This window comes from Acanthochromis polyacanthus, chromosome 3 (assembly GCF_021347895.1).
Source record: "Acanthochromis polyacanthus isolate Apoly-LR-REF ecotype Palm Island chromosome 3, KAUST_Apoly_ChrSc, whole genome shotgun sequence".
Lineage (NCBI taxonomy): Eukaryota > Metazoa > Chordata > Actinopteri > Pomacentridae > Acanthochromis > Acanthochromis polyacanthus.
The window spans coordinates 42,384,777-42,528,955 of record NC_067115.1 but is presented as its reverse complement, the minus strand read 5'-3'; the positions used below and the strand labels follow the sequence as shown (position 1 = coordinate 42,528,955).

Here is a 144,179-nt window from a genome sequence, read left to right as displayed (position 1 = left end):
GCCAAGCACGGAATTCGATTATTAAAATAATCGATAGCTGCAGCTCTACTTCACATTATCTCATCTGATCAGTGAAAAGCCCAGTCACTGGTTACTGGGCAGTCTACAATCTCCCATTGTGGACTAGATTTTCTGAAGCCTAAAAAGACACAGAAAAAGTATAGTTTCCATTTATTGATGATTATTGATTTTTTTGAGTCGAGTTCAATCGTTGGTGTGGAATTTTTGCCTAATGATGCCAGAAAAAAAACTGCCTATCTGCTTTAAAGTGGCAGCACAACAACCTGCTGAAGCACCTGAGTCTAAAGCAGCAGAATGGGAGAAAAGTCCATCTCCTACTGCCATTCCAAAACCACAACTAAAAATCAGTTATCTTTAACTGCTGTACTTTCCAGTATCATCCCAGAGAACAGGGTTGAGTGATTATACAGAAGTGTTTATGGAATCAAAAACAACTGCATTTGCTCAGATGTTGAAAGCAACTGAATCAAGAACCATCCAAACTCAAATACTTTACACAGGTAAAATTGTCATCTTTGCATGTTTCTACTTTTGTTCTTATTTACAATGCTTATAATACATATATTTAAAAAAAAAAAAGTATTTCATAGTTTGCTGGCCTTGCACATATAGGAATAGTTTTAAGTTTTAATACTAACTTTGAATCATGTTGAATTCTCAAATCATTCACAAGACTGAAAAATAAAAAGTTTAATCAAAGATTAGATTAGATTTGTTTTCACTACTCAATTTCAGAATTCCAGTTTCCAATCAGTCATGAACTGTGTGTGAACTCTTGATATTTTCATCTTAAAACAGCGCAGAGAACTTGTGAGGGCAGGTTTGCTGAGATGGTCGTTAAGGCTGAATTATAAGCGCACACAGAGGTGCAATAAACAATTCAGGGACTTGCGGGGCCGGAGAGGAAGGAACCAGAGTGTTAGGTCATCCTCTGTATGCTCATAGTGCCACAGAGAAACTTCCCCCTGCCTGCCAGCCAACAGCCCTAAGCTCACACCAGACAAACACACCTCCAGCAAACACAAACACACACTCTTACACGCACACATACACACAAAAAAAAGCAGTGTGGGAAATAAAACACACCAGCCAAGTGCAGCTCAGACTGGGCTGCAGCCCTGCAAAGCTTGCCTTCTCTGCTCGCCGTCTGGCAGGTAAACAACCATTGTTTGGAGGTGCTGTTCTTCAAACTGCCAGGGTGGCTGAGGCCATGTCCACGCTGAGCCGGATAAAAACACATCTTTGATGACTAAAGCTGGTGTTTTCAGTAAGCAAAAATGGTGTTTTTCCTGAGCACCCTTAGCAGTGAATTGATGTTAAAACTCTGATCCTGTGTTGTAGTGTGGATCGAGGAAACACAGCTTTCCCAAACTGATGAGAATACTTTTTGCCACCTCTAGCTCCTTCAACATAGTCATTCTCACAATATAACCCATGTTCTATTGTAAACCTGAATTCTCGCTTCACCGCACCTTATTTAAATAGTCTCTGTGTAGCTGAGCAGAAACAGCTGGTCAGTTTCTTTAAGTACAATTTCTTTGCCACAGTTGAACTGTTTTACACACTACTGTTCAGAAGTTTGAGATCACTTAGAAATGCTTTAATTTTTGAAAGAAAAGCCATCTTTTTTCATTGATGATAACATTAAATGATTGATAAATCTAGTCCAGACATTAATAATGTGGTAAATGACTATTCTAGCTGGAAATGGATGATTTTTAACAGAAAATCTCCATAGGGGTACAGAGGAACATTTCCAGCAACCATCACTCCTGTGTTCTAATGCTACATTGTGTTAGCTAATGGTGTTGAAAGGCTGATTGATTATTAGAAAACCCTTGTGCACTTTTATTTATGTTAGCACATAAATAAAAGTGAGAGTTTTTATGGAAAACATGAAATTGCCAGGGTGACCCTGAATTTTTGAGAGTATATGTGGTCAGTTTTTACAACATACAAGAGAAAATACTTCAGTGGAACAATTGAACTATGTATTGGCTACGGTATATTACTATACATCAGAAGTGATCACAGTAAGTTGGTAGTTCATACAAAGTAGGGCTATCGATAAGAATGTGTGCCACGACTTACTAAACAACAGTAAATTAACTGTTTACTTGTTCACTGACAAGAAGATGCTGAAGAAAGGACTTTCCTAGTTTGACTGAGTTTGCTTTCTAGAGAGAATTTTTCAAAAACAACTATTCCTCAATTTCACACTTCGTTTAAAGTAAGCAGCCTTTGCAATTGAAAAGCAGCAAATGGAAAATAACTCCACTTGATTTCTTATCATGGTGTTGATGGACACCCTTGTCCCCAAAGCAACACACAAAGAAATAATATTACAGACCAATCTGGTGAAAATAAAGTCTTACCTTGCGAAGATGTCTATAAGGTGCTTTTCATATGCTAGAAGATAAGCCATGACTGAAATATGCAGTCACCATGGCTAAGCATTTCCACCTTTAAAGTACACTACTCACAATAAGTTAGGGATATTGTTATTTACATGAGTGCTTTTCCTATTTGGTCTGAATTTTAATGAAATAAGTAATAGTTCCCTTTGATATTACTATTAATGAATGAGAAGAAGCACCATTTTCATTAGTGCATTATTTATTACCCCAACAACTTAGACAATAACAAAGAAGCCCCAAATAACCAAAATTGACAAAGTCAGTAGGGGGTGTTTCCTCCATTTGCCGCGAAGACAATTTGACAGCAACGTCTCATGCTCCTAACTAGCCTCATGATTGTTCTGAGGCAATGCGTTCCACTCCTCCACAAGTGCTACACGCAGTTCTGCCAGGTCACGTGAGGGTGGGGTACGAGCATCCAGTCGCTGCTTCAGGTGGTCCCAGACGTGCTCTATGGGGTTCAGGTCGGGGGACATTGCTGGCCATACCATATGAGGCACTCCGACTTCCTGAAGTCGAGCTGTGACAATTCTGGCACCAAGTGGTGGAGCATTACCATCCATGAACAGAAAGTTGGGGGTGTGCTGGCAGAATTGGGGGATGATGATGGGTTCTATGATGTCTCTGCAGTAGTGGTGCAACGGATCACTAAACTCATGGATCGGATCAGTACTCGGATAAAGAGACACGGATCGGTTCATTTTTCGGATCAGCATGTCTATGACTTATACACATATGTCTGTGTCAGGGGTCGGCAACCCGCGGCTCCGGAGCCGCATGCGGCTCTTTCAGCCCTCTGTTGTGGCTCCTTGTAACTTTGGAAAATAAATTGTTCTGCCTTTCAGGTGCGTTTCAATGCATTTTAATATAGAGAGTTTTATTGTGAAATTACCGCTCTTATTTTGACGTGTCACTCCACCGGATGTGCTGCTGGGGTTTTCCCCTGGCTGGGACATAAGAGCGCTAAGTTTATGCAGAGAAGACGGAGAAGCAACGAAGGTAGTTTCACATCATTTTGTACTCAAGAATGGCAAGCCTGTATATTAGAGCTCCACTCCAAGAAAGACACGTCTTGTCTTTGAGTCAAAAGTACTCATGATAGGGTACACGTTACTCGCAAGAACACCGCTCGATGTCCAGGCAGCAGGTCAGAGAGTCAGAGGAGTGTCGTCTTGGAAAATAGGGCAGAGACTTACCGGAGAAAAGTTATTAGCTTAAGATAAATAGATTTTACAAGTAAAATAGACATTTGCAAAATATTGATTTCCAGCTAACATTACGTAACATATGAGGTCCAGGAGCAAAAATGACATTAACCAAGTAAGATAAATATTAGTGGCAGGACACAATTTAAAAAATGAATCTAATTAGAGGCTTTGTAATTAATTAATCATGACTGATTAACAAAGGTATAGAGGTAAAAAAGCGATATATGCAGTGTTGTCTTCATTTTAAATGCCAAAATGATTTTGCGGCTCCCGGTGTTTTCTTTTCTGTGGGAAACTGGTCGAAATGGCTCTTTAAGTGTTAAAGGTTGCCGACCCCTGGTCTATGTGATCACCCCTTCCTCCCCCAGACGAAAATATTCAGAGCTGGTCTCTTCCCTTTGCCTTCGGCCCCCTTCGGCTCATCCCGTCGTGTTCGGCTCATCTCGGCTCCTCCGTACGTGTTTGTAAACACCACCCGAATGGCCAGGTTGCTGCCGACTCTGACGTCACGCTTCACTCCGTTGCATAAACACAAGACAAGATGCTGAAGACCTCTGCTGTTTGGGAATTCTTCAGTTTAACTGAAGACAAAACGAAGGCAAAATTTGGACCCGAGACAAGACGAATGGATCCGAATAATCGGGCCGTCTCCGCCACAAGCAGGAGCCCCCGCTGCCCCCTCAGGCCGTCTCCGACACAAGCTGTCTCCACCACAAGCCCCCCCACCCGGACGTTATGTGACGGAACGAATATTCGGATATTTGTCTTTAATAGGGCCCGAGTATTCGGAGGCCAGAAACCCACTATTCGGGCCAGCCCTACTCGCCATGTCTGCTCTCTTCCTTTCTCCACTTGCCACAAGCTGCGTGCGGACGGAGCACAACTTTTTTTTTTTTTCAGAAATCGATCCGTGGGTCGTGTGTGTGCCGAACCGATGACATCGATCCAAACGGATCAACGGATCAATGATGATCCGTTGAACCACTACTCTGCGGTAAGAACGTGCAGTGACTGAGCCATCTACAATCACCAAATCTGTTTTGCACTGACTTGTGATGCTGCCCAGACTGTTGCCAACCCTGGGGACCATGTTGACCTCGGCGTATTGCTCACCTTGCCCTCTCGAGCAACGCTGACGACCATCATTTCTGTGCAAAGTGACCTGACACTCATCAGTGAACAGGACAGTAGACCACTGCTCCAGGTCATATGGTCTTGTGCCCTCTGCAAACGGTCACGGCGGTGTCTTGGTGTCAGTGGAGTCACCTGAAATGGTCGTCTGGCATTCAAGCCAAAGCGGTGGAGTCGGTGGCGAATGGTTTGTCTGGAAACCCTAGTACCCCTCACTTCTCGTAAACAGGCCTGCAGCTCTGTGGCAGTTGCATTAACGGTGTCTGAGTGCATATGTCCTTAGGTACTGGTCATCACTGTGGTCCATCACTCGTGGGGCTCCATTCCTGGGTCTGTCACCAACACTGCCAGAAGTTCTGTGTCTTGCTGCAAGTCTGCTGATGACACTTTGAGACACACCAAGTTCACAAGCAACATCTGACTGCCTGCTACCAACTTGAAGGCATGCTATGGCCAGGTGGCGCTGTTCATCCATTAAGTGATGTCTTGTGTTCATGGCTGCTTGAGTGATGAACTGGGAATGACTTACGAACAATACCAGCTTTTCATACCCCCAGAATGTTGAAATTGATGCCACATTGAAAAGGGTTGTCTTTTTGTATGTTTTGGTATTTGCCCCAATATGTAAGGTGCACTGTACACAGTGAGACCATTACGTGGATACCATTACGATGAGGTGTGTCTAGCACCCTAATGCAATTGCCTCCCTATCCCCAAAATCACTGAAGTGAAATAAACATCTTATGTATGAAATCCACTGAGGACCACACAGTATCCCAACTTATTTTGAGTAGTGTACTATGTACCAATGACTGTCCCAAAAACATGCGTTCTGATTTCATTGTTACAACCCCAAAGAACCAATCCTGTCAGCTTGTAGGTGAGCTGGTATGCTCCAGCTGTGGCAGAGAGAGACGTGGGGACTTCATAGAGCTACAACTAAGTCTTTTAACAGCAGGATAGCATTATTTTCATGAGGTACAATCGTAATATTTAAATTTAATGAATAAGTGATAAGTTTTACGGGTTGAATCAGGAATGGGAGAGGGACTTCTATGTTGTGGACGATTGAGAATAGTCAAACATTTTGAGAAATAAAGTCAAGCCTGAAACATTTGGGAAAATACGTTTTTTTCTCCATCTACCATGATAAGCTGTTGGACAAAATTCCGTCCATTCAAATTTTTTATTCAATTACAAAAACATTGGGATAAAGGTTCACCTCTTGGGAAATTAGGCCATTATGGTAACAGATTTGATGCCAACAGCTACTGCATTAATCTGGATTCAGGTGTCCTTGACAAAGCATGTATCTCTACCCGAACACTAAATGAACAAGTCAGCTAAATGATTAAAAATAAAAATGGGAATGTAGAATAGCAGCCATCTGTGTCTAAAAACTGTTGTATTTTGTGTTCTGTGTAAAGAAAAACCTAAAGCCACGTCTGACACACATACCCACTGAGACAGACATGTACAAACATAGACAGCCACAAGAACCAGAACACATCAACCACGCTTCAATCCAACTGTCAGGTTAACAGTAAATCAGCTTACCCAGTGCAAGAAAACAAAAAGGAGAAGTGACCGTCAAGAACTGGTTGGCACTGTGGTTTCTCTTCTGTCAAACAGCATTTTCGGTACAAGTAACGAAAAGCACTTTGCCTGCTCAGCGGGATTAAACCTGTCAGTTCATTACCATGTTGGGATGCTAATGATCACTCTGCTGGACATATTAGCACAGTTGATAATCTTTATTATGTCAGTATAGTTTGTTTAAATGGAATAAAACACAGCGAGATGTACCTGGCACTCTTACTGGTGCAACAAGATTTGGTATATGTTTCTCAAATGTCTGGTTTTCCAATGCTTTAAACACTTTGTAAATTAAATATATTTGGGTTTTGATCACACCCCATTCACACTGGTTCCTACTAGGGGTATAACGGTCCACAAAATTCACCGTTCAGTATGAATATCAGTTTTGGAGTTAACAAAACAAGTAACATTTTTTTCCTCATTTATTTTGAAAAACTGAAAACATTCAAAGGTGCCCAGGGGCTCAAATGCTACACTCTGCTTTAAAGGTTAAATCTTCTAATATGCTACAGCTGATGACCAGCAACTGGTTGAACTGTAAACATTCCTAATGAAGCTCACATTTTGAATTTTTCCTTTGTTGGGAGGACAAATTTTATAGTTAACTGAGCATCCTGTGCTGCACAGCCCAGGATGAACACATGCACTAACACATGCCTAGTTCACACAGAAGACGCAAAGCTTTATAAAAAGGGACAACAATATCCTATTTAATTGTTTTAAAAAGCACTGCCATTTTTAGTCAAATAGTACCTAAGCAGGAAAAAATGGTGGATTTGTTAGGGAACTATTTTCAGCAGCGGATTAATCCACATTTGGTGCTCTAATGAGTATTTGGGGCAGCAGGATGGTGTATGTGGGACTGAGTCAAAATAATATACAGTGTGTGTGTCATCTTGTGCAACAGCGTGGCTCACTGAAGTGTTTTTAATAGTTTTTAGGAAACAATGGAGTGCTATGGAAGAGAGCAATAAGATATATCAGGCTTGGATACATTCATTGTTGGTATGGGTCTGCAACCAACTATCAACCATTGTGCCGGCTGTTTCCTTCGTTAATCCCTTGGGCTTCAAAACATTGGAAAATTGAAATATTCTCACTTAACTTCCATCAAGCATAAAGTGGCATCAAATGTCTTGTTTCTCTAACCAACAGTCAGCATTTGGTTTACTATAATGCATGACAGTGACAACAGTCATGTCAGCGCCATTTTGCAGTGTTATTATAATTTAGGCAATAATCATTTTGTTGCTGAAATGCAGACATTTGATATGCAACTTTAAAGTGAAAGGGTTAAATTATTCGACTCAATTGTTATCCTGCGAGGCTTCCGTAGGCTTGTAAATGCAGCCATGAAAAAGAATGTAGCCAGAAGTGTTGTGTTGTCTCATAATACATGAGTGGGTGGCGGAGCAATACAGCAGTTTTACCGTTATGATGACGTTCGTCAATAAACGCGTAAAACAATCTCCCGTCCCTCCTTAATGATATGGTTATGACAGTAACAAAGAATTAAGAGTCCAGACTACAGAACTCGAAAGACCAAATAAACGATAACCACTACAGGTCATGTTCTCACATATGAGAATGGTGACCCAATAAAAAAATTCTGAGATTTTTGCTTCAAAATAACTTAATCTAAATCCATCACCACAAAAACAGACAACTCATTTTCTTTCAGTCTGGTAATTGATGAATCATCTAACCAGCGCAGCTCTAGTCTACGTGTGGGTTACTGGAGAGGATCATCAGACATATTGCTTACGAACAATAATGCAACTTTAAATTTAAAAAAATCCAAACTCACCTCTTTTCTGGACCCAGCCTTCCTTGACGACGTTCTGGTCGCTCATGGTGGCTTCTCCTTGTCACCAGTTCTCCCAGTTCTCCCAGTGTGGTGACTGTGAAGGGACAGTTGTTGGAGGGGTAGCGGGACAGTGGATTTGTCTGCAGCTCAGTCAGCTGTTGGTCTGACTGCTCGACTTCCAACCTACCTGCACCCACCTGACCTCAGATCTGTCCGGCTGCACCCTATCTGTCTCTACCGTCTCTCTATCTTTCTCTCTCTCCTACTATCACTTTCTCTTTCCTCCTCTCACCTTGCCGACCCAACTTGACTTTCTCTTTGCTGTCGTCTGTCTCTCCCCCCTCCTAGTGTTCCTCACCTCCTTCACCTTTTTTGCTGCTCTCCCTCCCTCCTTCCTACTCGCTCTGTTTTACAATGTTCCTCGCACTCTTGTTCCCTCAAACTCCTTCTTCTTCTTCTTCTTCTGTGTTCAGGCGCTCCAGCAGTGAGTCAGCCTGGAAGGAAACAGTGGCAGAGAAAGAAGAGAGGCAAGAAAAAAAAAAAACACAGAGCAGGTCAGTGGATAGTTTCCTTCGTACAGCAGGCAACCATTCATTGTTCAGAGCCTTAGCACACTTCCTGCCTCTTCAGCTCCTTATATCCTTTACCTTTTCCTTGCTTCCTTTCCCCCCCTTCTCCACCGACTCCTTCTCTTCTTCACTTTTCCTACTTTTTCTGTCTTTCCCTTTGACCTCCTATTTTCAACAGTCCCCATCTTCCTTCCCTTGCCTTCATCTTTCACTCTTTTCTTGCTATGCTCACCTCCATCCTCTTTCTGCCTCTGCTATGCTAACTCTTTTACCTAAACTTTTTACCACTACTTCTGCTGTTTTCCTTCCTTCTTTTTCATCATCCCCCCCACATTCATCCCTCCATTTTTCTGTTCATCACTTCCTCCTCCTTCCTCACAGAAGTTTCTCCACTACTTCCCTCTCACATCTTTCCTTCCTTCCTTCCACTCCCTCATTTACCAACCTCTACTCTCACTTTCCTTCGTCATTCATCCCTTCCTTCTCTCCCTCCTTTGTTTCGTCTATTCTTCACTAACCTTTTTACACTCACGCTCCCTTCCTTCTCTCTATTAGTCTTTCACCAGCTCCACTTTTTACTTTTCTTTTCTTCGGACTTCCTTCATCCACATCAATCTACCATTCCACTCACATCCTTCTGTCTTTATCTTTTACTTTGCATTTAAAATTCCTGTGTCTCCCTCCTTCTCTCACCTCTTTCCATCCTTCTTTAGGCACTGCTCTCTTATTTCCCTGCTTCTTCCCTGTCCTTCTCCCTTTTCCCATTTTCCCTCCATCATACCCTCCTTGACTGTAGCTGGTTCTTCAGTTCAACCTATGCATAAACCAATCATTTCTTGGCCTCCACAGTGTGTTCATTTTGGTTGCATATGGGAATGAAATTTATAGTGTGACAAATAACTTGGATGCACCAACGTTTCTGAGTTCTAATTATCAAAGATCAGAATACAGAACATTCTGGTAACTGCGTTTTAGTTTTAGACAGAGCTGATTGTGATTAAAATGACCAACAGCGGGTCTTATCGACTGTCAACGTTAATTCCAGGGCTTAACTTGATGAAAGGTCAAACTGAAATGTTGCTGTTGTCGATGTGGAAATGAGCTGGAAGACAACACAGGTGACTGTACAAAGCCAAAGACGGTTAATGACGTAAAAGACGCATCACTCTTTGTAACCACTAAATAATCACAGCTAGCGGAGTATTTCTGTAGCTCCAACATGCCCAACAAGGTAAGAGTCTTTACCAGTAAAAGCATCACGTCATGTCAGTTTCAGGAATCAGAATAAACCCAGCTATACTTTTATTCAATTCAGATCAAGAAATGAAGTGAATCAGCTATTAGTTCTGAATCATGATCTCCAGCATTTGCAGCAGGGAGATGTTGGAAATTAAAATGTTACAGAGTCAGCAGGCAATCTTTATTTCAATATGTAAATATTGGTATCTTCTACTGCTGTGAATATTTATTTCTTTTTACTATGTATGCCGAGCATCTTCTTTGAGAATGAACAGAGCTCTGTCTGATCCCATCTGCAGGTTTATACTACAGGTTGTGAACATTCATTAGGCTACCACTCAAAATGATGTCATCTCCTCAACCAACAGATATTACCTGGATCTTTTAACAGGACGTTGTTGAGAATTTCTGTCACAAAAGTTGAACAGTAAAAAGAAAGAAGTTCACTAAGAAGTGTGATTACAGTAAACTCAATACTGGGCTCAGGTGGATGAAACGACTGCTTTCCCCTGTCTTATGCATACACTTCTATGTCTTAATATTTACAGTTTGAAAAGAAGATGTGTTCATGTTATTTCTTTTCTTCTTCAGGGATACCAGTGCTGCTACAGATGAATGTAAGCATAGAGCTCCACTGGCTCACTTCTCTTCCCTCATTACATCCGTCTTCCTCACAGAATTCAGGTACGGGTACCTTCCTCTCTTTCTTCTCATCAACAACACTCCTTCCTTACTTCCATCTCTCCTTGACTCCCATTCAATCAGGTTGAGCCAATATTTAAAGTTTTTTTTCTAAATCTATACTATACAGTCATGTAACTTCTTGTGCAAACAGTGATTTATATGCTATTGATGTCTTCCTGCTGCCAAACTCAGAGCTTAAGGATCACTCAACATCTCTATCGTAACAACCTCTCATACTGTTAAACTCACTATAGGATCTGAGGTGGTAAGGCATATATGTGACGCAGCAACGTACAGTGCTGCGCAATAGTCTGAGGTACTTTAGATGTTTAGATTCTTGTCCACCGTGCAATACCATCAGCGGGGTCTCTAATCGCTCCAAATCCATTCTGCAGCAGGATAACAAGCCCAAAAATCCAGCCAGAGTCATAAAAACTAACTTCAGCAACAAGAAGAACAAAGAGTCCTGCAGCAGATGGTCTGGATACCACAGAGCCCTGATCTTAACATCTTGGAGTTAGTCTAGGTTTAAACCAAGAGATGGGAGACACGTTTAAGATAGCTTAAACTCACAGAACCACCACTAATGCTTTTACATGGGACTGAATATCTAGTCAAGTTTCCTTTATTCATATAGCTCATTTAAAACAACACAACTTGAGCTGAAGTGTTTTCCAGCTGAGACGAGGGTATGTGCATGTTCTGTATTCTGTAGTCTTTAATGGCTCTTGTTTGCACTGACTCTTAAAGCAGTGCTTGAAATCACTGTGACATGCCCAAAAATACATTTTCAACAGTGATATTTAGCAAATGAATGGAAAATTTAAATAAGAAACAAACTGATGTTGAAAGCAATTAACTGTGTACGACTGTGATGTATTGGAAGGAACCAAACGTAACAATTACTATTGTCAGGGTTTATTTACAAGATACTTATTCATTTGGAAGGCCGTGTATAGCAACAAGTTCAGGTGATATCATTCTTACAAACAGGGATATCACCCTAATGACTACATATGGAATGATTACACTGTGTTTCTAAAGGTTTCTCTCTGATGAAAATCACCCTGAACTGCCTTTGTGTTTACCGTTGACGTAAATGTTTTCCTGGTCAATTTAACAAATACAGTGGTGATTTATAAAGGACTGCCATTGTAATCTATCACCCATAACAAAATTGCCCACATCATGTTCATGAGATCATCGTTAGATAAGACTTAGATGTTTCACCCCTGCTAGTATTTAAAAGTAACCTAATTTAACAACACAGCATGACTCCAACAGCATTTCCCCATTTTCCTGAGGCTGGTCTTTCTTGTACAATTTAATACATTAAGGGTAACAACTACATTCCCTATACTGACAGTAATCATTGACATATCAGCACTATGAGCAGTTAGGATGGAAGATGTCACAGACTGGCCATGTTCCCTCAACGCACAGCACACATATACACTGGAAAACAAATGTGAGCCCTCCAATGACAACAAAAACAATGGCTGACAGGAGCAGCCGCTGGATATTTCAGAAGCCGGCTCGCCGCTTCGGCCCTCGGTACGACAAACACCCCCCGTCTCTGATTTATTGTCCACGATTGGGTCCTGCACCGCACACAAACAAACAAATACTGAAACAACAGCTTTTGTTTCAAGGGCGTGTGGTGTCATTATCTGTTACATAACAACATCCGCTTGGCGTGCTCCATTATATCCCAACGGCTGAGACTCGAATAAATGTCTGACAGTGACTCTTGTGCCGATTACTAATTGTTAGCGGCTATGAAACAGCCGGTGTGAGCCGGTGCGGGCAGGGAGACGGTTGTGTAAGCCAGGCTGGCCTGTGATGGCTCGGCTGGAGGATGCGAGCTAGCCAGGGATGCTAGCTGAGGGGGGTGGCTGGGTGGTGGTGGGGATGCTAGCGCTAGGGTTAGCCGGCTAGCTAGCTGGATTCCTGGCTAGCATAGCACACTGGGTAACTGACAGTCACAGACGGCGGCAGAGCAGGATGTTGTTCTCCTGTGTGGGATCAAACAACTCGGCAGTTCATCGGTGGTTTTCTGTCTTCATCTCGGACAGAGACGAGACGCTGTTTTTGAAAGGATGGAGGAGAGGGGATGAGGGGAGAAACGGGGAGGTTGCGGTGGGGGGTGGGGTGGGGGGGTGTCGTTCATCACGGAGATGGGCCGAGGCCAGACGGACGGTACCGTTACCGTTACTAGCCCTCCCCTCCCTTCTGCAGCTGCAGCAGCAGCAGCAGCATCCCGGCGTCGCATCCCTCCCAGACTGGCGAATGACGAAGCAGCAGCAGTCCGCTAACGGCTGCTAGCTAGCACGCTAACCTCCGCTCCCACCCGCTCCGGGTTCGAGACAATCCCGTTGCCCGTGCCCCCAAAACGACGACCCCAACCGCCGCTGCTCTCTCCCTCCTCAACTCCCCTTTCCTACGAATAATTCCCACTTCCATCCCCGGTACGTTATTTCACATCATTACAATAATTTCACCTGGTAGTCGAAGAACGACAGGGATGCCCCCTCCTCCTCCTTCCCTCCTCTATGGGCACTGGAGCATCCAACGGTCCCTCAGTGGCGAAAACAGGAGGAGGACGGCGATGGATCCATAGCCGCTGATGCCGTGTCCGGACCGTGGAAGCCGAAAATGAGGGTTTTTGTGTGCCAGACACACAGACTGCGGCGACAGACAGACAGACCCGCTCGGCTCCTGCTCCCTCCGCAGCTCCGCCAGGAAACCTCGCTCGGCTCCGAGTCGGCACGTCACGTTCAGCCAGATCTGACTGGGAGGACTCCTGCTGCATTCAGCGGCTGTCGGACATTTGAGCCTTCACACAACCAGCTGACAAATGTGTCTCAATCCAAAAAATCTGGAGCACTTTGCCCTCGTCTTTTAATTTGGAGCTAAAAGTGTCGACATGTCCGGAGCAGTACCAGTGTGAAACCACTCCAGGACAGCCCGGCCACTCTTAAATACCTTTACCTAGAAAGCAACACGAAAAAAAGTTCCATAAACCAATTATTATTGATTTAGTCATTTGTTTGCTGCCTAACAATTCAAACTCTATAAATATGTAATTTACGACGGAAGAGCACATGTTATTATCTGACAAGCAAAATTAGTCTTTCCTGTCTCCACCAACAAATATTCATATTTGAGAGATCGCCTTTGGAGACTGTTTATTCCTCAAAATTATCTGAAGGGATTAGAAGCAGAGTTGTCTAGCCCACAAAAAATCCAAACTGAGTTTATATCATTTCTGTAATATTTAATGATTTAGATTTTAGTGGCAAAGTGGTGTAACCCACAACCCAGATACAGCGTTACGGTGGTGCTTCGAATGTTAGCCCATTCCTGAAAACACAAAACTTTGAACCCATTTTTCTCAAAAATTACAGAAAGTGGATTGGACCGCTTTGTTTCCAACCCCTTCACCTGGAAGATAAATAACTTATTCAGTACGTTGCATAAAATTTTAAAAAAGGGTTTGCATTTTGACCACACCACAGAAATGAGACTTTTCTTATTAAGGGTTTAAAATAATAAAAATAGTAACCCTTGGTATTATTAGATGTATCGACATCATCATTCTAGCGACATGTGGAAACCCATCAGACTCAATTAGGCCTTTTCAACTAAACATCTACACACTGCTGCCAGACCTCACCACAATTATCACAATCCTAAAGACGCCACAGTGATTTATAGAATAATATCTCCAGGTATAGTCCCATATAAACTCTGCAGTTGCACTGAACAATTCAGCGACTGGATGTGCCAAAACGTCCTCCATAAAACTGTTTTGGACCCAAAGAAGACGTTTAAAAGTCAGTCTTCATCTTCAGACACTAAAAAGACAATCACAAAATCTATCATTATCCTCTAGAACATAGTTTTACAAGTTCCATGAGTTACAAAGACGTAGAAAAAGCTGTCCATGTGCATCTCTGCAGCTCATTCAGAATCCTCACTACAGCCAGGAAGGTGGCACCAACCACTTCATTTCTCACATCTTTACATTGGCTTCACAACTGAAAAATGTTACTGTTATTTACAAAGCACGAAATGACCAAAATACATCTTACATACACTACCAGTCAAAAGTCTGGACACACCCTCTCATCCAATGCTTTTTATTTATTGATATTTTTTTCTACATTGCAGATTAATACTGAAGATGAACACTTTTTTGTCTACAACATAATTCCACATGTATTGTTTTATAGTTTGGATATATTCAGTATTAATCTACAATGTATAAAATAATTAAATAAAAACCCTTGAATGAGAACTTTGGACTGATAGTGTATCTAAACAAACTCCAAAACTCCAGTCTGCTGCAACTCCAAATGATTTACAATCCACGCTTAACCCTTGTCTGTATGCCACTGCATTATATTAAAGTGAATGTATTTATATATCTTTTGCTGCACTGTGGTGTAATTTTTATTCTGCAGTTTAATCAGTTTTATTACATTTGAGCATATTTATAAACTCATTGCATGTGTCTGTTTAAACTGCTTTTTGGTCCTTCTACATGTCTTCTTAGTTCCTTCTCTGTCTTCTGTTTGTGCTGCCATGTGGCTGAAGGGTGCTATGCAAATGAACTTGCCTCGTCCCTACGCCTGAATGTGGATGTTTCAGACTGATATTTAAGGTTTACGGAGAACACGTGAATGCAGCATCTGTCTCCTCATGGCATTCAGGGCTTTTGTTGGTCCCCGGCTTTTGTTGTCTCTCTCTCTCCCTCTCTCTCTCTAGATTTATGTGTCCACATTCAGTTATAATTCACTTCCCTCTGATCCACTTCAGATATTTGGATCTGCTTTAGTTATTTTCTGATGTTTTCAATAAACAAAGTCTGGATTCCGCACCACAGACAATATGTGTTCTCAGGCTCTATACTGTTATTAATGTATTTAGGTTTACCAAAATGTATAGCACCCACCCCCCTCCCTTCCTCCCCAGCCTTCCTGTGAATAGATGCTTTGTTTGAGGATCCTGGTCCCAGTCTGGCTGGGGACTGATGCTGCTGCTGCTTTGCATTAATCAATTACAGTCTGTGAAATAACAATTCAGCCCCATGCTCAGGTCTGTCAGGGTCAGCTATGAAATGAGACAGTTTGGGAATATTCTTCAGAGGTGTTTGCTTAACGGCAGACACACATACACATCAATGAGTACAATTCTTGTGCCATTGCAAAATTATTTAGATAATGTTCAATACATGTAATTTCTTTGTCACAGCGTGGTAAAGATTTACTAACTGTTGTACATCTTTAGATTTGGGGACATCTTTGTCAGCATGATGGCCATTTCAACTGGTCTTTGACATTTCACGATGTCCACATATCTCTACTGATGAGCAGAAAATTAGTATTTGCATTTTTAGTGTATTTTCATTTACATGAAATTAAAATAGACTAAGCCAAGAGGTCACAGTCAGCTCAGACTAAAGTTTTGCAACCCTAATATAATTCAAATTTTAGTATTTACAAAAACAAAACAACTGAACTTCTTTTGGTTTTAGGTTGTTTTATTTATTTTTTATTAAGTATGGTTGTGTTACATGGACTTTATGCTTGTTTCGGTGAAGAATAAGAGTAAGTGACCCAAAAAACTAATAGTCATTTGCTATGCAGATTTTTTCTTTTAAAAAAAGGAGTCCGTTTCTGCGTAATTCTGTACCAAATAATTACAATCAAACACAGGATAAAAGTACTAAATGTCAGTAAACTAAAAATTCTTGCACAGCCACATTTTTATCCATAGTGATGGTAAAAGTGAAATGTCTCCTGAGAGTGGTGCTAGAGGAAAATAAAATACTGTATTTCTACTCCAGTTTTGGCCATTGCTGCAGGTCTGGGATGGAAGCCTCCAAACATCAGACATACACTCCTGGTCGACATTATTGGCACCCCTGGAATTTTTTCAGAAAATACACCATTTCTCCCAGAAATTGTTGCAATTACAAGTGTTTTTGGTATACACGTGTTTATTTCCTTCATGTGCATTGGAAAAACACAAAGCAGAAGAAAAAAGCCAAAACTGACATAATTTTACAAAACTGGATTTTCAGTCAAAAAGTACAATTTTCCTGGCAGAACCTTTTTTGCAGGACCATTTCTCTATAGCCACTGTTTCTACGCAGATGCAGTTGAACAGCACAGCCACACACAGCCAAGCGCTTCTGATGAACAGGGAATGCTTCTACTGATTCTGTAGTAGTTCAAAGGTTTCATATTACTGACATTAAAAATTGTAGAGGTTGTAAAAGATGGATTTGTTTTTCTTGGTTAATGTATAAACAAAGTGTTTTAGTAATTGTTCCAGATTTTTGATCAAAACAAACAAACAAAAATATTACACTATAAATGAGTTCTTGTTAACCTGTCAGTCTCCCCTGCATGAGCAAACGGTAAAAGTGGTGACCAAAAATGTGACACTGTGTCACCCCAAACTGAATAATGATCACAGTCCAGACACCCCTGTAAGAAAAGTACAAGGCTATGCCGGTGCCTGAAGTTGGCCTTTCATAAATGATTGTTTTATTGTCAATACAAGATGAATAACCATGTACAGGACAGGACAGATCATCATTTTAAAATACAGAACAAAGAGTCCAGTGAGTCCTTCAGTAACCACAGTAGCTGTGCAGAGGGAGGTAGTCGTTACTAGTGTCAGTTTGCTCTGTTGTCAGAGTGTCCAGTGTTGTGTTTCACCGAAGAGAAGAGAAGAGAAGAGAAGAGAAGAGAAGAGAAGAGAAGAGAAGAGAAGAGAAGAGAAGAGAAGAGAAGAGAAGAGAAGAGAAGAGAAGAGAAGCAGCTCCACCTGAGTTGTTCAGTCTCTCAGGTTACCTTCTCTAAATAAGACTCCTCCTGGGTCAGCTGTTAGTGGGTGATGTGTCTTTAATCTGCAGGTAAGACTGCTGCTCTTCTGCTGCTTTCAGAATAAGAAAGGAACATATAGAAAACATTTTAGAGCAAAAATTACTTATTAATATTCATGTTGGTTTTGACTTTACATTCATCCTAAGTTGGTTTGGTTGGTTTGTGCTGGAGGTTTTGTGGGTGTGAGGCTGTTTGAATGGCTCACTAGAATCTGCTTGACTTGTTATCATATCATCAATGAGCCTTTCAGCACCATTAGCTAACACAATGTAGCATTAGAACACAGGAGTGATGGTTGCTGGAAATGTTCCTCTGTACCCCTATGGAGATATTCCATTAAAAATCAGATGTTTCCAGCTACAATAGTCATTTACCACATTAACTACACCCTCCAGAAAAACGCGATTATGTGATCGTATGAATTCCCGCATTAATCACCAAATTGCCACTCATTATGCGGGGGTCAATTATTTCCCAAAAGGCCGCATAATCCCCGCAAAACAGCGCATAATTCCTGCAAGAATCTCACATGTCCACGAAAAAATAGAGAAATATGCGGGTCCCGCTTGATTTCACAATTTCCGCATTAAATGAGAAAACTATAACCAATATGGCAGACGCCAGTGTTTACAAACAGTGACGTCACAAAGTCACGTGATTACCGCGCTGGTTGGCAAGAGGAACCAGAGGAACAATGGCTGATGATAACGATGCGAACTATCCTTCCGTGAAATTGTCCGATTATGCTCAATCCTTATCACCTGAGGCCCGACAAATATACGTGAGTAAGCTGAGATATCAGGGAAACAGTAAAACCTTGCCAGATCCCTACAATTTGAAGACTGAGTGGGTTGACGATCCTTCATTGTGACCGGACATTTCCTTCACCGACATTTATTTTTAATTGATTGACACCGCTGGGCAGTTCACCCACCCAAAAATATATAATTATGAATTAAAAATAATATATCTTCTGTTAATCTTCAACAAGATGTCAAAGAAACGTCAAGAAGTTGCTGTATTTTTTGTCTGCAGTATGGCTTCTATGTAACAGTAACAGACCCACAGCATTGGTGATCGAAAATAGGACAATTCTAAATAACGATCGCTAGACGCATACAGAAACAAACGTGGTTACAAATATGAGGCTGCTGGCTTAAGGAGATGTTATTGAATATGCTTCATTCGACTTTAGTATACTTTCATAGCCTAAAAACCGATCGGTAACACATGACAACACTGAACCAAACCGAAAGTGTAGAGATCGCTTCACGCGAAGGATGCGACACTAAATCAATATCTTTTGGTAAATAAGCTCAAAGTTGGACATACTAAACATGCTAAACTGTTGAATAGTTTACCTGAAGAAAAGTGGGAGCCACAAACATGATCTCTGCTGCTTACTGGGGTACAATTTTTCCTGTTGATGGCTGAAGCCACCGCCATCTTCTCTCTCCTGAAATCGGTATTCGGTGAAATTTCAAGCCCGATCCCTTCTCAGAACGCTTTGTACAACCAACAACTACACACGCTATTACCATTGTGGTAAATACATGTGCAATTTCATTCATGAAAAGCGATAACTTTACGTATTTGTTTCAAACCCGATACCGTTCTCGTAGCAAGCCGTTATGTTACTGCCGGTTCTTGCCAACCAGTAGCAGTCTTGTACCACGTGACCATAGCAAATGACGACACGCTGGCGTCTCCCATAAATGGACTTGTGAGTGAGTTTTTATGTGACGCCTGGCCTGACGTCATCAGTTCGCGCATTCACACTCGAAGCACGAGCTGATGTGGAGCGCAGTGTTGCCAACTTAGCGACTTTCTCGCTAAATCTAGCGACTTTCCAAAGCGTCCGAGCGACTTTTTTGTCAAAAGCGACTAGCCACAAATCTAGCGACTTTTTCTACCATTTTGGAGACTCTGACAGGAAAACTCGGATCATTCTGCAGTTACTGTTTTAGACGAGCAGCAGGTGCTGCAGTGAGCTTCTCCCCCTCCCAAAGCACAGGCTGTCAGTCCAGTAACCCCCCAGTGTCTGATTAGAGGACGCATCACTCCACGGCCAGACGGCAGGTGAATCGCACATGCGCAAAGTCACTACAGATCCCATCCAGACTTATGGAGCGGGATATAAATGAAAATGTTTCTTCCCTGTCATGCTAAAATAAACCACAGCACTTATCCTCTAGTACTCTATCTTCCACAACGTTATTCCTCTCTCCTACAACGTTGATTACAATTACATGCAAACTGGGAAATATGCAAATTAGGCAATTACATCATTTAGCGACTTCTAGGACAGCCAACAGCGACTTTCCTTACTGAGGAGTTGGCAATACTGCGCGGCACTCAGAGACGAATAACAAGAATGGCGAATGCTCAAACATCACATTTACCTACGAATATTTCAGCCAGAAACCGGGCAAAACAGTACCCAGATTTACCGCACGAAAGTGGGGGGAAACTTTTTGCACCCCGTGCAACATCATTCTGGAGCACTGAAGAAAATCAATCATGTTGCAGCACTTCTCCACGACAAAGCACAGCAAAAGGTTTGCTGAACACAAAGGAATCAAACAACAACTTAGTGGTAGCCTAGTAACAGGATGTAGTAGAAGAATCACCTTTTTTTCCCCAGTTCTTACAACTATTCGCATACTTTGCAACTTTCCGCAATTTCCCCGCATAAAATGGCCTAAAAACCCCGCATATTTATTCACATAATCAAGGATTTTAACTTACGGAATCAAGGATTTTTGCCCGCGTTTTTCTGGAGGGTCTAATTAACTGTCTAGACTGGATTTATCATTCATTTAATGTTACCTTCATTGAAATAAAACAGCTTTTTTTTTTTCAAAAATAAGGACAATTCTAAGTGAGTCCAAACTTTTGAACGGTAGTGTATATACATTGGGTATACAGCGCCCTCCATAATTATTCGCATCCCTGGTTAAGATGTGTTCTTTAGCTTCTAATAAATTCATTTTTTTCTAAATAATATAGGACCACAATGAAAAGAAGAGGAAAATCCAGCCTTTAATTCAAGTGCTTTTATTCAGTGGGGAAAAAAATCACAGATTAAGAAATTATTCTTTTACATCAAATCAGTTGTGCCACGATTATTAGCACTCCTGATGTTAACACTTTGTACAACCCCCTTTTGCCAACAAAACATCAACTAATCTTCTTGTATAATAAATTTTTCTACAATTTTCAGTGTAACAGTACGCTTGAATATATATATATATATATATATATATATGTATATATGTGTGTGTGTGTGTGTGTGTGTGTGTGTGTGTGTGTGTGTGTGTGTGTGTGTGTTTGTATGTATGTAAAACACAAGATGATTAAACATGTAACCTCTCACTAGCAGCCTCTAAAGCCCACAACACTCCTTACAAGCCAAAATATAAGAGTCAGACATCACAATACAAACTGACACAAACCTAATGTTTAATGTGTGTCCTCATGTGGGCACCAGGAAAGGTCACAAGTTCACAGGGTTGACTGATGATGGAGTTTTGAAAACAATTACCTCACCTAGAAAAACCTGCTCATGTGATCACACCCCTCAGATACATCTTCATCGGTGCTCTTCCTCAGGGCACTGTCAGACTGCTGGCGTCTCTGTCAGGACTCACTGCTAACCCTCTCTGGTCCAGGTCTTGGCTGTTGAATGGACTTGGCTGGTCGGTGATGGCAGGATCAGGTGTCGCTTTGAGGCTGCATGAGTGCAGAGAGACTCAGGCCTCTAAAGAGCTCGACAGACCAAATGAATTAACCCTAAAGTGAGTGAACAGCATCAAACTAAAGCTAGAGGCAGAGGTAGAAGAGCTACTCTGACCTTTAAATGCAGTAACAACACAACAAAGACATACTCTGACACAAGCTGAAGCCCTCCTTTATACTTAGGTAGAAATATTAAGTCAGAAACCCCAAATATACTAAAATAGTACCAAAAGTAAAAAGAATTCAGAATAATATACATTAATGCTACAGCTAGTACACACTGGTCTGCTAGCTTTTGAATTTCCCTCCTCATTTTTAAGGGGGAGGTGCTGTTTTTTGATTTATAAAGGATTTTATCTGTGTAGCACTTTTCATACAAACAGAGTGGAACACAGAGTCTGATAGATTACTCATCAAAGTCACATCTTACGTACCTTTAGCTATTATAATGTTTATTAATTGTATTTTGTTGTATGAATCTGAATCTGCAAAATAACAAAAAGAATCAAATACATGAAGGGGAGTGCAGTAGAATACAATGCTACCTGTGAATTGTTGTGCAGTAAAGTATAAAATAAACTAGAAGTATAGAATTGGTGCACTATCTGTTAGCTCACAGGCTAAAAAATAATAAATCTCGTCATCTGGCCTACTGATTAGTTTTCAAATGTCACATTTGTTCTGCTCTAAATTCCACATTTGGTCAAATATAAATTTAATCTAGAATCAAAATAGAAAACAAAATAAACTACTTTGAAGAATTAAAAACCGACACTGGTGCTCCATTGTCTTAGTAACTAAGTTTGTTGTACTACACACATAAGACAAAAGTCAAATTACATCAAACTGAATGTATATAATTTCTCATTAATTTGTTGATCCACTTCTTTGTTGATTCTCTGTAAGGTCTTTAACAGTTATTTGCAATCAGCAAAGGCACCAAACAGCAGCTTGACAGAGCTCACCAGCATTGAATTTTAAACAAAGATCTAATGTATATTCAGAATAATGTGGACTTTTTACACTCAACCATTTCACCTTTTCCACTACAGAGCTTCACGTCTGGGGAAGGATGTACAGGGATTATATCCAGGACAGCTGGCCAGAGTCCATGCCGTCCACTCAAAGCACTGTAGGTAAGAAAATGGTATGAATCTGATATTTAGATTTTGTATGAGAAACATGACCAGGCTGCAACATTTGATGCATTGTTTCAGATTTATCTACCCTCAAAATATAATTAGTATCTTTACCTTCAGTGACTCCAGCATGAAAATTCTACGTAAACATTCATACATCTGTTACATACATCCAACAATATAAGACACAGTACTGTGATAACTCTCATTCTGTATAAGGAAAACCTTTGCTTTGGAAATTAAAAGTTCATTTTGCTGACAATAGTAATGAGAGGGCTTCCACCACTCCACTGTAAAGCCGTTTGTGTCATATATGATACATGAGATTCTGAGACCTCTATCTCATCAACATGATAAGTAATTTCCTAAAAAACCTTTTGTATGTAACCTGATACGTTTTCTGCCTTCTTGTGGATTATCATTCCACTACTGGCAGCTGAAGTCATATTTCGCCCTTTTTCAAAATGGCTGCTTTTATGAAATCGTCCATTTACGTTTTTTAGGAAAATCCTTTCTAATTTTCAAGAAGTAAAGGAAAAAACAACATTTAAATTGCTACTCATTTTTTAAAATAAGTATTTTCTGGATTGAATGAATGCTTTTTTACGAAGTAATTCATTGTTTATATTTCAATTAACTTGTGTTAAAATGTCTGTATCATATATGATACAACAGTATTATAACATACTTTTTTCCTGTATTGTCATGTACCATTCATGTAATGTAATCTATATTATACCTATGAAAACACAAACACATACTATATTAATTACTTAATTAACTTAATTAATAAATGAAATGCCATCTTCAAATGCATTTTGAGTATTTTTACAATAACAGTTCCTCTGAAATCATAATCGCTATACTATATTGACCAATTTTTAGATGTCAGAACGACTACAGGAAGAAAAGAGAAATATAAATACAATGACAAAAACATCAAGGAGATACTGGATGGAAACACAAGTGACATGGAGCAGTTAGTAGAAAATGAGGATGAGGAGGAGACAGAGCAGGTTCCAGACATTTAAATACATAGGGGATTAGTACATATGTTCAGTGTGAGAATCTACTGGGAGATGGAGACAAAGCTTCCTGAAGTTTGTTGTTCTCTTCTTTCTTTTAATTTTTATCTATTATTACATTATTTTTTTGCTATGAAGTGTTTCAGCTCACTCAATGCCCGTAGTAGACTGGAGCAAATGGAGTTTCACTGTAGAATGTTGCGAGCAAAAAGTTGCCAAAAATGCCTAATGTATCATATGTGATACAAAATACATATCATAAACAAACTGGCATGGCAAAAAAACAAAAAAAGGATTTTGTTAAAAGGAGTGATAAATATGTCAATTCCAAAAAACATAGACTTTTCTGGCTATTTTTTGATGGGTCAGGTTTTACAGGGAGTGAAAACTTCCTCTGTCTGAATAGGATGGCTGAATTAGGCCTGATGGAGGTGCTAGAGCAAAAGCCATCAAGTCTTCAAAATCACTGAGATTCATCCTTTAACCTGAAACAGCCACAATACATGCCGTGCTCCTGTGTCCAATAGTTATTTAAAAGTATGACAGAAAGAGCTATAGAGAACAAATGTAATCCTTCATGATATCTTTCTCATAAATTGTCTTGGGTCAGTATATAATTGTGTGACTTTTTGTATCATAGTTTACATTTTTGCTGTTTTCAGGCCTAAAATCAACATGGCCGCCTATAACCAACACCACATGGCATTTTCAGAGAAAGATTGTTTAAAATATTATATATACAATGAGTCAAATTGAAAGTTATTTATAAAGATATACTAGTAAATCTGTTGACATGCTATAACTCCACACTTGATTCACACAGTACTTTATTTTAAATAATTCAGAAGCCTTGGAGTCTGGCCAGTCTTTTCTTCAGGAGGAAATGACATCATGTGGAGCAGGTCATGTGGTCTGGAATTAACACACCTCCTTAAGAGGTGTTTTTGTAATGGGTAACTTAGTTGAAAGTGATTTCTTGGATACAGATACAATTTGTTGTTTTCCATATTAAATTTAATTTATTGGCAAAAAATCTGTCAGGATTATCTCAACTTAATAAAAAGAACACAATCAAAACTATTTTAGAATCAGCTCATATTATTAATGTTTAGTTAATTAGAAGGTGGTTGTTATTAAATTTGCATGGTTATTTAGTGATATCCAGTCATTTTGTATTAATAAGTGATTGTTTCCACAATAAATAATTATAGAATTTGTAAAGACATGATCATAATGAACATAAAAAACTTTTTTTTTTCTTTTGAGAAACATGTATGTAAGATATATCCCGTGGACTTCAAAACTCAAAACCCATCTGCTCACCCTGTCCTTCAACATGTTGCAGCTATAATCACCACAGTAACAAGTCCCTTCAGTCTCCAATCCATCAACTGGAAAACCACCAGGCGAGCTTTGACATCTGCACTCTGAGAGCTCTGAGTCTCCTCCGACACAGTGCTAAAGTCTGGGAACAGCGCCCCCCTCAGACGGCTTACCAGGAGCACTTTGGGTTGCAGTCTCCTCTCCTTCCTCAGTGACACATTATGTTTATTCTGTCAGAGAACATTAACCGATGTCACCTGATTGAAACCAGTTCTCTCCCAATTTGATTTGCTTATTTTGATTCTACAGACAAATCCAAACTGAAGAACATTATTTTTATATTTGAAGAGTTCAGTTGCAAAAACAAATGAAAACTATTTCTAAAACTAGGAAAGCATTCAGAGAGCGCAGTACTCTGCAAGACTGTTCATTCACTCATATGGCATTGTCAGAAATGCAGTGTTTTTTAAAGGAAATGCAGCATTCGTTTATTAGTTATTGATGATCAGAAATCATGGCAACATAGAATGTGGCCATTTATTCCAGATGTACACATGAGCACAGGTGTGTGCTATACTTGTGTATGTGATGTACGGATACTGAATCACGTGACCTAAATATGTAGCAGGTGGCGGGAATTGGCGGGACTCAGAAACATCCCCACAATTTAATCAATTGTTCCTCCTTGTGAAACTTCTGACGGATAATTCCCAAAAAGTAACACTTGATTTGTCGTAGGATAACAATCATGTGATCATCAGCATGCAGTTGACGTAGCGTTCGCTTGTCATACTTACAGTGACGCCGTGCTGCTATCTGGCAATGATACAGAAATATTTGACAAATCCGTGGATCCAGACTATAAGCTGCATCACTGCCAAAATCTAATCACTTGGTCTTTGTGTCATTTCTGACCTTCCCTGAAAATTTAATCTAAATCTGTTTGTCCATTTTTGAGTAATGTTGCTAACAGACAGACAAATGTACTGTATGCTGATCATCACATAACTCTGCCATGTTCCTTGGCAGAGTAATTAAACCAACAGTTTGGTTGAGGCTTTGACTGTGTATAAAGGCAGACAAACCACAGTACTAAATACATAAGGCTCATGGACAGGGCACATTTTGAAGCCTAGTGTCGTGGTTTCGTTCATCATCTTGGCAGTGCCTCTCTTTGTAACTTCTGGCTAATCAGAAAATGAAAACAGAGGAAGATTGTAAATGGCGCTGAGGTGGGCCAAGCACATGTCTCTGGACATGGACTGTTCTACGATGGCAACCACACATCACTCAAAGCAGCCACATTCTGAATCATGTAGAACTTTAATTTAAACAGATGAGTTCTAGAACGATTCACCCTCTTAACAAGTGTCGTTAATTTAGGAAATTAACTATAGAGACCAAAAACACTTTTAGCACCAGACTGTTTATTTCTACTGGAAAGTTGAACATTTTCACATCGAAGTCTGTGAGATTTGACTCACTTCTGGAACTAGCCTAAATGGACACAAACTGCAAACACTTCTGTGTTGGCTTCATTTTTCAGGAAAGTAAAACAGAATGGAGATAACTGCTTTTGCAAAGGACCCCTTCATTTACAATGGTTGTTTGCAGATTAAATTATTTGATGTTCAGGTTAGTCTGCAGTAGATTTGAGTGTGTAAACAGAAACAATAGTACCGGTAGTAGTGTCATTACCATAATGATTATGTTAGAAACTAGTGTGACTAAAGGAGAAACAGCTGATATAACTCATGCAGAAGGGCCCTATAATCAATTTTCTAAGCTTGACTGAAAATGTAAAATGCATACTACTGGACATATTTTAATCCTAGTATATGTTTTTGTTTTGTTGATTTTAGTTTATTTGCCACTTGTAATCATTTTACAAGAGAAATAATTTATTTTTTTGCATGTGTAAGTGCATGAGAACAGTAGTCTTATGTGTTAGATGTAGAGCGTGGAGGTAAACCTCCTATTCACTCAATATTACATGCATGAATTCATCTTCCATCTCACTATTTTGCGCTACCATTTTCAATATCCACTTTACCAAGTAACCAGTTTCTGAGCAGTATCTTCTGAGTGGACTTTCACAGGTTAGAAATGCATTGTAATAATGACTATGCGACTGTGGGTGTCCACAGCTGTCAGTTTGTCTACAAGGAAGTACAATTAAGGCTTTAGTAGGCAAGTCCTGCTAAGATGGTGACAGTGGGAAGAACTACACCAAGCTTCAGAAGCACTTTCAGGAAACCTATGGGTGACTCCACCCAGGATTCATTCATCTTCAGAAGCTGTCAGTGGTGCAATCAGGCCATTCTCCTCCGTCAACACAGTGAGGAGGAGAAAGGTCTGCCAATGAAAAACAAATATCTCATTCAACTACTTTATTTGCATGAAATGTATGTATTTATTGTTGTGGAAATTTGGACAAGTCATAATAAAGCAATCATTGGCAACAACATTTTTTTGAATTTTATTAAACTGTAATCAAGAATAATAGATGTGTCATTCTGTTTCAGTTCAACGAATGCCCAAGGCCTGATCATCTTCAGTATTTACTCTTTGTTTGTTTTTAAAGTGGTGAATATTGTCCACATTGTGTAAAACCTGTGGTCATAGGTAACATAAGTTTATGACTTAAAGATTGTCTACGAAGATGGGGTTGATTTTTGCTTCATTTTCTTCACACTAAGCTGTGAAGCAATGTTTGAAGTGCCCTAACTTGTGAAATAATGTAGCTAGAGTCCTGAAATTGTGGAGGTTCTTAGATATGCACATGTGGTCTTCAACAACCCTGCTTCAATTAACAGTTGAAGTGCCCTAACTTGTGAAAATGATGTTGCTCTTTGCGGGTCACTTTACGGGTCCTTTAAGAACCGTCATTGTGTGTTGGAAGCTCCAGCAACAACCTAAGCCTAGACTAAGGGTGCTTTCACACCTGTTAGTCCGTTAGAGTGGTTCGTTTGAACCCAAAAGTTGTTACAATGTTGCTAATTTCAACTTGTTCGGTTCGCATTCACACCAGTGTTTTCGCAGTGGAACCAACTACGATGAATGTTATATCTCCCCCTAGTCGTTTGGCGGTGCTGTTCAGAAAAATAAGGTGTTTTAGATGACGTAGGTGAACGCTGATTGGCGCAGCATGTGAAGAGGGAAAAATCCCGGAAGGTTTATTCGTAAACAATGAACTATGCTCTCCTGTTCGTTCTTGTTGCCATGTATTCGTATCATTGCTTTATGCAGCAAGCACAAATACTGCTGTTGTTCCAGCGTGAAGCTCGCATTCGGTACGAGAACATTACACAGTCGTTTTTGGCACGGAGAAGATGCATTGCAAGATGTTATCGTTATCCCAAAATTCCCTGTGCAGGTTGCTATGGAAGCTCCCATAGACCAAAAAGTCTGCTGCGCCATCAAGCCGGTCCGAATGGAGACAGGTTTGTGTTCTCACCAGGAGCGAACCGAACTGGAGTTCACATAGAAGCGGACCGAGACCACCTTCGAGAGGTGGTCTCGGTCCGGTTCTATAGTCCGCACCAAAAACATCTGGTCTGCTTTCACACCAGCCCAAACGAACTGTACTTGCTGGTGTTGCGGACTCCAGTCCGCTTTAAGCGGACCAAAAGGCGTATGTGTGAAAGCACCCTAACAGCATATTGCTTTTCATATTACTCCTAAAAATGTCAACATAATCATCTTTTTCATGATGACATAAGCCTGAGCAAGGCTCCCTGTGCCTGAGGCTGCAAAACAGTCCCACCACCATGTTAAACAGTGTTCTTAGGGTTGAAGGTCTCTCCCTTTCTTCACCAAACATAAGCAACATCCATGTGCCCAGACAGTTCCAGTTTAGTCTCATCACACCAAAGGACAGACTTCAAAACTGGTTTATACCTTTCAAATGTTCACAGACAAACCTCAATCTGACTCTGATGTGCCACTCTTTGAGTAAAGGGGCTCTTCTGGGACGATGACTATGAAGCCAACCACAATGAAGAACCTTCACAACTGTGTTCCTTGAATCATCAACTCCAGAAGAGGCCAGGTCAGCAACAATCATCTTAACAGACGTCCAGGGCTTCTTGCTGACAACTCTGACTATTTTTCTCTTCACAGTTCTTGAAATCTTGTGCTTTCGACCTCGTCTAGGTTTGTTTCTCACAGAGTTTGTATCCTTGTACTTAGCAATGATGCAACGTATAGCTGTTCTAGACACTGTAAAATGCTTGGAAATGGCAGTACAGTCCTACCCCTTATTATGAGCCTCCACTGTCTTCTTTAGGCCCACCACCTATAGGGCAGGAAGTCGGGGTCAGGTGCTATGTACACCGGGCAGTAGGCAGGAGCAGGCGCTAAGGCATGCCGCCCCCTGGTGGCGTAGACTAGCTCTGGGGATGTGGAACGTCACCTCACTGGCGGGAAAGGAACCTGAGCTGGTGCGGGAGGTGGCTAGATATAGTTGGGCTCACCTCCACGCACAGCAAGGGTTCTGGAACCAGAATCCTGGAGAGGGGTTGGACTTTCTCCTACTCCGGAGTTGCCCAAAGTGAGAGGCGCCGGGCGGGTGTGGGGATACTCACAAGCCCCCGGCTGAGCGCCGCTTTGATGGAGTTCTCCCCGGAGAATGAGAGGGTCGCCTCTCTGCGACTTCGTGTTGCAGAGGGGAAAACTCTGACTGTTGTCTGTGCTTATGCGCCGAACAGCAGTTCGGAGTACTCGGCCTTCTTGGAGTCTCTGGGTGGGGTCCTGGAAGGGCTACCGCCCGGGGATTCCATAGTTCTCCTGGGAGACTTCAACGCTCACGTGGGCAATGATGGAGAAACCTGGAGGGGGGTGATTGGGAGGAACGGCCTGCCCGATCTAAACCCGAGTGGTGTTTTGTTATTGGACTTCTGTGCTCGTCATGGATTGTCCATAACGAACACCATGTTTGAGCATAAGGTTGCTCATAAGTGTCCTTGGTACCAGAGCACCTTAGGCCAAAGGTCGATGATCGACTTTATAGTCGTATCGTCAGATCTGCGGCCGTATGTTTTGGACACTCAGGTGAAGAGAGGTGCAGAGCTGTCAACTGATCACCACCTGGTGGTGAGTTGGATCCGATGGCAGGGAAGACTGCTGGACAGACCTGGTAAACCCAAACGTGTAGTGCGGGTGAACTGGGAATGTCTGGCGGAGGACCCTGTCCGTAGGGTTTTCAACTCCCACCTCCGGAAGAGTTTCTCCTGCATCCCGGGGGAGGTTGGGGACATGGATTCCGAGTGGTCCATGTTCAAAGCCTCCATTGCAGAAGCAGCCGCTAGGAGCTGTGGTCTGAAGGTCACTGGTGCCTGTCGCGGCGGAAATCCAAGGACCCGCTGGTGGACACCAGCGGTGAGGGAGGCCGTCAGGCTGAAAAAGGAGACTTTTCGAGCCTGGTTGGCTCGGGGGTCTCCCGAAGCAGCTGACAGGTACCGGTTGGCCAAAAGGGCGGCAGCTGTGGCGGTTGTGGAAGATAAAACTCGGGTGTGGGAAGAGTTCGGGGAGGCCATGGAGAAGGACTTTCGGTCGGCCTAGGGGAAGTTCTGGCAAACCATTCGACGCCTCAGAAAGAGGAGGCAGGGCTTCACCCAGGCTGTGTACAGTCGGAGTGGAGAACTGTTGACTCGTACTGGGGATATCGTCGGACGGTGGAAAGAGCACTTCAAGGAACTCCTGAACCCAGTAAACACGTCCTCTATGGAGGAGGCAGAGCCTGAAGACTCAGGGGTATCTACGTCCATATCCGTGGCAGAGGTCGCCGAGGTAGTTAAGAAGCTCCTCGGTGGCAAGGCGCCAGGTGTGGACAAGATTCGCCCTGAGATGCTGAAGGCTCTGGACATTGTTGGACTGTCCTGGTTGACACGTCTATACAATGTCGCGTGGGCATCGGGTACAGTACCTGGGGAGTGGCAGACCAGGGTGGTGGTCCCTATTTTCAAAAAGGGGGACCGGAGAGTGTGTGCCAACTACTGCGGTATCACACTTCTCAGCCTCCCCGGGAAAGTTTACTCTCGGGTGCTGGAAGGGAGGATCCGACCGATAGTTGAACCTCGGATTCAGGAGGAGCAATGCGGATTCCGTCCCGGTCGTGGAACAGCGGACCAGCTCTTTACCCTTGCGGAGCTGCTGAGTGGGTCATGGGAGTATGACCTGCCAGTCTACATGTGTTTTGTGGATCTGGAGAAGGCCTATGACTGTGTCCCCCGAGGGACTTTGTGGGGTGCACTGCGGGAGTATGGGGTCGCGGGCTCGTTCCTACGAGCCGTTCGGTCCCTGTACAACCAAAGTGAGAGCTGTGTCCGCATACTCGGCACTAAGTCAGACACGTTTCCAGTGGGTGTTGGACTCCGCCAGGGCTGCCCCTTGTCGCCAATCCTGTTTGTGGTTTTCATGGACAGGATTTCAAGGCACAGTCGTGGTGGGGAGGGTTTTTGGTTTGGGGGCCTCGGGATCGCATCTCTGCTTTTTGCGGATGATGTGGTTTTGTTGGCGTCCTCAGACCGTGACCTTCAGCACACACTGGAGTGGTTTGCAGCCGAGTGTGAAGCGACAGGGATGCGGATCAGCACCTCCAAGTCCTCCAGGGAGACATCCTTTGGAGATTTTCCGAGCACGTCCATCTGAGAGGAGACCCCGGGGTAGACCCAGAATTCGCTGGAGGGATTACATATCTCGTCTGGCCTGGGAACACCTCGGGATCCCCCAGGAAGAGCTGGAAAGCGTTGCTGGGGGGAGGGACGTCTGGAACGACCTGCTTCGCCTGCTGCCTCCGTGACCCGGCCCCGGATAAGCGGAGGAAAATGGATGGATGGATGGGAATGTCTTCTTTCTGTGCTCAAGACTGATTTCCTTTGTCTTTGACATGGTAAGAGTAGTCCCACTCAACAATGTGTTCAAGTCCCCTTTTTGGAATTAAATTCAATGATGATTGAATGGTCAAGTGTTGACAGGGAGTCAACTGCCTGCTCAGGTGTGATTTGAAAGCTCATTGGTTGATTAGGTGTGATTTGAAAGCAAAAAATTTACATGGAAGCTAATATTTTGACCACTCTATTTTTCCATTATATTTGATATAAAGCAAGCCTAAAAATATTCATATTCCAAAATTTACCAAAACCTGCTAAATAGCATTGATGAAGACCACATCTTACATATTTAGTTTATTTGTTTAAGAGGAAGACCTTCTAAATGTTGGGCAACATACCGCCCTGAGCGATGGTCAATCCGTCCAGCAGCTCGTTGAGCTTCTTGTTGTTGCTTCTTTTAAATCACACCTGCAGGTGAAATCAGAAGTCAAACTGAGAGAGCTTCATCTAAAGTGAAAAATCTCTTTTTTAAAGTTTTTATGAAAGTCGCTCATGCTTTTATAACTTTTAGAGTTGAATATTTTTAATTTACTGTCAGTCGGAGCTTGCTACTAATATTCTGTTTGCATCAGGTTCAAAACACAGCACTTTGTTTCCTGACTCAAAAACTAAAGAGGATCAAATTTTTGCCATTCTGGCATCTTTACAGGGGCAACCTCTTCACAGCATTCAATATTGAATCAAAATGTGAGCCTGAAATTTGTCTGAAACAGTAAAACTACTCACCTGGTGGACAAATTGGTCAAAAGATATCCATCCATTAATCCTCTATTCTCTGGTTTATCCTCTGTAGCATCATGGAAGGTGGAGTCTATCCCAGCTGACTGAGGGTGAAGGCAGGATTCATCCTGGATGGTTTATCACAGGGCCACACAGAGACAAACAACCAAACACACTCACATTCACACCTCCGTATAATTCAGAATCACCAATTAAGCTCAGCATGTCTTTGGACTCTGGGATGAAGCCAGAGAACCTGAGGCTGTGGGGCAACAGTGCTGACTACTGCCCCACCGTGCAAACGATATGATAGAGTTTGTGTTCTGATGGAGGACACCTTCTTCACATATAGTCCCTGACAAAAGTCTTGTCGCATAAGGATATAGTAACCTTAAATGGCATATAACTTTATTTCTAATCAATCAGTTCTCACAAAAAATGGTTCATTTAAATGCTTTCACATTAATAACTGGGTGCAAACTGAGCCCGTCATAAAGTGTCCTGATGTTCACGTCTTGGTAAAGCCCATGACATCTGTTTTTGCAAGGACAAAAGTCTTGTCATGTCTTTAAATGATTCAGCCAATCACAGATTAGAAGTTCACTTGTGACAAATACTGTAACTGACACATTCCCAGGTGTGTATAAAAAGAAACCCAAGACACAAGACCTTCATATGAAGCCCAACCTGACCCCGACAGCATGCCAAAGATCCAACCACAGACCAAAGTGCTGATCATCAAGACCCTGAAGACCAAGTCTGCTGCTGAGGTGGCAGACAGCTTTAATGTATCCAAATGTCAAGTAGAGAGGATAAGAAAAAGATCTGAAGAAACTGTTGACGTTTATGACAAGCCCAGGTCAGGCAGACACCTGTTAGAGAAGAGCATTTGTTGCATCGACAGTCCAGGGCCAGCCCTTTTTCAACTGCAACAGAGTTACATGTGAACTGGTCACCAGAAATCCCTGTATCTACTGTACAAGAACAGTTTGTCAAATTCTCTCACGCGGTGTTCTCCATAGTCAAATTAGTGCGTAAAAACCAGCATTAAACAGAAGACAACAAAAAATCGTGTTGCATTTGTCAAGGTCCACAGCTTGCAGGAAGGATGGACAATGAAAAGTGGCAGAAGGTTGATTTTTCTGATGAATCATCCATTGAACTGCATCCCAATCAACGCAAATCCTGCAGAAGCCGCACTGACCCAAGATTCAGCAAGAAAACAGTCAAGTTTGGTGAAAGAAAAATCATGGTTTGGGGTTACATCCGGTATGGGGTGTACGAGAGCTCTGCAGAGTGGATGGAAACATGGAAACATCAACAGCCTGAAGTATCAAGAAATTCTTGCTGCCCATTACATCCCAAACTATAAGAGAGGGCAAATTCTGCAGCAGAATGGCGTTCCTTCTCATACGTCAGCCTCCACATCAAAGTTCCTGAAAGCAAAGTAGGTCCAGGAGCTCCAGGATTGGCCAGCTCAGTCAGCAGACATGAACATTATTGAGCATGTCTAGGGTAAAATGAAGGAGAAGGCTTGGAAGATGAAACCGAAGAGTCTTGATGCAGTCTAGGAGACCTGCAAGACTGTTTTCTTTGCCATTTAAGATGACTTTATCAATAAGTTATTTGAGTCATTGATGAGACGTATGGATGCAGTCCTCCAAGCTCTGGAAGTCATACACAATATTCTTTTTTGCAAGACACCATGTCTTAATGTTCTGATGTTTTTGTAGCACATTTGTGTATTCAGAATAAAGTATATGTATAATTTCAACATTATTTTTGTATGCGACAAGACTTTTGTCCAAGCAAAATCTGACCTTTCTGTCCTAATTAAATGATAAAACTCAATAAATAATACAAAACTTTATTTTGGCATAATAAATATAATCTAGAGGGCTTTGTGATTCATATGAGCCATTTCTGATTCCAATTGATCAACTACAAGTCCAGTTGTTATTTGTTGTTCCTACAACTTAAGAGAAGCGACAAGACTTTTGTCAGGGACTGTACTACAGGGACACAGCAACCAAACATTGATCCTTTAGCGTCCTCACAGTGTGAAGGCTGATCCATCCTGGTGTCATTGTAGGTTTGCATATCTGACCTTTCAGAAATGATTGACCAGGGCACAAAATATGACGAGTATGTAAAAGAACCTCCAATTTCATAGCTTCTAACAAATTTCTTGTGGCATTTTTAGATGATATGTCCAGGAGCTTTTTTTGTCTGTTTTTTTGTTTTGTTTTGTTTTAGGTTTCTCAGCATAAAAACTGGAAACACATGGAGTTGCTGGCATGGCTCCTTTAAAGTCAGTTATGTTCGTTCAGATGTTACAGCTTCAAAGTGTCCACCAGAGGGAGCTGTAGGGCTGCACACAGTCAGTATGTCCAAAACAGCAGTCAGTATAAAAATGAACAAATTATGAGAGAAATACGATATGTCACACATATTAACAACATGCTGTTTTACTTCATGACAGCCCTTTGCTGTTTATTCAGTAGCTTAAACTCGGAGATGTTATCATTAGTCTTTCTCCGTTAAAGGCAGGTGGACAACTCAGACTCATGGGGCACACAGGTGACACGTGAAGAAAGCGTGGGCAATTCGCAACTGCGAGATGCCTCTCATCGTTCACTTTAAAGAGCCGTTCAAACAGACGACTCATTTACGAACGTCACATCTCTAGTGTGCAGCGTGTGTATTGGATTTGTGCCATACAGGTGCCTGGCAGTGGCGGCTGGTGAAAAATATTCTAGGTGGGGCTGTGCCATATCAAGTCAGTTTCAGTAGCCATCCCGATACAACAGAAATGGCAGGATATCAGTGCTCTGTGAAATAATAATTATTTAATGCCAATATTAATAACTTGAGGCATTTTTGCACAAAACATGCACAACATATTGTGTAACCACAATTTTGGCAATAAATTATATATACAGCTGAGCACATGAAACAGTGCATTAGTGTTGAATTGAAGACTCAAGTATTATATTAAGTGTTAAGTATATTAAGAAATTAATACTAGAACAGAAAAATACTGTACAGTAATTTATGATAAAGCTAAATGTTACTAACTGATCAGAACTGCAACAATTAAGTGATTTTTCAATTAGCATACAAAGAAAAATACAATCTGCAACAATTTTGATGATTTCAACATTTCAGTGAACAAGCCAGAAAATGATGAGCAGATTACATAAGGAAACACATACTATTTAGACAAAATATCCCAAAATTACTAAGTGCAATACATTGCTGGATGATATGTTGTGCTAAATTCAACTTTATACAAAGAAAAATCTGGTCAAGGGAATAAATGTGTGTGTGTGTGTGTGTGTGTGTGTGTGTGTGTGTGTGTGTGTGTGTGTGTGTGTGTTCTTGTACTTGCTACATTGTGAGAACCATTTTCTGCATTTAACTATCAAAGTGAGGACATTTTTACAAAGTGAGGACATTTTGGCCGGTCCTCACTTTGAAACAGCCATGTTTGAGGGTGAAGACTTGTTTTTAGAGAACAGGTATGAATTGAGGTTTGGTTAGGGTTAGGGTAAGGATTAGGGTTAGGCAATCAGTTGTGATGGTTAAGGTTAGGGTAAGGCTCTAGGAAATGCATTACGCCTATGGATGTCCTCACTAAGATAGAAGTACAAACATGTGTGTGTGTGTGTGTGTGTGTGTGTGTGTGTGTGTGTGTGTGTGTGTGTGTGTATACAGACAAACAGTACTCTTTTGTTGAAGATTACTTTCTAAGAATATGAAACAGGCCTGGACAAAATTGATGGTACCCTTAACTTAATATTTTGTTGTACAACCTTTTAAACCAGTCACTGCAGTCAGGTGATTTCTGTAACTCTCAGTGAGACTTCTGCACGTGTGGACTCCTGGTGAGCAAACTGCTCCAGCTGTCTCAGGTGTGAAGGCTGTCCTTCTCCAGACTGCATGTTTCAGCGAGCCTAGCCGCGCTAGACCCATGTTCTGAATTCTGAAGGCACAAGGGTCTAGGGCCGCTCGACAGGGAGGGAGGCGGGCTAAAAGGTTGTCTTTCAAATCACTCTGCAGCAATTGGGTAGGTATACAACCAATCAGCGCAACGAATAGGCTGACGGAGTTCCTAGAGCGCCGACGGATTGTGGCTAAGTCCTATTAGCTTCCCAACCAGCGGAGCCAACTGGTATATTAAGGATTTGCCATATCCCGTCGGCATAAGTCCAAATACGTCTTTCTTCTCAATGAAACACTTCAGTGCCGTCCTTTGTTTATCTTTCAAGTTGAATTTTAGCTTCAAATCTTTAAGGGCTGTGGCCAAAGCCGAGTCGAAAGACACTGTTTATTGTGTGCCGGTTGTTTCTGTCAGAATCGTCGCACCTCTGTCGTCACTTAGTTACGCCCGCCTTCTGACTCTACACTTCATGGTGATTCGTCCGGCCAGTTTTAGGAGAATCCAGCCTCGAGCCTTATGGAGGGTAACTAGACCCACCCTGGCAGAGAGTTAAATTCGTTGCCGTGGGTTGTCTAGCGCGGCTAGGCTATGTTTCAGCTCCTTCCACAGATGTTCAGTAGAATTCAGATCAGGGATCATTGGACGCCACTTCAGAACAGTTCAGTGTGTAACTGTGTGTCACTCTTCATCTAGCTGCATCGCAATGTTAGCCTTGCCTAGCATCGTTAGCTTATCGGTGTTCTCCATATGTGCCCTCCTACTCTCGTGTTTCTTTATTTTCTCGGATAAATGTTTCATATCTCTTACTCCTGAAACAGTCCATGCCGTGTCTGTCCCAGTTGTTTTATAGAGCAAACACGAGAAGCAATAAAAAAGCATTTGCATGACTAGATCCAGCTAGCCAAGCCTTCCTCTTGTCACTGTGACTGACAGTGTCACAGTTACACACGTGGACAAAATTGTTGGTACCCCTCAGTTAAAGAAGGAAAAACCCACAATTCTCACTGAAATCACTTGAAACTCACAAAAGTAACAATACAAATTTATTGAAAATTAAATAATCAAAAACAGCCATTACTTTTGAATTGTTGATTAACATAATTATTTAAAAAAACAAACTAATGAAACAGGCCTGGACAAAAATGATGGTACCTCTATAAAAGATTGAAAACTATTTGACCAGAGTGACATGATTAACTCAGGTGTGTCATTTAATTGACATCACAGGTGTTTCCAAACTCATAATCAGTCAGTCTGCCTATTTAAAGGGAGACAAGTAGTCACCCTGCTGTTTGGTGAAAAGGTGTGTACCACACTGAACATGGACAACAGAAAGCGAAGGAGAGAATTGTCCCAGGACATCCGAAAAAAAATTATAGACAAGCATCTTAAAGGTAAAGGCTATAAGACCATCTCTAAACAGCTTGAAGTTCCTGTGACAACAGTGGCTCATATTATTCAGAAGTTCAAGACCCACGGGACAGTAGCCAACCTCCCTGGACGTGGCCGCAAGAGGAAAATTGATGACAAATTGAAGAGACGGATGGTTCGAATTGTATCCAAAGAGCCCAGAGCAACCTCCAAAGAAATTAAAGGTGAACTCCAAGGCCAAGGTACATCAGTGTCAGATCGCACCATTCGTCGTTGTTTGAGCCAAAGTGGACTTCATGGGAGATGACCAAGGAGGACACCACTGCTGAAAAAAACTCATAAAAAAGCCAGACTGGAATTTGCAAAAATGCATGTTGACAAGCCACAAAGCTTCTGGGAGAATGTCCTTTGGACAGATGAGACCAAACTGGAGCTTTTTGGTAAGGCACATCAACTCTATGTTCATAGACTCAAAAACCAAGCATACGAAGAAAAGAACACTGTCCCTACGGTGAAACATGGAGGAGGCTCAGTAATGTTTTGGGGCTGCTTTGCTGCATCTGGCACAGGGTGTCTTGAAAGTGTGCAAGGTACGATGAAATCTGAAGACTATCAAGGCATTCTGGAGAGAAATGTGCTGCCTAGTGTCAGAAAGCTTGGTCTCAGTCGCAGGTCATGGGTCTTCCAACAGGACAACGATCCAAAACACACAGCCAAAAGCACCCAAGAATGGCTGAGAGAAAAGCGTTGGACTATTCTAAAGTGGTCTTCTATGAGCCCAGATCTGAATCCCATTGAACATATGTGGAAGGAGCTGAAACATGCCATTTGGAGAAGACACCCATCAAACCTGAGACAACTGGAGCTGTTTGCTCATGAGGAGTGGGCCAAAATACCTGTTGACAGCTGCAGAACGCTCATTGACAAATACAGAAATCGTTTAATTGCAGTGATTGCCTCAAAAGGTTGTGCAACAAAATATTAAGTTATGGGTACCATCATTTTTGTCCAGCCCTATTTCATTAGTTTGTTTTTTTAAATAATTATGTTAATCAACAATTCAAAAGTGATGGCTGATTTTGATTATTTAATTTTCAATAAATTTTTATTTATTGTTACTTTTGTGAGTTTCAAGTGATTTCAGTGAGAATTGTGGGTTTTTCCTTCTTTAACTGAGGGGTACCAACAATTTTGTCCACGTGTGTATCCACCGCACTCACGCATGCTCACTTGGCTTGGGGCGAAATCGATTTTGCCCCACTGGGCATCAGATTCGACGACGCTGATTGGATAAATTTATGTTGCCATGTCGAATCTCTTGTTGGTAATTGGCTGCTCTGCCGCACTGGCTTGGGGCGAACGCCCCAGCAGCTCAGCAGAGATGAGCAGGAAACTATTTTCCCTGAAAATTCTATTTAATATTTTGTACATGACATGTAATTGCAAATTTAAACACACATGGTGCTAAAAATAACTGATTATTGTTTATTTAAAAAAAATATTTATTTTAAAAATGAAAAATCAAAAACACCAGGGGGGCAGCGCCCAAGCGCCCTCTATTGGCCAGCCGCCACTGGTGCCTGGCAATCCTCGGTGAAAAAAAAAAAAAATCATACCTCAGGCTTGAAATCAAATGGTTGAATAAAGTGAAGTGCAACATGAATAACTACATCTTTGATGGTTACTCTCAGAGTGACTAGTGGACAAACATCCTGCCAGAAACTCTCCAGAAGAGGACAGAAGCTCCACCTGCACTCACCTGGACAGCTGACACACAGCTGCAGTCAATCACAGAAAGTCTTCTCCTGCTGTTCACAGCAGCAGTCCGCTGACTCTGCCGTCAAATGCCACTTTAACACACAGAAACAAATCCAGAACAGAAACTAAAACATAGAGAGATGAGACGTTTCGTTTCCTCTTTGTCTGGCTTGTTTTTTTTGTCTTATTTTTGTCATTTTGTGTTTTGCTTTGTTCGTTGTTCTGTTTTTGTTTATGTCATTTTGTTTCACTTTCTGTCTTGTTGATCCATTTTTTTTGTTGCTTTGTAACTTTTTTAATCAAATTTTTTGTCTGGGTTTTCTTTAATTTGTGTCATTTGTCTCATTTTGTTTCTCACTTTCGTTGTTCAGTGTCTCATTTTTGTATTGTTTTTGTTCAGATTGAGCTGAATGTGGCCCCTGAACTAAAATGAGTTTGACACTCCTGATCTAAATCGTCCGATTTCAGCTCCTTTAATATGATTATTTTCTGATTTCATTCCTCCTCTGTGATAAATAGAACACATTTTGGCAAAATAAAACATTTAAACAAACTGTGATTCACAGTTTTAACTATTGTCTGACCAAACAGCCGAAAGATTCATGCAAGAAATATTAAAAATGATCCTGGTTAAATTATACAGAGGAGCATGCCTGTATTCATCAGACAACATAAAATTATTTTATATTACTAGATTTGAAAAAAGTAGTTATGTCAGCTTAATCCAGATTTAGTTCAGAGATTTGATTGAACCACATCAATCAGCTGATTGGCAGAAAATGAATAGGATCATTTAAAGATGTTAAATCTGATCAAGATGACCACAAACCGTCCAAAATTACTTAAAAGAGGGGAACAGTTTCTGATTCTTCTAGAAATGGTTGCAGTCTTTAGAGTCCTGCAGATTCCTTTTGCTGGCCAGATGGTTGCACTGATGCACCAAAGACAGTTTATTCCTCAGCAGCATGAAAATCCATTGGCTGTGCCTTCTATCACATCCTCAGACTGGACTTAAATTACCATGAATCCAACACAGAGACCATGAGTCATCACAGAGACCTACAACGGTGGCAAAGGAGGCAACATAAAGTCCTCCTGGATAACATCCAGGGAATCACCAAGCCCGCTATCTGCCGTCTGACTCCCCCCAGTGGAGTGAAGCGTACCTACGGTCTGATCTACGAGGAGACCTGTGGTGACCGCCATGGATGTGGTTTCAGGGCCACACTCTGTACGGCTTCAGCGAAAATCTTGCAGAACTAAGGTCCTTTTTGGGGCCACACATCCACAGAGAGGAAGAGCTCAGTCCCACTACACATCTGGGCTGAAAAACTAGTTCTTGAGAAATTTCTTCCATTGCTGAACATTAGTTTTAAGTATAATTGGTCTAATTTCAATAAGTTTCTGCTGAGTTAGACCCATAACCTTACACATCAGACTGTAGCTGACTGAAGTACACCGTATTAGTCAATTATTACAAATGTTGAATCAGAATCATTAATGTTGCCTTTCATTCAGTTAACAGGTTGTATTGACTGATTCACATCATTACTGTCACTCAGTAATGTTCACATTCTGTGTTCACAAAACCTCAAACAGGAAAACAGACAGACGGTCAGTGTTCAGTAAAAGCCTTCATAATCCCATTCCTGATGACAGTCCAGCCAGCTCTCAAACTTTACTTCTTCTCAACTTTCTTTGTCTTCAGACTTCAGCTTAAACAAAGGCATGTTTCCATGGAAACAGCATCCTTCATCCACTGAACAGCTCCTCCAATCACAGATCAGATTTTAGATTGGAGAGAATGGTGCTGAAGCACGTCAGAAGTACGTCAGAAGTGTCATCCTAGCCTCCTTCGACCACCATCAGTTTGCCTACAGGGAGAACAGGTCGACGGAAGATGCTATATCCACGGTGCTCCACACTGCACTGGAGCATCTGGAGCGACAAAACACATACGCATGGATGCTCTTCCTCGACTTTAGCTCCTCCTTTAACACCATCCTGCCAGGCAAACTCCTCACAAAACTGCAAAACTTAAATATCAGCCCCTCACTGTGCAACTGGGTTCTGGACTTCCTGACAAAGCACACACAGACCGTTGGGCTGGGGAAGCCCCCATCTTCTGCTGGAACCATCAGCACAGGTGCCCCACAAGGATGTGTGCTCAGTCCACTGCTCCACACACTCTGCACACATGACTGTTGTCCCTCCTTTCCATCCATTTATATTACCAAATTTCCAGATGAAACTACTGTGCTTGGACTTACGACCAACAACTGTCACGAGTAATGGTGGGAGAACCCAGGCGCAGAAACCAACAGATAGTCAGTGGGTGTTTGAGGCAAAATGGGCTTTTATTGAATCAAAATCAAAACAATTACAAACTAAGGACAGGACTGTGGGGGCAGCGCAAAAACCAAACTACACTATACGAAAAAACCAGAAACACAGAGCTAATGAATGGTACTCACTGAAAAAAACGAAAGCAACAATTGAGGGAGCAAACAGGCCAGGATAAATCCATAACAAAAAATCCACTGAGTCCAAGGTTTGAAAGTCCAAACAGGGGGGGAAGCAGAAAAGTCCAGAAACGGCTGTAATCCAGAGGGTAGTAGTTGAGGAAGGCATGTGGAGTGTCAAAAACTGTGATGCTCCCACAAACAGTGAGGGGAGCAGAGGGTTTTTTAAACAGAAGGGGAAGGCAGGTGAATGGCGTTGGCTGATTACCCCTCAGCTGAGTCTCATGCCGCAATTAGCTGTCCTGCAGCGGGCGATCAGCTGGGAGAGAGAGAGGGAGACAGGGACAAAAACCAGGCAGGAGCTGGAACAGCATCCTGACAGAGGCAGGAACAAAAACCAGCCAGGAGCCGGGACGGCTTCCTGACAACAACAAGTCTGCATACAGTTGGGAAGTGCAAAATCTAGTCTCATGGTGTGTAGAGCATCATCTCATCAAGAAGACCAAAGAGATTATTGTAGATTTCAGAAAGTCAGGACAGCACCATCCATTAAACATCAGTGGCGGGGAGGTGGAAAGAGTCACATGCTTCAAGTTCCTGGGTCTTACTATGACTGAGCAGTTGTCCTGAGACGTCGACACTGCCTGTCATTGGTGAGGCCCAGCAGCGCCTCTACTACCTGAGAAAGTTCTCAATTTAGTTACTTTACTATCATTTTTAATCAGAAATAATTAATTGTTTTTATCGTGAATTGATGCTGTGCCCTTGCTAAACTTGCTTAATAAAACGCTTTATTACATTTAAAGAGAAGCCTAATGAAATCATTATAAACCACTGAAAATCTGCATAGTGGTAAAAAGTTAAGTTGATTGTGTGCATTCAATCCAATGGTTCTTAAAGGTTACTTAGTCCAAAGTGAGAGTGTTTAAACATTACCCCTGAGGTTAGTTCTTTCCAAACCTCTAAAACGAACCCAGGAATAGCACCAAGTGCATGCAAGTCCTTAGAGAGAAGCTGACCGATAACGAATGTGAATGATAAATCAAAATCTACTACTTAGAAAGGCTGCTTGGTGGGATAGCATTTATCAGATAAGAGGGGTGAGACATTCGGATGCAAGGCAGTTAGAACCTGGGCGAGTGTCTCTCGATTCCAGCTTAATTTATTCTGCTGAAACCTGTTAGGTGAAATACTAATAGGCAGATAGAATCTAACCCTTTAAACGGAGAGCTGGACCAAATTTAACCTGAGGCAAGGGTTAAAAAAGGCTAGACTGGCGAACATTAGCCAGGGGAATAATATGTGACATGTAATGTGGCACTCGTTCAGTAAAGAAGCTGTTGAACTTTATCGCGAGTCTGTGCTTCTTTATAAAGGTTATGTTAAGGGAATAAACATTAAAAAAAAACTGGCGACGAGACTCAAGATGAACCCAACAGATGCACTGGGTGACTAAAGAGACTTTTGGGGACGTTTTTTTTTTCCGTCTGCTCACCCCGAAGTTTTTGCGGTGATCAAGCTAGCAGGAGGTGAGGACGTTTGTTTGCTAAGACCAAAGTCACAGTGAACGGACGCCAAGAAGCGGAAAATGTCTGGAATACTGGGACATATGGACAATTTTGATAGTTCGGTGGAGGACTGGACAACATACGTGGAGAGAGTTGAACAGTACTGCCTCGCAAATGAGATAGAGGATGAGAGAAAAGTAGCCGTTCTACTCAGTGTGATGGGGGCGAAAACCTACAACCTGGAGAGAAAGTTGCTCCAATGGGAAAACTCAAAGTGAAAGTGAAATACAAAAGCCAAACATGCAATCTTGAACTGTTTGTACTGAAAGATGGAGGTGTTCCACTGTTCGGTCGGAGATGGTTACAGCAGATCAGGCTCAACTGGCACGAAATAAAGACTATGCGCATTGCCTCCAAACAAACCACTGACAAGAAGTTATCAGAAATGCTCGACAAGCATGCAAAAGTTTTCAGTGAGGGCATAGGAACCATGAAGAACATTAAAGCACATCTCGACCTACAAGAAGATGCAAAGCCAAGGTTTCACAAGGCACGCCCTGTTCCTTATGTTCTACGCCCTAAAGTTGAAGCGGAGCTGCAAAACCTCATGGACCAAGGGATCCTGTTTAAAGCGGACTGGTCAGAATGGGAAACACCAATTGTACCTGTTGCTAAAAAGTCTTCAGACAAGGTGCGTATTTGTGGTGATTTTAAAGTAACTGTTAACCCTGTACTGCACACAGACCAGTACCCACTCCCACACATTGATGATATCTTTGCATCTCTCGCAAATGGTGAGCACTTCACAAAGATTGATCTTGCGCAGGCATATCTTCAAATGGAGATGGATGAAAGTGCACGCAAGTATCTCACCATAAACACTCACAAAGGACTCTACCAATACAACTGACTTGTGTTTGGCATTACAAGTGCCCCCGCAATCTGGCAACGCGCAATGGACCAAGTGCTACAAGGAATATCAGGTACTCAGTGTTACTTGGACGACATAATCGTTACAGGCTCAGACAAAAGCTCACACCTGGCAAACTTGGATGCAGTTCTGACAAAACTAGAGGAATATGGACTTAAGGCAAACAAGAAGAAATGCAAGTTTTTCAAGGAGTCCATCGAGTACTGTGGACACAAAATAGACAAACATGGCCTTCAAAAAACTCAAGACAAAATTGAGGCCATTGTGAAATCTCCACAGCCGGAAAATGTAACTCAGTTACACTCTTTCCTTGGTCTTGTGAACTATTACCACAAGTTTTTGCCAAACCTCTCAACTGTGCTGCACCCACTCAATGCATTCCTGCATCAAAGTTAGAATGGACTAAAGATTGTGTGCAGGCGTTTACAAAGGCAAAGGAACTCATCATATCAGACAAAGTACTGACGCACTTTGACCCAAAGTTGTCCCTGCGCCTCGCCTGTGACGCTTCGCCGTACGGTATTGGTGCCGTTTTGTCACACACAATGACTGATGGCTCTGAACGCCCCATAGCTTTTGCATCACGCTCTTTGTCACCGGCAGAATGTAATTATGCACAAATAGACAGAGAAGCTCTAAGCCTAGTGTGGGGTGTGAAAAAGTTTAACCAGTACCTGTATGTTAAACATTTTACTGTGATTACAGATCATCAACCTCTGGTTTCTATCTTCAATCCTCAGAAAGGTATTCCTGCAATGGCAGCTGCACGGTTACAGCGCTGGGCTCTCTTTCTCGGAGCTCACACCTACACCATCGAATACAAAGGGACAAAGCTACATGGAAATGCAGATGGACTGTCGCGCCTTCCCCAGCCAATGTCAGAGAAAACTACTGATCCTGCTTTACCCCTTCACCTGCTCCAGATGGAACCACTTCTTGTGACAAGTGCACGTATAAGCAGAGAAACAAGAAATGACCCACTGCTTTCACAGGTGTACGATCTAACTGTGAATGGCTGGCCAAAACATGTGGATTCTGAACTTTTGGACTATTCTACCAGAAAAGACCAACTTGCGGACTTCCGGTTATGGCGGCCACCTGAGGAGACGTGCTGCACACCGCTCATTCAAAACTGCTGAAATTACTACGGAAAATCTCCCAATTAATTGCAAAACATGTGCCTAGGAGACTGGTGTAATGCCAAGGGCCAAAGAAACGAGTAAAACATCCACTCAGCCGAAGTTAACGGACCTTAAAACAAGTGGATTATCGCCGAAAACTAAAGATAACGACGCAGCTAAAGCTAACGACGCAGCTAAAGCTAACGCGGACATGGCGAGCAGCGGAGATGGAGAAGGTGGAGGGGTTAAGGCGGATGCAATTCTGGCTGCTATAAACTCCATGAAAACAGAGTTTTCATCAAGATTCGATGGTGTTATGACGGCGATTGAAAGCATGAGGAACGGGCTGACTGAATGTGCAGAGCGCATTACGCAGGCTGAGAGGAGAATATCGGACTATGAGGACCAGACGGCTGGACTCCAAACGCAATTATGCACACTGGAGTCAAAGTGTAAAGAAATGGAGGACAAGCTGATGGACCTAGAGGACAGGTCTCGGCGGAACAATTTGAGGTTGGTGGGTCTTCCTGAGGGAGCAGAAGGACCCGACCCAATTGGTTTTCTGCAGAAGTGGATACCGGAGACGCTGGGTGAGGCGCTACAATCAGCCGTGGTTTTAGAGTGGGCGCACTGAGTCGGACCGAGGAGGGCCGCCGGAGCACCGCCAAGAGCTCTGATAATGAGGTCTCTCAATTACCAGAATAAACAGGCGGTAATGTATGTTTTGATGGAAACTGTACGGGCCAAAAAGGATATCAGCTTCAAGGACCACCGTGTTCGGTTCTACCCGGACCTGTCTGCGGGGCTACACTGACTAAGGAAGCAGTTCGACCCGGTGCGTCAGGACCTGCGCAACTTGGGAATACGGCACGGCGTGATCCATCCGGCCAAGCTGCTGGTCACACACGGAGAGTGCACCCGTATATTCAAAACTTTGGCCGAGGCACAAGAGTTTGTGAAGGAGATCCAGAAAGATGCTGCAGGGAACTAATGACGGACTGAAACGGTAGTGATTATTCTAAGAACCAGCCAATACATCCTAAGTATTGGCAAATCATACATAAATGGTTAAGTCACTTGTAGAATAAATTTGTTCTATAAAGTATGTTAAGGAGTAAACACTTAGTAGTTAATGTTGGAGACAAAATAATTATTCTCCAAGGGTCACAATACAGGATAATTATAATAAATGTCAAAGGAGAGATAATTGATCAGGCATGTGAGAGCGGTGGCAGGTGGGATAGTAAAGTGGAAAGAAGAGGGTGGACAGTTAGTTCCTCATTAGTTGTGGAACAGACGTTTGTGATAACGGAAGTCTTGAAGGGGTTAGGGGGATCCTGCATCAGCGGGGCAGGGTTATTTGCTGTTTGTATGTTTCTGTGTTGGATGAAAGTTCAGACATCCATGTTCGTTTTGCTTCTCTACAAACTATGTTCGGTGTTGCAAGAAAATCCGAGTTCACTGATGCTTAATGTCACAAGGAGTGAAGGTTAATTTAGTTTCATGGAACTGTAGAGGTCTTCAAAAACTTAAAAAAGTCAAGCAGGTTATGACTACAATAAAAGATCTCGACTCTAAAATTGTATTTTTACAAGAAACCCATCTGTTGACAGAAGATGAGGCCAAGGTCAGGAGGCGGTGGCAGGGGAGTGTGTTTACGGCTCCTTTTTCATCCCAAGCTAGAGGAGTCATGATTCTCATTCATAAATCCATCCCATTTCAAGTGAAAAATACAATAAAAGATAAAATGGGAAGATATTTGATCATTCAGGGATCCTTATTATCGGAGAATCTAAATTTGGTAAATATTTATGGTCCTAATGTGGATGCTCCTGGTTTTTACACAGATCTATTTTTAAATCTTTCAACATTAACTGGACAACACATAATAGCGGGTGATTTCAACTGTACATTAAACCCCAGTGTTGATAGATCCACAGGAGTGGATCAATCTCACAGTGGGTGTAGAACACAAATTGCCCGTTTTATTAAAGATTTAACACTTTTGGATATTTGGAGAGAACTAAACCCCCAAATTAAAACTTTTTCCTGCTATTCAAGCACACATCAAACATATTCCTGAATAGATTACTTTCTAATCTCCTCAGATTTACATTCAAAAATAGTCAGCTGTTTTTATGACAATATTGTGATCTCAGACCATGCTCCTTGCTGTTTAATATACCAAGATACAAAATTAACAAAAGACCCCCTTCGGTGGCATTTTCAGCATAAATGGTTACAAAATGAAGAATTTATAGAATATATGGGCATACAGATTGATGAATTCTTTGAATATAATACAACACAAACCTCAGCATGCATAAGGTGGGAAGCATTCAAAGCGTTCCTAAGAGGACATATTATCAGCTACACAGGCTCAAAATCAAAAAAGAAAAGAGAAGATAAATTAAAACTAGAACATAAAATAAAGACTCTTCAGGATAAGGTGTACAAAGAAAATAACCCACAACATAATAAAGAGTTACTTTTATATGATAAAATATCAGGCAAGGCAGCAGCTAGTCTCCTGAGACTCAAACAATCCTTTTACGAACATAGTGATAAAGCTGGAAAACTATTAGCTTGGCAAATAAAACGGTTAGAAACTAAAACATCGATCACAATGTAGCAAGACTGCAAAGGCCCTGGAATTCCTGAACTGATCAAAACTCAGATAAGCTGTCCCTCTCCAGCACTGACCAACACCCATCTCTATAGGAGGATTGAGACATTTGTATTTCTGTAGGTTTTCATTCACAGAAGGATGGAGCTCCTGTGAACATTTAAACCCCTGGAATAATTTCTTCTTTTTAAAAGACAATGACTTTCAATTATATGCTATGGATGTTTGTTTAATGAACTTTCATGCTAAAATCCCTTTTCAGCTTCAGGAGACCCTCAGCCGGAGACGTCTCTGCATTCCACAGATCAGATAACAAGTCGTAAAACTTTATGGCAGAAGGCTGGAACAGAGAGAGACACTCTCTTTAACTGAAGAAACTAATTACTTCAAAGTTCATATTTCTGAGATTTATTTTGTTCTTTCCTGATTACCAAAGTTATAGTGAGATTATGTTGTACATCATATCCGAATTTGACAGTTACATGTGTTATAGAAGCTGATTTATTAATTTGTGATGTTTAATCTGATTCCTTCTTTATTACTCCTATTTAGGTTGAATGATGACCATTGTATTTACCTGTTACCAAATCTCTGACTTGTTATATTTTCACTGTGATACATATTTTTAATGTCATAAACATAAACATATAGTTATGAATGAAATGATTCACATCATATGAACATATGTATTAATCTACACATTTCACTTTCACACAACTGAATATGGTGGGATAGACAGATCGTGTTTTGCGCGTTTAATATCATGTTTTAATCCATTCTGGACTCCTCTTTCTTCTCTACTCTGTGAGAACAAAGAGATTCCAAATTCCACCAGACTCGCACCTAAAAGTTCTCTCTCTCCGCCCAGGTCCTCCCCTTAGCTGGACCCACAGATAAAGTCAGCCGTAGCCCACATTTTACTCTCTTGCTATCTTAGCCTTCTTACCGCCTCTTACCTCTCTCTTGCCCGCTTCACTTCCCTTTCTTCACTACCTGAGGAATCCATAACAGAGATTCCCATTATTTTCTTACCTAAAGCGCGTTTTTCCTATCTTCGAAATTCCCTTACCATCTAAGTTTGTTAACTATTTGTCTCTTAATATTTTTGTAACTTAAGGAGACATTTTGCTCACGTTAAGCCGAATTTTATTCGTTTAATCTGAAGAACAGATTCAGAACCAGCATTTATTTTTCTTAATTTTGACCGTTTTTCATCAACACCCATTTTTCTTGGCTAAAGCCTGAGAACCATCATTTTTAAGCACTCAGCTGAGAACTCCGGAGACCTGCTGGATCAGGTCTTTGCATAGAACCGATCAACCCGCGGCAGGACATCTAGGCGCGGCCACAACGACGACGCACTGCTCCGAACCTGCAGGTCCAGACCGTGTGCATAATCTGAAGGCCACACAAGTCCCAGCCCCATGACGGTTCACTTCAACTCCAGCTGAGTTTGCTCTGATTCCATTCTATGGGTGATGTACTAACCGCTTGGTCATTTAATTCATTTAATCAATTTATTCTTTTACAAATCATTAGAATTCTTAATCCAAATTACCGGTTACCTCGTCAGGTTAGCTCTGGCTAATCCTCACCATATTTCCTTCTCTTTCGCACCTACTTCCACATCCCTCACACATGCACACACCACACACACACTCCCACATTCCACGCACACACGTAGTCCTGCACGCACACACACACACCATATCTACATTGTACATAGTTCACTTGTCGTTATTTTCATAGAATAGTTAATAAATACCTCATTTTAGATCAAACTACAGTCTTGTGTTTCTTTGTGTAGAATGTGGTCAATTTAAACGAGGATTCAAGACTTTTTGATATGAGATTGATCAAAATTTTTATGAATATTAATTTTTTATTAAAATTAATATTTTTCCCTAGAGATCTAGGGTGGTGCCCCAATTATTAATAACGAGAGCTATAGATCATAACGTAGTACCGCTACAACAAATATTATATCTGAAAATAATTCGATTACAGATCCGTTAGAAATTAACAACGCTTTTAGAAGGTATTTTGAAAACTTATACGGTTCAAAAAATGTAATCAGTTTACAAAATCTAAATAAATTCCTCGATGAAACATCTATACCAACCATCTCAAATGAATTCAAAGAAGAGTTAGACCTTGAATTTAACGAAGAAGAAATAGGACATGCCATTGATGCTATGAAATCAGGGAAAAGAGCAGGGCCAGACGGAATTCCAATTGATCTATATCAGAAATTCAAGGGAAAATTACGAACTCCACTTTTGGAAATGTTTTTGGAGGCTTTTCAGACTGGTAGCCTCCTACCAGAAATGAACAGGGCAACAATTATTTTGTTACCAAAACCAGGGAAACCAACAAATAAATGTGAAAACCTGAGACCCATAAGCCTACTAAACTCTGACCTTAAAATAATATGTAAAATTCTTGCAAGAAGACTGCAAAAAGTTCTGCCTTTGATTATCGACAGGGATCAAAATGGGTTTGTAATGGGAAGACAGGGCTTTCACAATGTAAGAAGGGTTCTAAATATTATCCATGCAAATAAAGGAAAACAAGATACGGCACTCCTTTCTGTAGATGCTGAAAAGACCTTTGATCGGGTCGAGTGGCCTTATCTATTTAATGTCCTAGAGAGATTTGGTCGCAGTCACAACTTTATAAAATGGGTACGGATATTGTATAAAAATCCTACAGCAGAAATTTTAACAAACAGGAACATTGCTAAACCGATCAAAATAAGCAAAGGCTGCAGACAGGGCTGTCCACTGTCGCCGCTGCTGTTTACATTAGCCATGGAGCCCTTTGCAGCAGCTGTACGCTCACACCAGCCGCTCATTGGGTTGCCTGTCGGATCAACAGAACATAGAATAAGTCTATTTGCGGATGATGTCATAATATTTATGTCAAGTTTAAAGAAATCAATCCCAGCTTTGTTGAAATTAATTAAAACATTCGGTGATGTCTCTGGGTATAAGGTAAATAACTCTAAATCTTCCATACTGCTTTTAAACTCAGATGAAAGAGCAAATCCAATCCTTGAAGTTGTCCATTTTAATGTAGTAGAGCAATTTAGATATTTGGGAATACAGATTTTACCAAAATTGAATCTGGTGGTCAATGCTAATTATGAACCCTTGATGACAGAAATCAGTGACTCGCTGGGAAGATGGATGACATTACCAACCTCTATGATTGGGAGAATAAACATTTTAAAAATGAATGTACTTCCGAAATTACTGTATTTATTTCAAAATATTCCTCTGCCGCCGCCTCAGGACCTATTTTCAAAAATGAAGAAATTATGTATTGGATTTATATGGAATAATAGAAGGGCAAGACTCCGACTGTCTTTACTGTACCTACCGTATGATCGCGGAGGCCTGAAATGTCCAAACATGATGTTATATTACTGGGCTGCTGAGGTCTATCATGTTTTATTTTTCCACTAACACTACTCCTCATTGGATAGAAATGGAAAATTATGGTCTGCAATTGCCTCTACCCTTATATATTCATTCAGATACAGCAAAAAGATTACGAAAACAAACCAAAAATCCCATTTTAAAACATATGATAAAGGTCTGGTATGATGTTAAAAAGTATTTAAAAGAAACACAAAGACTAACTCAGTTTAGTCCCATATGGGGGAATCAGCTCTTTCCTCCTGGAAGAGCCGACGCAGGATTCAAGCAGTGGAGCTGTAAGGGCATTAAAACAATTCAAAATCTTTACCCACCAGACTCAGATATTTTGATGACCTTTGAGCAGCTTACTGCCACTTATAACCTTAGCAAAAATCACTTTTTCAAATACCTCCAGATTAGAAACTTTATTAGAACTAGTCAGAATAATGAACATAGAAAACCCCAACAAACTTCATTAGAAAAAATTATACTAAAAAACTGTCAGAGAGAAGGTCTCATCTCGGAAATTTACAATTTGCTAACATCTTCATCATCTGAAAACTCACATTATAAGCGTAAGGCTTGGTCAGAAAACTTGCGACTGGAAATTTCTGAGGAGGACTGGAGTCAAGCTTGTGCTGAAGCACACACAGAAAAGACCAACTTACTGTGTGTCAAAGATGTCTTATGTGGGGGTCACGTGTTATTGTACCTCCCAAACTGCAACCCAAAGTTCTAAACTCTCTGCATGATGGACATATGGGTGTCGTGAAAATGAAATGTCTCGCTCGAAGTTATGTGTGGTGACCTGGCCTTGACAACCAAATTGAAACTCTGGTCAAAACATGCACAGGTTGCCACCAGACTCAGCGTCAACCTCAGATTGCCCCTGTCCACACTTGGGAATGGCCTATTGCTCCATGGCAACGCATTCACATCGACTATGCTGGACCTTTCCTGGATCACATGTTCCTTATTGTGGTCGGCGCACATTCAAAATGGCCTGAAGTTTTTACAGTAAAGAAGTCAACTACAGCTGTAACAGTAAACAAACTTCAGATGCTTTTTGCACGCATGGATATCCCCATCAACTTGTAAGTGACAATGGAACGCAGTTTACTAGTGAGGAGTTTCAAACTTTCCTAAAAAGCAATGGGATTAAGCACATCACATCTGCCCCTCATCATCCCACAACAAATGGTCTCGCTGAACGTTTTGTTCTGACCTTTAAACAGTCAATGAAAGCAAGTAGGAAGGAGGAAGTGCCGCTACAACAGAAAATTGCAAACTTTCCGCTGGCGTACAGAAACATCCCACATGCTACTACTGGACAATCACCTGCAATGTTGTCTAAGTCTAAGATCTCGCTTGGATCTACTCAAACCGGACATCAGAGAACATGTTTCAAACAAAAAATGTTCACCCACCCAACAAAGAAAACTGAGATTATTCAATGTTGGACAAAAAGTACTGGCTAGAGACTATCGCAACCAAGGCGACAAGTGGCAACAAGCCGAGATTTTGTCACAAACTGGACCTCTCTCATATACTGTGTGTGTGGAACCCAATGTTGTCTGGCGGAGACATGTTGATCAACTTTTGGACGCTTCACCTGAAAAGACTGCACCTCGATCTGTGAGAACTACTGTCCCACTAAACTCTAAGGACAGTTCCCCAACACCGGACGTGACTACTGTGGAAACCCTGTCTACATCAGAGACAGTGACCATAGCCAAACCAGTGACGGCCCTACTTGAGCCTCCAGGACGCAGATATCCTGAGAGGGCTCGCAAACCACCGGACAGACTTGATTTGTAAACATTGAGGCAAAAGTAAAAGAAAAGTGTTTGTACAAAAAAAAAAAGTTGTTAAATGAATGTTGTTATAAGAAAAACTTTATTGAATTTAAGTCACATCCACTGTTAATTTTCGCTTGATGATTTTAGAGTGCATCAAAGCTGGAAGGGAGGAATTGTTATCTATTGATATTAAGATAATAATTCACCTAAACAAATAATTAAAAAATATTTACAGTGTAATAGCACTATTTTATGTTACACCTAAAAACGGTATTACCTGTGCTTAGCCAGCGGAGTAATATGTGACATTGTAATGTGGCACTCGTTCAGTAAAGAAGCTGTTGAACTTTATCGCAAGTCTGTGCTTCTTTATAAAGGTTATGTTAAGGGAATAAACATAACAGGGGCAAAAAGAAGAGGAGGACCAGGAAGGTTAAGGCGTTTTTCCTTTGGGACCTGCTTGGCGTGGCACGGCTCACCACTATTGTACTGAACTCGGCCGCGCCGTGCCGTGCCGCGCTGAGTAGGTCCTAAAAGAAAAGCCCTATGTACAAGGTGCTGAAGCAGGTCCATCCCGACACCCTCATCTCCTCCATGGCCATGAGCATCTTAGGCTTAGAGGAGGCTGCCTGTCGGTGGTCTGGATCTCCCTGGAGGTGATGCTGGAGCACCTGTTGTAGTGAACCAGACAGGAGGACTCACCGGCGACGCATTCAAAGGTGTTGACAAACGAGTTCATGATGCTCATGGCCTTGGAGGAGATGCCAGTGTTGGGATGGACCTGCTTCAGCAGCTTGTAACCGGTGAGCTGGCCAAGCACGCCGTGTCCAACGGCACTGAGGCCTTCACCAAGTACACCAGCTCCAAGTAACCAGCAACACCACAGCCCTGGAGCCACACACTTCATCCTGAGAGCTCCTGGTCTTTGTCTGCCTTCACTAATATGTTCAGTGTGTGTGATGTTGCTGGAAGAACAAGTCATGTTAATTACTCAGTAATAAAACATAGAAAATGAATTCTTATCAGCACATTTCGTACGGTTTATTATCGTTGACAGTATTACTGCTGACAACATAGATGGTAGCTATAGAGATATGGACACAGTTGATATTTATTGGGATTTTTGTCTGCTAACTCTCAAAAGCCAAAGAACTAAAGCGAATAATGCAAAATGTGATTTGTTTTTTACTTTTGCACTGAAGCTGTGACTCTTGTAAATCTTCTCAACTCTAAAACTAAGCCCTTCTTTTCTTTTGTTAAGATTTATTCAGCAATTGTCTGGGAACATCAATGTGTACCTCAAGGTAAACTGAGGAAAAGATTGCGTATCAATGAAAGCAAAGTCTGATCATGTAGTAAATACATCCCAAAATCCATAGAATTCATACAGGTTTTTAAGAAAGATGTCGGGAAAAGACTGTAAAGTTGCTTTCAAACTTTTGGCCTGTAGTGTAGATGCATCCGGTTATCAATTTAGGGTCAAAGTTTCACCCTGAAAATAAATATCAGTCTTTGAACAAGTGTTTAATTGCTTGCAGTTGAAAAAGTTCACTTTTGATGTTGTATTTAATTGAGTCAAGCTGTAATAAAATAAAATTTGAATGTGAGAATTCATAATGCACCAAAAGTGAAAGTTTGTGTCAAGTCTGTGGAGGAGGAAGAAATACCTCAGATCTGTTGCTAATTCCTTATCAGGTTTAATCCATTTTTAAGTGCAGTTCTGTTCACTTTGGACTGTACTCATCCATATAAAACGTGCAAGAGGTTATCAAAATGTGTTTATTTCCTCCTTTGTACAACTTGAAGACGTCACGTCGAACCTTGCTAAAATAAATAAGAAGTCATATAAAACTGCCAGAGAGGTTTTCACACATCGCCACTTTCCAATCACAAAAACATGACAGAAATTATCAAACACATCCCACATTTAGAGGAAAGGGCAAGTGGATATACAGCAAAGATACTCACAAACAAATGTACGTTATCCAGCAGTATAATTTGCATATTGACACATTTACATAAACGTACAGAGAAAATTTCATTAATGTTTGGACAGAAATGGGGCTTGAAGGTTGGCACATATGCAGCGAGTTCTTAATTTCCCAAAGTACTCCTTTTATTTTTACAGTACAGAGATGGCAAAAGTGAGGTAAAATAAAACGTTTTATGTAAAGGAGTTTCACAAGCTGATGGTAATTGTTGAGAGTCCACCTTAACATCAGCCAAAAGTTAAAATGAACTTACCCAATCACAAAATAAAACATACAAACCAAGTGACAAAACCCAAATGGACAAATCTCCTAGAGTTCTGGTTTGTCCTCCAGTCTATCAGTTCTCCTCCAGTTTAGTTGTGGCCCCTCACATCTCATTGGGGCCCTTCATGCCGGAGTCCTTCGCTGAAATTGGTGACGCCACCATGGGCAGGATGCACTGTGAAGACTCACAATAACCATTCAGACCAGCGGGACCAGGAGGCCCGGGAACACCGGGAACACCGGGAACACCGCGAGGGCCCCTCTGTCCGTCACGGGCGTCTGTGCCGTAAGCTGGTCGACCAGGATCACCTGCAAGAAGAGGATCAGAGAAGAAGAAGCTAAACATCCTCAATTTTCTGCATTAGTTAATAATACTGTCTTGGTTCTTGTTGTGTACTTACAGGCAAACCCTTAATTTCACAAATAACTTAAAGGTTTGGAAGCACAGTGGTCTAACACACTGTAGTTTTTGAGACAAATGGGTTAAAAGTTTTGCGTTTTCAAAATGGTCTAACATTTGAAGCACTGCTGTAACATTATATTTGGGTTGTTGGTTAGACCACTATGTCACTAAAATCTAGACCATAAAATATTACAGAAATGATATAAAATTCAGGTCGGATTCTTTTGGGTTAGATCACTCTGCTTCTAAGCCCCGCAAATTATCTATAATATCTTTTATAAACTTTGGGCAATCTGAAAAATTGGGGAGTTACATGACAATTCATATTTATCAGTTACACTAACCCAATATAGTAAGTCTACAACACGGTTCATTATTGGTCCATAATTGTTTTGGTTAGCAGAGACTGTGGACACAGCAGCACAGAAACTAAGTACAAACCTAAAATACTGAAAAGTCTTCCAGTATGATCTTGTAGAGAATATCGGCTTTTGTAAACTGTATTAATAATTGAAGGCCTTAATGTGAAACTTAACATTTTCTTGGTGCTGAGTGAAATGTGTTCATTCAAAGCTGACCCTCGACGACTGTCCATCGTATGTATGGTCTTGTTCAATTCATTTAAATAAGATTTTTAGACAGCATTTAATTTTGACTTTCAATTAACCTTGACTAAATCTTTGACTAAATTCTTACTTAGTTGCTCAACATTTGGGAACTTTGACTTCACTTTGACTTCATGTTTGGGGGAGCTTATAGAATTTAGAGTTAATCTGGAATATAAGCAAACATCTGTAAATCAGAATACTCGTTGCGTTTCTCTGCTGGCCTCCTTTTGCCAGTTTTTGCTTGTCCTTATGTTGGTAATATCAATAGTTGTGCTTTAACACACTGACTGGATGGAGACACAGTGGTGTGGAAGCACTAGTCTGTGAATTCATTTGATTTATTTTGTATTCTGGAAATATGCAGTTTGTGTATAGTCATTATGTTTTCATTTTTGTGGGTTTAGGGTTCCTTTCTGTAGGAAATACAAAAAATAAATGACTAGGTAACTGGGCTGCACAGTGGATTGGTGGTTAGCACTGTCTCCTTGCAGCTAGAAAATCCTCGGTTTGCATCCTGGCCTTCCTAGGATCTTTCTGCATGGAGTTTGCATGCTCTTCCTGTGCGTGCTTGGGTTTTATCCGGGTTCTTTGGCTTCCTCCCACAGTCCAAAAACATGCTGAACTTAAATGATAATTTTAAATTGTCCGTAGGTGTGAATGTGAGTGTGATTGTTTGTTTCTATATGTAGCCCTGTGATAGACTGTTACCTGTCCAGGGTGTTTTCTGTCTGATGAGGATTAAGTGGTGTATAGATGATGGAATGATGGATGTGTTGTCATTTACCTGGTAGACCAGGGACACCTGGTGCTCCTTTGGGTCCCCTTGTTGTGGGTCCTTTGTCCCCTCTGTCACCCTGGTCACCTGCAGACAGGAAAAGTAATTATCACCAGGAGGAAACACATAGTCAGAATTACTATAATTCATATTAAGTTCAAAGTCAGACTTCACACCTCAGCTGCTCTCTCATTAACATTTAGATGATTGATCCCTGATGGGAGGTGGGTCACAGCAGTAACAAAAGATCATTTTGAAAATCAACAAATTCTAAGACTTACAGATGCTTGCAGCTTAAAGATGGACAGGTTTGCCATTTGTCTTATCAGATTTGAAATTCCTTGCATGTCCCAGAGCAGACATCTTGACTGTGTATCATGTAACCTATGTATAAAGTGCCAACAGCACTAATGTCTACCCTGAAAGATATTCTTAAAATAGTTTTTGACCTCCAGTAGAACTTTGAAGCTTTGGAGTTCTGTATTTGCTCGTAGTTCCATGTTTTGTTTGAGGTGGTACACACGCATTAGGAAGTGTCCTTAGGCCAGTGGTTTCATACTACTGCACTGATCTCCAGTGTACAGTATTTCGCTGCATAGTGGAGTTTTAAATCTAGTTCTGTGGCAACATTCCCACACTGGTTGCTGGACTGCTGGAGCTGAAGAAGGAAACAACTTTCACGATGCAGATCAGACTGCAGTCATTAGGACAGGTTGTGCAGCTTCTGGTGAAAAACTGGGACAGCGTAGTGAGGGTACGTCAGGAGCAGGTTTTAGTGGTGTTTGTGTGATTACTCTCACTGCCAGAGGGGTTAGACCAAAGTTCTGCACTGCAAGTTTGAAAAATGGCTTTGCAAATGTTTTATGAGGCAGGATACACATTCTGCAGGTTTGTTAGACCTCAAGCACACAGAGAACAGGTCTGTGGAGAAACAGAAACTTTGATTGTTCACAAAAAAAAAAACGCCACAGGACACCTTTAAATCAGAGCACAGAACAAGAGTGCACTTGAGCTGCATTTCTCCTTTGACCGCTGCATGCTGCATGTCAGAACGCTCCTCTAGAGGTGTAGATTTTCACAGCATGTTCAAAACTTAATTCTATGTGGCTTGGTAATAAATTTGGTCAGTTTAAACCTTCAAAATCCATATATGGCATCATTTTACCAAATGAGGGAAGCTGAAGTGTTTCACCTACTTTAGAAGTTCTGAAGATGCATGTGTGGCACAGGGTTACAGGGTGATTGACATGGGCTGTTCTGGCTGTATTGGTAACACCCCTGAGATAATAGAGGTATCCATACTGATCCTGTATTCTGATGTCCTGCTCTATGCCTGTCGCGTTGTCTGGTCCTGTTGTACAGGTTGTCCAGTGACAGTAGAAATGATACCCAGCTCTGTAATGTGCCTCCTTTTACTGTCTTAATGAAGCAATGAAGCAGTTTGGATGGTTGTCAGACACTTGCACTCTGATCTGTTGCCTAAAATTATATTTTCTGACTCTAAACAACTAACAAAGATGAGAGTCTGTCCTTTAAAATGGTTGTGGAAGATGGTCTTTCACCCACTTTGGTCCAGCATCACATGCAGGATGCTATGTTCTTGTTTTATTGTGTGCTTAGAGTCCCTAACATCACTGTCACAGTTATTGAGGGCACGCCTGTAGTCAACTGGCTGCTGAGAGTTATGTTTGATTATTCCTGCTCTTTTACCAGACAGTGTAAAGAAATTTTCTAATCACAAACTCACATGGTTGTAGAACTGCCTATCTGAAGCTCACCTTTAGGTCCTTTGCGGCCCATTACCCCAGGTGGACCCTTCAGACCAGGCAGACCTCGTGATCCTGTGTGGCCGGGGAAACCATTCTCTCCAGTGGGTCCTGGAGGTCCGGGCGGGCCTGGAGGACCAGGGAGCCCAGCAATGCCTGACTCAGGCCTGCTCAGGCTGGCTGCTAGCTGGGCCAGCTGCTCTGTGATGCAGGAGAACATGGTTTGTGTTATAGTCATTAGATGAACTATTAGCAGAATAAACATTAACAATCAAATCCCAAAAAAGCTAACTGTATCCAAACATTGACAGTTTTCTCTTGAGATTTATGTTTATGTCTCAAAGTCAGATTGTTGTTAAAGGTAATTCCATTCAAATGACAAAAAAGTGCTGCATTAAGTTTAACCAAGAAGGGAACAGCAGATTAGAAGTGACAGAATGAATATGACGAACACTTACCTTGCATTACTCTCATGCAGACTTGCTTGATGTGTGTATCTGTTGGGGATTTTCCCTGCACAAGTAAAGATTGTTGATAGTGATGGACATTTATTCTTTTTATAGGCAAAAATTACATGCAATGTGACTCTGTTGTCTCAGAAAACCAAATATATTTAGCTTCTTAAATCTCATGCTACCTTGAAAATCCTCCCTGACATTTTGAAATGTGTGTTAAGCTGTGGCAATTGTGTTTGCTCCTTCTTCTACCAGCAATTCATCTGAGAAAAATTAGATGATTGGATAAAACCCCTTATAACCAGAATTGCCTTCAGTTGGGGGAACAGACTACACAATAAACAGCCCTGAAGAGAGCCGTTCAGAGAAAGAACTTCTCACCGCTGGGCCCTGTGCTCCTGGCAGGCCTGGCACTCCCATGTCACCCTGCATGCCTCGTGGTCCTGGCTGGCCCGACTTGCCCTCTTTCCCTGGCTGCCCTCGGCTGCCCTCAGGCCCTTTATTTCCTGTCTCTCCTGGTGGGCCTGTCTGCAATCAACAGCAGCAAGCAGACCAGGAAATCTAAACATCTATTTTGATATTTTGTTGGCCTGTCATGTTCTGTGAGAGCAGAGTCAATATTTATTTGTGAGTAAATGCACTCAAACGGATGGGTAGAATTATAAACAAGAAGGAAAGGGGATTTTCAGCCCTTCCTTGTCTGAAATTTTGTTGCACTGCTTTTAGCCAAAGCTGGAATGAAATCCAGACCTCACTTGGCGCATTTAACTGCAAAACTTTGATCAAGCAGCTTTAGCCTTTGGTGGCAAATCATAATCTTCTGTGGCTTTTCAGTTAAAACTCACAAACAAACTGTAGCCAAGCAGCTGATTATGCTCACTAATGAGCTGAGGGACGTGAAAAACAAAGGTCCTGCTGTCAGAAAACATTTAGGCCTTTTTATTTGAATGCATGAAGTCAGGTTTAGGTGAACATACCGATCCTTTCTCTCCTGGTTCTCCTTGGTCACCCTGAAGAGGAAAAGATTTGTGAGTTTCTGTAGACAGCAGAATCTATAGTTATTTATACCAGATTTATACAGTTCAACAGGCCAAGTCTTCTTCTTACTACAGATTATTACATTTTGAGAGCTCATGTCACTTTCTGCAGCTGCATATCAGTCGTCCTGGTTGCTCACTAATGAGCTGCCAGGACGATCAGTGGTCAATCACTCACAAAGTCTCCTCTGTCTCCTGGTGTTCCTTCAGCTCCTGCAGGTCCCTAAAATGCAGAAGAGGGACAGATTTTGGCACTGAATTTGATCCAGCTCAACACTCTGATTCAGTGTTATATTAAAACTTATTTCAAATTACCTGCTCTCCCTTTGGACCATTAAGACCAACTGCACCCTGAGAAAAGAAATAACGGAATTATTACTTTTAGATTTTAGTAGAAAAACAAGAAATCAGCAGCAGCAGTGTCTGCAGGAATAATAAAACTTATTAAGGCATAATAAGGCATTTCATAGATTTGTGGTTGAGTTTAAGCAAATTGCTGACATATGATGGTTTTATAATTTTGGTTCAGATTTGATTCTGCCTTGTTCATATTGATTGAATTTAAACTTTAGAAATGAAAGTAGTTCATGTTCATTTCAGGCTCCTCCTGCTGAACTTTACTGCAGCTGCAACAATTAATCCATTTATTGATTAGCTGTCAATAATTAGATTAGTCACCAACTATTTTGGTAATTTATTAATAATTTGAGTTATTATTAAAGGAAAAAAAGGCTCTTCAATTCCACCTTTTTTGTTCTGATTATTTTCGTGTTTTCTCCACTGTGTTATCACAGTAAACCAAATTTCTTTGGGTTGTGGACTAAACAAGGCATTTTAGGACGTCTTCTTGGTCTTTGGGAAACACCGATTGTCTTTTTTCACTATTTTCTTCCATTTTATAGACCAAATAACTACTCAGTTAATCTTCTTCTTCTTCTTCTTCTTCTTTTCCTTTCGGCTTTTCCCTTCAGGGGTCGCCACGGCGAATCAATTGCCTCCATCTAACCCTGTCTGCTGCATCCTCTTCTCTCACACCAACTACCTTCATGTCCTCTTTAACCACATCCATAAACCTCCTCTTTGGTCTTCCTCTAGGCCTCCTGCCTGGCAGTGGGAAACTCAGCATCCTTCTACCAATATATTCACTCTCTCTCCTCTGGACATGTCCAAACCATCTCAGTCTGGCCTCTCTGACTTTATCTCCAAAGGCTCTAACATGTGCTGTCCCTCTGATGTACTCATTCCTGATCCTATCCATCCTGGTCACTCCCAAAGAGAACCTCAGCATCTTCAGTTCTGCTACCTCCAGCTCTGCCTCCTGTCTTTTCCTCAGGGACACTGTCTCCAGACCAAACAACATGGCTGGTCTCACCACAGTTCTGTAAACCTTTCCTTTCATTTTAGCTGAAAACTCTTCTATCACACCTGACACTTTTCTCCAGCCGTTCCAGCCTGCCTGTACACGCTTCTTCACCTCTTTTCCACACTCTCCATTGCTTTGTACTGTTGACCCGAAGTACTTAAAATCCTCCACCTTCTTGATCTCTTCTCCCTGTAACCTCACTCTTCCACTTGGGTCCCTCTCATTCACATACAGATACTCCGTCTTGCTGCGGCTAACCTTCATTCCTCTCCTTTCCAGGGCAAACCTCCATGCCTCTAGCTTCTCCTCCACCTGTTCCCTGCTCTCACTACAGATCACAATGTCATCTGCAAACATCATAGTCCATGGACAACCCAGTCTCACATCAAATTGTGACATAGTCACGTTGGTCCACAATGCAAAACGTTACAATCTCACAATTTTGGCCTGAAAATTGTGAGATGCTCACGTTTTTTCCCCCAATTCTTTTCTATTGGTCTGACGAAGGGTCACGTGACTGCTTGCTGGAGGCGTCTCAAAATGAAAACATGGCGGCTATTCCTTTTATTTTCTGTGGAAAATGCATTATTTTAAGATAGTTTGGACAGAAAAAAACATTTTGATGACATTTTTAGCGAGAAACGTATATAAAACGTTCACATTATCCATTCAGTTATTGGAAATGATCTGTGGTTTGGTTTGTTTTTACGCTGAATATCACGTCACAGCATTAAATTGTGACACTGTCACATTTTAATGCCATTATGCTGGTTGATTAGGACGCTGCCACAGACGAAACCAAGTAGTGTGTTTATTTTTGTATTGTTGCATTGTGTAATTTAAATTTAAAATTAATTAATTAATTAATTAAATTTAAAACCATCCAGTACCGTAATGAATATTGAATGAATATGGCATCTCGTTTACATCTCTTATTAATGAGCGAGAAATTTACTGACGTGGATTTATGATTCAAGACAAGCAGAGGACACACTGTGTGCCCCTTTAATCTCCAAAAGGCCAATTAAGGTCAAAATCTCACAGATTCTTTGACCAATTTGGAGCAACCTGTACATGCTTGATATTGTGTTCTTAAAAAAAACAAACTTTATTGCACTATGTCAGTGAAAAAAAACAAACAGTGAACACCGATGCACTGATGTGAAGTTCTTTATATGTGGGCAATGTGTCTTTATTATACTGACAGTCAATAGAAACTTTGAGGTAGAAATGTACGCAGAATTCTACTTGTAGGGGGGTTGTAATTATTCATTGTGGATTTACTGATGATCTAGTGCCCTGGTAGTTGAGATAATGATGAGTTGTCATTTTGTCATGATTCATTGCACATGGGTTGGTCACTTTGCAAAAGTGAACCAAATACACACCAAGCAGTACTCAGTGAGTATCTGCACAATTTGAGAATGGGTTTTGAAGGCCTATATAAAGGCCCAAAAAAGGCCACCATTGTTAGTCCAGTGAACAGCATCATGCCGCGTCTATCACATGAACAACGTCTCCGGGCACTGGGTATGGTGGAGGCCGGTTTGAGCTACAGTGATGTAGCCAGGCGTATGGGCTGTTCCCAACCCACAATCAGAAGCCTGGTCCAAAGCATGCGCCGACGGATTGCTGCCTGCATCGAAGCAAATGGAGGCCATACTCGGTATTGACTGTTGTGACTTTCTGTTTGGCAGGTGCCGTTTTCTTTTGTGAAATTCTTTATTTTGAAATCATTCTTGAAACTTTAGATTTTTGTTTCTGTATGCCAATATGCTAAACAAATGATTCATATGAAGAAAATCCAGTTTCCAGTTAAAGACCGCGCCAGAAGAAACTGTGATAAGTGGAATAATTTAATGCACTGTTCTTCATTAAATAAGAAAGACTGAACGACCGTCTCCGCACATTTTATTTCAATAGAAGCAGTTAAACGTATCAGTTCTCCCCTGTGTTTTCCCGACCACGGTCAGGAAGCGGAGAGCTTCCTAAGCGTACATAGCAACGACCACAGCAACGGTAGAAAACGTAACAATGTCACAATTCCATTCCGAGACGTGAAAGATTCATCGTCATAACAAACCAAAGATCATACACAAGAACTGAACGAATATTGTGAAATTAAAATGTATATATTTTTTTGGTGTCGCTGTAATGCCTGAGGCTCAGGTAGAAAGACAGGGATCTTGTTGTGCTGTTCCGAACCCGGAAGGGAATAAAGTTTTTAGATCGCTGTGCGCTGACTGGTGTATGGATGAGCTCAGCAAATGATTGCAGTAAAAGCACATTCATGGAAATAAATACGGTTGTTTGCATTGACAACGAGAGACTTGTGAATCATTGAAATGCAACTTGTTAACAAGGAAGCGAAGTGCGTCAACTAATGAACGGCCAGGGAAGACATCTCAGTAACTAGCAGTAATCATCAAGAGTTACATAAATGATTTAACAAGTCAAAAAATTACACAGTGCAACAATACAAAAATAAACACACCACTTGGTTTCGTCTGTGGCAGCGTCCTAATCAACCAGCATAACGGCATTAAAATGTGACAGTGTCACAATTTAATGCTGTGACGTGATATTCAGCGTAAAAACAAACCAAACCACAGATCATTTCCAATAACTGAATGGATAATGTGAACGTTTTATATACGTTTCTCGCTAAAAATGTCATCAAAATGTTTTTTTCTGTCCAAACTAACTTAAAATAATGCATTTTCCACAGAAAATAAAAGGAATAGCCGCCATGTTTTCATTTTGAGACGCCTCCAGCAAGCAGTCACGTGACCCTTCGTCAGACCAATAGAAAAGAATTGGGGGAAAAAACGTGAGCATCTCACAATTTTCAGGCCAAAATTGTGAGATTGTAACGTTTTGCATTGTGGACCAACGTGACTACAGTATGTCACAATTTGATGTGACACTGGGTTGTCCATGGAGACTCCTGTCTAACCTCGTCTGTCATCCTGTCCATCACCATAGCAAACAAGAAGGGGCTCAGAGCTGATCCCTGATGTAGTCCCACCTCCACCTTGAACTCCTCTGTTACTCCTACAGCACACCTCACCACTGTCTTACAGTCCTCATACATGTCCTGCACCACTCTAACATACTTCTCTGCCACTCCAGACGTCCTCATACAAAAGCACAGTTCCTCTCTGGGCACCCTGTCATAAGCTTTCTCTAGATCTACAAAGACACAATGCAGCTCCTTCTGACCTTCTCTGTACTTCTCTATCAACATCCTCAAAGCAAATATTGCATCTGTTGTACTCTTTCTTGGCATGAAACCATACTGCTGCTCACAGATGTTCACCTTTGCCCTTAGTCTAGCTTCAACTACTCTTTCCCATAGCTTCATCGTGTGGCTCATCGGATTTATTCCTCTGTAGTTGCCACAACTCTGCACATCTCCCTTGTTCTTAAAGATGGGCACCAGCACACATCTCCTCCATTCCTCAGCCATCTTCTCACTATCTAAGATCCTGTTGAACAACCCAGTCAGAAACTCTACTGCTACACACGTGGACAAAATTGTTGGTACCCCTCAGTTAAAGAAGGAAAAACCCACAATTCTCACTGAAATCACTTGAAACTCACAAAAGTAACAATAAATAAAAATTTATTGAAAATTAAATAATCAAAAACAGCCATCACTTTTGAATTGTTGATTAACATAATTATTTAAAAAAACAAACTAATGAAATAGGGCTGGACAAAAATGATGGTACCTCTATAAAAGATTGAAAACTATTTGACCAGAGTGACATGATTAACTCAGGTGTGTCATTTAATTGACATCACAGGTGTTTCCAAACTCATAATCAGTCAGTCTGCCTATTTAAAGGGAGACAAGTAGTCACCCTGCTGTTTGGTGAAAAGGTGTGTACCACACTGAACATGGACAACAGAAAGCGAAGGAGAGAATTGTCCCAGGACATCCGAAAAAAAATTATAGACAAACATCTTAAAGGTAAAGGCTATAAGACCATCTCTAAACAGCTTGAAGTTCCTGTGACAACAGTGGCTCATATTATTCAGAAGTTCAAGACCCACGGGACAGTAGCCAACCTCCCTGGACGTGGCCGCAAGAGGAAAATTGATGACAAATTGAAGAGACGGATCGTTGGAATTGTATCCAAAGAGCCCAGAGCAACCTCCAAAGAAATTAAAGGTGAACTCCAAGGCCAAGGTACATCAGTGTCAGATGGCACCATTCGTCGTTGTTTGAGCCAAAGTGGACTTCATGGGAGACGACCAAGGAGGACACCACTGCTGAAAAAAACTCATAAAAAAGCCAGACTAGAATTTGCAAAAATGCATGTTGACAAGCCACAAAGCTTCTGGGAGAATGTCCTTTGGACAGATGAGACCAAACTGGAGCTTTTTGGTAAGGCACATCAACTCTATGTTCATAGACTCAAAAACCAAGCATACGAAGAAAAGAACACTGTCCCTACGGTGAAACATGGAGGAGGCTCAGTAATGTTTTGGGGCTGCTTTGCTGCATCTGGCACAGGGTGTCTTGAAAGTGTGCAAGGTACGATGAAATCTGAAGACTATCAAGGCATTCTGGAGAGAAATGTGCTGCCTCGTGTCAGAAAGCTTGGTCTCAGTCGCAGGTCATGGGTCTTCCAACAGGACAACGATCCAAAACACACAGCCAAAAACACCCAAGAATGGCTGAGAGAAAAGCGTTGGACTATTCTAAAGTGGCCTTCTATGAGCCCAGATCTGAATCCCATTGAACATATGTGGAAGGAGCTGAAACATGCCATTTGGAGAAGACACCCATCAAACCTGAGACAACTGGAGCTGTTTGCTCATGAGGAGTGGGCCAAAATACCTGTTGACAGCTGCAGAACGCTCATTGACAAATACAGAAATCATTTAATTGCAGTGATTGCCTCAAAAGGTTGTGCAACAAAATATTAAGTTATGGGTACCATCATTTTTGTCCAGCCCTATTTCATTAGTTTGTTTTTTAAAATAATTATGTTAATCAACAATTCAAAAGTGATGGCTGATTTTGATTATTTAATTTTCAATAAATTTTTATTTATTGTTACTTTTGTGAGTTTCAAGTGATTTCAGTGAGAATTGTGGGTTTTTCCTTCTTTAACTGAGGGGTACCAACAATTTTGTCCACGTGTGTACCTCTCCGACACACCTCCATACCTCCACAGGTATATCATCAGGACCAAGTGCCTTTCCACTCTTCATCCTCTTCAATGCCCTCCTCACTTCATCCTTACTAATCTTTGCTACTTCCTGGTCCACAACAGTCACCTCTTCTACTCTTCGTTCTCTCTCATTTTCCTCATTCATCAGCTCTTCAAAGTACTCTTTCCATCTTCCCATCACACTATTGGCACCTGTCAACACACTTCCATCCTTATTCTTCATCACCCTAACCTGCTGCACGTCCTTCCCATCTCTGTCTCTCTGCCTTGCCAACCTGTACAGATCAGTCTCTCCCTCCTTACTGTCCAACCTAGAATACAAGTCATCGTAAGCCCCTTGTTTGGCCTTTGCCACCTCTACTTTCACCTTACGCTGCTCAGTTAATCAAGGTAGTAATTGATCTGTTAGTCAGGGATGAAAATAATCTTTGGTTGCAGTCTTAAACTTGATGAGGACTAATATTTAGAGTCTGTGCTGGATATCGCTGAGGCTAATACCATAAACCTGCAGCAGTTACTTGTTTTTTGGCCACTTGGAGGCAGCAGACAGCAGTTGTGAACACATAAAAACAATTTAAGCTTTTTATTTAATTTGACAAATTAATTTGAAGTCATGTTTGCATCACCTGATGAATGTAAGTCCAGTATTCACTCTCTTTGTTTTTGTTTGTTTACCCACTCCTGAGGCTGAAAATGACCCTGAACCAGAACAGAAAAGCTGTGGATCAGACAGCTAAGCAATGAGCTGAGATTCCATGAGGACAAATCAAGTCATAATAATGAAGCTTCTAGACCACCAGATACACCGTGGCATGTCTTACATTGTTATTACAGAATATTCATTATAATACATCAGGCTCTTGTATGTATACTACTTATTAAATACAATTAAATGCAGTTTTTCATGTTTTGAATTAAATTCTGTACTACTATGTTAGGTTACCCAAAACTGTACTTGTGTGTTTTTAGGTTCCACTAAACACATCAAACCAGACTTGAACCTCAAAAATCCTGCAGTTAGTTGAATTAAAGGATTTGCTTCTGCTGACCAATTAGCTTCGTACATCCATCCATCCATTCTCTATACATCGCTTTATCCTCACTAGGGTCGCAGGGGGTGCTGGAGTCTATCCCAGCTGACTCGGGTGAAGGCAGGGGACACCCAGGACAGGTCACCAGTCTGTCACAGGGCTACATATACAGACGAACAATCACACTCACATTCACACCTACGGGCAATTTAGAGTAATCAATTAACCTCAGCCTATTTTTGGACTGTGGGAGGAAGCTGGAGTTAGGTTCATACAGTGCATTGTAAATAATATTGTATTTTCGCTGAACGCCCATGCAAGAGTTTGGCTGGTTGGACTTTTCCTCTGTTGTGTGTGAGCTCCAGATCAGCCGTGATAACGTCTCCTGCTCGCTTAAAGTGGACACTTTATACCTGTATGACTTGTTCATCAGTTAATCTTTACCATAACTCCTCCCAAACCCAACCACAGTGAGAATATAGCATCAGTGTGTGTCTTTATGAGCAGACTGATCTGAGCCAGGGTACATGTGACTGCTCATGCTGGGGTCGTTGCGTTCACATGGCTTCTCTTTAAACTTAATCTGCTTCTTGTGCCATTTCGTGTCTCTTACCCTGTCTCCCTTCTGACCACGATAACCAAATGGTCCTGGCAGTCCTGGAAGTCCTGGATCCCCTTGGCTTCCCTATTAAAACACCCATACACAGACATAAACTGTTAAATCCACAGAATCCACGCGCACATGCACATGCAGAATCACAACACAGAACAGACTGTGTGCAGCTCAGAAACGTTTCCTCCCCCATAACCTGACCATATCTACAGAAAAAATAAAAAACATTTCCAGCTTCACATCATCTGAACGGTGAGGCCGGACCCTCCGCCACCAGCCACCCGACCATCCACCCTCCCTCAGATGTGTCAGGGTGTATGTGGACATGTGGGCATTCCTGGGGAACAGAGATTTCTTTCAGGGCTTCTCAGCTTCTTTTCCTGCCCTGAATCCCCCCTGAGCTGCAGAAAAAAAAAACCCTATAACAAGAGACCATTCATGCCAGCGGATTAGAGACTTAACTTCAGGGACAGGAGTTCATAAAGAGCTTCAACTACTTAATAAAACTCAGAACAGGACTCCATTTCCTGGTAGTGGATGTCTGAGCAAGATACTTGGTTTATCTCGAATTATTCTCATGTTGAATAATATGTTCAGGATAAGGTGATGGTATCGTTTTCTTACTGATCTCTCAGCACAGACCAGCCTGAGGATCAGCTGGCATGCTGCCTGAAAACCATCAAATCCAGTCTTTGAAAAGATTGCGTTTTTCAAAGGGGACAACATTTGTAATATTTTCTGCCTGGTTGGCTTTACTTCTATCACAATGTTTTCTTTACTGATTCTCAATCCTGCTCCTTTTCATCCATGACCTTTCCCACAACACTATTATTACAATCCTGTTGTTTTCCTCTCAGATTTAGTTAGTTTCACCATAAAGCACGGCTTTTAACCCTGTTAAGCCGGTTTGGTTGTCTGCCAGCACTTAATCTTAGATGCTGCACAACACACTGTACTTCTATGTTTGCACAAAGAGATTAATCAAAAAATTATTTCAAGTTATTCTGTTCTTTTGTTAACTTTATAAGACTGGAAGAAATGTAATCCCACACCTTGAGAGGATGGTTGTATTATTATATGTTACACTGACAGGATTCAGTCTTTACTACTAATAATCATTACTGTATTATTGTATTATGTCTGCTGATAACATAAAACACATTGCTGCAAAGGAATGCAAAGAAAGGACAAGCAATGATAGATAGATAGATAGATAGATAGATAGATAGATAGAGCACTACAGGGTTTTGTTCTCAGACCATACCACTAATGAGAAATTCTTGAGACCTTCCTCTCAACTGTGTTTAAGTCAGACCTATCTTTATTTATTTGTGAATTTGTTTGTCAATTTGGATTTACATTAGCTTCCACCACAGTGGTTGCTTGTCTTCTTGGGATCTGCAGTCACAAAATACACTGCAAAACCACATGTAAACCCATACATCATCCAAAGTGCCCTCAACATACACCACCGCTCAAACGTTTGGGGTCATCCAGGTAATTTGAGGTTTTCCATGAAAACTCCCACTTTTATCCATGTGCTAACATAACTGCACAAGAGTTTTCTAATCATCAATGAGCCTTTCAACACCATTAGCTAAAACTATTTAGCATTAGAACACAGGAGTGATGGTTGCTGGAAATGTTCCTCTGTACCCCTCTGGAGATATTCCATTAAAAATCAGCCGTTTACAGCTACAAAAGTCATTTACCACATTAACAATGTTTACACTGTATTTCTGATTAATTTAATGTTATTGTCATTGAAAACAACTGCTTTCCTTCAAAAATAAGAACCTTTCGAGGTGACCCCAAACTTTGAACAGTGATGTATTTATTGTCATTCAATAGTATGTGTTATTATAATCTGCGTGTCTATCTGTGGATGTTCGTCAGATGGCAGTTAAAATCTGCTCTGACTGATAAATGAATGCACATATCAGTATTTTCTCTTTACACTCACCACAGACCTGTAGCTTTTATCTAGATTGCTAAAAAAAATTCTGTGAAAAGGTCTAAATTTAGACCATGAATTTATTTTGTGTGAAACTGAGTGTTCAGTTCAAATATTTTCAATTTTTCTTGCACAAAACTTCCTTATGCTCACTTTATGCTCACAACCCTGCTTATAAAATCCACCAGGCTAACTTTCACCACAGTGAATATTGCTTGAGTTAGGTCTTCTTTTATCTTCATCCAGTTTCATTTTGAGATTAATACTGTAAATCTGGCCTTTCAAAGTCTGAGGCGGGGGGTCTCCAATGAGACAAAGCTTTGCTCAATCCCTGAATGAATAGGATCGTGATTATGTTATTTGATCCCATACAACAACTGAGTCAATATAGGCTAATATTGCTGCCTGACATAATGCTGAATTACACAAAATACTTGAAATAGGTCTAAGGCATTCATACAAGTCTGCGCTCAAAGTGGAAAACAGTAAAAAACCCAGAGCTACTGTATCTCTGAAATCTCTTTAACCAAATACCAAGGCTCCATGAATACAATATCATATCCTTTCAATAATTCATGCAATAACTAATGTAAGATTTTTCATTACCATTCTCATGTTCCACTATAAAACTGTTTTGAGTGACCTGAGAAGGTCCATCTCTTAGTTTGAAAATATCAGGTGTCAGTGAATGTAGCAGATAAACATATTCAACAGATGGTTCAGAGACTCCAACATTCTTCAGTCCCCTCTACCTGTCCAGCATCTCTGGGCTCGTTTCCTTCTCCGATGATCCCAGTCACTGGTTAACAGATTCTGTCTTTCACATTAGCCAGGCTTTCTGTCAGCTCTTACCCTTCCTCCTGGAGATCCTGGAGGCCCGTCAGGTCCTCTCACACCTCGTTCACCCTAAAACAGAAAAGAACCAAAGTAAAATCTGTGTGTCAAAGCAGATTCATTTTAATATTGTGAACCAATTAAAACTATTTTCTTATGATTAAATTACTGCTATAAAGTGCAGTTTGTTGTGTATGGAATATTGCAGCAGGTGATAATTTAGTCATTCCTGCTACGTTTGATAATACATATTATAATGTATCACAAATGAAATGTTCTATGTTAGATTCATATTTTAACTAGCAATTAACTGATCATTGAAAGTGTTTCATTCCATGTCTTAAAGGTTAGGATAAAATGCATACAATATCAACATATAAATATGACCCTAAGTGTTTCATGGCATTTATGTGGCAGTTATTACATACAGCGTTTTCTGTGCAGGCATTAGTAAATGGTGTATTGATTGTGTAGATGGCACAGCAGTGTAAAGCACAGAGGTGCTGAACTGTACTCCTCAAGTCTGTTTTATCTTTGCTATTTGATGCTACTGTTGAAACAAAATATGCATTATATAATGGAATCTCTCTCAGCCATCACTCAGCAGTTCAGAAAACATTCTTTTAGACCTTTTTAGCCTCATTCAGTCAGACTGACCAGATTTACTCAGGATACAGTATTTAACCTTGTCACCTGAAATAATGATTTTTTTTTTTTACATCTTTGTCCATCTATTTTTAAAATCTCCTGCCTGTATTGTTCTTTGGGTGTGTAATATGGTCACAATAAGCAGCTGACTATTTGTTTCTATCATTGTAGCTGGACTAAACTGAAGTAATGGGGAGGAACGTGGGATTGTCATTGTGCTTCCTGTTTCAACGTGGAAAACTGTATCCTGGAGCTTTACAGTGAAATATGGAGTTCAGACTCACTGGTCCTCCTCTGGGTCCAACTGGTCCCACCTCTCCCTGCTCACCACGTTCGCCCTGGAAGCAAATACGGCATCAGATCAGATCATCAGAGCTCCTGCTGACGTCAGTTCTCGTCTTGTGCTTCAAGTGGAGATCGTTTTTACATTCCTGCTCTGAGGATCTCGCTGTACAATTGAACTGACTTTACCGTATAATAATGGGTGTCCTTCACTTTGCTTTTAACTTACTTGTTTCCCTGGAGAACCCATCAGTCCTACAACTCCTGGATCCCCTGTGTTACCCTGGAGACACAAAGAGAGAGGAACAGAATAACATTGGTTCATTTGACAAAGTAATTATGGTCTAGATGTGGCTCGCTGGGCACAGTAGAAAAACTGTACGAGAAGAAGAAGAAGAAGAAGAACAACAACAACAACAAGGACAAGAATAATAATAAGAAGAAGAACCTGAAGATTATTGTAGAAGTTTTATTCATACCTTTAGACCACCATGTCCTTTTGGGCCATAAGCACCTGGCAAACCCTACATTAAGAAAATGAAACTAAACATTAAAATCTGATACAAGAAAGGCAATTGGTAAACTGCTGATATGATGAATCAGAAGGTCAGAGGTCACTTACAGGAAGTCCCTGTGAGCCGGCATCACCTGGAGCCCCATTTTTTCCTGGAAGACCCTGAAAACAACAAAAAAAACTCAACTAAATTATTTATAAGCTCTATGTTCAGACTGCAGGCTTTCCTACTAAAATCACATTTCTCAAACTCCTACACTGTTTTGTGTCCAAAATCACTTGAAAACAAACAGCATTTACCTTAGACCCTGGCAGACCAGGTATTCCCTCACGACCATCTGGACCAGGAAGGCCCTGTTGACAGGAGAGGCAGTAATGAGAGGTAAACACAAAGCTTATTACCTGTGTTACTACATACACATTAAAATGGAAGTATCACTTTAGATTTGGTGCCCAGCATGGGGCAAGTGATCATATCTGGTAACTTCTGCACACATTAAATATGCCGTTGCTCTCAGTGAGGTCAAGAAGCATGTGTTTTCACTCAGCCAATCAGTGAAGATCACTCTACATTACAGCACATTACATCGTGGCATTTGACCAATCAGCAGATGTCTGGAACGTATCAAACTTTCTCTTTTCTCCGAAGTTGGAAAAAGATGGACTTGCGACTCAGTCCTCTTCCATATTTGGGGTCGAAGTGTCAAAAATTGAGTAGTTGTACTATATGATGAAACATACATTTTTTAGAATATTTGTTTTTTTAACCACTAATGGGCAAGGAACTATATATGGTAACTTCATTGACCCTAAACCTAAACATAAAAACTAAAAGAAAATGAAAAATCACACAAAAGTTAAAAAGTCTTATGTCCTCCAATAGCACTGCAGGGTTGAAACTTAGAATTTCAAAGTATTTCAATGAATGCCCTTTAAAGGGCTTAAAGCTTGTTCTTAAAGAAACAGGATATAATACAGCTGATGGTAAAATATGATCAGCATTCAGTGTGAATGGAGAATGATGGGTAAGCAGAGTAAAAGAACAGTAGTTAGGAAGCAGGTATAAAGGGAAACAGTAGGATGATATTGGCAGATGATGGATGGCTTGGAAAGTGGAAAACTGAGACGGTATGAAAGCAGAAAGACGTATTTATGAATTGATAAGATGAAGCGGTGCTCACAGCTTCTCCTTTTGGGCCTGGCACTCCCCTGATTCCTGCTGGACCTGGGTCGCCCTGTGAAATGACAGACAGCCTTAATTTATCATGCAATAACAAGATAAATGGATGACCTCAAAGTAACAGACACAAAATGGGAGGTGACAACATATTCTATGTTTATTATCTGAAAATATGGCTGATTCTAATCTTAGTACCTCTAAAATTATGGCTGTGAACTTGATGCCAGGCTGATCCAGAGACACTGGCATTCATTTTTATGAATTTTCACTGATGCTGTTTGGTGTTTTTCCAGTGGTAACATGATGTAAGGTGAGCAAAACCACTAGAACTAGGCAGTTCTTATGCATTATTGAGTGTAATATGTGCGTTTAAAGCTAAATATCACTGTTGTTCAGTCTGATTTGTGATCTTACCACCACTCCTCTTGGCCCGGTCTCACCTATGCCTCCTCTTTGGCCTGGATCTCCCTAAAAAAGAGTTTTCATCAATATTTTACCGTAATAATAACAAACAAGATAAGAGGTGATAATATAATTTCCACTCACTGGGCTTCCCTGGATTCCCCGAGGGCCCACATCACCAGGCTTTCCACGAGGTCCCTGTTTAGGGAAATTTAAAAAGTGAAGTAAAAACTAAATTAGTTAAAGTTTTTAAAATCAAAGCTACACACAGGTCATACTCCAGTGCAGAAAATGTAGATGCATTCATTAGATTACACATTTGATGAGACTGCTGAGTTTTCTGACAATAATTTGCAGTCTTTTAGGAGCGTTTAATTTGAACCTTCTCTGCTGAAGTCTTATTTTGATAGTGAGCCGCTTTGCATTCTATATGAAGATAAGCTGTGCTTTAATTTCCTCTGTGAAAACCTATTAGAATGCTGAAAGGATTAGGAGTTTAGATGCTTCTAATATAAATTATTTATGTTTTTCTGTTATTTTAGTTTAGTCCAGTTATTTTGCTTTAGATTCTCCAGTCTAAATGACCATGTAGGTCTTTTTTCATTACCCTCTAGTACGGAACAATAGAAGACACCAGCAGCATACATACAGCGTACATCTGTTTGCCCGTTGATGGCGGTTTACTTGAGGACTCTGAGTAATTTGCTTTGAATGTGTAGACATGGTCATTGTGCAATATAATCATATATAATAGTGTTAAAGAATCATGAGCGATTGTGATAATGGGATATGTGCAATAGCGTTAGAAGGGACATGTATAGGGTGATTATATATAATGTAGACAGGGAGAAATGTGCAACAGTGACAATAGGAAATGTGCAATACTATTATATGTGATAGAGTCAGAGGGATATATGTAGTGGAATCTTATAGTGACAGAGGGGTAAGTGTACTGTAGCAATGTGCAATAATGACAGAGGGATATGTGCAATAGCAACAAAGAGATATTGCTACTATGATGATGTTTAAATATGAATTACTGCTTGGTAGCTTCCCTTGGTGCCCCAGCTTTTATCTATTATGTGCACTACGTGTTATCACTTGTTGCTTGTTTTTCTTTTTGTATGTCGTTGTTCAGCTATGGTATTATGTTTTTTGTAATTTCTCTATTTTTGATCTGCCAATGGGACTTGAGATGGAAATCAGCTACAATCTCTCGTATTTACGTGGAATGCACATTAATAAGAACTGTCCCATTTTTAAACATAAAATAAACAAAAACACCTCTCTATAACATGACAATGCTATGGTAAGGATCTCTTAAGCTTAGGGGAAGCTCATTAGCAGAGTTGAAAAATATATGCAATAATAAACACATGGCTATGCTTCTAGAGTGGTCATAGTTAAAGAAAACAACACTGGCAGTCATACTGAAACATATAACAGACCGCACTTCCACATTTGTTGATCTATCCATCCACCCCCACCTCCTCCCTAAGTGGACGTTGTAGCTGTATAAGAACGCCATCAGACTGCCATCACAGTACCCACTACTGCTCTCATTATTGGCTTGTAGGATCAGAGAAAATGAATATTTTTCGTGTTTTATAAATCATGCTCTTACCCTGTCACCTTTGGAACCCATTATTCCAGAAAGGCCTCTTGGTCCACCTGGGCCCTAAAATTACTCAGCAGATAGAAGAGTGTTAGCATGTTTGAGTGTGCAGAGGCATCTATGTGGATGAAGTTTTATTTTTGCTGTAACAGCCAGCTGAGAGAGAATGGTGAAATATTTTACTGGAAGTCCTTGAGCTCCAACTTCACCAGGTAGTCCTTGTTCACCTTCCTCACCCTGAGAGAGAATGAAGCCCATTTGTGTCAGGACAATCGAACTATCTGTTTTATTTTCTTTTAAAAATTAGCTCTTTATCTTCAGATTACCCTATGTCCTTGTCTTCCGGGCTCACCAGATTCTCCCTTAGCTCCTTTGTGGCCCTACAGGCAAAAAGTAAATGTTAAAAATCAGTAACAATAAGGGCAAAATATTTTTTTTATCAATGCATTTTAGTCAACATCAATGAAGGACAATAAAGCAAGTGTCAGTAAACTTACTTTCATGCCAGGGAGACCAGAGTGTCCATGCAGACCTGAGGGGCAGGCGTTGGGACACTGAAAAACACAACAGCCTATTTGAGGTCATGGAAGAGCCCTGCCACCAGGGGGCTCCACTGACAGCGACCCCCGACCCAGTGAGCATCAGCAAATTAATGAAACATGTCTTTTTGTTTCACCGATTTACAACAAGACCCTGACCATTTCTCGGCAACTGTTGGTTTGATTTTAGAACAGCAGCCATGAAAATCAATAGAAATGAACTGAGAGTTAGTTTGTTGTTCAAACAGCGACATCATAGAGGAGATAAAAAAAATAAACTTGGAAGCTTCTCTTGTATAAAAGTGCTTTCATGTCTAAGATTGTAACACTACCAACTCCTGCACATGTGCAAAAATCTGACCAATAAACTGAAACGTCTGCCTTAAGATTAGCAAAGGCCACAATCATTATGTTGAAATTTAATGTATACATTGAGAAAGAGTTTAAACTATAAACACATTTGTTTAAAAAAAGGATTAAAGCAAACAACACTGATCATATAAAGCTTAAAATATATCACTCTTATTCCTATAAAACACAACAATAGAATGGCTTTCGTGGTAATTCTGTATGTGCAAGCTAGTCAGCTATGCTTCTTGTTTCCGTTGCTTTTTGGATATTGACAACATCTTAGTAATTAATTCCCATTCTTTGGGATGGTTGGCCTCTGTTTTTGGGTTAGTGCAATAATACTATGTTTTGCATCAAGCCATGCTATTTGTATTACAATTTGTGTTTTCCTTTGGTACTTAAACTACTTGCAACATTAGGATTGTATGTATATATGGGTTGAAATTAATCTACTTACCAGGTCTTCGCCTTGATAAACAGCTGGGGGTCCCTAGAGAAATGATGTAAGTGCTTAAATAGCAATATATATTCATAAAAACTTTTCATTTTGCTTTGACGATCATTTTCCCCTGATAATGTTTGACAGCAGTACAGAGGTGATATTTACCCGAGGACCTGCAGCACCAGGAGGACCAACTTGACCTCTTTTGCCTCTCACTCCCTGTGACATGGAAAGGTTTGTATTAATCGATGGTTAAATCATGATCAGCACGTGATTCTTGAGGTTTGTTTACTTATAATATATATTATGAAGAAATAACTAATCAAACTATTTGAATCTGAGCATGACAAACTTTTCATTTATATACACTACAGTTTAAAAGTTTGGGGTCACTTAAAAATGTCCTCATTTTTGAAAGAAAAACAGATTTTTTTTCAATGAAGATAACATGGAATGAATGATAAATCCAGTGTAGACATTGTTAATGTGGTAAATGACTGTTGTAGCTGGAAACGGCTGATGTTTAATGGAATATCTCCATAGGGGTACAGAGGAACATTTCCAGCAACCATCACTCCTGTGTTCTAATGCTACATTGTGTTAGCTAATGGTGCTGAAAGGCTCATTGATGATTAGACAACCCTTGTGGAATTATGTTAGCACACCAATAAAAGTGTGAGTTTTCATGAAAAACATGAAGTTGTCTGGGTGACCCCAAACTTTTGACCGTTAGTGTACATATATACCATTAACCAGCTCTGAGATGACTCTTTTACTCACAGGGGGTCCGACTTTTCCCATTTCTCCTGGCAGCCCGTCTGTACCAGGAATACCCTGTTAAGAACAACAACGCTTCCATAAACAGCTGTATGGTCCCCACTCTTTAAAAATTAACAGTAACGCTGCTCTCCGTGCTAGACCACATGATGACTGTACATGCAGCAGATTTACAGATCACCTTAAGACCAGCTGTTTTTACTGAAAATTCACATCTTGCTGCAGTGACGTAGACGTGTTCTGGGGGTGTCATCTGAGGACTATGATTTCATTAGCAGGTTTTCTCACAAACCAGAACAGGCCAGTAAAGAAGGCTGTTTGGTTTGGGGTTAATTTACTCCTTAAATAAACACCATATGGCATTTTGTAACAGCCTGTCATGACTTGTTTACACAAATCCTCCTGTCATTTCTGGTTACCCCTGTGTATATTAACATAAATATTAAATAAATACATAGTTATTGTCAGATTCTTCACATCTTTTGTACCTCTGTTTGCATAACTTTGCTGATAAACTGCATCTCTTGTCACCATTAAGTTTTTTAACGAGGTTTTCATTTGACTGGAAATTTCTAGTAAGAGAATGGCAGGGATTGGTCAGAACAGGATCTATGTATTCTTTCTTTCAGTCCAAAGATCTATTGTTAGTTTAAAAAATTAGAATTGTGTGTTGTTTTTCTTTGTATCAGAGCTACACACACAGTTCTGGGCTTCCTGGTGTCAGGATACTGACACTGGAGCATGAGTAGCTTTTGCTTCAAATGGAGACTTCTGTTTGAGGCGACATTATTTTTCCTGTAACAATCAGCATCAGTGTGTCACCATAACAACCCAGAAAATCAACCTCCTCAGTAGCACATGAACGTGAACACAAAATACTGTATTACTGATTTATACAGAGTCCATGAAGTTAAAATCATATTCAAGATGATGTTATTGGTACTCACATCAAGTCCATCAGGTCCTACACCCTGTAAGAGAGAAATCATAGAATACGAGTGTCAATAAAAATATCTGAGAAAATTCCCTATAGGCAGCCCTTTCTTCAGTTTTGAGACTGTTGTGTCATAGGTACAATACAGTACGTGTATGTTTTGTTGGGATATAATACACCATTTGTATGATATAAAAAATAAAGCTTCATCTCTTATTTGTGGTAGAAAGCAGCCAAACATATGAAGAATGTAAATATTAAGAGGTTAATAAGTGCACTTACAGGTTCTCCAGCAGGCCCACGAGGTCCAGGATCCCCCTGAAACCCAATCAGAACAGAAATAAGCTGACACCAGAAATATCAGAGTGCAACAGGGAAGTACAGTGAAGTAGCAGATGCAAACACCTAATCTCACAACTCGTCCACGCACCATCTCTTCACATTTGGCTGTAGACCGTTATGACTTACTCATTTAGATGTACTAGTGATAAACTTACTTTTGCCCCTTTAGGTCCCACTGCCCCTGGATCTCCAGGAGGTCCAACAGGTCCCTGCAAAGACCAAAAAGAGTTAATTAAGCATTATAGGTACGTTACCATCCATCCATCCATCTATCCAGTATCTCTACACCACTTCATCCTCATCCTCGGAGGGGATGAAGTCTATGGCATGTTACCATAATATTTAAATGTGTGAAGAATACAGAGTATAACACTGTGAACCCTGAGCTTTCTTGGTAAAATTACTGTAACTTTCTACATGTGAACGACACAGAATTAGTTTATGTTCAGGAGGCAGACATCGTCTCCACTGTTAAGACTATAGGCTTGAATCTTTACTTTGTGATGAAGCTCGTAGTTGGAGCTGCTCAGGTAACCCTGAACCATCCACACTGAGCATCTGTCCTCTACCCTCCTCTTATTCTCTCTATACTTACATATGTCACCATCACATGTAACCACCTGTTTTGTACTGTCTCCTTGGATCTCTGGCTGAAGAACCACACGTCTCTGATCTGCAGTCACTGGGCTCACCCTCTTCCCATAAGTTTATTGTTCTCCTATGCATTAAATATGTTCTCTTTCCTCTATACTGTTGTCTCACCCCTCTACCCTCACCCCAATGGGTCAAGACAGATGGCCATCGTTCCTGAACCTGGTTCTGGTGGAAGTTTCCGCCTAGTAAAGGGGAGGTTTTTTTCTCTCCACTGCTGCCAAGTGCTGCTCAGACAGAGTCCTAAAGGAACCTGCCATTTTTGGAGTTTCTCTCTATATATTTTGTAAGATCTTATTGTAATATTAGAAGTGCCTTAAGATAACATACACTAGTGTTTAAAAGTTTGGGCTCACTTAGAAATGTCCTTATTCTTGAAAGAAAGGCAGTTTTTTTCAATGAAGATAACGTGAAATGAATGATAAATCCAGTGTAGACATTGTTAATGTGGTAAATGACTATTCTAGCTGTAAACGGCTGATGTTTAATGGAATATCTCCATAGGGGTACAGAGGAACATTTCCAGCAACCATCACTCCTGTGTTCTAATGCTACATTGTGTTAGCTAATGGTGTATATTTTCTCACTCTGTGTCCAGCTGAATGCAGGACCATGAATTTCATTAGCACTTTAAAAAATGCACCATTTTCTCCATTTGTATTAGTATCTGTAGCAAAACTAGAAAAATATGCAGGAGAGGCTAAATGTGGCAGGTTTGAGTTCCATTTTTGTGTCCGAGTAGTACAGTATAAAACCGTGTCTTTTTGAAGGACACATGATGACACACATTGTACAATTTCTAGCAACATAATGGAATGCATAAATTTAAATGTCTAGTTGCAAAACTGTTGACAGTGAAGGTATAATAAAAATGTTCCCTGTTCATATTTCCATTTTTGGCAATATTTAGGCACTTTGAGATATTTTAACTAGAAACACTTCTGGTAATATTTTTGTCATTTGCCTCCAAATAAACCAATAGACCAACTTCAACTTTTGTGCCCAAAGTGACCATTAGGAATAATGTCCTAAACTACAAACATATAGGCCTAATTGTAAAAGCAAAACTAAACTAAACAAAACAAGATTATCTTTCGAATGATTCAGGCTTCCTCTGCTTTCCTGCATTGTGTAAAAAAACCTGACTGATTCTATTCTGTAGCTCCACCTCCTGTTGTTAGTCCTCTAAACTTTTTCCACCTGGTCAGTCTATTCTACAACAAAGCCCAATTACTTCTGTCTTAAAGTGAAGTTTTTTTAAAAATTCTCCCTTTAGAATATGTCTGGAGCAGTTTGAAAGTTTTCTTGTTTTCTGTCCGCATGAATCTCTCCGCCTGTTCTCGGCACCATCACCACAGCAGGCAGCAAACACACTGAGACCATTCTGCACCACCTTTCCCAGCATACACTCCTCTGCTGTCAGCCATGTCTGAGCAGCCGATCCCCCGGCACTGCCCTCAGTCACGCACAAAAAGACCCCTGTTTCTTTCAGGAAGCTATTTGAGACTCTCCCCTAAATAGCCAGATTGATTTATTCAAGGACCGTTCTTTCAGTTTTTTCTTTCCTTAACACTTTTGCTCACCAGAGGCCAAGACAAACTGCTCACACAGCTGCAGATCTGAATATCTCAAGTCATGCAGCTCAGATCTTCCAGGGATTCCATACATGCTATCACTGGAGAGTTTAAGACACATCTACTGATTAAGGCAGCTGGTGGATTCAAAGTTCAACAGAGACTTTTGTTGTTTCTTTAAACAGTCTTTGGAGACCGTTCTGCTGCACTAGTTAGATGAACAATCAAGCAGCTGAAATCAAAAGCCAAGTTTTACTTACATCTGCCCCTGGAAGACCTGAAGCTCCATTAGCCCCATCTTTGCCATTATCCCCGTCAGGACCCTGGAAGCAGAAGATTTAATATCAGATGTGGCTCTAGTTCATGAATCCCACAGTGAGAATCCATTAAAGGCTTCAATATGTGGAAAGAGAAATGAAAATCTGACTCACTGGTCCTCCAGTCACTGTGGAGTCTTCTCCTCTATCGCCCTGGAGACACAGGAAGGAGGTGTTCAGATGGAAAGGAAACATTAGCCACAGATTCTACTACTTAGATCTTCTACTTGTTTCTGCGTCTGCTTAACATTTGCTTTATAAGATGTATCTTATCACCAGTTGAAGAGTGTTCTTAATGTGACCCAGTACATCCTTGAGGAAATAAATGCAAACATTCCCTCATGTCCAATAATTTCTCTATTGACTATAGAGACAAAAGATGCACTTTCCTTTGTTATGGAATTAGCACAAAAAACATGAAAAAATCAGTTTCCCAAGCAATAGCACATACAAAGTATAGGGGACACATTCAACACACGTCTGACTTCCTGTTGATGTGGCCTGATCCTCTCTGGGGGTTTTTTTCTGTATTTTTAAATAAAAATTTCTGAGGGCAATACCACAAACACAACTCAATCTGATAGAAGGCCAACAACCGTTCACAGAAAAAAACTGAGCATAGTTTGGAACGTCTGAAATTATGTTGCAGATGACTGTAGTCCAGAGAGTCATGTTATTTCAGAAGAGTTGTTGTTGTTTGGCTTCGCTGCTCAAGGAGCTGATTAACCCAGAAATGAACTGGACCACAGCCACACCATGACCCCCGTCTGAAAACCAATGTTTATGATTAAAAAGAAACTAAATGCACGCTCACATCAATGCCGTCCACTCCGGGCACACCGGCTATCCCAGGCGGTCCTGGGGGCCCCTGGGACCGACCGGACCCCTCTGTAAAACAAACACAAATCAGTTTTCCATCTCCAAATATCATCCAGAGCTGCTGCTGGTGTGAAGGGCAGCTCACACAGGGTCCCATTGTCTGCTTGATGTGAGGGGAAAGGTCATGAAACCAGACCTGGTGTCCCATTATAGTCCCATTATACCAGCTGAGGAACTGTGTTCAGATTACTGTAGCTGTCTGGACCTTTTTGGAGCCAGGTGTGCACACTGGGATGAAGTGAACTTCTAGATAAACTTTAAATAGACTCGTATTGAAAAATGATAACTTTTAAAAGCATTCATTTATACATTTTGTTGGAAAAAATACATAATTTCTAGCTTAAAGTAGAGAAGTCTATTTGTCATAAATACTGTAAATGTCAGCAGGATCTACTAAGGAACCTTTAAATAACAGAAACGGCTTTGATGAAGCTGAACTTCTGTTTAAAAAAAACCAAAAAACAAATAAGAAACACTAAACAGACATATTTAAAGCCCTCTAGTCCATAAACATGTGATACAGATTTGATACTAGATTTGATTAAAAATGCTTAATTAAGATCTTAAAATGCTAGAACACCATACACGATTTTCATCAATACAATGGGAGGGGGAATGAGTTCAGCAAGGGACAAAGATTTAAAATATATCTTCTGTGTCAGTTTAAAAAAAGGAGAAAAATAACAAAACAACCCAAATTCTCACTGTTACATAAAATCATTACTGTGACTGCATTTAGATGATCAATGAGTTCTTGTGATTTTTCAGCAACTTCCTAAGGAAAACAAACAAACAAACAAACACTTTATTGATACAACATGCTCTTTTCCCAATGTCCTCTTTGGCATTTAGATAACTCCAAAATTATGTGAATGTCTTTAAATAGTCGTCAAGTACAGAATTTTTGTTAAATCCCAAACTGAACCTTCCCTTCATGTTCATAGCTGGAATCACAGCGACTGGACACCACAAAATGCAAAAAACAACAAAAAAAAACCCAGTTCTAACATATCCACCAGTGAATACGACAGACAGGCTGTGAGCATCAACTGTAACATTGTCTGAATATTCAAGTGTATCTGTAGCAGGAGAGAAAAAACAACAACCCCTGCTTCTCACCTGAGCCGAGCAAATCAGCACAATTTGCAGTAAAAGCACCAGCAAAGACTCCCGACACATCCTGGAGAGAGCCATGGTCTTCCCACAGGCCGAGGAAGACGCTAGTAAGTCCCTTTTTCCCAGATTAAACGGGACTCTGAGACGTCCACCTGTCAGCGTCCCCCCTGACTGAAACCCCACCGCCTGCTGGAAGGGGAGGATGTTAGAAAGTCCTGATTATTCCTGAAAGAAGCTGAGGCTCTGCAGACGGACTGGAGGAGGAGGGGTTCTCTGCACACAGGGTGGGGTGGACTTTACTTCACTTTGGAGATTTAAAGCCAAAAGCACTGTGAGAAAACAAATCTTTGATAGGACTATACAGCACTTTGCTTCTGATGCTTCTTACTTTCATGCTTATTATCAAAACAACCTTAAGTCAAGCTGTTGTTAGTTGTTCTTGAGATTCTCGGCTACATTTCAGCACCCTCATTCCCAGCTGGAGCTTGCTCAGTTGTCCTTAAGTTAAACAGATGTCATGAAAATGGTTATCTTCATAACAACTGATCAAACTCCATCCACTGATTGAGACCAACAGATGTCAGAAGGAAAAATGAACCACAGACACACACCAAACAAACACCTTCAAAGAGACGAACACCAACTCCAATTAGGCACAAAAAGATTAACTAGACAGAATATCTAAGAGGTGCCAAATGTGTACACAAAATGGCAGCTGTCAGTCTGGAGGTCTTTTAGACGTCTGTGCCCTGAGGCCTGTTGTCTCTTATTATACGAAAAAGCAACATTTTTGTTTAAGCCATGAATTCGCTGGTCGAAGAATGGGTTACAATGAGCTATACACTTATGCTTTAACTTTATTAACAACAGATAAATATCTAATACTTTAGAGTTTCATATGCAACACATTGTTGTGTGCAAAAAATATGCACAGACATGATACACTACAGCATCACGGATAAACAATGATTCACTGAAATCAACAACATAACCCATGAATTTTAATTATGGTGTCAAAACTCCATTGAAGGATTAGTTGTTTATCGTTCACAACTTGATCATTCTACGTTGACATAAAAGTTTTTCAAACATAAGTATGCAAATACAATATCATCATGACGGTGGCCCCGACCATTCACCCAGGCTTCATGACTTTGTATTTAGAAATTAAGTAGAATAATATACAATGGGATTCAGAAAATGTACCTAGGTACTGCAAGTACTTTAACAACAGTATGAGTATGCCATTTTTTAATCATAGAATGCCAACTTATAACATAAGTCATGTCAGGATACTTAGCTGACCTGTTGGGATTTATTATTTATACTAATTCTACTAAACATACTGCTGGCTTAATACTGATTTACACATTGCTTAAGTGCTAATAAAAAGAGTTGTTTGACCTGTGTAAGACGGGAGGGTCTCGAACATGATCCCACACTATGTGAATGGGATAAACCAAACATGAATTGACGTGGTCAACAGAGGGCAAACTGTAGCAGCTTACACTCACTACACACAAACACTCATTGCTGGCACGCATACACACTTGCACATACACTGCATGTTTTCACACACTCACTTAGTACTGAAGGCCACTCCATGTCCTGAAGACTTCTTGTTAGAACAAAAGCTGCTGGCTTTAAGAACTGATAACATACTGATGACTGGGAAACACCTTCAGGTTAACACCTTTGTTAACTATGGTCCTCTGAACAGTAATGGTCCTTGATATCAAGCTACTTGGCATTGCAGAATAAACAACTTTAACTGAGAGAAGCTGCTTGTCCTCTATCTCAAAAAACAAACACACTCAACAGACCTCACCATACAATACTAAGGACAGAATCCCAGCAAACTTAAGCAAGTCCCTCCCTTTGAGAAAGTCTTTAGTGACAGAGGGGGAAAAATCATTTCCATGGGAAGAAACTTATGTCAGCTGGTTGGGTACCTGCAGATCAGAAACATGCAGCTCTGGAGTCAGAGATACCTGCAAAGAGGACAAAACACAATCTACAGGAGAGAGAAGACAAACAAAGTGCAGTGGCAGTATATAAATCTGGAGAAATGTCTCAGAGAAAGTCCTCCAGCAATCTGGGCCTATAGCAGCAAAACTATGGGATGGTTCAGGGTCACTGAGCAGCTCTAACTATAAGCTTTATTGCAAAGAAAAGTTCTAAGCCCAGTCTTAAAAGTAAACAGTGTCTGTCTCCTGAACATAAACTCCAAGCTGGTTTCACAACAGACGGTCTGATAACTGAAGGCTGTGCAGCTCGTTCTGCTGTTAGAAGCTTTTAGAACCACAAGTAAACTTTTAGTCTCGGACCAAAGTACTCTATTAGGATAATACTGCACAATAACGAAGCTTCAAGGATTTTAATTCTATACTGGATTTTACAGAAAGCCCAGAGTAATTCTGTCTTGGCCAGCGTGTAACAGGTCAGAGGAAAACTACAATGTGCTGCATACATATAAAACAGTTATTATTGACATTTGGCATTTTAGCCAAACAGTAAAATGTAAAAATTCACTCACATTTTTAGTGCACATATTTTTGCTTGTAATGGAATGTTTATGTATTGCAGAGTTGTAACTTTCTAAATCTCAACATTTGCGGCATCACTTAATAAAACACCCGCTGTGTGCAACGAGGTTATTATTCTGGAGATGTCATAGTAAAATATGCATTATCGTTTAAGTTGTTATTCTCTACTTGAACCCTTTGTTCAGAAAGATATTATTTAGGATTTTGTGCCAGAAAACAAATATTATGACTTCTTGATTAACAATATCCTCATCCTCGGTAAATTTTACATACATAAATGTAAATAACCTACATGATGGTAAATCCTAGGTTTTATGTTTCATAAAGAGTTTCTATCCTTCACTAAAACCCTTAAAAAATGAAGACTAAGCATGCAATGAAACTGTTCAATTTGATTGAGCATTATGATCCATAAAGAAAGCCCTAGCTCTATGTTTTGTTCTGCCTTATTTATTTATTTCCTCTTTCTTTCTGCTCTGATTGTGTTTTATTTTCTAAGTGCATTTCATACAATTTTCAAGAAAGGTCTCTTCTAATAGATATACATTTTATTTTATCGCACTGTAAGCACTTGTTCATTACAAAAAAAGCCTTTGTGAAGATTATATTCCACAATGATTTGTTAATTGATTTGTCAAGAAAAAAAAATATCATTTATTTCCGGTTTGCTGCTCCGTCCACTAGGCGGAAGTGACGAGCCGACTCACTAAAAGCGACGAAGAAGAAGAAGTGAGAGCAGGCGTCGTTTTTAAAGCTCGTTAACGGTTGTCGTCTTGGTGCTGAGCGTCTGAGCCTGTAAACAATAAAAGAAGACCAACAAATCACTTTAAACTTCTCCGGAAATATTAGCACGATGGATTCACCATAGCAACAAGCCGGTCTGCGTGTAGGTGAGGACGGTCTCTCATTGGTTAACGGAATTTTCATTTACTAAGCTGTTAGCCTAGCTTGTTAGCAGCTCTGCCAGATTTCCTTCAAAAATCCGTAAATTTAACTTTTTAGCACTAATGGGCAAATCTCCACAAAGACTAGACAAAACTTTCAGGCTCTATATAATAGTAATAGTCTGCTGGTAACTTCGGCATAATGTTATATATAAAGGCTCCAAAGCAGCAACACTTTCCCTTTGTTTTCCTTCAAGTGTGTGTAGGACTTTGTAGTTACTACATTACGTGTGTTTTTTTTCATTTCGATTTCTTTTCAGTGACTAGAAGCTAAAGACACAATGGACAATCTGGATTTCTCAGAAGAAGAAATTCAAGAACAACTGGCCATCCTCGGCTACAAGAACATACCAAAACACAGGCTGCTTGAATTTAAACAAGGTTAGTCCTTTAAACATCCAGTTACCTCTAATCCTCCAACCATTCCTAATTGTCACTTTCGTGTCGTGTTAGACCTTGATGAACTCATACGACATGGAGACTGGAAAAGCCTGGCCTCGTTGCCTCAAATAAACACCAAATGTCAGACAGACACATCTCAGCCCAGTCCTCCTGCCTATACCAAAGAAAAAGGTCAGAGCACTTAAACCACTTATGTTGTTTAATAAAAGATTGATTTAAGAAAATAACAAGTAATGTAACTGATTTTTCCTTCCTTAATTTTGTGTGTTAACTGGTGAGCTCTGTGTTTTACTCCACAGTTGGTCAATGTTACTTTGAAGGCTCTGCTGAAGGATTTTTCTTACATGCCGGCAAAACAGACATGGACAGACAGGCAAGTATTACTACACAGTATACCAGATGTTTGTTTAGTTTTTGCTGATAATGGACCAGGTGTAGTCAACATGAGACCACATTCAGAAATCAGCTCCACCGACTGTCTGTGCTCCTTATCAGAACAAGCTTAGGTGATCTTGGACAGTTATCAGTGATAACGCTAAAGTTTAGAGTCTGTCCCTCAGAAACAAGAGTTAGGATGTCTTCTGCAGTTGCCATTTAGAACTGAAATTCACCTTGCATTGAAAGACAGATCTATTTAGCAGACTATTCTGTTTAAATATTCTAAAATTTTAATAGTCACAAAACTGAAGATCATCATTCTCTAATTAAAGGTTTATTGAAGAATATATTATAAAATGCATATAGCCCACCATCAGGAAAAAAACCTCACAGATTTGAATCTTCATCACTTTGGATGAAACTAGGTGAAACAAGTGCTCACCACATGTCAAAACAGAGACTATGGACAGCAGCAGGGATGCTATGACTCGTACGCTCAACACTCAGTGGCTCCAAAGCTCCAGCTGCCTCCAGGTGCTCCCAGCAGGCTGCAGGTGGAGCCCAGTCTTGAGGACAGCCTGCACTCAACGCTGTTGGACAGCTACACATCTTCCCCAGACACCCAGGGGAGACGCTTCATCAAAAGGAAAGTCTTAAGGTAGTTTTGAGATTCATATCTGCAGCGACACAAGCATGAGACATGACTGTAAGTGAGTCAGTTGGGCTGCAACTGATTATCAGTTTTAGTATAAATAATCTGTCAAACACATTGTCTTTTATTGATTAGCAGTTTAGTTCAGACAGACACCTTTCTAAACATGTTTTTTTGTGATTTGTAGGCTGAGAAATCAAGAAGTTTGAAAGTTTATAGTCATAGAAACACTTTAGTACTGCAGTACTAACACGAATAGTCTATTAATAATTGCTGCAGTGCTTAAGAAAAACATTGAATGTTTTTTTTTCTTTTTTCAGGAAACATAAAGGGCAGTCACTTGTCTGTGATGAATCGGTCTATAGCGAAGACTCAGGTAACACAGACTTAACTGTATTTGTAGAAATCCTTCCAGGGTTATATGATCATCCGCCTAGACTGCTTCTTTTTTTTTTTTACAACGATAATCTTTATTGAGACAACTTTTATTTCGAAAATGAAATAGAATAGATCTTTATTGTCACTGTTACAGAAGACAATGAAAATTGGTTTGGCACTCTTCGAATAGCAGCATTGAAAATAGACTATATTACACATCCTAAAAATATATCCAACATAAAAGCAAAAATTTTGGAAAGCACCGGGCCGCTGCATCCGCACGCGCTGCCATCTTGAGGTAATCTGATTCTTCTAATTAACATAAACGAACTCTTAAATCTAATAATAGTGGGATTATTAGGTAACAAATAATAATTGACAATAATAAAATGGTTGAAAACCATTTACTGTAATGTGAATTAAAGAGACAGGGTGACAATTGATGTAAAATGTTGCAGGAAATATGTTAAATTATCATAAAGTTCACAAAAGATTTCATGTTCATGGTTAATTTCTGGTCTTTATTGTTCCACAATAGGAAATCATTTTTGCTGCATTAAAAATAAAAAAACAGCATTTTTCTGTCACTTGACTGTTAAAAAAGACAAAAATAAAATCCAATCACATTAATTTAGAGATGTAATCCTCTGAGCCACCAGCAGTGGGAGCTGTTTGAGCAGTAGGAAGAAGGTTTTGAGGCTCCTGGTTGTCAGCTAATCCTCTTAGCTCCTTCCTTAAGCCATCGGCCTTCACAGATCACACACTGCACACACCTCAGCAAGAGTGCAAGCCGCCACCATGTACAAAATGTACAACACGGAATGGGACGATGAGACGGACAACGACGACAAGAATTCTCTCAACTCGTCTTTTTGGTCCGATGGGGAGAAACCAGAGGAAGAGCAGGTAGAGATTGAGAGAGTGATTGAGTCCAAACCTGTCGGTGAAGCAGAGGAAGATACTTCAGAGGAGGAAAAGCCTGAGCTAAACAATGAGGGGAACTTCACCACAGAGAGTTTGGACGAGGAAAGAAAGGATGATACTGAGGATGAGGAGGAAGAGAGAAAGGAAGAGGATGGCGATGAAAAAAGTTGTAGCAGCAGTCCAGATAGTCCAGCACCAAGTCTGATGACCTCTGGCTATGGCACCTACAGAGCAGAGGAGCAGGAAGGAGGAGACTACAGAGACAACCACACCATAACCGAGTTTGACCAAGACAGTCGGGGGGATCTGTCTGAGATGAGAGATGATGAAGATGATGATCAGTCACTTGGTGGCTTTGGCGAGTTTGATACTGAACCTACACATGAGCCAGACTTCAGGGAGTCTCCGTTGTGTGTATTAGAGGACAACAGCCTTGTAGCTAACGTAGCATGTTGTGTAGAAGGTGGTCCGCTTGAAGAGATTGGCGTCACTGACATGAAACCAGAGGATGAGGAAGAGCAGGCAGATGAGGAGAAAAGTGAAGAAGATCCGCACCCAGCATCTGACAATGAAATGACAAATGCAACAGAGAAACCTCACGCTGCTGAGACTGAAGACAGGCTTCTGCTGAATGAGAAGCATTTGGAAGAAGGTCTTAATGAGGCTGAAAAACAAGAAGTGGTGCAGGACCTTCATCAGCTGAACAGTGCGGAGACAGAAGTTGAGGACAAAGTGGAATCTGAAGATCCAGACGAGTCTTCAAGCAACAAAAACATCAAGTTCATCGACTCCAAAGTGGGTTTCAGCTGGAGGACATGTGATAGGATGTGTGTGGAGTGGGAAGGAAACCTCAGACAGAAAAAGGGTAAATAGGTTTCTGTGTCTAAAACAGCAACATTTATGTTACTGCTGTGTTACTTTGAAAGGTCATCAGGTTGTAAAAAGGCTTGTAAAATTCAAAATAAAGTCCCTGTTGTTGAAGACAGGGCTGTTGGTATCGATCACACTCTCAATAACCTGAAATTTGACTCATAAAAATTTGAAAATATCTCCCAAAATCTTGTAATTGTCGGATGTTTCAAACGGAGGAAATTAAATTGTATGGCTTCATTTTTGGAAGAAGCAATGCATCAATGTAGATGATTATTTTTATTTTACATTTATCATTATATAATTGAAGGGATTTTGCTGAAATATAAATATAGCTTTTCAGTTTCACTTTTAAAATACAAAATCAGCTCCTCTGATGATCATACAAATGAAAGGACAACAAGAAAAGCACTGAGAGTGCAGCACTCCGCCAAGGCTGCTCAGTCGCTGTGTGATTTCCAACAGATCAAATCTTTAAACGATTCGTGTTCTGCAGCGGTTGATCTGTTGTAGGATCACATCATTTGATCGTCAGCAGACAGCTGATGTAGAGTTCACTTGTTGTCATGGGAACTGACTCTGTGCCGCTATCTTGCAGTGATACAGAAATCTTTAACAAACCAGTGGATCCAGACTATAAGCTGCATCACTGCCAAAATCTAATCACTTGGTCCTTGTGTCATTTCTACCTTCTCTGAAAATTTCTTTGAAATCCGTTAGTCTGTTTTTGAGTAATGTTGCGAATGGAAGGACGGACAGACAAACCAATACCAGTCATCGCATAACTCCACTGTGTTCCTTGGTAGAATAATAATCAGCCAAACACTCCTGACATTTCTGTAAACCTAAAAGTTGCAACGATCTATTTTAGGTTTCTTGACACAGTCTTTTGTATTTGGCCAAAGTATATTTTTTGCTTGTCATAAATCAACAAAAATGTCCACAGTTCAGCAAATGCAGAGATGTTGTTTCTCCAGGAAGGCTCTAAAGTAATCCAATAAGATCCTGTTCAAATTCTGGCTGGTGCAGTTCACAGTTTTTAACGGTGAATAAATTCAGTCCCTGTTACTCTTTCAAAATGGGACTCCTTCCAGTGGATGCACTTAAAAACATTCCTTTAGCTGTTTGAAGATTTGCAAAAAAGATATTCTGTTTTGAATAATAATTCCTGATTGTTAGCATTTTTCCATTAAAAACAGGTTCAGTTTCCTCAGTGGTTAAACCTCTGAAAACAAATGTGTTCTTTAAAAGAATGCCTTCCTGTCCTGAAATGGTTTAGATATCCGTCATACATTGTTTCTTCCCCTCTAAAATGTGCAGATCTATAAAGTACCTGAATCTCTCTTCACCCTCCCCTCCCCATATGCTACAGCTTTAGTACACCAGCTCACCCTGCCTCTGTGCTGACTGTAAAACTGCTCTACATTACGCAATGACAAGTTGTAATATTGGAGTAATTTAGTCATACAAGTCAGAACCAGAAACTATTTGTGACCTGCAAGTCAGGATATCTGACTCAGGAAATCTGAGTCTTTGTTTTAGAGACTGCCATCACTACAGTGCAGTTTCAAGCCACAGTGTTGACTGTTTTTCACTCATGATGTGTCTTCCAGCATATAAAAAACACCACATGGACATGTTTAACTTTGATTTTGACCTTAGGGGGACATTAAAATGACTGCTATGGCTCCTAACTCACTAAAACAATCCAGAATCTGGAAATATCCAAATATTTTTACATTTTCTTTCTGCATCTACTTAGCTAAAAAACAATGTTTCATGTGCCATGCAAGCTTCAAATTCACAAATTCACGCTAAATTGAAGTATATACTGGACCAAGATTGGCTTGCAAACTAGTTGAGTTGCAGTCACATGCCCAAAACTTAAGCTCAAAGAAACTCTTAACCCTCAGAGGAGCAATTAGAAACGGTCTCCTGTCAGGCGCGAAAATCCGAGGCTAAAATGTTAGGTTTCTTAATAGTTGTTGATGTTTGTTTGCAGACGTAGCGAGCTGTCTGGAAGAACAACTGGCTGATCTTCATTTATCCACAGCAGCTCAACGGGAGACTGAGGCAGAAAGTGAAGATGGAAGCGATCAGAGCGACTCCCAGAGCTCTGAGAGTGACGCCATCTCTTTGAGCGCCTTTGAATCCTACATTAGAGGGATGGTGGGTAGTGTTGTCTGCCAGGACGTGAATCTTTTACAATTAGTGTTGGTTAAGATGAGAACTGTAGTTTGTTCATATGAAGCCATTTATATTCCTCTTACATCTTCCTCTTGCTTGCTTTCTGGCATTAATAGATTTAGAATTTGAAGATTCAGATTTTTGGCTTGGCGGTTAGGACTTTGGCCTCACAGCTAGGGGATCGCTGGTTGACGTCCCGGCATCTTTCTGCATTCACGGTGTTTAGATGGATGAAAGATTCCGATTTTTCACTGAAAATCACTGTACTGTCATTTTCTTTTGTGACTGATGCAGAGTGATGCTGCCTTCAGGCCCAAACCAAAATCCTGTGAGTCAACAGCCAGCAATCAAACACAACTATGCTAATAATAGTTCTCATTCTGACGCTTAACAAACCGACTTGTAATCTGTTAAATGAATTTATGTTTCAGTCATCCGACCAGTGATGAGTCAACAGTCCATTAAGAAGACTGACCCAGTGTCCAAGTAAGTCACCAACCTCTATGGAAACTATTCAGAATGAGAAGATCACAGTTCTGTTACCCAGGCTCACATCTTAATGACGTATGCACTGAGTCCTGGTGAGGTAACATTACAGCAGAAGAGCCTGACTGTTTGCTCCAATATCCAAAAGTGTTTCTTCTCATATCTTTCCAGAAGGCTTTGAGAGAAAATCTGTTTGCCACATCAGTCCACATTTGTAGAGGTAGAGTCCTACCTGTTAGGCCTTCTTCTAACACCCTTCACCTTTTAGGGTTCTCTAAACTCATTGTGTTTGGTTCCTTCAGTTTGTTTTGTAGTTTCAGTGTATCTTAAACTGGGAAAATTTTCAGGCAGCTAAAACCTAGATGAAGGAAAACCAAAGAATGTAAGACTGCTTTGTAATTATCATGGATCTGGTGAGACACTTGAAGGTGGAGTCAGTGATACTGATCCAATGTGCTTTTTGTCACTTAAGTGAACGTCACTTCACAGTCCGTTAGCTGTCTGTTCTGTGCTGAGAAAGTATCTGGTGTCAGTACACAGTGCTACGTCTGTAAATATTGAACAAACTGATCCACTGCTATGTACATTCATGCTCATACAGAGGAGGGGAGATGAGTGACAGAGCTGTGGGGCAGAAGTATGGTAAATCTGACACATGCTAGCTATCCAAAAATGCTAACTGGCTAAGTTAAAAAAAAAAAAAAAAATCTTACTCCAGAATTGCAAACTTCATCTTTAAGTCTGAGTAAAAATTTGAACTGACATAATATTGCTTCCCATCAGATTCATTTTGTTCGTGCGGTTTTCTCGTCTCTTCAGGTATTTCGAATACAAACAATTCTGGGAAATGTTCAAACTTCCAGGAGAGAGGGACAGGAGAGCTCTCCGCTGGGAGATAAAGGTACGACAACATGTCTTCAGTGGATGCAGTAAAGCATTCAACCTTTGATGCTTCGTTGGTCTTGTGACATGAAGCACAAATATACAGCGTCTCCAGATTCTTGGGAGTCTAAGTTCTAAAGTTCATTTTCAGAATGTCACGACAATGTGCTGAACTGACGCCTGAGTATTTACTTAATGCTTGACTGGGCTTCTGTGTGTTTGTTTATAGGAACAACTGGCGTACCAGCCTCCACCAGTGAGTATTTGAGAGCATTTTCTCTTTACAGCTGCATTTGGTAACCATCTTGTGGTTAAAGTGTCTTTTGGTATGGACAGTGCTTTGTACAAATAATATCTCCAAACATCAGTGCATTAAGGCTTCAAACTATTTCAAGGAAGTACACAAACGCAGGCCTGTGAGATACTTGAATTACATCCCAGGTGTTGTTTTAAAGTGTGGTATGAAATGAGACAAATCTGACCACTTTCCCTGGAGTTTACTTCTGCTCTGAACCAGCTCTGTGATGCTGCAGCTTCAGTTTGTCAGTTCTTCTGTCAGACTTGTCACAGCGTACACTCCTCCCCAGATGGGCCTTTGATTGGCTTTAAAGGACACATTGTGCACATTTTCAGGATAATGTTTGACTTCCATGAGTCGCCTATGCTCTGCTCCAGAGACTCTGAATGCAAACAGTAGATGTAATGTACTTCTTATTCATCATTCAAAATGGAATTATTCAGAACAGGAACAGAATGGAAAGCTGCTTGTGGATTGGTGCTGACGGCCTGATTCACGTTTAAGGGAAAGTAGAGGAAACTCTTGTAACAGTATAAATGAAAGGCTGAGGCTGATCTCACACTGAGTGTCTACTGGGGTTACGTGTTCTTGCTGGCTTGGTCAGGTGTTGCTGTTTTTTGTATTTGTGTGAACCATAACTGAGAAAATGAAAAGAGACCCACTTTACTGTCAAAGCAGCTGAAGTTCTGTGTTGTTTTGCAGCCGAAACCTCGGAGAGTTTATCTGCCCAACACTTACGTCGTGCCTACAGAGAAGAAGCGCTCAGCACTCCGCTGGGAGATCAGGAACGATTTAGCCAACGGGCTGCTTCCCCACAAGTTCAATTATCGATTTTAGGCCTTACACTTTTTTTAGACATTTTTATTACAATTTTGCAGTGTTTTCTATGAATAGAATTATTTATGGATGACTTTTTGGTTGTTCTACATAATAAACACAAAAAAACATTTGGCCCCGGTCATTTCTTTTAAGGGAAATCCGAGTAGGGCAGTTTGAACGGGTACAGAGGTGTGTAACGCTGATCGTGCCAAAGCAGTTTGTCCTCCAGAAACTTGACTGTTTCCAGAGTGAGGACGACGGCTTCATGTTTCAGCATGCTGTGGACGTTCAAACCTGGCAGAGAAATAAGACAAGAGTCAGGAAAGCTGCTTCTGTAAAAGCTAAAAGTCATGCATCCGTCCTTAACTTCACACTAAATTTATCACATTCAGTACTTAATGAACAGCCTCACGTTTTATATGAGGATAATGAAAAAACCACATATGGGGTGAGGTTATTGAACAATAGGACCAATGCTGTGACGCATCTTTATTTAAAATGTATTTTTTGCATGCATTCTGTAGCTCAACCTGCTCAGTCTGATGCCTCATATTGGAGGTAAATATTAAAGTCATGATTGCTGTGCAGTGAGCTACAGCTTTTATCATTTGATGATGAAAATCACATAACTGAAACCAATCACTCGTTAAACTACAATTATAAAAGAATAAATAATTCATTACACTCAATACCACAAAGACTTAACGGAGTGTAAGAAATAAAAATTTAAAAGTGTATAAAAACTCTCGTTGAATCCAGAATTGACTCACCGATGGCTGGAATAATGTTGACTGTCTTCAAGTTTGCTGTGGCCTGAAGGATGTTTTCAGGAAACTCTTCACCTCTAAAAGAAACAAGATCAAATTCAGCACTGAGCAAACCACAGAGCGACATTAAAACTCATTTCACTCTTCATCATTTGCCGATTTACACAGAAGCCGTGTGAAGACACTCACACATCAACTATTAACAGCGACTCTCCCCAGTGTCTGTGTCTGATGAGGTCCAGCAGGTACTGAGAGTCTGGTGTGGGGATGTTCAGGGAGTCCACGATGTGAAGATATTCCTGCAGAAACAAGCAGCTCAAATCAGAAAGAAAAAAAGGTTTTACAGAAAGTCTGCTGCTACGTCTACAGTTTCTGTTCCATGGCCTGAAAACTTTGCATTTTGAAGAACATTAAGTTTAGTTGAGTCACAACTAGAGCTGAAATGAAGCCTCATGTTGTTTGATTACTAGAATTCCTCGAGGCTAAATTCTCTGAATGCAGGCTTCATTTAATCCACTACATACTAGACCCCAGGTCACTAACTGTCTGGACCCAGACTTAAAATGAATAAATTCTAAGGGGATTTTAAATTTGACAGGATGTTTCACTTGTAACCAGCGCAGCTTTTCCAGTGCTCACTGCGTTTATCACATCTAAGGATGAAGTATGGAGACAGTTTAACGTAGTCAGACTTTCTTTGTGCGAGCCAGCTCGATAAAAACTAAAACCTCAGCAGAGTTCACAGGTAAGAAGGTGATTTTCAACTTTTTCAGACTTTTGGCTTCAAACTTGTCACACAAACAGGAGAGTTCAACGATCATTTGACTCGTTTTCTGCACTAAATGAACCGATGGTGTTCAGCTGCTTCCGTCAACAGGCTGTTTTAATGGAGAATAATGAAGAACAAAAAGATTAAAGCTGACTGGAAATGATGTATGACAGGAATGAGGGTAGAAAACTGTTAAATGTGTGTAATATATTTATGTACCGATCAAGGCAGCTGATTATTTGTAAGTGACAGCTGCACAACAAAACTATGAAACTTCAGATAGGATTAGGGTCAAACTGGAGGTTGAAATGTATCCCTTTACACTAAACTATTAAAGTTGTGAACTCAACCTCAACAAATTTGCATCTAAAGTGGTTTTCCATCACTTTCTTGACATGGTGATACTTGAGACAACCTGATAGATAAATTGGGGTTTGGCGGGTCACTATGGCAGCGAGGGACCTTTACAGGACGAGGACTATTCCTGGGAGCAAGGTACAGCCCAGTAACGGCTATGAGGTTCTCCAATCACACGTCCGATACATTCATTCATCAATGATTGCAAATTCAGGAAGTCATCCTCTGGTAATGCTGATATGAAGGCAGGTTCGATAGCCTGAAGAAAATCAAAACCTTGAGTCGCCCACCTGGGCTTGGTGTCCCTGCCACTCTCACATTTGGTCAGGACATAGGTCATCCATTTGTAGCGTTCCTCGATTCTCTGCCTGAACTCCCCTGACATCAGCCACACACCTTGTGGTACTCAAAGGCAAACTGTAGCCCTGTACCATGGCCTCCCTGTAGTATGCAGAGTGGCTGACTCGGACTCCTCCAGCTCTGCGGTGAACATTTACTCCACTTGGTCAGTGCTTATCTTAATGCACAGCTGTAGTGCCCCATCCTCGAGCTCTTCCAGAGCACTCGCACTGAGAGGCTGATTAGATGTTTGCTCCTGGCTGAGGCTGCTGAACGGCCTATCGCTGAGCTGACTGCATCACTATCAGGAGCACATTCTTCACCTTCATGGCCCATAACAGAACACATAAACATATTGTATTGAAGTTTATGTAGGTCTGACACTGCCTCATAATAAAGGAAATCACTTTAATTCGAACCAAATTAAAGTGAAATGAATGTTACTGATTGATACCAGCAGTTTAAACGGACCAAATATAAAAACAGATTTATGTGATTTCTGCATCACCAGCTAAATACATGTAGGGTTCCCACAGGTTTGAGTTTTAGTACAGTACACCTGTACTATACTATATTATATATGTATTGTAACCCTGTACTATACTATTTATGTACAATACCCCTAGTACTGTACTGTATGTGTACACTACCCCATGCCTATACTATAAATGTACAATACACCACAGATGTCCGCCTGTGTTCCGTCAGGACGGTTATTTCTGTTGCATTTCTGCTTTTGATGCTGTACTGGAATCCAAGCACTCGATTAATGTCCAGAATAATCAATGGAATACTTGATTATCAAAATAACAGATAGCTGCAGCCCTAGTTGCCACATTTCTTGGTTATAATTCTTCTTTTCGACGGGTTTACTTACCTGAGCCATCTTGGAGCTCAGCGCCACTTTGAGCCCTTGGACCCGAACCTTCATGGGTAACATGTAGTAGTAACTGTTGGGCCCTCTGGGTCCATGAGCCACCCCACCTGACAGAAACACAGCAGCTGTCACACTCACTGGTTCCCAACATGTCGATCATTCCAGAAAGGAAGAATATGGATCTTTTTGGAGACCTGTGATCACACAGGCCTTAATGCCGTATATGACTATGATAAGACGATCACTTTCAGTCAATAAAACGACACAATGCTGGACACGGAGGTTTAAAATGTTCCACTAAGAGTCACCTCCTCTCCAAATCGGTGATCGGATGCTTCCATGGCGAGCTCTTCCACTTCCTTTCTGATTCCAGGGCTTCCTGCCTCCACCTCTGACCTCTGACCTGACCTTTGTGTTGGCGTAACTCTGAATGATAAACACGACAATTAGTCTAAATAATAACACTTTTCTTTCTCACTGCTCAAAATACCCATCCTGATCATGCTGTTTTTTAAACAGTATTCAATGTGAACAATTTTGTGCTCCTTCTTTTGAAGAAAAAAAAAAAAAAACCTCTCCTTTCTTTTTCTTATGACATTTTGGAGTTTTCTCTACTTCTAGACATGGTTTTGCTATTTCTTTGGAAGTGCAGGAGTTTAGATTGCAGTGAAAATGAGCCTTCAGTGAGGAAAAAGGAACAGGAGCAAAGAAAAAAAAAAAAACACCAGAAATTTGAAAAGCCAATTGATTTTACTTGGAACTGTATATAACAGAATATGGACCGGAGATGTCCCAAATAACCACGCTGATTTTTGCTCAGTGAAAGTGTTACAAGGCAAAGCTTACACTGTTCAAATACTTGGCCCTGGACTGGACTGGATATTATTCTGGTTTGTCTCTTCTGTGAATGCAAATGAAGTGAGTAAATCTGTAACTTACAATTCTTTTGAAATTTCTCTGCCATGTTTCGACATCATACAGAATATCGAGCCTGAGGAGCAAGAACAAAAAACATTTAAACTGAATTAACTTGAACTTTTCAGTAAGTGTTCTGATGGATCGAGCTCAGAAATGCTCCCCGTTACCTCGGAGGCGCTGCAAAGACGTCGGGGTGGAGCTGAGTCAAACCCAGCGGCTCGCTGTCCTGCTTCTCCAGAGTTTCCACCCACGTCCGCAGCGGACTCAGGTGAGCGGGAATGACGGCATCACACTTCCTCAGCAGAGGCAGCGAGCAGTCGGCAGGAGGAGGAGGACGCTCTGAAGGACACAAGAGGTCAGTAAGAGGTGGACATTCACTGGTAACACCAAGGATTCAATGACAACCAGGTTCTACTACTGTTCAAAAGTTCAGGCTCACCCAAACAATTCCATGTTTTCCATGAAAACTCACATTTTATCCATGTGCTAACATAACTGCATAAGGGTTTTCTAATCATCAAGTAGTCTTTCAACACCATTAGCTAACACAATGTAGCATTAGAACACAGGAGTGATGGCTCAAAAATAAAGTCATTTCTAAGTGACCCTAAACTTCTGAACGGTAGCGTAGATGCTACATCCACAGTAAAACTGATGACATAGCATTTAACACTCTGGATGATAAATGAAAGTAAATGTTAAAAAAATGCAGGTTTATTTTACTTTAAATACAAAATTACCATAGCCACGTTCTACCACAAGTTTCAGACTCACTTAATCTGGCCGGATCCACCAGGTTGGTGGGCAGCAGTAGATTTGGAGGCAGAGTGCTTTCCCCAGAGAATGACGAGGTGAACTGTGGAGGAGAAACAATTTGAGAATGACTGAAAAAAAGAAATGCACAAAACAAAAACAATACGAGGCTGATATCTGTAAAGGAAGCTCAGAATCTGACATTAATCAAGCTCACTAGTTTCATCTTTTAACTGGATAAGTCATGACAATACAACAGAAAATAAAACAGCTTTACACTGTTTTAGATTTGAGCTTTTAAAACAATGACACCAGCAGAAGTGTGAGAGTCTTACCGTAAGTTGCTTTTTATTTTTTGTCTGAAACTCAAAGCCCCAAATATTCAACTTAGAAATGCAGCAAGCGTTTGCGTTCTATAAACTGAAGCCAGCAAATGTTTTTAGCTTTCAAACACTTAAATAAGGATTTGATTAATCAGGTGATGAACTGGCAAAATGAAGTGGCCAGCCTTCATCAAGAAAGAAACTCCAAAAACGGTTGCAGATTCTCCTTTAGTTGTGAACTGAATATCTGGAAACCCTCAGCTCTGGGAAATTGTATTTTTTTAAAAACCACTTTGGGAAACTTCATAGACTGAATTAATTTGTTTAGTATGGAACCTTCTGGAAAAATCCTCCGCCAGTCATCCTGTAAGTCTGAAATGTTTTTTTTTAGTTTGAGGTTTTACTGATTAATCTGTCAATTATTGCTTTAACTGTTACGACGTAAAACAATCAAAGCATGTGAATGTTCAAAGTTCTCAAATGAATGATTTCTTTCCTGATGTTGGTTTTACATGACTGAATCTAAAATTTTTATTTTGACATGTGGGATGATGCATGAAGCAGGAGCATGAAGATCAGGCTTTTTTTTTAACTGATTATAGCAAAAAAACTTGAAATATGTTACGATCACTATGCACAGAGACTAACCTCAATGCGTCATTAGGTGACTATATGGTCTCTACCACCACTAACCGTGTGCCAAACTCTCCCCAAATACACTACTGTTCAAACGTCTGGGCTCACTCAGACAATTCCATGTTTTCCATGAAAACTCACACTTTTATCCATGTGCTAACATAACTGTACAAGGGTTTTCTAATCATCAATGAGTCTTTCAGCACCATTAGCTAACCCAATGTAGCATTAGAACACAGGAGTGATGGTTGCTGGAAATGTTCCTCTGTATCCCTATGGAGATATTCCATTAAAAATCAGCCATTTCCAGCTACAATAGTCATTTAGCACATTAACTATGTCTACACTGGCTTTATCATTCATTTAACGTTGTCTTCATTGAAAAAAAAATGCTTTTCTTTCAACAATAAGAGCATTTCTAAGTGACCCCAATCGTTTGAATGGTAGTGTAATAAATGAAAAGAGGTAAAACTGAAAATATATGTTTTTGAGCTCAAAGTAGAGAATTAAACTATTAAAACTGGTCTGTTGTTGGTCACCCTGGAGGAGGTGGTGGAGCAGAGGATGCTGACCAAACGCCTCCATTAAACTGAGGACAATCTGAGGAGCAGCTTCAGCAGCAGACTGATACACCCGCTGCTCCCAGGAACGCTACAGGAGGTCATTCCATTATTCCACAGCAGTAAGACTTTTCAGAACGTCTGTGTCTGGCAGATCACAAAAGGACTTCATCACTTTACCTCCTAATGAAACCACTTAACACTCTAAATGTAAAAACTGTAAAAAGCACTCATCATCCTGCATTCCAGTGTGAAGTCTTCAGATGTCCTATTGTTGCTAGTATACTGTTTGCATCCTGTACTTATGTTACCTTATTTTACTTCTTTATTTATTCTAGACACTCTACACACTTACGACACATCACATAAACACTTTGCATTTTGTACTAAGTACAATAGGAATAAAGAATACAAAGTAACTTTGTATTCTTTATTTCTACTTTACTACTAACCTCTGTGTAATTGTGCATACCCCACTAACCTTTGTTTATTGTATTCTGACAAAATAATTTCCTCTGGCATAAATAAGGTAGATCTTATCCTAAACATTCATTATGTCTGTAAACTTATCTGCACCTACTTATGTCATGAGCACATTTCTTTATCACTCTTCTATATTCTGTGGATTTTTTCTTCTTATACATCTTATATATTTTCATTTTATTTGACCTTTACCTCCCTTGTGTTGTCTTACTGTTTACCCCTCTATTGAATATCCATACTGCTGGAATTTAATTTAACTCAAGTAATTTCGGTTTAAGTCTAAACGTTACAGATGACAAATGAAGCCTGAGAAGCAATCCTCACTTGAGACTTCAACAGATATCTACCGAGTGTTTGTTTGTTTTTATTTTTTGGCCTTAAATCCTTTTGTAAGGTGTTTTTTTTCTAACGTCATTTTGAACTGCCTTGTTTAAAGATGCGGAACAGTATTTGGCCGAGAAACAGCAGTTAGTTTCAGCTCTATTTCACGCAGACTGGCCGCTACATGTAACTTACAGACATCTACTGAGAATAAAGTGAATGTTTGGGTGTTGTTATAAAGAACATTTAGCTGTTGTTATGAAGTGACCGTGTACAGCTCAGACTGTTAGCTTGTCCATGCTAATGTCACTCACCCTTTTAGCGGCTCCTCTACCGCAAACCATGAACGAAAATCGAAGCATGTCGACTCAGTTTTATTCCACAGCCGCACGTAGTTAATATCCTGTTAAATAATTAGACATAAACATGATAAACAGTAGCTCAAAGGATGCATGAAAGGTCGTGGAATCTGCCCGGCATGGTGTTGACGGCGCACGTTGATGACATCACAGGACATAGCGGCGCCACCCAGCGGCTGGAGGAGGTCACAGCACCGCTAAGCCTGTTAAACCCATATATACGGTATATCTATGGTTAAACCTTCCACAATCAGCTTTCATGGCCAACACAACATACAAGGAATCTGGTGTCGTTTTGTCACCCTAGTATGGAAGCCCGTTTCTGCCACATGAAAAAAAAGTCACTCTCATAATTATGAGATACAAAGTCATAATATATTGTTAGTACTTAGAAAAACTGATTGATATGAAGGGAAATACATTATTTGCCTTTGATTACTGTGAAAGAGTGTGAATAATTTCAGATATGGCATTTTTTGGAATGAAAAACAACAACCACCACCTACAAATAAAGTTTACTATAAACCTCTAACACTATATCTGACTGTCTTTTGTCACTTGATTATGCCTTTTCAGCTAAAAGAACCCAAAAATTTGTCATGGTTATGAATATCTTGAGGCTTAACTGTAAGTTCAATTACATCAAATAAAACTTGGAATATTAATGGTAATATTCTACATTTAAAGGTGAAGATGTTTTCCACTTTGTTGTAAATTGTAAAATTATTGTCAGAACTGGCTACACCTTCATATGATGGAGAAAATCTTATTATATTTCTTTGTTTATTAATTTGCTTGTTGTTTCTTGTTATGTTTTTTTGACAAATACTCTAAATTACTAAGTTACTAAATCTAAGTTTGATGAAACAGCTCCAACATTTTCTCTGGTCTCATACTAATGTTTAAATAAATACAGATAGTTTTGATGTCACTCATTACAATAACGATATGGCAAAGGTGTTGTCCATTGTAAATGACTTTAATTGTTTTATGGTCACCTTTATAATGGCCTAAGTGAGTTTATATCGTCTGATATATTGCTTAGCCGGAAAAATTACATTATTTATTCATGACAAAAATTACATTATTTATTCATTACATGCTGGAATCAAAAAACAGTTACAACACAGTGATAAATTCAAGTATATACATCTCAAAGAATCTAAAATGCAAAGGGTAGTCAAAAGAACAGATATGAAAACTATAAACATCTTTGGATATTTTACTATTCATCTGATAATAATGTTGTAATACCACCCAAAAAACTAAAAAAGAAAAACCTTAAATCTGCAGATTTCCTCCTTGAGTTTAAACATCAGTAGTAAAGACAGAAGATTTGCAGCTCCAGGGTGACATAACAAAATCAGGAGGTCTTAGTTCAATGTGAATACAAAAATACTTTCTTTTTAAACAAGAACTGCATAGTATAAATATTCATTGTTACACAATGTTAAAAAGTTTTAATATTATACTTTATAAAACAAGTGCAAGAATGTCAAATTGTAATGACAATTTGCATCATCGCCAAGCTACAGGAGAGGTAATATGTACAAAACGAGACAGGCAGCAACATTTCATAACAGTCGTAAATCATGCAACATGTTGCAACAGTTCAAGTCGTAATAAATAAATGCAAAAAAAGAAATGCAATTAAAAAAGCACACAAGTAGCACGAGTGCTCTGAAAGCTATACGAGGTTGGAGAAAAAGAATGTTGATCCTTTTAGGTCATTTTCATCTGGAACTTCAAGGTCTAAGTTTCCTGGATGAAAGTCGAGACCTCCTAGTGTGTTATATTTACGGTTTAGCATTTTGTGATTTTGTGTCTGGGTAGGAAAAACAGTGACATAATATCTGTCTGAACTGTCAGGTACTCTTATGCTTGACTCTTGAGAAAAATGTGGTAAACGTGCATTGGGATTGATAAGACTGGCTGGGATTCTTCTGGTGTTTCTGGGGTCTCTCATGTCAATATTTACACCTGATGGGGAAATAACCTGTCCATAGTTGTGTGGTGTGTGGAGGTTCGGTTTCGAGCCCCTGGCTCTGAGCACATGATCTTTTCCTGTGAAATCATCAATGTTGAGATCTGAACGATGTAAATCAATATGGTGGCCGAAAGCATCATTCATCACAGGATAGCTGGACCTTCCTTTGTTTCTAGGTGACCTTCCATCAGTGTGCCGAAGTCTGACGCCTGCATCTACGTCCAGGTCAGGCATTTTCATGTTTACACCTGTCATATCTGATCTGCGATTCCTATATGAAGGTCCTTTGAAATTCAGGGAAGGATCATCAACGTTAAGATCTGGGTACTTTAAATGCAGCTGTGGATTGCGCATTGCAGCTTTTGGCATGTTGATGTCCACATTTGGAGCATTAACCCTTGGACCTGTGACATTTCCCTTTAACTCTACTGGTTTCACATTTAACTTTGCATTTGGAGGAGAAATATCCAGATTTGTTGGTCTCAGAGATGCACCAAAGTCAATATCAGAGCCTGCTCTACTAAGATCTGGGCTTCCAAACTGAGGCATCTTGAAAGATGGGAATTTCAATTTTCTGTCTGCAAAATCAAGGTCAGTCTGAGGACCGTGGATGTTTCCCAAGGGAGCATTCATGTCAAAGTTTGGACCTCTTACGCCTCCTTTCAATTGAGGACCAGTAAAGTTCATGTCAGGTCGTCCCATGTTACCATTTATTCCTAGGTCAGGACGTTTTGCATTGAGGTCTAGCTTAGGACCCTTGAAATTGGCATCAGGTAAATCTAAATCTGACATATTTATGCCAGGGCCTTTCAGTTTAGGTCCTGAAAAATCCATGTCTGGTGTTTTTGCCTTAGATCCAGAGAGACTAAGGTCTGGTGCATCTAAACTTGGTATTTTGAATTTTCCTTTTGGACCGTTTACATCTATATTTGGAATATTCAGGTCCGGCCCTTGTAGGTCTGTATTTATGTCAACATTGGGGCCTTTGGGGATCTTGATTTTGGGCTTTTTGAAGTTTACATCAGGGAAACCAATGTTGGTATCTGGAGTGTTCATATCTAACGTAGGAGCTTTGATGTCCACGTTTGGTAAGCCCAGCTTGGGGGAATCAAGTCCACCTTTCTTCTTTGGGACTTTGAAATTTAACTCCGGAGTGTTTAGGTCTGAATTTAATTTCAGATTTGGTGCTTTTGGTAAGTTGACACTAAGATCTGGTGACCTGAGATCAACATTTGTGCCATCTAACTTTGGAGGAGAAAATCCCACATCGGGCAGTTTTAGATGTGGTGTTTTAAATTTCCCTGATGGGCTGCCAAATTCAACATCTGGCATTTCAAAGCCAGTTTTAGAGCCTTTGAGGTTAACTCTTGGTGCACTGACATCAACATCTGGGCCATCTAAGTCGCCATCAATTTCAGGTCCTTTTAGGCTTGGTAGAGTCACTTTAGGCATTTTCAGTTTTGGCATTTTCAGCTTTGCTTTTGGTGAGCCAATGTTGACATCAGGAGGATTCACATCGAACTTTGGAGCTTTAAGGTCTACATTTGGTAAGTCCAAGTCAGGGGCATTGATTCCACCCTTTATTTTTGGTGCTTTCAGACTCAAATCTGGTGAGGTCACATCAGCATTTAGGTCCATATTTGGCCCTTTTGGTAATGTACCTGAGAGATTGAACTTGGGCATTTTTAATTTGCCTGAGGGAGCATTAACATCCCAGTCCGGAGCATGAAGATCAGGCATTTTCAGTTTGCCTGATGGGGTGTCTAAGTTGAGCTTTGGGGTATTGAGATCCAGCTTTGGGGTTTTGAGGTCAATCTTGGGCATGTTTATGTCTGGTGCCTTTATTCCACCACTGAGATTGGGACCAGAGATATCGAGGTCAGGTGATTTCAAGTCCAAATTGGGAACATCTAACTTTGGACCAGAAAGTCCCAAGTTAGGCAAGTTTAAGTTCGGCTTCTTGAATTTTCCAGAAAGCCCACTCATCTCAATGTCTGGCATTTCTAGATCAGCTTTAGGACCTTTGAGATCGACACTGGGTGCATTAACATCGATGTCTGGAACATCTAAGTTTCCATTGATCTCAGGCCCTTTAAGGCTTGGAAGACCAAATTTGGGGAGCTTGAGTTTAGGCATTTTAAATTTTGTTTTGGGTGAGCCAAGGTTGACATTGGGAGTGCTGACATCTAACTTGGGAGATTTCATGTCCATGTTTAAGTCCAAGTCAGGGGCATCAATTCCACCTTTCACCTTTGGAGCTTTCAGACTCAAATCTGGTGAGTTCAGATCTGCATTTAGGTCCATATTTGGCCCTTTTGGTAATGTACCAGAAAGATTGAACTTGGGCATTTTTAATTTGCCCGAGGGAGCATTAACATCCCAGTCTGGAGCATGAAGATCAGGCATTTTCAGTTTGCCTGATGGCATGGTTAAATCAACATGTGATGTATTCAGGTCCAGTTTGGGGCTTTTGAGGTCAATCTTGGGCATGTTTATGTCTGGTGCCTTTATTCCACCACTGAGATTGGGACCAGAGATATCGAGGTCAGGTGATTTCAGGTCCAAGTTGGGACCATCTAACTTTGGACCAGAAAGTCCCAAGTTAGGCCAGTTTAAGTTTGGTTTCTTGAATTTTCCGAATGGGCCGGAAACGTCTACATCTAGATCAGCATTAGGACCTTTGAGGTTGACATTGGGTGCATTTATATCTATATCTGGGCCATCTAAGTTGCCATCAATTTCAGGTCCTTTAAAGCCTGGTAAGCCAAATTTAGGCATTTTCATTTTGGGAAATTTCAGCTTTGCTTTTGGTGAGCCAAGGTTGATATCGGGAGGATTCACATCAAACTTTGGAGCTTTAAGGTCTACATTTGGTAAGTCCAAGTCAGGTGCATCAATTCCACCTTTCATCTTTGGAGCTTTCAGACTCAAATCTGGTGAGTTCAGATCTGCATTTAGGTCCATATCTGGCCCTTTTGGTAAAGTACCGGAAAGATTCAACTTAGGCATTTTTAATTTGCCTGAGGGAGCATTAACATCCCAGTCTGGAGCATGAAGATCAGGCATTTTCAGTTTGCCTGATGGGGTGTCTAAGTTGAGCTTTGGGGTACTGAGGTCAATCTTGGGCATGTTTATGTCTGGTGCCTTTATTCCACCACTGAGATTGGGACCAGAGATATCGAGGTCAGGTGATTTCAGGTCCAAATTGGGAACATCTAACTTTGGACCAGAAAGTCCCAAGTTAGGCAAGTTTAAGTTCGGCTTCTTGAATTTTCCAGAAAGCCCACTCATCTCAATGTCTGGCATTTCTAGATCAGCTTTAGGACCTTTGAGATCGACACTGGGTGCATTAACATCGATGTCTGGAACATCTAAGTTTCCATTGATCTCAGGCCCTTTAAGGCTTGGAAGACCAAATTTGGGGAGCTTGAGTTTAGGCATTTTAAATTTTGTTTTGGGTGAGCCAAGGTTGACATTGGGAGTGCTGACATCTAACTTGGGAGATTTCATGTCCATGTTTAAGTCCAAGTCAGGGGCATCAATTCCACCTTTCACCTTTGGAGCTTTCAGACTCAAATCTGGCGAGTTCAGATCTGCATTTAGGTCCATATTTGGCCCTTTTGGTAATGTACCGGAAAGATTGAACTTGGGCTTTTTTAATTTGCCCGAGGGAGCATTAACATCCCAGTCTGGAGCATGAAGATCAGGCATTTTCAGTTTGCCTGATGGGGTGTCTAAGTTGAGCTTTGGGGTACTGAGGTCCAGTTTGGGGCTTTTGAGGTCAATCTTGGGCATGTTTATGTCTGGTGCCTTTATTCCACCACTGAGATTGGGACCAGAGATATCTAGGTCAGGTGATTTCAGGTCCAAGTTGGGACCATCTAACTTTGGACCAGAAAGTCCCAAGTTAGGCCAGTTTAAGTTTGGTTTCTTGAATTTTCCGAATGGGCCGGAAACATCTACATCTAGATCAGCATTAGGACCTTTGAGGTTGACATTGGGTGCATTTATATCTATATCTGGGCCATCTAAGTTGCCATCAATTTCAGGTCCTTTAAAGCCTGGTAAGCCAAATTTAGGCATTTTCATTTTGGGAAATTTCAGCTTTGCTTTTGGTGAGCCAAGGTTGACATTGGGAGGATTCACATCAAACTTTGGAGCTTTAAGGTCTACATTTGGTAAGTCCAAATCAGGGGCATCGATTCCACCTTTCATCTTTGGAGCTTTCAGACTCAAATCTGGTGAGTTCAGATCTGCATTTAGGTCCATGTTTGACCCTTTTGGTAAAGTACCGGAAAGATTCAGCTTAGGCATTTTTAATTTGCCCGAGGGAGCATTAACATCCCAGTCTGGAGCATGAAGATCAGGCATTTTCAGTTTGCCTGATGGCATGTTTAAATCAACACCTGAGGTATTGAGATCCAGCTTTGGGGTGTTGAGGTCAATCTTGGGCATGTTTATGTCTGGTGCCTTTATTCCACCACTGAGATTGGGACCAGAGATATCGAGGTCAGGTGATTTCAAGTCCAAATTGGGAACATCTAACTTTGGACCAGAAAGTCCCAAGTTAGGCAAGTTTAAGTTCGGCTTCTTGAATTTTCCAGAAAGCCCACTCATCTCAATGTCTGGCATTTCTAGATCAGTTTTAGGACCTTTGAGATTGACACTGGGTGCATTAACATCGATGTCTGGAACATCTAAGTTTCCATTGATCTCAGGCCCTTTAAGGCTTGGAAGACCAAATTTGGGGAGCTTGAGTTTAGGCATTTTAAATTTTGTTTTGGGTGAGCCAATGTTGACATTGGGAGTGTTGACATCTAACTTGGGAGATTTCATGTCCATGTTTAAGTCCAAGTCAGGGGCATCAATTCCACCTTTCACCTTTGGAGCTTTCAGACTCAAATCTGGCGAGTTCAGATCTGCATTTAGGTCCATATTTGGCCCTTTTGGTAATGTACCGGAAAGATTGAACTTGGGCTTTTTTAATTTGCCCGAGGGAGCATTAACATCCCAGTCTGGAGCATGAAGATCAGGCATTTTCAGTTTGCCTGATGGGGTGTCTAAGTTGAGCTTTGGGGTACTGAGGTCCAGTTTGGGGCTTTTGAGGTCAATTGTGGGCATGTTTATGTCTGGTGTCTTTATTCCACCACTGAGATTGGGACCAGAAATATCTATGTCAGGTGATTTTAGATCTGTGTTAAGATTCAAATTTGGGGAACCAATAGCCCCTTTAAATTTGGGGGATGAAAGATCAAAATCTGGAGTCTTTAGCTCACCATCAAACCCTTTTAGCTTTGGACCTGATAGTTCCAAATCTTTTGTTTTTGATAATGTGCCAAAAAGCTTAAATTTTGGCAGTTTAGGTTTGACAGAGGGAGCATTTGCATCAATCTCAAATTTACCAGAAGGCATATCCACATCAAAATTTGGGTGTGCAATTGCACCTTTGAGATCAGGTCCCTCCAAATCTCCATTAACACTTGGAACTTCAATGTCTGGTAAATCAAATTTGGGCATTGTAAACTTAGGAGCCTTGTATTTTCCAGATGGACCTTTAATGCCGACTGATGGAGTGTCACTGGCCAAGTTTGGTCCTTTTAGGCTAGCTTTGGGTAGATTTATATCAGGTGTAGAAATCCCACCTTTCATCTTTGGTGTTTTGAGACTTAGGTCAGGTGTTTTAACACCTGCCTCACTTTTGCCAGACAACCCAAATTTGGGTGAAGTGAATATACCAGATGGAGCATCCACATCTAAATCTGGAGATTTTAGGTCACTCTTTGGTTTCTTAAGTGACATTTTAGCATCACCTAAAGGCATGTCAATGTCTGTTCCATTTACACCACGTTGTGATACATTAATATCTGGCATTTCTAGGTCTAAGTCAGGTGATCTCCCAGACAAGCTCAGCTTGGGTGATCCAACATAACTGTAGGGATCATCCACATTTAAATCTGGGTTTTTCAGTCTCGTGGAATACTGAGACTGAGGTCCAGAAAGGCCCAGGTCTGGTATTTTGAATGTTGGCATTTTAAAATCTTTGTTTGTTCCTTCAATGCTCACTTGGGGAATGCCAGTGTTCAGGGATGGACCAGTGATATTTCCCCCATCAAGGTTTAACCCCATTCCAGGGGTACTAACACCTTTTAAGTTTGTAGCAATGTCTGGAGCTTTGCAAGTTCTGTTGCCTTCCAGTCCAATTTGAGGTCTTTCAAGATTTGGCATGGCCAAGTCAATCGATGAATTGGTAGTATTTGGCAGTTGCAATCCAGCTGTGGCATTGATTTTTGAATCCTTTGGTAATCTCCCAGACAGATGGAGGTCTGGAGTGTTAAGCTGTGGACTTTCAGCATCAAGTTTTAGTCCTGATTCATGAGTTTCATTTAGTGAAGTCCCATTCAAGCCAAGACCAAACGGTGGAAGGTTCAGGTTGCTGCCATCTGTTAATTCTCCAGTGAAAAACTGTGAATTAGCATTATTATCAGTGCTCAAAGTCTTGGATTTCAGAAGTCCAAAGTCAACTCCGAGACGAGGCAACCCCATGTCATGTTTTAGGCTGACCTTGGATGAGCCTGGTGCTGTTGGCTTTCCAGTAACTTCCCCGTTCACATACCCTTCCTCAGCATCAGGCAACTCCCCCTTCATAAACCTCCTGACTTTGGCATTGTAGAGTTTGTTGTAGGAATCCTGCAGCATCTAGAAATGTAAATCACAACTTGGTGAATAGAATGTAGGTGTAAGGTTAAAGTTGATGTTCTCTAACAGCTTGTTGTGACCCACTGCGGCCTAAAGTAATGAAAAGTAATTAATAAACTTGACCGTATCAATATTCCACCTACTGCCTCAGGAGTCTTTGCACATTGGTCCAGATTTCCGAGGCTCTTGCTCAGGTTGTTCCGAGTGAGGACTTGGATCTTGTCATCAAACGGCTCCATCAGCTTCAGTACTTTTAACACCTCCGCTTTGGACAGTTGATCGAAATTTATCGTGGCTCCCAAAATTTCATCCCCTGGAAAAGAAAAATGAATTATTTGCATAAAACAATAGCGTGATCTGGACTCAAAACTTTTAACCTGGCTCTAACAATGCCACAATTCTGGCAGTTTCGTTGGACCGAAGTGACACCTGTTGTCTTCAGCTAATGTCTTGTCAAACCTCTCTGACAGAACTGAGAGATAGTTCCTGGTATAGACATACTTTTTTTTTTTTTACCTCAAGGACATGGCACAGGAGAGTGATCGAAGTGGCACATGTCTGCAAACCATTTCAAGCAAAAAGACACTTGTGTTTTGACAGTTCATGATTTTTGTGTAAGAAAATCATAACAGGAAACTCTAATTAATCTACAATACAAACATCCTAGACAGGTTTTGAATGCTATACCACAGCCACAAACTGTTAAATGTACATTTACATTGAATGATTAGAATACTCAAAATTCTCGTTCCCATTCTCTACAACAACATTGCTTTTCAAAAAACACAAACTACAGCCAAAAATGACCACAAGTTTCAACAAAAACAATCAAAGTAGTTAATTACACAGCCCTGGACCAAAATCAAGTGTAGAATGACTTCTTCAATTAGAAGGTGTGTTCTTTTAAAGAAAAATAGTTTTAACTCTTGCTTTTAAAACATTCAAAAGTAATACAGAAAAAAGCTTCAATATCTACCTTCCTTCAGTTCCCGGTTGGATGAGGCACTGTTGATGCTGGAAATGATCACTCCTCCCTCCTCTAATTCCTCTAGGGTCAGTGCCTCAGAGAGGCTCCGTCCTCTGCGGTGCGACGGCTGCAAGCAAATAAATTTCATGTGTTTTCAGTGTTTACAGCAGAAGCCCTCCTCCACCTGACAAACTTTAAAACTAAAAATGCAACTGTATTCTGAAACTAATAAACAAACAGACAAAACAGCATGTTGTTTCATACCATGACTCTTCACTGAAAATGCAGTTGGACTAAGCCTAGAAGAGAAAAAAAAACATCAGTGAGCACATTCCACGATAAGGGGAACATGATAAATAATAACTGTACCTTTGTGACACATAAAACAACTGGCAGAACATTAGCAGGCCGTCCATCCGGTGAAGCAGGTGAATTTAGCAAAGAGCTCTGATCACAGCCACGGCTTTACCGCTTTAATCAGTTACATTTAGCAAAGGAAGGTTAAGTAGGTTTACCCACAGGAAAAGTTGCAAATTGTAACTAGAAAGGTGATGATCCGAAACGATAATCTGAAATGAACTCCGATAAAAAAGTAAAAGTTAAGCAAATCCCATAAAGACAAGGGCGTTAATTTTATGACTGTAATGTTTTATCTACTTAAAGGAGGAACACCAGGTACCTCAGCAGACATCCACTACATCTCTCAGGTATTCCAGTTATGGCCCTAGGACTGTTGGCACATCACCGATGAAAGCCAGGAACGGGTTTATCAAGAGTGCCATGAACAAGCGTTCTGTTTTTTGTTGTTTTCTTTTAGTAAGCAGTAACCACACCCACGGCTCTCAGATATAGAAATCCTGGCAGAGCAGACAGACCTCTCATGACTCCAACGCACATCATTCTCTAATAAGTTCATATGAAAAGATGCACGAAGACTAACTGGATGAAATAAATTGGGTTTTATGCTGCAGCCATGTCTAAGATGTGACTGCATGTGCATGATTTAAAAAACAAAAAGTAGATTTGTTCAGTGTGTCACTCACACAGCATCATTGGGCCATTATAAAGTAGAAAACAACATCAGTGAGATCAGTCATTCAGGACACAATAAACATGATTTTTTGTTTAAAATGTCTGTAGCAAACTGGTGTTACACATTTGCCTAACAAGTTTAACAAAGCAAGTTTTAATTTTTGCTGACATTGTCAAAAAGGTAATTATGGTGGTATAGTAGGCTTTACTACCTTCAAAAGTGTTGTAATATTTTAGTTTTCATGTTCAGAATATGCCATGTTCATGGTTTTGTATCGGATGTTTCCTGAATGAACACATCTTCAGCACAAACACACCAGATATTTTGGAATTTGTCTCATATTGCACAGCCCTGATGACATTTCAACAAAGGACACTGCTGCTTTACTATTTAAAAAGTTATAGATTAAACATCTTACAGATAAGCCAAAGTCAACACGTCTTCGGCTGCAAAAGTGGAAATGTTCCGTCACAAAGAGATAAATATACAACAGAATACGTTAACAAAAGAGCTTCCAAGATTGTTCGGTTTCATGAACAACACAAGATTGTACACCAGCAGCAAACTGGAACCTTGACATGAGCAGAAGAATTGTAGTGTAGAATCATAAAAGGACACACAGAAATGTATGAGGCAGTGAGGAGCCCTTTGTAAAATAAAAAACAATGTGTTACATTTTTAGATCTAACCTTTAGATCAAGACAATGCTGCTGGGAGAACAGAAAAAATAAAAACGGACTGTGTGGGTGAGAAATTCATACTTTTTTAAAAAAATTACTTTTTTGCTCCTGAAGTGGATCAAATGCATCTCTAGAAACAGACATGCTAAGAGTTCTGCAAAAAAAAAAAACCCTGTATATCTCCTGGTGCACTGGCTTGACAGAAACTACCTGCATGCTGGTAACTGAACCTGAAATGCAGCCCGCCGTCACCCAGATCCGGCACCTTTAGGACCAAGCACCAGGCAGAATAAAGCAAACACACCACTTGAAAACTAAAGTAAGAAATAAAACTGACCTCCGGATCCATCAGACAAGTGTTTCTGTGTTGTTGAAGCTGTGTCGTAAAGTTCCAGCTCAGAGTTATCAGTCCATGCTGTTTGCTCTGCAGGCTGAGAGTGGGGAGAGGAGGGCCAGTCAGGTGGACCAATCCTCCACCTGAAGCAGACTAACAGGTTCCACCTTAGTGTCCTGCCTCCATTAACTGTCAGCACAAACACGCTCATTCACATCACACACCCTCATGCAAACACACCTTGACTACACCCCGCCCGTGGCTCATATACATACAAACACAAACACACCACAGCACACACGAGAAGAATTTCAAATTTCCTCACATATCTGTACAGCTGCGTGCACATATAAACAGTAGACACACACACGCGCACACGTTTAAGCTAACATTGACATGACTTTAAGGAGTCTAGACAGAAACCAAAAAAGCACATGAACCAAACACCCCCCATGACAACATGATATACGTGTTAACACGAGAAAAATGCTGATCTGAGCCAAGGGAGTGGCAGGCGTTCCCCATGTGAGTCACTCTGATTCCAGGCGCTTGTTGGTGACAAAGACTGGTGTCTGTGAATCTGAACAGTAAGAAAAGAGAACTGTGTGGCATTCACACAAGCATTACATAATCCTACCTGGAAAGGTACAGCTGCAGCTCTGATGTTAGACAACAACAGCAGACTCCTCAGGAAGAAACACAACAACAGAAACGTTTTGAAAAAGTGGGACAGTTTTTAATAATCAATTACAGCTTCATTAACAAAAAGCACTTAAACTACAGATTGATGACAAAACAAAAACAGAAATCATCAAGGTTCCCACATGAACACGGTAAATATGTCTTACATCACCACAATCAATGACCCTCATGGTTCAGTGTGACAGAGGTGCATGCACCAACTCCAGCATCAGATTAAAAACAGTCAGCTTGTCCTTTCCATTTCTCATGTTTAACGTTCCAACTGAAAGAATCACTTAAATCACCACTTAAATCAACCGTCATGACAATTTTGATCATTCATCAATTGTTCAAGTCTTTTTTCAAGCAGCACTTCATGGCTTTGGGTCCTCAAATGTTAAAAGTTGCTGCTTTTTCTTGGTTTATATTACAGTAAAATGTAAAGGTAGCTGAATTAATTTGTCTTTTAAACAAATACTCTTGTTAACGTGTGTGCTTTACTGATCTGTGAATAATTTAACTCTGAGAAAATACACTACCTTTCAAATCAGATGTTTTGGGTTCCCAGATAGCTCAGCTGGCTGAGCGGGCGACCCATAAAAACAGGGGCTATGGTCCTGATGCAGCGGTCATGGCTTTGAATCCAGCCCATGGCCATTTACTGCATACCATCCCCACTCTTCTACCCATGTTTCCTGTCTCTCTCTCTCCACTGTCCTACACACGTGGACAAAATTGTTGGTACCCCTCAGTTAAAGAAGGAAAAACTCACAATTCTCACTGAAATCACTTGAAACTCACAAAAGTAACAATAAATAAAAATTTATTGAAAATTAAATAATCAAAATCAGCCATCACTTTTGAATTGTTGATTAACATAATTATTTAAAAAAACAAACTAATGAAATAGGGCTGGACAAAAATGATGGTACCCATAACTTAATATTTTGTTGCACAACCTTTTGAGGCAATCACTGCAATTAAACGATTTCTGTATTTGTCAATGAGCGTTCTGCAGCTGTCAACAGGTATTTTGGCCCACTCCTCATGAGCAAACAGCTCCAGTTGTCTCAGGTTTGATGGGTGTCTTCTCCAAATGGCATGTTTCAGCTCCTTCCACATATGTTCAATGGGATTCAGATCTGGGCTCATAGAAGGCCACTTTAGAATAGTCCAACGCTTTTCTCTCAGCCATTCTTGGGTGTTTTTGGCTGTGTGTTTTGGATGGTTGTCCTGTTGGAAGACCCATGACCTGTGACTGAGACCAAGCTTTCTGACACTAGGCAGCACATTTCTCTCCAGAATGCCTTGATAGTCTTCAGATTTCATCGTACCTTGCACACTTTCAAGACACCCTGTGCCAGATGCAGCAAAGCAGCCCCAAAACATTACTGAGCCTCCTCCATGTTTCTCCGTAGGGACAGTGTTCTTTTCTTCGTATGCTTGGTTTTTGAGTCTATGAACATAGAGTTGATGTGCCTTACCAAAAAGCTCCAGTTTGGTCTCATCTGTCCAAAGGACATTCTCCCAGAAGCTTTGTGGCTTGTCAACATGCATTTTTGCAAATTCCAGTCTGGCTTTTTTATGAGTTTTTTTCAGCAGTGGTGTCCTCCTTGGTCGTCTCCCATGAAGTCCACTTTGGCTCAAACAACGACGAATGGTGCGATCTGACACTGATGTACCTTGGCCTTGGAGTTCACCTTTAATTTCTTTGGAGGTTGCTCTGGGCTCTTTGGATACAATTCCAACGATCCGTCTCTTCAATTTGTCATCAATTTTCCTCTTGCGGCCACGTCCAGGGAGGTTGGCTACTGTCCCGTGGGTCTTGAACTTCTGAATAATATGAGCCACTGTTGTCACAGGAACTTCAAGCTGTTTAGAGATGGTCTTATAGCCTTTACCTTTAAGATGTTTGTCTATCATTTTTTTTCGGATGTCCTGGGACAATTCTCTCCTTCGCTTTCTGTTGTCCATTTTCAGTGTGGTACACACCTTTTCACCAAACAGCAGGGGGACTACTTGTCTCCCTTTAAATAGGCAGACTGACTGATTATGAGTTTGGAAACACCTGTGATGTCAATTAAATGACACACCTGAGTTAATCATGTCACTCTGGTCAAATAGTTTTCAATCTTTTATAGAGGTACCATCATTTTTGTCCAGGCCTGTTTCATTAGTTTGTTTTTTTAAATAATTATGTTAATCAACAATTCAAAAGTAATGGCTGTTTTTGATTATTTAATTTTCAATAAATTTTTATTTATTGTTACTTTTGTGAGTTTCAAGTGATTTCAGTGAGAATTGTGGGTTTTTCCTTCTTTAACTGAGGGGTACCAACAATTTTGTCCACGTGTGTATATAACAAACCCCCCAAAAATCAGCCGTTTCCAGCCTGGACAGTCATTTACCACATTAACAATGTCTAGACTGGATTTGTGATTCATTTAATGTTATCTTCATAGAAAAAAAATGCTTTTCTTTCAAAAATAAGGACATTTCTAAGTGACCCCAAACTTTTAAAGACAGAACATACAAAGAGACAAAAGACAAAAACAACACAGGATGGATTTTTCTGTCTCCACTTGCAGAATGACTAAATCTTATTGTGACTGAATGACAAAGTACAGAGAAGCTCACAAAAATATTACTAGTTATAGAACAACATTCCTTTGTTTCTTCAATATGATCACAACATGTAGAGAATCTGTATGCAGCTTAAAAAATTAACAAAGTCAACATAACAGTCAAAATCAGTTATATTCTAATGATGATCAACTTTGCGTCTGAGCTCAAACAGCTAATGTGCTTTCCACTGAAAAGAAAACTTGCAAAAATAATTTGAGAATAAAAAACAAAACAAAAAAGATTTTTTTTTTCTTTTTGGATGTAGTATAGAGATCTAACAAACACCAACACTGGGTGATTAAATGCCATCAATGTAGTGTGGCTATCTTAAGAGTCATGGCTTCTGTCAACAGACATACAGGACTGTGTGTCATCAACAGAAGTACAGAATTCAAGAGAACCGTTTCCCAGAGGAACACAAAGGGAGTTGTTATTTTTATGAAACACGCTCTGACCTGCAACACTAATGATGTTTAATTTCATGCAGCTAACCAGATCTAGGATCAGAAGACTGAATGGACGGATATACTGTAAATATGCAAGATGTCACTGGTACATTCGACTGTACACTGCTATGTCTTCTGTATGAACCAACTGTTTAAAAGCCATATTAAGACCTTAGAAACAGAAGCTGAGGTTTGTGTTTCCATTTAGTGGCAAATGTTTTCAAAGTGTTTACAGCTGGCTTTGAATTTAACAAGACAAAAACAAACAACAAAACACATAGAAAAAAAATTATTTTAAGTATGAGCTAACAGAAAATATACATTTTTAGATTTTTTCCCCTTTCACATTAAAGTTCCTTCAAGTTACAGACTACATTTCCCATCAGCCAGCGCACCCGGCTGGGAAAGACAAGCAGAGCCCTTTAACAGCAAGACAGCGTGTACTCCAGTAGCACACTATAGCAGTATAGGATAGTATGGTGGTACATTGTGGAGTATACAAGAAGACGAGTTAGTCTGGAAATGTAGAACGCCTGAATTACCAGGAAGTCTTTTTACATCCAGCGCGCTTTCATTTCCGTTCTGACCCACAATCCTCTGCACAGTGGAAAAAATGCCACATTGGTCACAGCCCGAGCCGATCATTTCCCTCTACAGACTGCAATGGATGTACAAGCAAGGCGATCAAAGCTGAAGGTGCAATACTGTGACAAACCAGCACCTCCAAACCGCCTTCACACTGCATGCAACAGTAAAACAACGACAAGGAAAACGCACGCACCCAAACACCAAGCTCATCAACCACTGCATCAACAACAATTCATTTGGTCTAAAAAGATGGATGATAACGGACCGACTGAGTCCATGTAGTCTGTCAGTTACACACAGTAATAAATTACACAAATATGTGATGCAAAAGTATTGCTGTATAGTTAAAAATGTGCCTCAAAAATTAGATGAAACGGGCAAAAAAGGCATTTAAAGCTGCAGGAGAAAGAGAAAAAGACCAGATGAAAAAAAACCCTGAAGCACAAAATAGAGTTGTGCTTTCTAATATTAAGCTTCACACAGGACTAGAACCCGACCAGCCCAACACATTCTCCTGCTCCTTGGTGACCTGTGACCGGCCAAAGCTCCACATCGCCTGCTGCATCTTCTAAAGCCTCAAAATGGAGCCATGAAGAGGTGCAGAAGTTTAGTTCCCACTAAGATTGCTTGAATTTTAATATGCTGAAAGGTTAGTTTGGATTTCTGTTCAGCCGTGACCAAAAAAGACCGCCTAAGGGAAGTGAAGTTTTTTAATCTACAATGACTAAAATTCAGGAATTCAGGGAAGAATAAAATTGTCAAGTCTGTTTCAGTATTAAAAATGTTCTACTTTGAGACAATCAAACACAACATAACATACATCAGCTGTGAGCAGAAGCAGCCACTTCTCTGCTCCACCTGTGCCTCAGCTTTGTCATGTAAAAGTGCTAAGTGTGGGGGGATCAGAACGGTGCTGTAAAAGCCAACGAGTTCTCAGCAAACATGTTCAGGATAAAGCATAAAACATTACATCTTCAGATTTTGAAAAACTCCTTCCTTCAGGTGTCTCTCTTTGATCTCACTGTGTTCCATCACCGAGCAGTCTGTGGAAGATGGAGTTGTCGGTTTGGCAGAGAGCAGCAGGAGTATCAAACTCCACCACCTTTCCAGCTTGCATCACCAGCACCCGATCACAGTCCAGGATGGTGGTGAGCCTGGTCCAACAAACAAAGCCACGAAACAGTCAGGTGTTCAAATCTGAAACTAAATCTTCCTTCAAAAAATCACTTCAAAAGTCTAACTGTGATTTAGATTATCCTGGAATACTACAAGCTCCGAGACAAAAAGGGCTTTCAGTAACATTTGAATCAGAAAACACGTTACCTGTGGGCAATAGTGAGGACCGTCTTGTCCTGAAACTTCTCTCTGATAGTCTGTTGCAGCAGTTTGTCTGTCTTGTGATCCACGCTGGCTGTAGCTTCATCAATACACAGGACCTACATGACGGGACGACACTTCAGCACGTGTGGAGTATGTTTTAGAAACAGAAGCTGCAGCTGTGCAGGAACGACTGAAAATGCTGAGACTAAGTTACTAAAAACAAAATAAAACGAACATAGACAGCATTAACTCAGGATTAACAGCACAGGAGAACATACGCTGTCACTTTGATGGGCGGACAAGGTTCCATTTCATAAAAACAGTTTTTGCAGGTAAACTTCTAGAGCCTTCAGAGGTCAAATGGTTCACACAGAGATGGAAAAAATAATTAACTTTAGGAGCAAAGACCTGTTGTGTCTGTTCTTTCATGTAATGCAGAAGCAGAACAAGAACAAAAGCTTTTGGTCAACGCCTTTCTCTTACTGTACAGACTGTCACGGTCTAAACAGGTTAAGGAGTGCCAAGTTCATAACTCAAAAACCAATCAAACGTAGTGCCAGAGCTTCTTCTGTCAGAAGGTGGGTTTTAATCATTGTGGGGAGTGATTAAACTGCCAGGAGCAGCCACAGTGAGCCAACGGGCTGCATTCCTGCAAGGCTTCAGCAACAACTCACACTACGGCAATAATTCAGAAGGAATTAGAAAAAAATAAACTAAATGGGTTTAGTTTTAAAAGATAAAGACGCTGTCCTCTTAAACTCTGCTTCATCGGCTGGTTCACCCCTTTCTCACCTCACAGTGTCACAACATGGACACAAACTGGACTGCAGTCATCTGGGTGTTCATGTATTTTAAATGGATTTTGTAAACCTGAATATGAAGTAGGACTTTTAAGCTGTTTGTGGACGTTAATAAATGAGTATATTGGCACAATTTGGTAGAAGAATAAAACATTTAGTTGCTGTGTGTCCATGAGAGCATCATATTGTGAAATACTTCTGTCTTCTTTAAATTTGAGGCAGATGTTCATTGGTGTTCTGCTTTCTTTGCTTTGGTGCTACGTGAAACGACACAGCTGAGGCCTCACCTTGGCCTGTGTCAGCAGAGCTCTGGCCAGACACAGCAGCTGCTTCTGTCCTGCAGAGAAGGATTTTCCTCTCTCCCCCACCTCAGCATCCAGACCACCTGACATTCACACACACACACACACATAACAAAGGCCATGAGAGGCAACATCATCACTTCTACATGCTGATGCATCGGTTTACGATTTTAAGATGAAAGTGCCTGTTAAATGATGATGCATACATCATTTAATAAGATATATAAACACATGAAAGAGGAGAAAGAGAAAAACAAAGATACTGATGTTACACTATGGAACACTGATGATCAAAGCATCTCATCCAGCTTCTCCAATGCCTAACAAAAATAAGTGACTTGACTGAACAAATAAATCATTAATATCATTCAGTGTTGTTCTTGATCATCAGTTGTTTTCTCCACAGATGAAGTGTTTGAGCCAAAAGAAACATTCTGTAGCATCAATCAGACAGTCAACGGCTATGTAACAAACAGGAAGAGCAAAGGGTGGCATGAACTTACTGAGTCAGGTGGTTTCAAAACGACACACCTTGGCTGAAAAAGCATCACTCATCCTTAATAGACTGCATCAACTCAGGCTCACTTTATTAACAAGAAAAGCTCACAGAGAGTGCAGTACGCCATCATTTCTGACAGCTGAAATCTTGAAAAAATTTGTGGCAGAAATCACGGCACCATAGAACGTGTCCATTTAATATAGATGTACCTACAAATAAAATAACTTTGCGCTGAGCATAGGCATGTGTTATACATGTGTACATTATGGACAGATACTGAATCATGTGACCTAAATATGTAGCGGGCAGCAGGAATTGATGGGACTCAGAAACAGTCTCACAATTTAATCAATTGTTCCTTGTATCGTTTCTGACAGATGAGTCCTGATAACTCCTCAGTGGTGGATTGTAGTAGAATCAAAATCATGTGATCGTCAGCAGGCAGCTGATGTAGTGTTCACTTGTTGTCATGGTTACAGTGTTGCCATGCCGCTATCTCGCAATGATACAGAACTCTTTCACAAAACTGTGGATCCAGACTAGAAGCTGCATCACTGGCAAAATCCAATCAGAAATGACACAAGGACCACCTTGAGTCTTTTCTGATCTTCCCTGAAAATTTCATCCAAATCTGTTACTCTGTTTTTGAGTAATTTTGCTAACAGACAGACCAACGTTTATTGTCACATAACTCCGCTGCGCTCCTTGTCAGAGTTATTTGACAATTGGCGTTGGTTTGATGGAGTAATAACTCTCACCCATCCTGCTGACCACGGCGCTGAGGTGACACTGGTCCAGGACGTCCAGCAGCTGCTGTTCCAGGTATTGCCCACAGGGGTCCAGATTTTCCCTGATGGTCCCGCTGAACACAAAGGGGTCCTGAGGAATAATGGCCAACCTCGACCTGCAGAGGGCGCCAACAACACACAGCAGTCAAAAACTCATGATAGCAAAGCTGGTACTGCTTTCTGCCTGTGCTCAGTGTGTGTGTGTGTGTGTGTGGGCGGGTAATTATAGGGGTTGTGGGGACCTAATGTCCTCACAACCATAGGAAAACCAAAAGAAATGTCACTTGTGGGGACCTCATTTCGTCCCCACAAGTTTAAACAGTGTTTTCTTGGCCATGTTGTTGTTACTGAAAAAAGTAAAAGTGCAAAAACGTTTCTTTAGGGTTAGCCATTGTTTTGGTCTGGGTTAAGGTTAGGGTTAGGGGCTAGATATGAATGGGAGTCAATGGTAGGTCCCCACAATGATAGGAATACACAGTTGTGTGTGTGTGTGTGTGTGTGTGTGTGTGTGTGTGTGTGTGTGTGTGTGTGTGTGTGTGTGTGTGTGTGTGTGTGTGTGTGTGTGTGTGTGTGTGTCATCATGGGAAAATGTGGTCCTGGTCACACCTACTGTGGTGAGAACTGCCACAAAGACAAGTACTTTGTCACTTGTTTATGTCTGTTTGCTTTGTCAACATGAAGTCAAGAAACTTAAGATGTCTGTAGTTGAGATCAAAAGTTTGAAGATGGGTGTGGAACATCCCATGAGTGTTCATGTAATAAATTAGCAGCAACTACTGAAAACATGAGTCACAACATTGACATGTTGCAGTGCATCGTGGTAGGTGTGATCCCCGCAGGAGGAATGATAATTTATTAGCATCATTATTATTATTAAACAGCGATTATCTCTTAAAATGTGCTGATTTGTCCATGCTGTCTCATGTAATTCTCTCATAATTTATCTCATCCACCACCAATTCCAGCCTACCTCAGTTGAGCCAAGCCCACGGTGCTAATGTCCAGCTGATCCAAGAGAATCTGACCCTGGTTGAGCTCCACCATACGAAACAGTGCCAGGAACATGGTGGACTTGCCAGAGCCTGTACGGCCCACGATGCCTATTTTCTCCCCAGGTCGCACAACCAGGCTCACTCCATCCAATGCGTTAGGAAGTCCCTCCCTGTAGGCCAAAGCCACATCACGAAACTCCAACAAGCCCTGCTTAGGCCATGCAGGAGGCAGCTGATGTCAAAACAGAGACACAAAGGAATAAAAGTGACAAAATATACAGTACTGTGCACTGAAAGTCATGTGAGGATGCTTTCAAAGTTAATAACACAAATAACTTTTGCATTTAGCCACATGGTACACTTGCACATAGCTTTTATGTAAAGCATTGGCAGGCAGGTTGTTTCAAGTATCTTAGAGAAACTGCCACAGTTCTTCTGTGGATTTAGTCCATCTCAGTATCTTTTTACTCTTTCTGCAATCCCAGACTGATTTCTGATGTTGGCATTAGGACTGTGTGTGAGCCAGAACATCCACTGCACGACTCACTATGGTCTTGTGGTTGAATATAGTTCTTAATGCTTTTGGTTCTATGTTTGGGGTCAATCGGATGACCCTTTGATGGCATCAGAACTGTTAGCTCAAACGAAAGACTGTGGAGAACCAGCTTCAAGCAGCAGCAGCACTTCAACTACACCTCTCACAGTAAACTGCACAACATTTAAGATAAAGCATGTTTGTATTCAGGGTGGGCTGAAACCGGAGGCTGTAAATGAATGGACACTCCTACACCTCTGCATGCCACGTTGTGACCAAAAAGCAAGCTCTATTTACTGAAGCAGGTCAAGAAATACAGCCAGGAGTTCTACAAAAAGTTCAGCCTGATGTCGTGCTAAAGTGAATAGCATTTTGTGGCGTTGCAGCAGCTTGGTCTGACCTGTGCGTTCTGATGCTGTGGCTCGATCGGAAGGCCGGTGGAGTATTCCTCAGTTCGCTCCACACTCACCAGCTGCATTTCAGTCTGTGTGAAGGTAAATATGAGGCCAGACAGCAGCATTGTGATGGACAGAGCGTAGGACAGGGACAAACCCACCAGGCCTGACAGGAACAACAAAACAACAACACACCCTTCGTATTACTGAACAGCTGCTACAGGAAGCTGCTCTAAACATAACTAATCATCTCATGTACAGGAGCACAGCCACCACATCCAGCTGTCTCACCTGGATCAACAGAATGAAACTGATGCTGAATGACAGCAATCACTGAAAGGCCTGTTACCACAGTAACACCAATCAGCTGCAGGCGGATGCTCAGCCACTGACTGGCTGCGTTGCTAAGGAACAAGCAGCGCTGGTTCTGCTCCAGACGCCTGGCATTCTCCTCCTCAAACCTGAAACCACAGAGCACAGTCCCTTTACAACTGTCTGTGGAGAGAGAGAAAGTGATGGCTCGGAAATGACATTTCTACCAGAGAACTTATGGAAAAGCAAAACAATGTTTTAGCCAAATGATATGAAATATAGGATTAAAGATGAAAGAGTAAAGGCACTTTTGTCAGGTGTTCTGGAGATTTTTTCTTTCCATAAAGCACCTGTGTTTTTATTCTTTTTTTTAGAAAAGTGTACAGCAGTTTTTGAAAAGGTCTGTTAAGTGTGGTTTTGATTATGGATAAAGTTATCTCATTAATCCAAAAAACAAGTGACTCTACTGGACTTGTCTATTTGTAATATTAAACATATTATAAGAGAAGATTTTTGACATTTAAAGTCCTCAGAACTAACAACCAACAACTCATGTAGGGAAACGGTATTTTTATGGATCTTGGTTAAATACTGACATGAACAAATCCTTAACATCTTCACATCTTGTATATCATATAAGCCATGTTTTAAACAACCTAACCCTACTATGAATTTGGTACAAAGATCTTAAAATGTGGATAAATGTTGTTGATGATTAATTGGCCAGGACAGAGTTAGTGGCCAATTATCACGCATGAGTTTCAACAAAACTACAGTCCAGAAATGCAAAAGAAAAGTTAGAAATAATGATTCATTTGAAGAGCAGTTGATTTTTTCACTGTAAACTGTTTTGCAGAGTAAACATCTGAACAATTCTTTGATAACAATTCCTAATAACAAGACTTCAGGGATAGAAAAACATATTAACAGATGAATTTGATGAGATCAGTGTGTGTTTGGAGCTGTAAAAAGGTCCAGTTTCTCTCACCTGGCAGAGCTGCTGCTGGCCCGGATGGTTCCCAGGCCGGTCAGTGTCTCAGAGAAGTGTGAGTAGATGGGCGACAGAGTGAGGCTGCAAAGGCGCTTCAGCTCCCGAGAGGTGTGCCTGTAGAAGTGCTGTGTTCGGTAATAGACCACGGTCAGGGGAAGCAGCAGAACCAGCACCCAGGGCAGGCCGTAGCTTATCACCACCAGCAAGCCCAGCAGGTTAAAAATGTTGGACAGGAGGATGTTCAGGATGAACGGCAGGCTGTTGTCCACAGAGTACAAGTCTGAGGAAAAACGGTTCAGTATGCGGCCCAAAGGGGTGGTGTCGAAGAAGCACACTGTGGCCTGCAAGACAAACAAACAAGAAATGAGGTTTATTTACTCAAACTTTAAACTAAACACGGAAAAGAGTGGTAAAACATCTTTAGTGGAATTCATTTTAAAGATAATTAACAAATATGTTTAAACACAGACAGGATTTTATTTGATTATGTTACTGAACTAACCAGCCAGTTATAATTAATTACACCTTTTTTCAGACAAATTAAGATTTGATCACCATGTTGTTATGCTGAAAGGGTCTGAAAATGGCAGCACACACAAGCATTGTGCACTACTGTTGTTCAGAGGAAGACATTTAGACACGCTGCTGAATTTAATCAAAACTGACACAATTTAACATTGTCTTTTGGATCACAATAAATCAGCCTCCATAACAATTAAAGCTGCTGTCCGGAGTTTGAATCGCAGCGTCTCCAAAAACACTGGTGGTCCCACCCTCCCTCTGATTTCGCCCCTTTATTTGTGCACGCGCGCAGTACATGAGAGAAGTGCCCGGAGTGCTGCAGCATCTTGCCTGTTTTGCTGTTTTCCACTCTTCTGCATTTAGTACATTTAGTAAATAATAAAGGAATTACGTTAGAATGCTGTATTGAGTCTAACTTGTCCTAATACCAAAATAACATGAATCTGCTAGGACGAACGAGTAAAGTTTCAATATGTGATTACACTCGTGTATCCCTCTGGATGACGTTGTTTATCAAACTTAGTGCATTTAAGCGTGTATATGTGTTACATTGTTTATTTATTTCTATCTAGAGTTCACAATTGCATGACTCCTCTGACGAAGAGTATGTCCCAGACGCCCCAACATCTTCCTCCAGAGGTCGGGCATCTAAACGAAGCCGTCAGGCGGGCTATGGAGGCCGTGGTCGGGGAGCGACGCGAGCACCCCGAGCCAAAAAACGTCCTGCAGTCTCTTGGCCTGACAAGCCGTGGGATTGGTAACTTTTCTGGAAGTTGCTGAGCCCTGATGCTCTCTCCTCCACAAGCAAAACAAATGTGCGCGCGGTTGTGTAGTGCGTAGCTCGCCCACCTCTGCATGGGCTTGCTTGCTGTGCGCGTAACCGTTGATTGACAGCATGACAAAGCTGAAGCTCGAACTTGATTGGTCGGCAGCAACCGGTGCTTTTTGGAATAACATGGGGGTCTATGAGAGGAAGGCGGAGCTCAGGAATAAATTTTCATATCACGTCATACTAACATTATATTATAGTATCGAACTAGACTAACACATTTAAGCTTTGTTAAAAAATGATACATAAATTGAAAACAAACAGAAACTCCGGACAGCAGCTTTAATGTTGTTGAGGCACCACAACTGTGAGTCATGTGACAGTTTCAAAGCGAAAGCCTAAGCGCCATGTGCCTGCTCTGTATGTAAATATGCAGCTCAATTCTTATATCAGGTGTATAAGGTGATAATGTGCCAACGTTGAGCTTCCTCTGACGTCTCTATGCCTCTGTAAAGCACCCTGTGTTGCCTTGTGTATGAATGGTGCTCTACAAATAAACTTGACTTGGAGCTTGTTTCTGCTGCCCCTCAGTGGACAAACAGAGAAAAATAGCTTTTTAAAAGCTGTCCTCTTTAAGCATCTACAATTCTGAAAAAGCTGCCTGGAGCACTGAAGCAATGTGAACCATATGATCATGAGTTAATGAGCTAAATGAGTCTAAAAAGTTTCACCTGAAACTCAGAGATCAATAGAAATTATTAAACAAAAATACAGATTTATAGATCAGTCAATGAAACAGCGCTGCATATCTTTAGTGATGTATTTAAGGCGCTGAGCAGATCAGCTGGGAAGTTTGAGCATATCACATCCTGTTCATGGGCATTTGAAGTCTAGAGTTTCACACTGGCAAACTTTCAGTCACCAGCCTGGTTCTCTAACCTTCAGCTACTGCTGCCAAATATGATAAACACTCAATCTGCTCTGGTCTGCTCTGACTGCTGTCCCAGGCAGTGTGGCAGGTGCTCGGGGCTCAAAGCTTAGAGGATGCACCTTAAGCAGCCGATCCAGAAGTCTGTTGTGGATGGCAGAGGCGGCACTGATGACTCCATAGGCAAACAGGAAGGCTCGCAGGGCAGCGAAGACGGTGTTGGCCACTGCGATGGAGCCGTAGACTGTCAGATAAAACCTGACATCTGTGCTCATCTTGTTGGAGACGAACGCTTGCACAGAAGGCAGAGAAGATCTGGAAGGGTAGAAGTGAATATTTCATTTCATTGAGAAGACGGAAGACTGAAGGAAAGTCCTGTACTATAAGAACAACACTACTTTTAAATACAAAATACAATGAATGTTTCTGCTGTTGCCTAACTAATCTGAAATTTTCACGGATGATGATGTTTGTTATCCAAATACAGGAATACACAACAAATACAGCATATCAGTAAATCCACATCTCCCTACCCAGTCTGAGCTGAGTGTAAACAGTGCTACAGTGTAAAACTCATAAGAAAAGTGCACAACATTATGACACAGACTAATATTTTGAAGGAGGGGCTGTCAGCTTGAATGTAAACTAGTAAACTCACACTAGCCCCCCAGGCGAGAAAAGCAGCAGGTGAGGTGAAGTGAGAAGAGCTGAAGAAGAACCGTTAGTGCTGGTGGAACCATTGTTCTTCAACTCCGAGATCCAGTGGGACAGCCACCAGTCGGACGCATTCTTAGATGCTAAATCAATCACACAGAAAAAACAACAACAAAATAGCCATTATTATTACCATGCCTGTGGATTGTTTTTTTTGTAGACAGAATACACTAAAGCCTGATTTAAAGCTATAATTATATCAGAAAAGAATTCTAAAGTGGAGAACAAACAAAATAAACATCTGACTGAACTCAGACTTCTCCTAAATATGAATCAAGTTCTTAAAGCAAAGCAGCATTGCTAAGTGAACGCCATAGATGCTCTCAAGGGACTGCTGCACTGAATAATTATATCAATAACCAGAAAAATGTCTTTTCCAAAGCCAATTTAATGTTTATTTTTCTGTTACTAATTGTTTTTTCATCCTGTTACAATAGATATGGCATAATGTTGTTGAGTGTTAGACTTTGAGTTAATTAGATCAGCAAAAGCTTGTGATCTACTAACTCAAGATGGAACAAAGAGATAAACTGATCATATAAATTCCTATTTGGATGGGAAAATGAGAATCACAGTATTTCAGGTGTGATGTGAGCAAAGTTTTGAGCTTTTCAAGTGACTAGAAGCACTTGTTCAGAGTCGTCATACTGAGGAAAGCCAAACAGTCATTCCAAACCTTGCATGAGGAGCAGAGACATCAGAACGGAGGTGGCCAACAGTCCGCCCACAGTGACCCAGTAAGTCCGGTAAACACTCCAAGCCAACCCGCCCACCTGCTTCTGCTCCAACCCCAACAGGTCAGGATCATTGTCCACACACAGATCAGTGGCTGAACCAGGCTCCTCCTCATCCTGCTCCACACCGTCTGCTTGCAATCAGAACAGGGCAAGAAAAAAATGAAAGACTTTTCTACAGCACTTCCAGATTAGATTAATAATCAGCATAAGATAACACTGTACCGCTTAAGAACTGAAATGCTTTGAGCTAACTGCTAATAGCATAGCACTTCAAATCAAATAACTTTATTTTGCAGTGCACATAGCCAAACTAGGGAAAAAGTACAGTTCAAGGACTCAGGATTTCTATTGTTGTTTATGGCAAATAAGGAAACACAGACTAACTGATTTTACTGAATGTAGTAAGAAGCAGATCATGTGACGACACCCCCAAAGGCCCATTCTGGAACAGGAAAAAGCTTGGAAAAGTATTTAAACAGCTCAAAAACCCTGCTAAAACCTGGAAGGTTTATGCCTCTAAAATATTATTATAATATATATCATTATTTACTTGTAAAACCCAGATGGCAGCCTGGATAAGATGAGGAGTGGCAGCGCTGGTTTTGAGTAACAGATGAATCAGCAGCCTGAGAGGAGGAAGCTGTACTGATTATGTGGACAATGTGTTGGTTTTTTTGTACCTAGTGTGTTTGATAAACGCTGCTTAGTGGTTTCTGGTCCCATCTGATGATCTGCCTCCTAATCTGAAGGATCAACAGCAGCATGCTCACAGATGCTGATGTGTAGAAGTGCATTGTTCACCATCTCATTTGATATGCCACATAGGCTGATGGGAAAGTCATGGTGTTTGCAGTGTTTGAAAAAATAAAAAGCAAATACAATTTTCACCTGATGATGGCGCTAGAGGAAAAGTTAAGAAATCACCAGAGCTACAATTCATCCTGAGGAGAACATCTTAAGACATTTCACTAAAACAAACACAAATGAAAACCCCTAATGGCACTAAGCACATCGTTTTAATAGGCTGAAGTCATTCACAGTCATTGTCTTTATACCATAAATGCATTTACAACAAATTGTACCAATCAATCAAGTGAATGTTGCATTATTTTACTGGATAAGTGAAACCTTTGACTTGATGGATAAAATAAAAAGTCCAAGCTAACAAAGTCATCAGATTCATCCTGTGTGCACCATGGAGATCTGTACGTGATTTTAAAACATCAACTCCTGGTTTTTAAACACATTTTAATAAATGAAATGAAAAAATGAAAAAAAATCAAATGCAAACCTCTCAGTGGTGAAAAGACAGGGGATCACAAAAGTCATGAGGACAAATCGTCTGCAGACGTTGAATGAGTGAACAAAGATTTGTGGAAGCCCGTCAAATGGAGCGAGTTCCAGACCAACATAATCTGAGCTCCACAGTTTGTCAGTCTATTGTAGTTTGAGGTAAACATACCTTTCTCTTTTATGTTGTGGTCATTCTTCCGTTTTTTCGGCACCGCCTCTACCAGAGGAAGGATCTCTGCTGGAGTGCCTAGTGAACACAAAGGAATAATTGTAGCTGTAAACAGGTTTAACACTTTAGAATGCAGCGCTTCACTGTTTTAAGAACACATCTTTTGTGAGACTGGTGCTACTTGTTTAGTCTTCGATGTAACACTTGATCCAACATTTTCTACAGTTAGTGAAGTAAAAATAAACAATCACACTAGATTGTGCAAAGCTGCTTTTTACCAGAGCTTTGAAGCCCTCCAGCAGGTTTCCTGTCTTTGTAAATCAGCTGTGAGAGGCTAATGCCTTGCTAAAGATGCATATGTATAATAAGTGATAATAAATACAATAATAATAAATGATGAAATAAACATTATAAGGAATACTGGATGGTTTAATACCATGACATAATAAACATGTAAGACTGTCTGTCTGTGGTCGGCCTCTTTGATTAAGCGTTTGATGCACAACATGGGTCTAAAGACACCCATATTCAATGGAATATGGGTGTCTTTAGACCCATGTTGTGCATGAAAGGGTTAAGTATAAACAAACTACATTCATTTTGCTGGCAAACACCAAAAAGTCAGTACTAGATATACGTTCAGGACCAAAACTGTTCATTGAAGTTCACCCTCAGAGATCCACAAAACATCTAAACCTGATGACAACATCAAGTCATTCTCACCTGTCAAATGTAGATTTTGTGTCTACCTGTTTGGATTATTGTTCCGTTGTCCATGAGGACCACCATGTCAGCTTTGTCCACAAACTCTATGCGGTGTGTGCAAAGGATCCTGGTCTTTCCTCTGAGCAGCTCCATGATACATTTCTTCATGAGGTGTTCAGCCACATCTGTATCAACTGCTGCCAATGGATCATCCAGGAGGTAGATGTCTTTGTCCTGGAGTGGTGAGGTTAGGCAGAAAAACAGCAAGAGAGAGCAGCATCATGGAACACCTGCAGACTATCTGTAAACACTGCTTTCACTATTGTTTATAGGCATATTTAACAGTGCATATTACATTGCAGACAGTTGGACAACTGTCTCACTCAAGCGGGCAAGATTTTAGTGTCATAGTGTTATAGTGTTTTATATTGTGTTATTTTTGTGTTTATCCTCTGTGAGGCACTTTGTGTTGCTATACTGTATGAAAAGTGCCATATAAATAAAGTTGATTTGATTTGATTTGTCCTATTTTAATCCCTGTTTTCTGCAGATTAACATGTTTGTCTGGTAAAACCTCTTCTGCATGTCTCTGAGCTTGAAGCAGTGGCTGGATTGTGCAGGACTGACCATGTAGACAGCTCTGGCGAGGGCTAGCCGGGCTTTCTGTCCTCCGCTCAGAGTCACTCCATTCTCACCCACTTCTGTCTTGTCACCATTTGGCAAAACCTATGGACAGAAACAAAGCTACTGAAACTCTGATCAAAAATACCGCATAAAAATCACATTTTATATCTCAATTTTGAAAAATGTTCAACTTGGTAACATCTGCTTCAATGTACTGATGGAAGCTTTGGGGGGCTACAAACTCACAGAGAAGGCTCCCCAAATAAAAAAGAAAACTTCTCCTCTGTAGACGACGAACACGCATCTCGTCTTTCATGCAAATCTTTCATATATATTGCCTGTATTGTTATGTTAAGTGATGATTAAAAGAGAAATCTTGAATATACAGATGAGCCAAAGCATCACAACCAGCCACAAGCAAAGTATATATATCAGTGTGTTTGATAAGGACCGCAGTGTTGTGGTTACATGACTGAGTTAGAGCGTCTCCACAAGTGCAAAGCTTGTAGGGTCTTCCAATTCAGCAACGGCAGTGACCTCCTGACTGCAGTCAAAGCATGGACAGACCTTGAGCCAGTGACATGGTGTTGGAGGATGAGGACTCAAAAGATCTGATGTTAACGTATCTTATCTTATGCCTGACACAACAGGACACCTTCAGTGGTACACTGGGTTCATGGTTTGGCTGCTTTGGTGGTATGTTTCAGGAGCAACATGATGGGAGGCAGGCGGTTATAAGGTCTCCCAATCACCTACCGAAAGAATCAATGTACGGCAACAATCACAACAAAATGTAGAAATACAATAGGTAAGAAATACACAAAGATTGGAATCTCGACCATGAATCTGCCAGATTCAAGCTTTGTTGTTCCCCTCATCGCCTGTAACTTGGCCACTATTGCTGCCTAGTAAAGGCCTAAGACGCCATCCCCACAGGGAAAACACAGACACAAGAAGAAGAAGAGGAGGAGATAAGTCCTCAGCCGGAGAGTCATGATCATACATTGAGGTCGTCCGAGAGCGCACAGGCATCGATCACAGCCTGGTAAAAGGCAGCCTCGTAGTCTCTGCCAAACAGGATGTTGTCTCGCACTGATGCATGCTGGATCCACGGCTCCTGAGAGGCCAGACCAAAGCCAGACTCTCTGTCTGCCACATAGAGCAGTCCACCTAGCCTGCAGAGACACAGGGAACATGAATGGACCTCAGTAGCAGCCTAACAACCAATTACTTCATGTCTGCATGTGTTGGTGCTCTGACACTCGAAAATTTGCTTTCTGAACTTATGATTTAACAGTGTCATGCTTGTGTCCAGCTATACTTAGGATGGAAAGACTCACATAAAACAGTTCATATGCACAAAGATTTCAAATTTTAGAGTTGTATGATTGCCTCTGAATGGCCTGAAAAATTGATAAAATTCACTTTCTACATTGAAATACATAAACTGGAGCTCAAACTTTCCTAATGTCAAAGAAAATTCCGGCCTATTGCAAAAGCTCTAGATGAAAACAATCATAAATAAGTACAACATATGAACTAAATATGTTGAGTGAAGTTTCAAAAGTGATGTACCTATTGAGTTCTCCAGTGAGAGCAGCCAGTAAAGAACTCTTTCCACAGCCGACCTTCCCCACCACAACAACCAGAGAGCCCTGAACCAGACAGACACGAACACTGTTACCGCTCGGATATCCCAAATACTGACAGCAAGCATTAGAAAAAACATGACACCCATAGAAAGAAAGAGTCACCAAGGCTGTTTAAGTCAGCCCTGGACTCATGGTTTTAACTATGAGAACCCAAACTGGATTATGGTAAAGATGTTTCACAGAATTTTAGGTTCAACCATTCATTCATCAGTCCCTTTTTCAAAACTGTTGTTACACATCTGGAGATTTTTCAGTGTCATGTCTGTACACAACATGCTGTGTATGAATGCTTACTGGCTGATAGCAGTTCAGAAGAAGCGCTGCCCAATCCTTTCTAAATAGAAGTCCTTTCATTGTTAAAATAAAATATCTAATAACTACAGTTTTAGTGTGTTCAATACTGTATTTCCTGCACGATCGTATTACGCTAGTGCAAGAAATTTCATTTAAAGTCCACTTTTAAATTCACAGTCTGCACTAGCTGGGCCGAACCAATTCAACACAAATAATTAAGAACAAAGAGCATGAGGGCAATAAATGAATACATATGTACGGTTTAGCAAATGGCTTGTACCTTGGTTATGTGCAGATTGAGACTGTGCAGCTGCAGACTTCCTTTAGCAGCTTCACTTTCAGTTTCTCCCTCTTTGTTCTGGTCACAGCTGTTGGGCCCCTGCCAAGAAAATGTCCCCTGGCTCAACAGGACCGACGTCTGACTGTCCTCAGGAGACACTGTGGACAGATACTGCGTGTTCATACGAGAGACAGCATTTACCAGCCACTGACAGAGAAGTCGATTTCATTTTGGTGTCTTAGACGGGATTCCCTGATCAACTGTTGACTGGCTAAGCTCTCTGTGATTCACATTTTACTTTAAGGTAGCAGTACTCTTTATGCAAACCCACAGCAATATCAAGATGATGATGATGGGAGCACAAAATGCAAAAATGGAAGTGGAGCTTCACTGGTACACCTAATCTTTGACAAATAGAAGCTGTTCTAAACACAAACAAAAGATGCCTTTTCCTTGATTTATCAACTGAGACCAAACACTGTCAGAACCATGACCTATTTTTGGTCACTGATTAAACACAGGAGCGCATACATGAGGCCACAAACACTAATTCAGCAGCCTACCCAGGGCATAGTACGCCCGCAGATCCTGGTTGGTTAGTTTGAGGAAGCGCTGGATTCGTTCCAGAGACACTTTAGCCTCCAGGACGCCATTGAGCACCCAGGGGAAATAATTCAGAGGGATGATCAACATTCCCACCAGGGCCAGTGTGGTGAACACCTGCAGGGGAGGAGATACACCTGAGGCTCATATATTTCACTTTGTAAAGTATGCATTTATATATTCATACATTAACAGGGAAGACGAACATTTTTCAAGGGTAGCTTTAGTGTTACCTAAAAATTTCCAGCAAATTTTGATGTCTTTTATGTCTTTATTTGTGAAGAATGTAGTTACAAATGTAGTAAACCAGACCAAAGAACGTTTTTAAACAGTCCCAGTGCCAAAAGTTAGATCTGATTTCATATATTGGCCATTTCATTTTAATTTAGCATTAGTATACATCTTGTACTTATGCTCTTATTTTATTATTTTTCTTATTTATTTTAATTCTTATTTTTTCTAGTGACTTTACATATTTGAGACATTTCACACAAACACTTTTAGAAATTTAAATTTTGTACTTTGTATTCTTTGTTGTTTCTATTTTACTACTAATCTCTGTGTAATTGTGTATATTCCACTAACCTTTGTTTGTTGCACTCTGGACAAATAATTCCACCCAGGATGAATAAAGCAGATCTTATCTTAATTTTTCTTTGCAGTCCTATTTCCTTCATAGTGGGCACCATTGGTCATTCTAACTACATCAATTTTTGCGAACTTTTGATGATCCCAATCGAGCGTCTGATTCAACTTGTGGTTTTAGGTTGTGTGTATTTGATTAACTTGGCTTGACTTCCATGTATTAAAAGGACATAAGTGTTACTGCTGTGAGCTGTCAGACATTGAACTGGACTGTTTGTGCATGCTAAGTGACTTCAAATCTCACTTTTTCATGCCTTCTTCCAGACTGATGGAAAGAAAACATCCAAATTGCACAATTCTTTGCATCTGTGGACCTTAATGAATCGCATCCCTCCGCTGATCCTTTTCTTAAAATTTGTTTTTCACACACACTGCACCAAAAATCTTCCCTTCAGTGTTACCTACAAAAGCCAGCATTTCCAGTTTTATTCCTATTTGTATTCTGAAGGGCTCTACAGGGAAGTTTGTTCATATTTTATTCACTGCTTGATTCAGGAGAACATGGTGAAAATGGATTTTTTTTCTGGGTGCTGTGTTGCTGACAGTATTTTCTGATTCATGAAGTGATTAAAAAATATTTCCAAAGTTTATGATCAAAAATTGGTTCAGTGTGACGCATGCTATTTTGTCCTTACATCTATTTAATTCTCATGTTCAAATGACAAATGCTTTCTAAAGCTCTTTAACTTTTAAAGCTCATGTTTTAGATGTTGTAAACAACATGCTTTTTTTTGACTCAGAAACTTCAAAATATACACAAAACTCCCTCAACAGAGTTACTGCAGGTCATTTCCTACCTTGGGTGCAGTCAGCTGGTGTCCAAGCAACACATATGTGACAAAGGTGAGGATGGAGATGACCACCGGCAGCGCGGCCCAGGTGTACACACACACAGCATCCAGGTACTTCACGGCCTTCAGGTGAGACAGCTCTTCTTTACGACACTCGGTAACCTTCTGGGTAAAATGAGACTCCCAGTTGTAGAACTTGATGACACGAATGCCAAACAGGATCTCTGTCATTACCTGGGAGACAGAAGTGAGAAATTTAAGAGAAAAATCTGAATCTCAACAAGCCTCTTGGTTTTTTGTTCGATGGTTTTGTGAAGTGTTTCAGTTTGCTCTAAGAAATGCAGTTTTTTCATTCTTACAATATTTATTGGGTCGTGATTTCTGAATTGTACCATTTGTGAAATATCTGTGATGAAGGAATTCAGGCTGATGGGATTTTACTTTTAGAATATTATCATCGCAATCACTATCATGTCGTCAAGGTATTACGACTTTTCGCACCACAAAACTTCCCAAAAATGTGTTGAAACAGGATCTCACCTTCACACGATTGTCTTTGCACCTGAGCATGTGTTTGTTGTTGCTGAGGAGGCGGGTAGCAATGAACTTGTTGAACGGTATCATCACCAGAGCGACGGCCAGTCCTCCGAGGAAAGCAACACCGACTTGCAGATACATCAAGTAGAGGGTGACGGAAAACCGGAAGGCCATACTCCATACTTCGTGAAAACTTTTGAAGAAGTTGACCACGCGGTCTGTGTCTGTGCTCATCAAGTTCACCACCTCTCCCAGAGTAAAGCCAGCCAGGCTGCAGCTGCTGACCCGCAAGGCTTTCCCGTAGATGGCCGACACAAGAGCAGCGCGTGCTGACAGTTCCACCTTGGAGACCTCAAAGACAAAGATGTTTAGTAGAACCGAACGCAGAAGGGTTGAGGCAAAGAGTCCCAGGGCGCACCAGACACCCCAGCTGAGTGGGGCGTCTTTTTCCTCCATAAAGTTGACCAGACTGTTCAGGAGCAGGGGACCTGCAAAGCTAGATATGTTTACCGTCAGCTTCAGCACACCAAGGAGGTAGTAGCGCAACCCAAACGCCTTGTGCAGCACCCTCAGTAGTCCTACATCACCCTCCAGATCCAGTGATTCCTCCTGGTAGTGTGAACTCCACGTGCCATTCAGGAGGTTCCTGCTGACCGGCCTGGGCCACTGATCCTGCCCGTCACCGACTGCTGCCCCTTGCCGACAGGTTTCCCAGCACTGATGAAAATGTCGACAAACCACACTAGTCCGAAGTTTCCATGGGAGGTGATACACATCCGTTGGCTTATCCAGCTCCCCTCGCTGCCCTCGTTTCAGCAGTGGAGTCAACCACAGGTAGAGGAGTCTGGAGATACAGCTGCTCCCGTCCTCAGCCACCATGTCACCTGTGTCTGGTTGGGTGCTCTCCGTGATGAGCGGCGATCCGTCCACAGCATTTATATACAAGGTGTACCCAGCATCCCTGATGCAAGGAAAAGCAAACGCAAGGAGGTAAACCAGAAAAGGGAGCGTCCGTGCTGCGATAAGAGCAAATCGTGCTAGTTTAAGAGGTTCAGTAAGGTTTAAGTAATCCTTGTTGTCACAATAAATCAACAAGGTGATGACAAGATTGGGGACTAAAAGAAGAACAAGGAAAGGCAGCAGTGGAGGCCCTCTGGTTCTCCTGAAAGCAGTCCTCTGGAGCACTACTATGGCACTAAGGTGGACCAGCCAGGCCAGGATGGCACAGCTGTCAGCCAGGATGTCCAGATACATGTCCCCCTGCTGGAGGACACTCACCAGGATCACGTCTGCAATGAAGAGCAACATGGCCAGCAGAGCCGACACCATCCTGAGCGTCCACCCACACGGAGAAGACGTCTGGATGAGGCTGCATCTAAGGACCAGAACCATATGCAAACTTTTAAAAAACATCTATTTATCTAGTAAGATTAGCTGTATGAGCTGCCTAGTTCAAAGTTTCTGCCACACATTAGGGTTAACTGGAGCAGCTGAAACATGAGTGCCTTAAAAAAGGGTTTAGCAAACTTAATTATTCATCAGCTGAAGAGTGATTTGTCCAATTGTACATTTTATTTGCTACTACAGATTTTCAAAGGACATGAACTCTAGTCAGTAAGAAATAAAGCATGTTGATTTTAATGCTGTTGTACAAATGTAAGACATATTTAATTTGAAAATTAGCCAATAACTGAATAATTCTAAAGTATGTCTCGAGTTGTGAGTAACTTTAACACTTTAACTAATGATAATATTACAAAACACTGACTGACTCATAAAAATAAAGTGAAAATACGAAACTTCAACTATTTAAAAAGTCATTTAACAATAGTGAATGATTCTATACTTTTGTAATAATCGCATTCCTTTCCAATGCATTAATAAAAAACTCTGCACAGACCAAGCTGTAAATGAGAGTAAAATGAATGTGTTGATGACAGATGACCTACATATGACCTACCTCGCCATGCTGAGATAACAGGCACTGAAAATTGCCATTGCAGCGTTAGGCAAGGCTCCGAGGACGAGCTGGTTGAAACAGGGGCTAACGTTTCCATTCTGCCACAGAGGGAAAGGATTCTCCTCGTCTGTATGGCAGAGGCCTGCCAGCAGCTCTGCCGGCCCAGAGTTGCTCATCACTCTTCTTATTTGACTGCTGTCATTCTAGAAAACATCTGTAGAGCAAAAATGACATTACTGACCAGTTGTAAGGGATAAGATGGCTGTTAGACACACAGATGCCAACTATTCTTCTAGGCATGGTTGTAAAACAGGCCGAACAATATGCAAAAAAAATCAGACTGGGAACATTTGATTTAAAAAAATATTTAAGTCAGATATTTGACTGCTGCCTGTACCAAACAAACCAGTATGTCTCCAGTAAGTTGAGAAACATTTTACCAATAAATGTCAGAGAATGCTATTAGGATATTGCAATTTACCACATGGCTGCTTCAATAATATACTGATTTCCTGTTCTGCACTGGTTTTACAGCTCAATGTAAAAGTCTCAGAGAGGAGACAAAGGCACATCTTTCCCAAGAGTGCTGACTGTCAAACACTGTATGTAAGTATGTAAAACCACTCATGTGAGCTTTATTAATTGTATTCAGCTGTAAACTACGCTACAAATCAAGGCCAGAATCTGACTTTACCGAGTTCAAACATCTAAAAGGTTTCTTTAAAGATCTTCAGTAATCACCAAAAGAAGTCAGCAGGATTTATTTGTCGACAAAAAAATCCAGGAGTGATTCTTACCAGTGATAATACCCCAAAAGAACTAAAGACACTGAGCTGTGCACCGTCTTTTATGCTGTGAGCGTTGGTCGTTTTTCCACGCCTACACTGTGTATTATTGGAGAGGCAGTTTTGACACCGTTATACTTTTCTCAATCTATTGGTCAGATCATGACGTCTAGATCAGTGTACAGAAGACAAGCCCATTAAGTAATCATCAGGCCATGTTTTACAGAGAACATGTCCAGACATGTTCAAACTTTTCGCTCCTCATCTTACCCACATTATTTTGAGATAGATCTCACGCACACTATTCTAATATGTGTTAAAAGTTATAATACTGTAAGTTTGCACTGTTACGTTTTGAGTACACCACATATCATTTTATAAAGAGCATGCATCAAAGCTACAGGTTATAGTCTGTCCAGCTGTGTGTGTGTCCTCCACAGGCACACATCATACCACACTAGAATATTCATCATTATGCATTACTCTGGTCTTCAGTCTAATAGCATTTGCCATAATCATATCATCTTGTACTTTTAGCACATCATACCCAAAATATATTAAACTACTGTTACAACAAAAGTAAACACTGATGGACAAAAAAATGGCCATACTTTGTAAATATCTTTAAAATGATTGTGTAGTCAAATATTCCTCAGACTAGCTATAAAAATGTATATAAATGTACTATTTTTGGAATAATGGCATTAAAAACAGAATATCCAGCATGGTTTAACAATTTGGGGAAAATATCTCATTGAATGCTTCCCAACAAATATTAAGACTTACGATACGATTTCTTAAAAGCTTAAATGTAATATTTTTTGTGTAATTCATTCAAAACGTGATAATCACTACTACTACACGAAACCCCATCAAAATATTAACTGCTAGATATTCTAAAGCAAGAAGGAGAACTTTGCTCAAACATGTATTCGAGAACACATTTTTAAAATGGCACAGGAGGTAGAACAGATGGTGTGAATTTAAATAGATAAAGTATTAATAATTTCAAAAATGGAAATGGGAAAAATAATCTCTGAATAATCTCTGACATTGAAACAGGAAACATTCATGGCTCAAGAGCTGCATCTAAGCACTGTGCATTCTGTAATCACGCTAAATGGAGTAATAATAAGACAAATCAAACCCTGGTTCAAACACGCTGCACTGCGAATAGCTCACATTGGAGCCAATTATTGATCTGCTAAAATATCCGGTCCTGCTTAGTTCACGCTGAAATTGTCACGTTTCTGTAGCCCATTTAGTGATTATTTCTTTAAAGTGCTTGAAGTAATCTCAAGTAAACACAAAATGAAGAATCCCCAGTGAATGTAGCCATCCACACAGTCGATGTCTGGCAATTTTAGACAAAATGGTCTGGATTACCCCCAAAACTCTGCGGATTCCTCCTTTGTCCTTTGGCCAAACTCTCTAATAATTCTTTCGATTCAGCGTGAGATTTTTCATAATCTTGCAGACAGACAAACCGACAGCACTAAGGCCACAGTCTATGACTTGACTGTGTATAAAAGCTCTTCAAAAAAATTGCCAAGAGAAGTCAGCATTCGGAGGGCAGCAGGATGTGTATGTCGACAAAAAATAAATAAATCCATGAGTAGTTCTTAGCAGTGGTTAACACGCCAAGAAAACCCTGAGATACTGAGCTGTGCACCGTCTTTTATTCTGTGAGAGTTGGTCATTTTTTCATGCCTGAAGGGTGTATGATGGGAGTGACAGCTTTGACACCATCAGACTTTTCTAAATCTGTCGATCTTGTCGCCAAATTTCATACTTCATTGTCAGGTTACACTTTACTGTGGACAATAGGTGATCATTAGGTCATGTTCACAGAGAACATGCCCAGACATGCACAGACCCACATCTTACCTCATTATTCTGTGACAGATTTATGCATAATATACTTGTATGTGTTACTATGATTCCAACATATATTAAAAGTTGTAATACCTTAAGTATACATCATTCTGTATTGAGCATTCCACATTTCATCTCCTACAAGGCAACATACTATGAGATTTCTTATCAACCCTTCAGGCATCATTACAGAGTTCCTAGGCCTTCTTTTCCTCACACACATTCAATACAATCAGCATGTATCAATGGTTAATAGAATATTCAACATTAAGCACTTCACACACCTATACTGCTCATTATTTCAAATAGCATTTTCCAGGATTACATCATCATTCACTTTCAGCACAAAGAATATTACACTATACTGTCTTGGCAGAGGAAAATTTTAAATATACAAAACCAAAAAAAAGTCTCTTTAGCTAACCATGTCTTTTTAGCAAGATCTGATTTTTTTTTTTTTAAACAATAATAATCTCTGATCTCTAATCTGACTGATTCTAAGGTTCCTCTGCTTCCTGTAACTCTTCTGTAGTCTTAGGCTACTGCTGTGTTGTCTTGTTAAACAAACTTTTCCAGAATGGGCGGTTTGCAAAGCCAGAATGACACACTTTCAAATATAATAGACTTTCAGCATTTGACATATTTAAAGCAGACAAAAGTACAACTTTCAGTAACACACTAACATACCAATGGCAGTTACTTGCAATTTGTTGAAGTAAATGGTCCAACATAAATGTCTTTAAGCAGCAGTCAGTCACTCACTAGGAAGACAATCAGTTTAAGGGACAGACGCAGATATCAGAGGTTTCCCGACAGAGACAGAGCAGCTCGACACACTTGTGTAAACAAATGAGGCTAGCTCGTTAGCATATCTAACAAAATATCAAACTGTTGAAGCTGTCATCCGACAGTGCCAAACTAGCAAATATTTTTTGTAATAAAATAATAGCAAGCGGCAACTGTGGCAAATATAGGTAAAAATAACGCCGCGAATACAACATAATCACAAAAGGTAATTTAAAAATATTACCGGCTTTTATCTAGCTAGCAGGACCCACGTCTGTCCACTTCTGATGACGCAGACAACTGACTTTTCGAAATAAAAGCACAAACCAACAAACTAGACAGCACCTACCTTAAAAATGATTTCAAGTAAATACAGAAATAAAAAAGAGACATGGGCAACCTTGAAATCAGCTTAAAGTTCTTTCACATATAAGCTGACATATATCAAACTGACCATCTAAAACAGCTGTTGAGCCAAAGTGCTTCCAAAAAGAAAAATTAGACTGGACTTTATCTAACAAGTTGCAACAAGGTTAAGAACCTGCACATTTATTTAATAAACATTTATCATTTAGAAGAACTTACAACAAATTACCTCAACCAACTTAAAAATTACAGTTTGGACCCTTCAAAAGTATATAAAGAAGACCCAGTCAATCTGAAGATTCCTCATGAGCAGTATGAAAAGTCCCTTTTCATCAGGAACATACCTCCATCAGAACCAGGCTCAGGGAGATCAGCCATCTGCCAGAAACCAAGAGAACATTCAGTCTGGGCAGATTGGTGGAACCAGTGGCTCCAGAGCCAGAAACAGCTGCAGAGATGTTACAAAGAAAGACCAGGGAGGGCAAAGCAGAAACGACAGAACAGAGAAGACGTAAAGTTAATAACATAACTGACAAAAATCACATCAAACTTGAATATTCATTAAAATGTTTGTATTGGGCTTAACAAATCTGCACCCACATTTATACAATTTTAATCACAGAATTGTTTAAAAAATGCAATTTTAACATTTACATTCATTCATTTGAAATATGAACATACAGAAAAACAGTTACAACCATAATTGTCATCATTTACACTGTACATAAAAATGAACTGTATTTACCGGG

The 144,179-nt window shown here is 40.7% G+C and overlaps 6 protein-coding genes across 9 annotated transcripts in view; 1 reads left to right on the top strand and 5 right to left on the bottom strand.

Annotated features, from left to right (window-relative positions):
- The window catches only part of akt3b (v-akt murine thymoma viral oncogene homolog 3b), a 49,430-nt gene extending 35,954 nt beyond the window's left edge, over window positions 1–13,476 (bottom strand). Inside the window, exons 1-2 of the mRNA XM_022219606.2 lie at window positions 13,177–13,476; window positions 8,184–8,677 (exon numbers count right to left, since the gene is read on the bottom strand). Of these exons, the coding sequence (XP_022075298.1) occupies window positions 8,184–8,229 (46 nt within the window). The 5' untranslated portion in view covers window positions 8,230–8,677; window positions 13,177–13,476. The remainder of the gene's footprint in view (window positions 1–8,183; window positions 8,678–13,176) is intronic.
- A 41,558-nt stretch (window positions 13,477–55,034) lies between these two features.
- On the bottom strand, window positions 55,035–84,430 carry col9a1a (collagen, type IX, alpha 1a). Its single transcript, XM_022196524.2, is given in 33 exon segments — window positions 55,035–55,917; window positions 57,404–57,481; window positions 59,173–59,361; window positions 59,619–59,673; window positions 59,997–60,143; window positions 60,593–60,625; window positions 60,831–60,875; window positions 60,968–61,003; window positions 68,846–68,917; window positions 71,652–71,705; window positions 72,566–72,619; window positions 72,793–72,846; window positions 73,043–73,087; window positions 73,186–73,239; window positions 73,378–73,431; window positions 74,259–74,312; window positions 74,672–74,725; window positions 74,804–74,857; window positions 76,284–76,337; window positions 76,458–76,511; window positions 76,601–76,654; window positions 76,772–76,828; window positions 77,622–77,654; window positions 77,772–77,825; window positions 78,387–78,440; window positions 79,331–79,354; window positions 79,600–79,635; window positions 79,815–79,868; window positions 82,145–82,207; window positions 82,316–82,354; window positions 83,016–83,071; window positions 83,074–83,089; window positions 84,200–84,430. Coding segments are annotated over 33 exon segments (2,061 nt in total). The 5' UTR covers window positions 84,275–84,430; the 3' UTR covers window positions 55,035–55,711.
- Window positions 84,431–87,447: 3,017 nt separating this feature from the next.
- Window positions 87,448–96,090, top strand: hyls1 (HYLS1 centriolar and ciliogenesis associated). 2 transcript variants are annotated; one of them, XM_022196526.2, is made up of 12 exons: window positions 87,448–87,632; window positions 87,947–88,067; window positions 88,140–88,259; window positions 88,388–88,461; window positions 88,892–89,124; window positions 89,439–89,494; window positions 93,293–93,459; window positions 93,772–93,805; window positions 93,909–93,963; window positions 94,783–94,864; window positions 95,075–95,101; window positions 95,846–96,090. In XM_022196526.2, exons 2-12 carry the CDS (start codon window positions 87,968–87,970, stop codon window positions 95,978–95,980), a joined length of 1,083 nt encoding a protein of 360 aa, XP_022052218.2. In that variant the 5' UTR covers window positions 87,448–87,632; window positions 87,947–87,967; the 3' UTR covers window positions 95,981–96,090. The 2 variants fall into 2 exon arrangements, with proteins under 2 accessions (XP_022052218.2, XP_022052217.2); XM_022196525.2 differs by lacking the exons at window positions 87,448–87,632; window positions 87,947–88,067; window positions 88,140–88,259; ... (1 more) ...; window positions 88,892–89,124; window positions 89,439–89,494 and adding an exon at window positions 89,528–91,285.
- Window positions 96,091–96,096: 6 nt separating this feature from the next.
- On the bottom strand, window positions 96,097–103,587 carry mrpl4 (mitochondrial ribosomal protein L4). Its single transcript, XM_022196527.2, has 9 exons — window positions 103,380–103,587; window positions 100,764–100,845; window positions 100,157–100,328; window positions 100,011–100,062; window positions 99,380–99,497; window positions 99,072–99,178; window positions 96,919–97,028; window positions 96,733–96,806; window positions 96,097–96,256 (listed from the first exon to the last, which is right to left on the bottom strand). The coding sequence occupies exons 1-9, from the start codon at window positions 103,425–103,427 to the stop codon at window positions 96,111–96,113; spliced, it is 909 nt and encodes a 302-aa protein (XP_022052219.2). The 5' UTR covers window positions 103,428–103,587; the 3' UTR covers window positions 96,097–96,110.
- An 823-nt stretch (window positions 103,588–104,410) lies between these two features.
- si:ch211-69b7.6 (neuroblast differentiation-associated protein AHNAK) lies at window positions 104,411–115,249 on the bottom strand. Its single transcript, XM_051945614.1, has 5 exons — window positions 115,125–115,249; window positions 113,339–113,373; window positions 113,084–113,201; window positions 112,251–112,420; window positions 104,411–112,107 (listed from the first exon to the last, which is right to left on the bottom strand). The coding sequence occupies exons 2-5, from the start codon at window positions 113,339–113,341 to the stop codon at window positions 105,112–105,114; spliced, it is 7,287 nt and encodes a 2,428-aa protein (XP_051801574.1). The 5' UTR covers window positions 113,342–113,373; window positions 115,125–115,249; the 3' UTR covers window positions 104,411–105,111.
- Window positions 115,250–118,230: 2,981 nt separating this feature from the next.
- On the bottom strand, window positions 118,231–143,358 carry abcc10 (ATP-binding cassette, sub-family C (CFTR/MRP), member 10). 3 transcript variants are annotated; one of them, XM_051945621.1, is made up of 23 exons: window positions 143,309–143,327; window positions 142,966–143,039; window positions 139,619–139,832; window positions 137,662–139,033; window positions 137,128–137,355; window positions 135,646–135,802; window positions 135,083–135,240; window positions 134,432–134,511; window positions 133,860–134,031; window positions 132,860–132,958; window positions 132,277–132,466; window positions 131,528–131,605; window positions 130,005–130,196; window positions 129,273–129,411; window positions 128,737–128,929; window positions 126,393–126,736; window positions 125,384–125,553; window positions 125,098–125,258; window positions 124,141–124,394; window positions 123,141–123,286; window positions 121,869–121,966; window positions 120,785–120,897; window positions 118,231–120,615 (listed from the first exon to the last, which is right to left on the bottom strand). In XM_051945621.1, the coding sequence occupies exons 3-23, from the start codon at window positions 139,792–139,794 to the stop codon at window positions 120,480–120,482; spliced, it is 4,656 nt and encodes a 1,551-aa protein (XP_051801581.1). In that variant the 5' UTR covers window positions 139,795–139,832; window positions 142,966–143,039; window positions 143,309–143,327; the 3' UTR covers window positions 118,231–120,479. The 3 variants fall into 3 exon arrangements, with proteins under 3 accessions (XP_051801581.1, XP_022052222.2, XP_022052221.2); XM_022196530.2 differs by having other exon boundaries at window positions 130,005–130,193; window positions 143,309–143,326; XM_022196529.2 differs by lacking the exon at window positions 142,966–143,039 and having other exon boundaries at window positions 143,309–143,358.
- Between the last annotated feature and the right edge of the window lie 821 nt (window positions 143,359–144,179).

Coding starts and splice junctions, on each gene's coding strand:
- hyls1 (XM_022196525.2), top strand. CDS start 90,295: ATGTACAAAATGTACAACACGGAATGGGACGATGAGACGGACAACGAC. Junction 93,806..93,908: donor CAGGCCCAAACCAAAATCCT/GTGAGTCAACAG, acceptor TTTATGTTTCAG/TCATCCGACCAGTGATGAGT. Junction 93,964..94,782: donor AAGACTGACCCAGTGTCCAA/GTAAGTCACCAA, acceptor TCGTCTCTTCAG/GTATTTCGAATACAAACAAT.
- mrpl4 (XM_022196527.2), bottom strand. CDS start 103,427: ATGCTTCGATTTTCGTTCATGGTTTGCGGTAGAGGAGCCGCTAAAAGG. Junction 99,498..100,010: donor AGAGAAATTTCAAAAGAATT/GTAAGTTACAGA, acceptor TTTATCATTCAG/AGTTACGCCAACACAAAGGT. Junction 96,257..96,732: donor CAACATTATTCCAGCCATCG/GTGAGTCAATTC, acceptor TTTCTCTGCCAG/GTTTGAACGTCCACAGCATG.
- si:ch211-69b7.6 (XM_051945614.1), bottom strand. Junction 112,421..113,083: donor CAACCGGGAACTGAAGGAAG/GTAGATATTGAA, acceptor TTTCTTTTCCAG/GGGATGAAATTTTGGGAGCC. Junction 112,108..112,250: donor GTGCAAAGACTCCTGAGGCA/GTAGGTGGAATA, acceptor TTACATTTCTAG/ATGCTGCAGGATTCCTACAA.
- abcc10 (XM_022196529.2), bottom strand. CDS start 139,794: ATGAGCAACTCTGGGCCGGCAGAGCTGCTGGCAGGCCTCTGCCATACA. Junction 135,803..137,127: donor ACCAGCTGACTGCACCCAAG/GTAGGAAATGAC, acceptor CCTCCCCTGCAG/GTGTTCACCACACTGGCCCT. Junction 126,737..128,736: donor TTCTGGATCGGCTGCTTAAG/GTGCATCCTCTA, acceptor TTTGTCTTGCAG/GCCACAGTGTGCTTCTTCGA.